The sequence below is a fragment of the Oncorhynchus masou genome, chromosome 25 (genome assembly GCF_036934945.1).
Source record: "Oncorhynchus masou masou isolate Uvic2021 chromosome 25, UVic_Omas_1.1, whole genome shotgun sequence".
In the NCBI taxonomy this organism is placed as follows: domain Eukaryota; kingdom Metazoa; phylum Chordata; class Actinopteri; order Salmoniformes; family Salmonidae; genus Oncorhynchus; species Oncorhynchus masou.
The window spans coordinates 20,773,471-20,917,649 of NC_088236.1; the positions used below are offsets into that span (position 1 = coordinate 20,773,471).

The window sequence follows — 144,179 nt, forward strand, 5'->3', positions numbered from 1 at the left end:
GAGATGAGACACATGGTTGAGACTGGGATACACATGGCTGAGACTGGGATACACATGGCTGAGACTGGGATACACATGGCTGAGACTGGGACACACATGGCTCAACAGTATATTGAAATTGGTAGGAAAACATCTGACTGGGATGAATGATCACTGTCAAGAAGACGGATGCCTTGGAACATCCAACTTTGACATCACCCCATTGAAATTGCGTTAAAATGGTTAAGGAAAGGATGTCACACCCTGATCTGTTTCACCTGTCCTTGTTATTGTCTCCAACCCCTCCAGGTGTTGCTTGTTTTCCCCGGTGTATTTATCCCTGTGTTTCCCATCTCTCTGTTCCATTTCGTCTTGTATGTTCCATGTCAACCAGCGGTTTTTCACGTTCTCCTGCCTTTGCTATTCTCCTTTTTCAATTCCTCTCGGTTTTGACCCTTGCCTGTTTCTGGACTCTGTACCCGCCTGCCTGACCATTCTGCCTGCCTTGACCTCGAGCCTGTCTGCCACTCTGTACCCGCCTGCCTGCCTGGTGTGCAAAAGAGCAGAAAAGTAAATAAATAAAAACAGTATGGGGATGAGGTAGGTAAATTGGGTGGGCTATTTACCGATGGACTATGTACAGCTGCAGCAAAATAATGCTTTTGAGCTGTCTGTCACTCCTCTCCCCATTCACATGGTGTCCTTAGTGACCATTGCTCAGTGGCCTACACTGATGGAGAGGCGGGCTGCATTGCAAGCATAGGCAAATAGAAATTGCCTAAGCATTAGCGGTCCAATGCAGTTGTTTTTATCTCTATATCATTTCTGGCTAACAAGTAAGTACATTACTGTGATTGTTTTCTATTAAAATGGTAAAAACAAATAGCTTCTTAGCAAAGAGCAATTTCTTAAGCAACAATTTTGCTCGGACTTGATTGGGAGTGGCCAAAGTGGGGAGGGGAAAACTGTTGTCATGAATTCACATTGGAAGAACATCTCCATCCCACCAAAACAGACACCTGCTTGGAAATAGGCTACAATGACACCAACATTATGTGATAAGGAATAAAGCAAGATATATGGCCTACTCAACTCAATTTTATTATTTTTATTTCACCTTTATTTAACCAGCTAAGCCAGTTGAGAACAAGTTCTCTTTTACAACTGCAACCTGGCCAAGATAAAGCAAAGCAGTGCGACAAAAACAACACAAAGTTACACAAACAAATGTACAGTCAATAACACAATAGAAAAATATATCTACAGTGCAAATGTAGGGAGGTAAGGCAATAATTAGGCCATGGAGGCTAAATAATTACAATTTAGCATTAACACGAGTGATATATGTGCAAATGATGTGCAAGTAGAGATACTGGGGTGCAAAGGGGAGGACGATAAGTAACAACATGGGGATGAGGTAGTTGGGTGTGCTATTTACAGATTGGCTGTGTACAGGTACAGTAAGCTGCTCTTACTCTGACAGCTGATGCTTAAAGTTAGAGAAGGAGATATCAGTAATTTTTGCAATTCGTTCCAGTCATTGGCTGCAGAGAACTGGAAGGAATGGTGGCCAAAGGAAGTGTTGGCTTTGGGGGTGACCAATATACCTGCTGGAGCATGTGCTACGGGTGGGTGTTGCTATGGTGACCAGTGAGCTGAGATAAGGCGGGGCTTTACCTAGCATAGACTTATAGATGACCTGGAGCCAGTGGGTTTGGCGACAAATATGTAGTGCGAGCCAGCCAACGAGAGCATACAGGTCACAGTGGTGGGTAGTATATGGGGCTTTGGTAACAAAACGGATGGCACTGTGATAGACTGCATCCAATTTGCTGAGTAGTGTTGGAGGCTATTTTGTAAATGGCATCGCTGAAGTCAAGGATCGGTAGCATAGTCAGTTTTCTGAAGGTATGTTTGACAGCAATAGTGAAGGAGGCTTTGTTGCGAAATAGGAAGCCGATTCTAGATTTAATTTTGGATGGCTTATTGTGAGTCTGGAAGGAGAGTTTACAGTCTAACCAGACACCTAGAATATGTGGACAACTACAAATACCTAAGCCAGAACCGTCCAGAGAAGTGATGCTAGTCGGGCGGGGGGGGGGGGGGGGCAGCAATCGGTTGAAGAGCATGCACTTAGTTTTACTTGCATGTAAAAGCAGTTGGAGGCCTCGGAAGGAGTGTTGTATGGCATTGAAGCTCGTTTGGAGGTTTGTTAGCATAGTGTTCAAAGAAGGGCCAGATGCGTACAGAATGGTATCTGTGTAGCAGTGGACCAGAATCACCAGCAGCAAGAGTGACATCATTGATATATACAGAGAAAAGAGTCGGCCCGAGAATTGAACCCTGTGGCACCCCATAGAGACTGCCAGATGTCCGATTTCACACACTGAACTCTATCTGAGTAGTAGTTGGTGAACCAGGTGAGGCAGACATTTGAGAAGCCAAGGCTATTGAGTCTGCCGATAATAATGCTGTGATTGACAGAGTCAAAAGCCTTGGCCAGGTCGATGACGACGGCTGCACAGTACTGTCTATTTTCGATGGCGGTTATGATATTGTTTTGGACCTTGAGCGTGGCTGAGGTGCACCCATGACCAGGTCGGAAACCAGATTGCATAGTGGAGAAGGTACGGTGGGATATGATCTGTTTGTTAACTTGTTTGTTAACTTGGCTTTCGAAGATTATAGAAAGTGCAGGATGGATATAGGTCTATAACAGTTTGGGTCTAGAGTGTCTCCCCCTTTGAAGAGGGGGATGACCGTGGTCAGCTTTCCAATCTTTGGGGATCTCAGATGATATGAAAGGTTGAAAAGGCTAGTAATGGGGATTGGAACAGTTTTGGCGGATAATTTTAGAAAGAGAGGGTCCAGATTGTCTAACCTTGATGATTTTTAGGGATCCAGATTTTGCAGCTCTTTCAGAAAATCAGCTCTCTGGATGTGTTGAATGAGAAGCAGGAGAGTGTGGGCTTGGGCAAGTTGCTGCAGGGGGTGCTGAGATGTTACTAGGGGTAGCCAGGTGGAAAGCATGGCCAGCAGTACAAATATGCTTATTGAAAATATTGATTACTGTAGATTTATCGGTGGTGACAATGTTTCCTATCCTCAGTGCAGTGGACAGCTGGGAGGAGGTGGTCTTTGAGTTTGAAGGTACAGTATCACATTGAGGAAATCCCAAGAGAGCTGCTCTTATCTGCCCTTACTGCTTGAGAATAAGCGATTGAATGGAGTTCATGATTTAATAGAATTTCCATATCTAATCTCAAAGGCTAATATGGAAGTATATCTCCTTTCATATGGAATGATGAATGATGACAAAACGGATTGCACTGTGATAGACTGCATCCAATTTGTTGAGTAGGGTATTGGAGGCTATTTTGTAAATGACATCGCCAAAGTCGAGGATTGGTAGGATGGTCAGTTTTACAAGGGTATGTTTGGCAGCATGAGTGAGGGATGCTTTGTTGCGAAATAGGAAGCCAATTCTAGATTTAACTTTGGATTGGAGATATTTGATATGGGTCTGGAAGTAGAGTTTACAGTCTAACCAGACATCTAAGTATTTGTAGTTGTCCACGTATTCTAAGTCAGAGCCGTCCAGAGTAGGAGTAGAGTAGTTGGACAGGCAGGCAGGTGCGGGTAGCGATCGGTTGAAGAGCATGCATGTAGTTTTACTTGTATTTAAGAGCAATTGGAGGCCACGGAAGGAGAGTTGTATGGCATTGAAGCTTGCCTGGAGGGATGTTAACACAGTGTCCAAAGAAGGGCCAGAAGTATACAGAATGGTGTCGTCTGCGTAAAGTTGGATCAGAGACTCACCAGCAGCAAGAGCGACCTCATTGATGTATACAGAGAAGAGAGTCGGTCCAAGAATTGAACCCTGTGGCACCCCCATAGAGACTGCCAGAGGTCCGGACAGCAGACCCTCTGATTTGACACACTGAACTCTATCAGAGAAGAGAGAGGTTTGAGTAACTGGGTGGTAGCTGGCTAAAGGTGGCAATTTATTAACAGTCTGATGGCCTTGAGATAGAAGCTGTTTTTCAGTCTCTCGGTCCCAGGTTTGATGGCCCTGTACTGACCTCACCTTCTGGATGATAGCAGGGTGAACAGGCCTTCACTCGGGTGGTTGATGTCCTTGATGATCTTTTTGGCCTTCCTGTGACATAGAGTGCTGTAGGTGTCTTGGAGTGCAGGCAGTGTGCCTCCAGTGATGGGTTGGGCAGAACGCACCACCCTCTGGAGAGCCCTGCGGTTGTGGGTGGTGGAGTTGTTGTGCCAGGCAGCAATACAGCCCGACAGGATAATCTCAATTTTGTATGGCGCTGGAGAAGAAGGCTGATGTTTTATATGTCTCCATCCAAATGTGTTTTTTTGCACTTTTATTTGTGTTGTTTTGTAACTTATTTTTTCACTAATTATGTACATATTGTTGCCGCTACCGTCTCTTATGACCAACAATAACTTCTGAACATCAGGACTGTGATTACTCACCATGGAATGGCAGAATCCTTTTTTTCCTTTAACGTGTCTGACGAGCCTGACGCAAATGATATACTGCTTTCTCGGGAACAGGCCCAGATCCCCGGGATTTGCGTGAAGAGGAGGTGAAGAAAAAGGGGCACGAGGGCGGGATGCCTTCTGAGAATTCGTAGGCGATCGAGTAAACCCCCACTTCATTCCATTCGGCTAGCAAACGTGCAATCTTTGGAGAATAAAATCGATGACCTACTCGCAAGACTAATCTACAAACGGAACATTCAAAACATTGAAATCTTATGCTCCACAGAGTCATGGCTGAACGGCGACACTGTCAACATACAGCTGGCTGATTATACGCTGTATCGGCAGGATAGAACAGCAGCATCTGGTAAGACAAGGGGCATAGGACTACGTATTTTTGTAAATAGTAGCTGAAGTTTCGAGCTATTGCTCGCCTGAAGTAGAGTATCTCATGATAACCTGTAGACCACACTATCTACCTAGAGAGTTACCAGGTTGTGTCAGAGGAAGGCCCTAAAAACTGTCAGACTCCAGCCACCCTAGTCATAGACTGTTCTTTCTGCTACCACACGGCAAGCGGTAGCGGAGTGACAAGTCTAGGTCCAAGAGACTTCTAAACAGCTTCTACCCCCAGGCCATAAGACTCCTGAACATCTGATCAAATGGCTACTCAAAGTATTTGCACCCCCCCCCCGCCCCTTCTTTTACACCGCTGCTACTCTCTGTTGTTAACATCTATGCATAGTCACTTTAATAACTCTACCTACATGTACATGTTACCTCAAATAACCCAGTGCCCCCGCACATTGTCTCTGTACTGGTACCCCCCTGTATATAGTCTCGCTATTGTTATTTCACTGCTTTTCTTTAATTACTTTTTACTGTTATTTCTTATTCTTATTCATATTTTTTTAAACTGCATTGTTGGTTAGGGGCTTGTAAGTAAGCATTTCACAGTAATGTAACAGTAAAGTTACCTGTTGTATTTAACACATGTGACTAATAATATTTGATTTGATTAGTGGTCAAATTTCTTCAGCCTCCTGTTTGTGTGGGTGGACAATTTCAGATCATCAGTGATGTGTACACCGAAGCTTTCCACCTTCTCCACTGCTGTCCCATCAATATGGATATGGGCGTGCTCCCTCTACTTTTTCCTGAAGTCCACGATCAACTCCTTAGTTTTTTTGATGATGAGGAAAAGGTTATTTTCCCATCACCACTCAGCCAGTGCCCTTACCTACTCCCTGTAGGCTGTCTCGTCATTGTTGGTGATTAGGCCTTCTACGGTTGTCATCTGCAAACTTGATGATGGAGTTGTGTGAGAGGTGTCGTGGCAGAATCATAATCCTTTAGGTACATTTTAAAATAAGATGTTTTATTAATTTTTATAGTATGCTGATGTGGGAAAAGTTACTTGGGCCCAGAGAGGGGAGAGGTCGGGTTAGTCTTATCTGTGAATGTGTCTAACTATTCCTAAACCATGTGAAGGGATGGTGTGATTAATGGGGAACCAGTTAGGTTGGCTCCACAATGTCTGTGTGCCAGTTACGTCTCTCTGTAAGCTTGTCCAGGAGGGGGTGTGTTTGATATATGCCATTGGATGAGGTAATGTTTTTGGTTCTAAGTGGTACCAAGAACAAGATAAGAGCTTTGGTTTAGGAGACCAAAGGGAACGATAATTTATAGCTAATGCTATAAATTATACCTTCACCTTTTTCTGGTGAAGGTTCTTTGTATAATGTTCCTAAGATCTGTTATTCGTCATGTGAGTTTTGATGAGTGTGTCTTGGCTATAAATGATACTAAGGACCGTTTTGTAAGCACTCTCAGAGAATTAATTTATAGACACTGAATTGATCTGAGAGTCACAGGGCTATGGTGAAGGTCATATAATTAAAGATGGACTTTATGATAACTCTGACTTGTGTGTGGTTTGCTCTCTCATGATTTGGTAATAAAGGAAGTTTCCACGACAGAGGTGTGTGTGGCCATGCAGTCATGGGTGAACAGGGAGTACAGGAGTATGCATCATTGTGGGGCCCCTGTGTTGTTTCCCACCTTCACCACCTGAGGGCGACTCGTCAGAAAGTCCAGGATCCAGTTGCACAGGGCGGGATTCAGACCCAGGGCCCCTGAGCTCGATGATGAGCGTGGAGGGTACTATGGTGTTGAAGGCTGAGCAATAGTCAATGAACAGCATTCTTACATAGGTATTCCTCTTGTCCAGGTGGGACATGGCAGTGTGCAGTGCAATGGTGATTGCATCATCTGTGGATATATTGGGGCAGTAAGCAAATTGAAGTGGGTCTGGGGTGCAAGGTAGAGGTGATATGATCCTTATTAACTAACCTCTCAAAGCACTTCATGATGACAGAAGAGAGTGCTATGGGGTGATAGTAATTTAGTTCAGTTGCTTCGGCTTTCTTGGGTACAGGAACAATGGCGGACATCTTGAAGCAAGTGGGGACAGCAGACTGGGATAGGGAGAGATTGAATATGTCCGTCAACACCGCAGCCAGCTGGGCTGCACATGCTCTGAGGACGCGGCTAAGTGTGCCGTCTGGGCCGGCAGCCCTGTGAGGGTTAACACGCTTTAATGTCTCACTCACGTCAGCCGCGGAGAAGGAGAGCCCACAGTCATTGGTTGCGGGCTGCGTCCATGGCACTGTGTTATTCTCAAAGAGGGCGAAGAAGGTGTTTAGCTTGTCCAGAAGCAAGACATCCTGGTCCACGACGGGTCTGGTTTTCTTTTTGTAATCCGTGATTGACTGTAGACCCTGCCACATGCGTCTCGTGCCTGAGCCGTTGAATTGAGACTCCACTTTGTCTATGTACTGATGTTTTGCCTGTTTTATTACCTTACTGAGGGAATAACTACAGTGTTTGTATTCAACCATGTTTCCAGTCAGCTTTAGCGTGAATGCTGCCATCTTTTCACGGTTTCTGGTTTGGATAGGTTTTAATAGTCACAGTGGGACAAGAGGATAGAAAATAAAATAACCATTGAACAACTAAAAAGCATCCTAAGGAAAAGCAAAGCTAAAATGGTGTTTTAAAATGGTGTGTCCACAGTTTCGACCCCCTTCAGGTTCTCTGGCAAACTATTCCAGAGGCTGGGGGCATAATTAATAATGGCTGCCTCTCCATGTCTCTTGGTCCTAGGCTTTGAGATAGTTAAAAGGCCAGTGCTAGTTGACCTGAGGGACATACCGGGTACATAACTCAAAAGCATGTCTGACATGTATTGGGGTGCACATTCGTGGATTGATTTAAAAACCAATAAAAAAAATCTCAAAATTAATTCTAAAACTCACAGGCAGCCAGTGCAGAGACCTTAAAACTTGTCTTGGTCAATACCCACGCTGCAGAATCTGTATGTTTTGCAGTTGACCAATTGTTATGAACTTGAGTGAAGACCCAAAAGCGGTTTTAACAGAAAACAGAGTTCTTTAATGAAAATACAGGAATGGCATAAATCCTCTTCCAACGTTGTCAGCGGAACAAAAAGAACGTTAGTATAGTGCAGGATGCTCCTGCCAGGCAGACTCCGACAGGACAGGACAAGGTGGAAGCAAACGAGACGACAGCTTGCTTCTGGCATCAAAAAACACAAACAAGAATCAGACACTGAAAGTAGCAGGAACAGAGAAAGAAATAGAGACCTAATCAGAGGGGGAAGAGAGAACAGGTGTGAAAGAGTGAATGAGCTAGTTAGAGGAAATGTAGAACAGCTGAAGAATGAGAGACAGAGAAGGTAACCTAAAAAGACCAGCAGAGAGAGAGAATGAAGAGAAAGGACAGGAACAGACATAACAAGACATGACAGTACCCCCCCACTCACCGAGCGCCTCCTGGCGCACTCGAGGAGGAAACCTGGCGGCAACGGAGGAAATCATCGATCAGCGAACGGTCCAGCACGTCCCGAGAGGGAACCCAACTCCTCTCCTCAGGACCGTACCCCTCCCAATCCACTAGGTACTGATGACCACGGCCCCGAGGGCGCATGTCCAAAATCTTACGAACCCTGTAGATGGGTGCGCCTCGACAAGGATGGGGGGGAGGAACGAGCGGGGGCGCGAAGAACGGGCTTAACACAGGAGACATGGAAGACCGGGTGAACGCGACGAAGATAGCGCGGGAGAAGAAGTCGCACTGCGACAGGATTAATGACCTGGGAAATACGGAACGGACCAATGAACCGCGGGGCCAACTTGCGAGAAGCTGTCTTAAGGGGAAGGTTCTGAGTGGAGAGCCATACTCTCTGACCGCAACAATATCTAGGACTCTTGGTCCTACGCTTATTAGCGGCCCTCACAGTCTGCGCCCTATTACGGCAAAGTGCCGACCTGACCCCCTTCCAGGTGCGCTCGCAACGCTGGACAAAAGCCTGAGCGGAGGGGACGCAGGACTCGGCGAGCTGAGATGAGAACAGCGGAGGCTGGTACCCGAGGCTACACTGAAAAGGGGATAGACCGGTAGCAGACGAGGGAAGCGAGTTGTGGGCGTACTCTGCCCAGGGAGCTGTTCTGACCAAGACGCAGGGTTACGAAAAGAAAGACTGCGTAAAATGCGACCAACAGTCTGATTGGCCCGTTCGGCTTGACCGTTAGACTGGGGATGAAAGCCGGACGAGAGACTGACGGAAGCCCCAATCAAACGGCAAAACTCCCTCCAAAATTGAGACGTGAACTGCGGGCCTCTGTCGGAAACGACGTCAGACGGAAGGCCATGAATTCGGAAAACATTCTCGATAATGATCTGAGCCGTCTCCTTAGCAGAAGGGAGCTTATCGAGAGGAATGAAATGAGCCGCCTTAGAGAATCTATCGACAACCGTAAGAATAACTGTCTTCCCCGCTGATGAAGGCAGTCCGGTGACAAAATCTAATGCGATGTGAGACCACGGTCGAGAGGGAATGGGAAGCGGTCTGAGACGGCCGGCAGGAGGAGAGTTCCCAGATTTAGTCTGCGCGCAGACCGAACAAGCGGCGACAAATCGACGCGTCACGTTCCCGAGTGGGCCACCAGAAACGCTGGCGAATGGAAGCGAGCGTACCCCGAACGCCGGGGTGGCCGGCTAACTTGGCAGAGTGGGCCCACTGAAGAACGGCCGGACGAGTAGGAACGGGAACGAACAGAAGGTTCCTAGGACAAGCTCGCGGCGACGGAGTGTGAGCGAGTGCTTGCTTTACCTGCCTCTCAATTCCCCAGACAGTCAACCCGACAACACGCCCCTCAGGGAGAATCCCATCGGGGTCGGTGGAGACCTCAGAAGAACTGAAGAGACGAGATAAAGCATCAGGTTTGGTGTTTTTGAGCCCGGACGATAAGAAATAACAAACTCGAAACGAGCGAAAAACAGAGCCCAACGAGCCTGACGCGCATTAAGTCGTTTGGCTGAACGGATGTACTCAAGGTTCCTATGGTCAGTCCAAACGACAAAAGGAACGGTCGCCCCCTCCAACCACTGTCGCCATTCGCCTAGGGCTAAGCGGATGGCGAGCAGTTCGCGATTACCAACATCATAGTTACGTTCTGACGGCGATAAGCGATGAGAGAAAAACGCGCAAGGATGGACCTTGCCGTCAGAGAGAGCGCTGAGAAAGAATGGCTCCCACGCCCACCTCTGACGCGTCAACCTCAACAACAAACTGTCTAGAGATGTCAGGTGTAACAAGAATAGGTGCGGATGTAAAACGATTCTTAAGAAGATCAAAAGCTCCCTGGGCGGAAACGGACCACTTAAAGCACGTCTTAACAGAAGTAAGGGCTGTGAGAGGAGCTGCCACCTGACCGAAATTACGGATGAAACGACGGTAGAAATTAGCGAAGCCCAGAAAGCGCTGCAGCTCGACGCGTGACTTAGGAACGGGCCAATCAATGACAGCCTGGACCTTAGCGGGATCCATCTTAATGCCCTCAGCGGAAATAACGGAACCGAGAAAAGGGACAGAGGCGGCATGAAAAGTGCACTTCTCAGCCTTCACATAAAGACAGTTCTCCAAAAGGCGCTGGAGGACGCGTCGCACGTGCTGAACATGAATCGAGAGAGACGGTGAAAAAATCAGGATATCGTCCATGTAAACGAAAACAAAAATGTTCAGCATGTCTCTCAGGACGTCGTTAACTAGTGCCTGAAAGACAGCTGGAGCGTTAACGAGGCCGAAAGGAAGAACCCGGTATTCAAAGTGCCCTAACGGAGTGTTAAACGCCGTCTTCCACTCGTCCCCCTCCCTGATGCGCACGAGATGGTAGGCGTTACGAAGGTCCAATTTGGTGAAAAACCTGGCTCCCTGCAGGATCTCGAAGGCTGAAGACATAAGAGGAAGCGGATAACGATTCTTAACTGTTATGTCATTCAGCCCTCGATAATCCACGCATGGGCGCAGGGACCCGTCCTTCTTCTGAACAAAAAAACCCCGCTCCGGCGGGGGAGGAGGAGGAGACTATGGTACCGGCGTCGAGCGAAACCGACAAATAATCCTCGAGAGCCTTACGTTCGGGAGCCGACAGAGAGTATAATCTACCCCGGGGGAGTAGTTCCCGGAAGGAGATCAATACTACAGTCATACGACCGGTGTGGAGGGAGAGAAGTGGCCTTGGAACGACTGAACACCGTGCGCAGATCGTGATACTCCTCCGGCACCCCTGTCAAATCGCCAGGCTCCTCCTGTGAAGAAGAGACAGAGGAAACAGGAGGGATAGCAGACATTAAACAGGTTACATGACAAGAAACATTCCAGGATAGGATAGTATTACTAGACCAATTAATAGAAGGGTTATGGCGCACTAGCCAGGGATGACCCAAAACAACAGGTGTAAAAGGTGAACGAAAAATTAAAAAATAAATGGTTTCGCTATGATTACCAGAGACAGTGAGGGTTAAAGGCAGCGTCTCACGCTGAATCTTGGGGAGAGAACTACCATCTAAAGCGAACAAGGCCCTGGGCTCCCTAACTGTCTGAGAGGAATGTCATGTTCCCGAGCCCAGGTCTCGTCCATAAAACAGCCCTCCGCCCCAGAGTCTATCAAGGCACTGCAGGAAGCAGATGAACCGGGCCAGCGGAGATGGACCGGAAAGGTAGTGCGTGATCCAGAAGGAGAGGCCTGAGTAGTTGCGCTCACCAGTAGCCCTCCTCTTACTGATGAGCTCTGGCTTTTACTGGACATGAGGTGACAAAATGACCAGCGGAGCCGCAGTAGAGACAGAGACGATTGGTGATTCTCCGTTCCCTCTCCTTGGCCGAGATGCGAATACCCCCAGCTGCATAGGCTCAGCATCCGAGCCGGCGGAGGAGGGTGGCAGTGATGCGGCAGGTGGCAGTGATGTGGAGAGGGGAGCAACGGAGAACGTGAGCTCCTTTCCACGAGCTCGGCGACGAAGATCAAACCGTCGCTCTATGCGAATAGCGAGAGCTATTAAGGAATCCAGACTGGAAGGAACCTCCCGGGAGAGGATCTCATCCTTAACCTCGACGTGGAGACCCTCCAGAAAACGAGCGAGCAAAGCCGGCTCGTTCCAGTCACTAGAGGCAGCGAGAGTGCGAAACTCAATAGAATAATCCATTATGGATCTATTCCCCTGACATAGGGAAGACAGGGCCCTGGAAGCCTCCTCGCCAAAAACAGAACGGTCAAAAACCCGTATCATCTCCTCCTTAAAGTCCTGATACTGGTTAATACACTCAGCCCTCGCCTCCCAGACTGCCGTGCCCCACTCACGCGCCCGTCCGGTAAGGAGAGAAATGACGTAGGCGATGCGGGCTGCGCTCCTGGAGTAAGTGTTGGGCTGGAGAGAGAACACCACATCACACTGAGTGAGGAATGAGCGGCACTCAGTGGGCTCCCCAGAGTAACACGGCGGGTTGTTGATCCTGGGCTCCGGAGACTCGGAAACCCTGGAAGTGGGCGGTGGATCGAGGTGGAGTTGGTGAACCTGTCTTGTGAGGTCGGAGACTTGGACGGCCAGGGTCTCAACGGCATGTTGAGCAGCAGACAATTCCTCCTCGTGTCTGCCTAGCATCGCTCCCTGGATCTCGACGGCGGAGTGAAAAGGGTCCGGAGCCGCTGGGTCCATTCGTGGTCTGATTCTTCTGTTATGAACTTGAGTGAAGACCCAAAAGCGGTTTTAACAGAAAACAGAGTTCTTTAATGAAAATACAGGAATGGCATAAATCCTCTTCCAACGTTGTCAGCGGAACAAAAAGAACGTTAGTATAGTGCAGGATGCTCCTGCCAGGCAGACTCCGACAGGACAGGACAAGGTGGAAGCAAACGAGACGACAGCTTGCTTCTGGCATCAAAAAACACAAACAAGAATCAGACACTGAAAGTAGCAGGAACAGAGAAAGAAATAGAGACCTAATCAGAGGGGGAAGAGAGAACAGGTGTGAAAGAGTGAATGAGCTAGTTAGAGGAAATGTAGAACAGCTGAAGAATGAGAGACAGAGAAGGTAACCTAAAAAGACCAGCAGAGAGAGAGAATGAAGAGAAAGGACAGGAACAGACATAACAAGACATGACACCAATGGCTTTCTTGGGAAGACCAGACAGGAGAGCATTACAGTAGTCAAGCCTGCTTGTAATAAAAGCATGGATGAATCTCTGCATCAGCCTGAGAGAGACGGCTACACCATGGCAATGTTCCTCAGGTGCTAAAAGCTATTTTGGCCTGGTAAGGTTGGACCCAGGTGCAGAGAAGAGACCAGACGAGGAATCAGTGGTTCAGGATGAACATAATACTTCACTGAGGAACAAACGGTAGCAGAAGGATCACAGTACACTTGAAAAAACAACAAACACTATGTCTCGGAAACTCACTCAGCAAATGAACGCACACGGTAAACAATTCAAGCTTCTGCAAAGGACCACAGAAAAAAGACCTCTTTTAACAGGGAAATAATTTTAAAGAATTGTTTTAAACCTTTATTTAACCAGGAAAAGCCCATTGATACCCAGTCTCTTTTTCAAGGGAGACCTGGCCAAGAAGTCAGCAACAATCAATACATTACAGAATTAAAACATACAATACAACAACATGATCCAGCCTAAAAAAGGCATTAACACTCCTCTGTAACAGAGTCTCCCATCAATATTTTAAATTCATTCAGTGGCACTAACATATCTAGATGAAGCATGGATTGTTGATTATTCCATGCTTCTGGTGCACAAGAAGAGAAGGCAGTCTCAGACACCAACTGATCTGACATCATATTCTTTAAGTACCAACGGACACTTCCAACTGGTTGGATTACAGGAATATTGCTCCATTCCCCAACCTTTTGATGTTACCATACTCTCTCTATGTTAACAAAGGGCTTTTCAAGAGTCCATTCTGTAGAGTGGAGAGAAACGGGGGAAAGGTGTTTATGGGGGTGATAAACCTCACCCAACAGGGCAATGTCATGACACTGTACTGTGGTGGGGACGAAAACAAGATTAGAATGAGAAAAAAAATACCTTTGGTGCTTAAAAAATAATTTTGCTATTTGAAAACCAATTTCTCCAGAATTTTGCTTAAGAATGGAAGGTTGGAGATTTGCAGTAATTTGCTAAAAACGGAAGAATCTAGATTACTTTTCTTCAGAAGGGGTTTCACCATAGCAGTTTTTACTGCAGTAGAAAGTGCCTGTGAAGCTTGCACTTCTTCAGATATGCAATTAAAACCAATATGAAGAAGGTGTTGGGGATAGGCAGGTTGAAGTCTTAAGTTATGATATCCCCTTCCTGAACATGGCTATGTCAACCAGGGAAAATACATCCATAATGCCTTTGTGTGGTAGGCTAGGGCACATATCATCAAACTTCTCATCAGGTCTTGCTTGACTGATACCCTGCCTAATGTTATCTTATCTTTGAAATCTGCCACAAACTCATCATATTTAGATGTTGAGGAAAGTTCACATAGGTTTGGGGGGTAAGACTTATCAGGCCATCAATGGTCGAGAAAAGGACTCTCGAATTATTCTGATTACTAGTGATCAAGATTTTAAAAATGCACTCGTCTGGCATGTCGAATTGCCTTTGTGATGAACCTCCCACTCTGTCTGCTTTCTTTCTCTTTGCTTATGTTTCCCCTAATAGGATGTTGGTGGGCGGAGCCGGGAGTGTCGTCAGCGAAATGGGACACACCTGGGCCCAGGTGTGAGATGTAAATACAATAAATAAATATGTAAATGAATCAGATGTAAATACACCTTTCCTCCATTCATTGAGGAGACTCTCTCCATGCAGACACACTGGTGGATTTTGGTTGTGGCCTGTTTGTTTTGTTTTGCTTTGTTTTGCTTTGCTTGCTTGGGCAACTTTCAACACCCCTCATTATCACATCTATGCACGCAACCACTCACTTACACTACTGACTATATACAGCATTTGTTAATTGTTATACTGTAGTTTACTTTAGTTAATAAATATATTTTTGTTATTCCTTATCTCCACATTGTCTCCCTTTTTGTTATGGGCTTCGAGCCGGTTCGTGACACCTTGTTATGCATGCCAAGTTGCTCTCTCAGAATATCATAATGAACCTGCAACTTGGACTTTCTCCACTTCCGCTCTGCCTTTCTGCGAAACATGTAAGATGAAAAAAATCAAGTAATTTTGGCCTTCCATTATTGTTTTCTGTGATTTTCCCATCTGCCATCTTTCTCAAATTCTCTTATATTCCCTTGCTTCAGAACTACCATAGATAAGACACAAAAAGCCTTCTTTCCACCAAAGTTTGAACAGGCACTATCTGTACCAGCCATTGATTTTTCATCTATTACATCTTAATCCCAGTCTAAAGCTCAGTCATAGATCAGCTCTAAGAGGGGGGATAGGGGACATGGGGGGTTTGTCCTTGAGAGGCTCCCTGTCTGCTCTTGGTAATTACCAACAGCAGCATTCATGTTGTTATTATCATAATGGCTGTTTGGATGCGTCTCGTTCTTGCACTCAGCCCACCGAGTGTTATTTTGGCGACGCAATTCATTTCCTCCCATTGAGCCTCTCGCCTGTATATAATTATTCCACCCGCTTGCTCTTGATCACCATCACAGAGGTGAGAAGAGAGACACAGAGAGAGGTAGAATAGAGGTGGGTGGCACAGTCTCTCTTTCTCTCAGTCTATCCCCCTCTATTCTAGCCATCTTTCTGCCCCTCTCGAGATATGTGTCATGTTCTGTTTGTAGAAATGAATTGACGCATACCTGTATATGCATTTCATTGAAAGAGTCTTTCTTAGAATTCCATTATGATGGTAAAATGTTTCCTTTTAATGTGATAAGCAGCAGCTCGGGAGAGTCGAACATGTCAAAGGGGATACCACTCTATGGCAGAGTCCAAAACGCCACCCTATTCCCTATATACTGTAGTGCACTGCTTTTGACCAGGGCTATGACTGACGATTCAAAATCAAATAAAATTTGAAAGGTTACGTTAACATATTTTGTATGTTTTCGCAGGTGCAGCAAAATTCTTATGTTTCTAGCTCCAACAGTGCAGTAATACCTAACAAATACACAGAAATCCCAAAAATGTTGAAGGAATTAAGTAATATCAGAATGCGCAATGTCAGAGTCCGGAATGTATATACATGTATATACATGTGTATATATATATATATATATATATATATATATATATATATATATATATATATATATATATATATATATATATATATATATATATATATACTCATTCAAGGGTTTTCTTTATTTTTACTATTTTCTACATTGTAGAATAATAGTGATGACATCAAAACTATGAAATAACACATATGGAATCATGTAGTAACCAAAAAAGTGTTAAACAAATCAAAATAAATTGAGAAAATTGAGAGATTTTTCAAAGTAGCCTCCCTTTGCCTTGATGACAGCTATGTACATAGGGCAGCAGTCTGTTAGCTGCAGGGTAAAGTACAGAGTAATGACTGATGATTAAAGCCAACAGATCTAGGATAGGCATTGGCAGTTACCCATTTCAGAAATGCATCTGTGAAATTACATTTCCCTTTTAAGTGAATGAAAAGTGCATAGGCTTCATATTAACTCTAAGCACATAGCAGCACATGCTACTGGTGGTACTATCAATCTCTGGCCTGCTACCAAACATCTGCTGCAATTTGCCCTGTGTGCCAACCCAGTGTGCATCCCAAATGCCACCCTATTTCCTTTATAGTCCACTACCTTTGATCAGAGCCCATAGGGTTATAGTGCCATTTTGGGCGCAACCATACTTTTCATGGGAGATGGTTGCATGCATAACATGTTTACAGGCAGAATACAGATGACATTACAGCAAAGAAATCAAGTTCAAAACGGCTTTATTAACAATGACAGTAGTGTTTATACAAGACCAGAGCTAAGATGAATGTAAAATAAATCAGATATGAAAAAAGATCCTAGCTTAACATGGATTGATATAATTTGGACTCATGGGCGGACAGGCCATCTGGCTATTCGGGCAAATGCCAGATGGGCTGGTCCATTTTTAGCCCAGTGGGCCTCTGTGTAACTTTTTTATTTTTGAGCAAAATTATCATTATCTGGGTAACAATGGGGAGCTCAAGGGGGGAAAAAAATGGGCTGGTGTGTTAGAAATGCCAGGGCCGATTTCTGGTCCCAGTCCGTCCCTTTTTGGACTGGATTTGTTTTATCCCTTATAATGTATTATAAAAGTATAATAAATATGGAGGAAATTGTTTGAGAAGAGACTGAAAACCCCTGATGAGACCCTAAAAGAGCTGTAAACAGTTGTTTTTTTAAACTTCATTAAAATACAAAACACACATGCTTCCCACGTTGTTCCTGAATAGGCAGTTCATAGCATACATACCAGTACAAATGGAATCAAAGAGTTCATTCTACAAAAAGAAACATTAGGCTACACATCCTTCACAGACACGCAACGCAACGCAAGACAAGACAGACTATTCCTATTCCTCTGCTCTCAAACTGATAATTTCATAAAGTCTGTATAGTAAATATACATGACGTAAATCTTCTTCTGACTACTGGGCTACATTTGAATACAGCCTGAGGTATGCTTTAACTTCAGCATTTGAGACGAAGCTCAAAATCAAAACCCCAAAAAATAGCTGGAACAAAATTATAGGAAATATTTAAATAATGCAGAGACGGCAGCTCCATTTGAAAGTTACGTTTTAAAAACGACACACTTAAAGGGGTGCCTACAAGCCACTGCAGCATCTTGTTCTTTTAAAGATTTGGACTTCAAAATAAAAAATATATAAAAACAGGAAAACGACTGCGCCAATAATGCCTTGCCAAAGTGCCATACCTCTGGTCGCTTTCCAGACCAACAACATGCATCGCATCAACCAATTGTTGTGTGCCACATCATCGACTGAGCAGTCGGGAATCAGATTGCTATATCATATGGTGCAGTTAGCTGATACGTTAAACACCTATCCAGGAATTGAGATCTGGCATGCATCTGCAATGTAGTCAACTAGGAACGTGACCATTATAACCTGTAATCCTGTCAGTTAATGACCATTGATTGGTCTGACCACCAAATAGAACCCCAGGTCTAACCTGTCCTTCAACAAACACAGTGACCAAAACAACAACAAAACAACTGAGAAAATTCACAAATCAATATTCCCTTCTTTTCTGCTTATTCTGCTTCCGCCCAATGTCTACCTCATCCAGTCTAAGCCCAGATAGCTGGAGGTCTTGGAGGGATTGGGCCAGGGGCTTATGGACCTGGACGGGCAGGGGCCGCTGGACCCGGATGGGGATGGGCTTTAGGTCAGGGTCAGACAAGATGGGGTCTAAGGCTGGCAGAGGGAGGTAGCCTCCGTCTCTGGGCAGACACAGGCAGCAGCCAGCACCAGCCAGGTCCAGCTCGCTGTACTCGAAGCCAGCCCTCTTGAGGATCTTGAAGTCCACCATGTCCATGGACTCACTCATCTCCACCAGAAGGTTCCAGAACATACAGCTCAGCATGATGCCCATCAGCTGGAGAGACACACAGGGAACAGAGCAGAAAGGCCAGTAGCATTTAGACTCTGACACTGGGACTAGTACACCACACAGCCCATCAGCTGGAGAGAGAGGGAACATAGAAGACCAGTTAGAGTTAGACTCTGATACCCTATTCACTTTATATTCCACTACTTTTGACCAGGGTCCATAGGGACAGGTACCCACAGCCAGGGGGAAATATTACAGCTGTAGATACAAGGACCATGTAACTATGTACTTAAATATATTGCACTGTCATGTGTGTGTTTAATGTGTTTGTATGTACCTGACACTACAAAAGTTGCAGAGGCACACAAATATCCAACTTTTAAATTAATTAATATCTTACTTTGGTCCCAAGGTGAGCTATGCCTGGGCAAGCCAACTTGAGCGTGCTGTTGTCCATTCCCCAGTGCTTTAAAAATGGACTAGTTCACCTGAGCTGGCCTGATAAGAACCCCCAGTTTCCTTTTCCATTTGAGAAAGTTTTCTGCAGCCAGTCTGTGGTCTACTGAACCCTGGTGTACTGGACTGTCTGCCTGCTACTGAACCGGACTGTCTGTCTGCTTCTGGACTGAACAATCTGCTACTGGATTGTCTGTCTGCTACTGAACCGGACTGTCTGTCTGCTACGGGATTGTCTGTCTGCTACTGAACTGGACTGTCTGCCTGCTACTGAACCGGACTGTCTGTCTGCTTCTGGACTGAACAATCTGCTACTGGATTGTCTGTCTGCTACTGAACCGGACTGTCTGTCTGCTAATGGATTGTCTGTCTGCTACTGAACTGGACTGTCTGTCTGCTACTGAACCGGACTGTCTGTCTGCTACTGGATTGTCTGTCTGCTACTGAACTGGACTGTCTGTCTGCTACTGAACCGGACTGTCTGTCTGCTTCTGGACTGACTGTCTGTCTGCTACTGAACTGGACTGTCTGTCTGCTACTGAACTGGACTGTCTGTCTGCTACTGAACTAGACTGTCTATCTGCTACTGAACTGAACTGTCTGCTACTGAACTGGACTGTCTGTCTGCTACTGAACTGGACTGTCTGTCTGTCTGCTACTGAACTGAACTGTCTGCTACTGAACCGGACTGTCTGTCTGCTACTGAACTGGACTGTCTGTCTGTCTGCTACTGAACTGGACTGTCTGTCTGCTACTGAACTGAACTGTCTGTCTGCTACTGAACTGGACAGTCTGTCTGCTACTGAACTGGACTGTCTGTCTGCTACTGAACTGGACAGTCTGTCTGCTACTGAATTGGACAGTCTGTCTGCTACTGAACTGGACTGTCTGTCTGCTACTGAACTGGACTGTCTGTCTGCTACTGAACTGGACAGTCTGTCTGCTACTGAACTGGACAGTCTATCTGCTACTGAACTGGACTGTCTGTCTGCTACTGAACTGGACTGGCTGTCTGCTACTGAACTGGACTGTCTGTCTGCTACTGAACTGGACTGTCTGTCTGCTACTGAACTGGACTGTCTGTCTGCTACTGAACTTGACTGGCTGTCTGCTACTGAACTGGACTGTCTGTCTGCTACTGAACTGGACTGTCTGTCTGCTACTGAACTGGACTGACTGTCTGATACTGGACTGACTGTCTGATACTGGACTGACTGTCTGATACTGAACTGGACTGTCTGTCTGCTACTGAACTGGACTGTCTGTCTGCTACTGAACTGGACTGTCTGTCTGCTACTGAACTGGACTGTCTGTCTGCTACTGAACTGGACTGTCTGTCTGCTACTGAACCGGACTGTCTCTCTGCTTCTGGACTGAACAATCTGCTACTGGATTGTCTGTCTGCTACTGAACCGGACTGTCTGTCTGCTACTGGATTGTCTGTCTGCTACTGAACTGGACTGTCTGTCTGCTACTGAACTGAACTGTCTGCTACTGAACTGGACTGTCTGTCTGCTACTGAACTGGACTGTCTGTCTGTCTGCTACTGAACTGGACTGTCTGTCTGCTACTGAACTGAACTGTCTGTCTGCTACTGAACTGGACAGTCTGTCTGCTACTGAACTGGACTGTCTGTCTGCTACTGAACTGGACAGTCTGTCTGCTACTGAACTGGACTGTCTGTCTGCTACTGAACTGGACAGTCTGTCTGCTACTGAACTGGACTGTCTGTCTGCTACTGAACTGGACAGTCTGTCTGCTACTGAACTGGACAGTCTGTCTGCTACTGAACTGGACAGTCTGTCTGCTACTGAACTGGACAGTCTATCTGCTACTGAACTGGACTGTCTGTCTGCTACTGAACTGGACTGTCTGTCTGCTACTGAACTGGACTGTCTGTCTGCTACTGAACTGGACTGTCTGTCTGCTACTGAACTGGACTGACTGTCTGATACTGGACTGACTGTCTGATACTGGACTGACTGTCTGATACTGGACTGACTGTCTGATACTGGACTGACTGTCTGATACTGGACTGACTGTCTGATACTGGACTGACTGTCCGATACTGGACTGACTGTCTGATACGGGACTGACTGTCCGATACTGGACTGGAATATCTGATACTGGACTGCCTGTCTGTCTACTACTCGACTGGACTGTCTGTCTGCTACTGGACTCATGACCTAATAGTGCAGCGGCTGCAGACTCAGTATGTGGTGTTATTACACATCTCCAGGGGGGCTCGCATAGAAGTCTGGCTGCAAAACTTTCACAGCACAGGAGAGGAGTGAGGCCGGGGTAGGAAATGGAATAGAGAGAATGGATGAAAGAGAAAGAGGAGAGGAAGAGAGAATGGGGGGACAAAATAAATTAGAGACAGACAGACAACAGATAATCAAGGTAGGTGGATTATTTTAAATATGTTATTGGACAATAAACAGATATGGCTTATTAACCTATACGGTCCAAATAATGATGATCCAAGCTTCTTTGAAGATATAAGAATTTATCAACTCTACAAGCAACACTAGACTATTATTATGGTGGGGGATTTTAATATGGTTTTAAATACTTTCTTATGTCATTATCTCTGGCACCAAAAGTTTAAAAAGTGATGAGAGGGGACAGAATGCTGTCGGATCATCACATAATTGGCATAAATATATTACTCTTTCAGAAATTCCACGTGGGAGAGGATATTGGAAATTTAATCAAACCCTACTGGATGATAACTTGTTTTTAACTAGGACAGAATAATTTATAACTGACTTTTCCCGACATAACATACAGATCCTTACTGTATGGGACACTTTTAAATGTGTCTTTAGAGGCCATGCAATTCAGTACTCATCTATAAAAAAAGCACTTTAGATCATAAGAGTCCAAATTAACAAAGGAAATTGAAGGACTAACAGTAAAGTTAGTTAGCAATAAAAACTGTACCATAGTGGCACAGAATATGAAGGAGGAAAAAGAAATGGAGGAACCTATTCAAGAAAGATCCAGTGTAATAAATTATAAAAATTAAGTGAATTGGTTGGAAGACGGGGAAAAAATGCACCAAATTATTTTTCAATCTTTAACGTAGAAATGCATACCACTTTTTTGATATACTCAGAGGACCATTATTAGTATGTTTTAACCACTCCTATATAAACTGTAGATTATGGGACACACAACAAGAAGGTCAGATGTCACTATTACTGAAAGGATCCAAATGGTATATATATATATATATATATATATATATATACACAAAAAAAATGGAGGCCTCTTACACTTCAGGGTTGTGTTGCAAAACTTCTAGCTAAATGCTTGGTGCATATAATTAAAAAGGTATTGTCGTATTATTCATCCTACTCAGACAGGTTGTTTTACATGGACGATACATTGGAGGTAATATAAGACAAATACTGGAAACAATGGGATAGTATGAAATATCGGGGAAACCAGGCCTGGTTTTCAGAGCTGATTTTGAAAAGGCTTTTGATAAAGTATGACTGGTGTTTATATATACAGTGGGGAGAACAAGTATTTGATAACCTGCAAAATCGGCAGTGTTTCCAACTTACAAAGCATGTAGAGGTCTGTAATTTTTTATCATAGGTACACTTCAACTGAGAGAGACAGAATCTAAAACAAAAATCCAGAAAATCTCATTGTATTATTTTTAAGTAACTAATTAGCATCTTATTGCATGACATAAGTATTTGATACATCAGAAAAGCAGAACTTGATATTTGGTACAGAAACCTTTGTTTGCAATTACAGAGATCATACGTTTCCTGTAGTTCTTGACCAGGTTTGCACACACTGCAGCAGGGATTTTGGCCCACTCCTCCATACAGACCTTCTCCAGATCCTTCAGATTTTGGGGCTGTCGCTGAGCAATACGGACTTTCAGCTCCCTCCAAAGATTGTCTATTGGGTTCAGGTCTGAAGACTGGCTAGGCCACTCCAGAACCTTGAGATGCTTCTTACGGAGCCACTCCTTAGTTGCCCTGGCTGTGTGTTTCGGGTCGTTGTCATACTGGAAGACCCAAGATCTCACGATACATGGCCCCATCCATCCTCCCCTCAATACGGTGCAGTCGTCCTGTCCCGTTTGCAGAAAAGCATCCCCAAAGAATGATGTTTCCACCTCCACGCTTGACGGTTGGGATGGTGTTCTTGGGGTTGTACTCATCCTTCTTCTTCCTCAAAACACAGCGAGTGGAGTTTAGACCAAAAAGTTAGATTTTTGTCTCTGTCTCATCAGACCACATGACCTTCTCCCATTCCTCCTCTGGATTATCCAGATGGTCATTGGCAATCTTCAGACGGGCCGCTGGCTTGAGCAGGGGGACCTTGCATGCGCTGCAGGATTTTAATCCATGACCGCGTAGTGCATTACTAATGGTTTTCTTTGAGACTGTGGTCCCAGCTCTCTTCAGGTCATTGGCCAGGTCCTGCCGTGTAGTTCTGGGCTGATCCCTCACCTTCCTCATGATGCCCCACGAGGTAAGCTCTTCCATGGAGCCCCAGACCGAGGGTGATTGACCGTCATCTTGAACTTCTTCCATTTTCTAATAATTGCGCCAACAGTTGTTGCCTTCTCACCAAGCTGCTTGCCTGTTGTCCTGTCGCCCTCCCAGCATTGTGCAGGTCTACAATTTTATCCCTGATGTCCTTACACAGCTCTCTGGTCTTGGCCATTGTGGAGAGGTTGGAGTCTGTTTGATTGAGTGTGTGGACAGGTGTCTTTTAAACAGGTAACGAGTTCAAACAGGTGCAGTTAATACAGTTAATGAGTGGAGAACAGGAGGGAAAAACTAACAGGTCTGTGAGAGCCGGAATTCTTATTATTCAGCCCCCTTAAGTTAATACTTTGTAGCGCCACCTTTTGCTGCGATTACAGCTGCATGTCATGCAATAAAATGGAAATTAATTACTTAAAAATCATACAATGTGATTTTCTGGATTTTTGTTTTAGATTCCGTCTCTCACAGATTGAAGTGTACCTATGAGATATATATATATATATATATATATATATATATAGGTACGTATGTATGTAAACTCAGCAATAATATATTTATTTTAGCAAAAATGTTTATCTTTATATAGATAGATACATATGCGTCTCTTTTTTTGCTGAGTATACATACATACACACACACACACACACACACACACACACACACACACACACACACACACACACACACACACACACACACACACACACACACACACACACACACACACACACACACACACACACACACACGCACACATGTATATATATATGTATGTATGTAAACTCAGCAAAAAAAGAAACGTCCTCTCACTGTCAACTGCGTGCAGATATTGGTATGAACATAACAAGATTCAACAACTGAGACAAAAAATGAACAAGTTCCACAGACATGTGACTAACATAAATGGAATAATGTGTCCCTGAACAAAGGGGGGTCAAAATCAAAAGTAATAGTCAGTATCTGGTGTGGCCACCACATTCCTGTCTTGCAGGACATCACGCACGGAACGAGCAGTATGGCTGGTGGCATTGTCATGCTGGAGGGTCATGTCAGGATGAGCCTGCAGGAAGGGTACCATATGAGGGAGGAGGATGTCTTTCCTGTAACGCACAGTGGGGAGATTGCCTGCAATGACAACAAGCTCAGTCTGATGATGCTGTGACACACCACCCCAGACCATGACGGACCCTCCACCTCCAAATCGATCTTGCTCCAGAGTACAGGCCTTGAAGTAACGCTCAATCCTTCGACGGTAAACGCGAATCCGATCATCACCCCGATGATGATGTGACACACCACCCCAGACCATGACGGACCCTCCACCTCCAAATCGATCCTGCTCCAGAGTACAGGCCTCGAAGTAACGCTCAATCCTTCGACGATAAACGCGAATCATCACTCCTGGTGAGACAAAACCGCAACTCGTCAGAGAAGAGCACTTTTTGCCAGTCCTGCCTGGTCCAGCAATGGTTGGTTTGTGACCATAGGCGACATTGTTGCCGGTGATATCTGGTGAGGACCTGCCTTTCAACAGGCCTACAAGCCCTCAGTCCAGCCTCTCTCAGCCTATTGCAGACAGTGATTGTGCGTTCCTGGTGTAACTCGGGCAGTTGCTGTTGCCATCCTATACCTGTCCCGCAGGTGTGATGTTCGGATGTACCGATCTTGTGCAGGTGTTGTTACACGTGGTCTGCCCCTGCAAGGATGATCAGCTGTCCGTCCTGTCTCCCTGTAACGCTGTCTTAGGCGTCTCGCAGTACAGACATTGCAATTTTTTGCCCTGGCCACATCTGCAGTCCTCATGCCTCCTTGCAGCATGCCTAAGGCACGTTCACACAGATGAGCAGGGACTCTGGGCCTCTTTCTTTTGGTGTTTTTCAGAGTCCTCTTTAGTGTCCTAAGTTTTCATAACTGTGACCATAATTGCCTACCATCTATAAGCTGTTAGTGTCTTAACCTCTTACATCTATGGGGGCGCTTACATCATTTTTGGATGAAAAACGCTCCCGTTTTAAACAAGATATTTTGTCACAAAAAGATGCTCGACTATGCATATAATTGATAGCATTCGAAAGAAAACACTCTGACCTGTCCAGAACGACCAAGATATTCTCTGTGCGTGCCCTAGAACGTGAGCTTCAGGCAAAACCAAGATGAGATGGCATCCAGGAAATGAGCAGGATTTTTGAGGCTCTGTTTTCCATTGTCTCCTTATATGGCTGTGAATGCGAGAGGAATGAGCCTGCCCTTTCTGTCGTTTCCCCAAGGTGTCTGCAGCATTGTGACGTATTTGTAGGCAGATCATTGGAAGATTGACCATAAGAGACCACATTTACCAGGTGTCCGCCCGGTGTCCTGCGCCGAAATTGGTGCGCAAAAGTCACCTGCCAGTATTTTCCCATGGGATACAGAGAGGAAAGCAAGCTTCCACGAACGCATTATTTTCATTTTATTTGCGATTTTCAGAAATCGTTAACGTTGCGTTATGCTAATGAGCCTGAGGCTTTAGTCACAAACCCGGATCCGGGATGGGGAGTTTCAAGAAGTTAACGACCGTTCCACAGGTGCATGCTCATTCATTGTTTATGGTTCATTGAACAAGCATGTAAAACAGTGTTTAAACCTTTTACAATGAAGATCTGTGAAGTTATTTGGACTTGAATTATCTTTGAAAAACAGGGTCCTTTTTTTGCTGAGTTTATGTATGCACAGTTGAAGTCGGAAGTTTTCATACACCTTGGCCAAATAAACTTAAACTCCGTTTTTGACAATTCCTGAAAATTAATCCTAGGAAAAATTCCCTGTCTTAGATCAGTTACGATCAACACTTTATTTAAGAACAATAGTAAAGAGAATGATTTATTAGCTTTTATTTCTTACATCACATTCCCAGTGGGTCAGAAGTTTACATGCACTCAATTAGTATGTGGTAGCATTTCCTTTAACTTCTTGAAACTCCCCAACCCGGATCCGGGTGTGTGACTAAAGCCTCAGGCTCATTAGCATAACGCAACGTTAACGATTTCTGAAAATCGCAAATAAAATTAAAATAATGCGTTTGCTCTCAAGCTTAGCCTTTTCTTAACAACACTGTCATCTCAGATTTTCAAAATATGCTTTTGAACCATAGAAATTGACTAATTTGTGTAAGAGTATGCAAAGCTAGCATAGCATTTTGTGTAGCATGTAGCACGCAACATTTTCACAAAAACCAGATAACCAAATAAATAAAATCATTTACCTTTGAAGAGCTTCTGATGTTTTCAATGAGGAGAGTCTCAGTCACATACCAAATGCGCAGTGTTTCCTGAAAGCGTCTGTGTGTAGGAGAAATCGTTCCGTTTTCTACATTGCGTCTGGCTACCGAAACGAACCGAAAATGCAGTCACCTACAACGTGAAACTTTTTCCGGATTAACTACATAATATCGACCGAAACATGGCAAACGTTGTTTGAAATCAATCCTCAAGGTGTTTTTTCACATATCTCTTCATTGACATGCAGTTCGTGGAAGCTTGCTTTCCTCTCTGTGTCCCATGGAAAAATACTGGCAGGTGACTTTTGCGCACCAATTTCGGCGCAGGACACCGGGCGGACACGTGGTAAATGTGGTCTGTTATGGTCAATCTTCCAATGATCTGCCCACAAATACGTCACAATGCTGCAGACACCTTGGGGAAACGACAGAAAGGGCAGGCTCGTTCCTCTTGCGTTCACAGCCATATAAGGAGATAATGAAAAACAGAGCCTCAAAAATCCTTGTCATTTCCTGGATGCCATCTCATCTTGGTTTTGCCTGAAGCTCACGTTTTAGGGCACGCACAGAGAAGATCTTTGTATTTCTGGACACGTCAGAGTGTTTTCTTTCGAACGGTAGCAATTATATGCATAGTCGAGCATCTTTTTGTGACAAAATATCTTGTTTAAAACGGGAACGTTTTTCATCCAAAAATGAAATTGCGCCCCCAGAGCATCAACAGGTTAAATTGTTTGACTGGGTCAAACGTTTCGGCTAGCTTTCCACAAGCTTCCCACAATAAGTTGGGTGAATTTTGGCCCATTCCTCCTGACAGAGCTGGTATAACTGAGTCAGGTTTGTAGGTCTCATTCCTCGCACATGCTTTTTCAGTTCTGCCCACACATTTTCTATAGGATTGAGGTCAGGGATTTGTGATGGCCATTCCAATACCTTGACTTTGTTGTCCTTAAGCCATTTTGCCACAACTTTGGAAGTATGTTTGGGGTCATTGTCCATTTGGAAGACCCGTTTGCGACCAAGCTTTAACTTCCTGACTGATGTCTTGAGATGTTACTTCAATATATCCACCTAATTTTCCTCCCTCATGATCCCATCTATTTTGTGAAGTGCACCAGTCCCTCCTGCAGCAAAGCACTCCCACAACATGATGCTGCCACCCCCGTGCTTCATGGGTGGGATGGTGTTCTTCGGCTTGTAAGCCTCCGCCTTTGTCCTCCAAACCTAACGATGGTCATCATGGCCAAACAGTTCTATTTTTGTTTCATCAGACCAGTGGACATTTCTCCAAAAAGTATGGTCATTGTTGCCATATGCAGTTGCAATTGTAGTCTGGCTTTTTTATGGTGGTTTTGGAGCAGTGGCTTCTTCCTTGCTGAGCAGCCTTTCAGGTTATGTCAATATAGGACTCGTTTTACTGTGGAGATATATATATATATATATATATATATACTTTTGAACCTGTTTCCTTCAGCATCTTCACAAGGTCCTTTGCTGTTGTTCTGGGATAGATTTGCACTTTTCACAACAAATACGTTCATCTCTAGGAGACAGAACGAGTCTCCTTCCTGAGCAGTATGACGACTGCGTGGTCCCATGGTGTTTATACTGTTGATGAACGTGGTACCTTCAGGCATTTGGAAATTGCTCCCAAGGATGAACCAGACTTGTGGAGGTCTACAATTTATTTTCTGACATCTTGATGCCCAATTTGTCAAGCAAAGAGGCACTAAGTTTGAAGGTAGGCCTTGACATACATCCACAGGTACACCTCTAATTGACTCAAATTATGTCAATTAGCCTAACAGAAGCTTCTAAAGCCGTGACATCATTTTCTGGAATTTTCCAAGCTGTTTAATGACACAGTCAACTTAGTGCATGTAAACTTCTGACCCACTGGAATTGTGATACAGTGAATTATAAGTGAAATAATCTGTCTGTAAACAATTGTTGGAAAAATTACTTGTGTCATAAACAAAGTCCTAACCGACTTGCAAAACTATAGTTTATTAACAAGAAATTTGTGGAGTGGCTGAAAAACGAGTTAATGACTCCAACCTAAGTGTGTTAACTTCTGACTTCAACTGCATATGGATATATATATATATATTCCCCAAAATGTTGAAATGATGCAGACAATTACATTGATAGAAGCAAGAATCTATCCGCAATATTAAAGCTGATCCTCCCCCTGAAAAAAGGGGAGGGGAAGACAGACAGACAGACAGACAGACAAAAGCTGTAAACTAGACAAAAACACAATCCAAGTGAATGGATAATAATAGTAAACTACAAACCCTCATCCATTACAACGGACTTTATAACACAATAAAATCATCCAGCTGCTTGTTGGTTATGAAAGCACTACAGAGGCATTAAGTGGAACCTGGCTAAGATACATGTAGGATGGACCCTAGTCAAGGATAGTACACTATATAGGGTATAGGGTGCCATTTAGAACACGTCCATTGTTGAGATCTGGGTGAACGGAAGACAAAATAGGAATGAAGTGGTGGACAGACAGAGACAGACTGGCTAGGAGGCTGTGAGAAACCTCAGGGTTGAGGCGACTGGGTGACTAGACACAAACACACACACCTGGGTCAGGTAAGTTGGTTGTCTGATTGGAGGCAGTTGCGCAAGTGTGTGTGTTGGGTGTTTGTCTGTGTCTGTGACTGACCTGTGGCAGCCCTATCGCACAGCAGAGTCCAATAGTTGCTCCCACGTTGTCTCCCATCCACAGGTTGACAGCATGGATACAGCCTCGCACATGGATCACCTCATCCAGGAGCTCACGCTGACAGAGAAAGAGAGAAGACAGGTAGAATGAAAGAGAGAGAGAGACTACAGTACATGAGATGCATTTGACTGATTGTAGTTATGTTTTAAATATATGTCATCAAGGCAAAAGAAAGACAGTAACTTCACAGATGATGAGGCACTACAATACTTACATGAACAATAGAAAAACAGTGGATTTTCTTCATTTTTATCTACTACGACAAACTAATATTGTGCCTTAAACTAATAAACTATTCCCCACAAACACCTGAGATTTTCCATAGTACCAAAGAAAATATGGAGGTGAGAACATCTCAAGTACAGAAAACAGAGACAGCTGAATCAATATCACAACAACACCAGCCACTACCAGCTGGCACAATATATCGTGACTCAGTTAGTTTACCTTATTTTCAGCATGCTGCAGCTAGAGAAAATAAAATGTTTTGGGGCCATGAAAGTAAATGATCCTGCTGCTGCTCTTTTCCCTTTTGTAGTCTCTGAATGTGTCCCGATGAGGGCCCTGGTCAAAAGTAGTGTACTATGTAGGGAAAAAGGTGCTATTTAGCACGTAACTTCTGTCTCTGTGTAGAATGACAAACTCCACAGACTAATGAAGGCCAAAAAGTGAGCAGAACACTGGATAGGGGGGTTCACAGCCTATGGAATACAGCAACTTATTTTACCCTTACCTGTTGGCTGAGAGTCTTGTAACCACAAAGAGTGTTGACAACCTCTCCCACCTGGGAAAAATGAGACAGGGAGAGATGAAGATCATGAAAAAGAGGATCCATGTATTGTCCATTCTTCTGTGCAAAGATAAGAAAAGAAAAAAAACTACAAAAATTTCCTAAGTCAGATATGCTTGTAGTGGCCCAATTAAAAATACATCTACGCACGTTGGACACACACACATCCCCTAATCTGTGTTTATAGCCGTTTGGCGCTTTGGAGTTGCCCTGCGTGGGCACAGACCAGACAGAGGAAGAGAGGAAGAGAGCGAGAGAGTGAGAGAGCGAGAGAGCGAGAGAGATACAAAGAGATGGAGAGGAAGAGAGAAGGAGAGGAATAGATGAAGAGAGAGCGAGACAGAGAGATGAAGTGTGAGAGAAAAAGAGGGCAGAAAGAGATAAGCCAGAGCGTGAGTTAGACAGGGAGAGAGAATGAATCATGAGCTCAGTAAATTAATTTGATTAGCTCCCACTCTCTCCACTGATGCTGAGGTCTCGGGGTCTCTTCCTGTGCCTGAGTGGCTTTACACATTTCACTGTAACCAATTCAGCCAGCGCTAATTACCTAGTAATGAACCATGAGGCCAGGGGAAGTACTGGCAGGTGGAGAGAGGCTTTACTGAGAGCAGCCAGCCCAATTCCAATATTTTTCTGTTCCCTTGTTGCCATACAGTTCTGTGCGTGGGGAGCCTAGATGAGCACTAAATGAGATCCACGGAAATATGTCTCCCCCAGAGATGTGAGAGACTGATAGGCTGATAGGGAGGGCAGGTATAATATTGGATAAAGTTCATGTGTTATCGGATCCTAACTTTCAGAGCTCCTTTCATTCATTCACACACAGTCTAGATGAGAGGTGAAAAGCGAGGGTCGAGAACAGTTTTAGCAGTCACCTTGTGGGGGACACAGCATGTATAAGGGACGCCGCAGGCCAGTGGCCCGGTGCCATTGCAGAAATGGTATTGATTGACACCCCAGTCCTTGTAGTCGTCCCCACCACAACAAGAGAACTAGAGAGAGAGAGAGAGAGAGAGAGAGAGAGAGAGAGAGAGAGAGGTTTAATAAAAAATCAGTTAAGTCTTGTTTTTTACTAGATCAATCACACTCTATCCATGTCAGTTAGGGCTGCAAAACTACAGGTAATTTACCAAAGTTACCAGAATCTTCATTACTTTTGGCAATTAAAGACGCACTATGCAGAAATCGCTTTGCCATTTGCTGGATGCAAAAATTTGACAAAACAAGCCATGCATAGTGTAGAGAATCATTGTAACATCTAAACCACTGTGAAATATATTTTCCATAACCAAAAATATTGTATTTTCAGCTGTTTGAAACTGGTGTACAAAAGATAGCAAAAAAATAAACTTTCAATGAAAAGGACATAACACACATTTCTATGTGAATTCGGTCAGGTCGCCCAAAGTTACATATTGCAGCTTTAATAGAAAATCTGTGGCAATCTATCGTAACGTTGGTAATTTATATTTAAATAACTTTTTTTCATAGTATTCATATACAGTGCCTTCAGAAATGGATTAAATACATGTTATTTTCTCACCCATCTACACACAATACCCCATCATGACAAAGTGAAAACATGTTTTTAGAATGTAGTCAAATGTATTAAAAATGGAACACAGAACTAACATAACTTTTGTGATAAGGCCAGAGAGAGGCCAGAGATAATTACAGACATCTGTGATAATGTGAAGTACCCAAAAGGGCCACTAGATGTCTTGTGATAGGTTACATATAATCCTTGAAAATCCTGGTAGTTTACTGGTAAACATATACATCTTACAGTAATATACCTTCTCTTTGCAACCCTACCCACTGGGCACAGATGTCAATTCAACGTCTGTTCCAAGTTGGTTTTACATAATTTCATTAAAATGACGTGGAAACAATGTTGATTCAACCAGTGTGTGCCCAGTGGGTAATGTGTGGGTGTGTGCCCAGTGGGGCAGCAGGTAGCCTAGTGGTTAGAGCGTCTGGCCAGTAACCGAAACGTTGCCATATCGAATTCCCGATCTGACAAGGTAAAAAAAGTCGTTCTGCCACTGAACAAGGCAGTTAACCCACTGTTCCTAGGCTGTCATTGTACATCAGAATTTGTTCTTAACTGACTTGCCTGGTTAAATAAAAAACGGTCAGTGGCCTCTTCATTCAGTACACACCACTATTTCCTGTTTGTTGCTTCTGATAATGAAAAGGGAATCAGTCCTCTTACCTTCTGTTGCACAAAGTCCAGGATGTTTTTGAAGTCCAGATCATCGTAATAGTGTTTAATTCCCTCTCGTATACTGCTCTGGAACAGGGCTGATGTCTACAGGGAGAGAGAGAAAGAGTAGAGAGAGAGGAGGGATGATATGCCATGAAATTCCTCATCCATCACATTGAATGCTTCTCTGATGTGATCTTATCGTGACTGGAGGTGATGCCAGAGGCGACACTGGTGAACATGTGTTACAGCTGTGTGAGTGAGTGAGTGAGTGAGTGAGTGAGTGAGTGAGTGAGTGAACTGACCTTTTTCTCAAAGATGAGCGCAACGATGAGAGCCACAGCCTGCAGGAACAGTAGCACACACAGGACACACAAAAACTGGAAGACAGATGGAGAGAGGGAGAGAATGCACTTAGCATGCCATGTACATATCAAGCCAGAGGGACCAGAGATTGCTGGGCTGAGATTGGCAACACCATCCTCAGGTTGACTGACATATCCCAGTCAGCAGAGTCCCCTTGTCCTGTCCCCTCCTCCTCCCACTCCATATACCTTGGGTCTCCTCAACCTAATCTCTCAACCCTCCTATTCTTTCCTTCATCCCTCCTCTTTTCCATCCTAACCTCCATCGCTCCTCATATCCCCCCTTCCCCCCTCCCATCCCTCCCTCTCTCACCATGTGTAGCAGGGTCTTGTTGTCCCTGAGGGAGCCCACCATGCCCACCAGGGAGACGGTGAACATCACCAGGCCCAGCAGGATGAGCACCACAGCGGGGGCCAGGAACACCCCCTCCAGGGTACGGTTCTTCTGACGCTCCACCTCCGCGTACACCCCCACGCACAACACACACAGGCCCAGGAGCTGGGGGAGGGAGAGAGAGAGAGGGAGAGGCAGGGAGAGGGGGAAGAAGAGAGGGTAGGGGTCGGGTGAGATGGTCAGAGCTCTGCAGTGTGCCATCTTTCTGAATAAGCATCATTTCATGATAGCAGTGTGCATAGAAAGCCTAAACAAGCAATGTTCAAAGCTATCGGCATGTTCAAAGCTACCGTTTCCATTGGATTGTGTTGTAAACTCAAAGCTGATGTCAAATAACATGGACTTCAAAATAGCACTTCTTAGTGCACTTCTTTTGACCAAAGCCCTGGATGTCTTCCTCTCTAGTGGTAGCATCCTGATGATTCGACCCATTTTCCTTGTTCCTTGTAGTTAATTAGGAAACACAAAGGGCTTTAGTTTAAAGTTGGCAAATGACGACAGGAGATGGTGGTTAGAGAACTAGGCCAAGGCTAGCTGCTGTGTTGTTGTGGCATCAGCCTTGTTAGCAACAAACAAACCCCACTTGACTACCTCCTGGTGTGCCATTTGAGAGCTTTCAAAACCATGGCAGGGTGGGTCTCACGTTGTCAGCATCCCAAATGGCACCCCTTTCCCTTTATAGTGAATTAAAGGGACTATAAAAGGCACTAGCCTATATCGGGAATAGGGTGCCATTTGGAATGCAGACTGACTCATAATGATAGTCCTTTCTTTCTGCAACAAACAATCTTAAGCCCATAGGCCTACCTATTGATTCTCAATTTGGAAGAGAGGCAATCTGCACTAAGAAAGCAAGCCTCATCACTCTTTCCCTACTTTAGTCCATTCACGACTGCCAGCACCACCCCGCCCAACATCGGAAAAAGTCCCTACCCAGCGGGGTGCAAAAATCAAGTTGAATCAACGTGGAATACTGATTGGATTTGCAAAAAGTCATCAACGTAAGGGAATTTCATATTTTTTTTCACCCAACTTCACTCAAAGTAGGGTCAAATTGTAGGTTGATTTCACACTGAATTCACGTTAGTTGACAACTCAACATGTAAATCAAAACTAGACGTTGAAATGACGTCTGTGTCCAGTGGATATTTTCAATTAGCGGTTAGCTAATTTATCATTCATTCTGTCATCCACTGTAGTGTAGCGTAAGAAGGAGGCTACACACACTGAGAGACAAACCAATCATCTTACAAAATAACAAACTTCTGACTGATAAGAAGCAATGCAAATAGGCTACACAGTACACATACTCTCTCAATGGATTAGTCGACCGACTCTCTCCTTTCCAAAGGAAACCTACACGCAAAACTGTGTGAAATTAGACAAAGCAGATTGAACAGACAAGGAGAAGAAATAGCATGAATTAATGAGTGCTCCTGCATGGCTTTGGGCCAGGGGAGCTCTTGGGGGAACACAAGCCAAGGCATTACATCTGAATACGGCAGAGGAGGCCGTGCTTAAAGGAAAAAGGATTAACGAAAGAAGTCAGAAAGAATGGAGAAAATAAAAATGGAAGCGGGGGAAGTTCCTGACATGTTGTACTTAGTTCATATACTCAGCAGCAGTATGGCTGACGAAGGGAGAGAGACAGGCAGAGAGACAGAGCTACAGACAGAAAGGTAGGGTGAAAATTGAACATGAAATTGACTGCAATTTCCTGTGAGGTGAGAGGGAGAGTCATGGACTGTGAGAAAGCAGAGAGGGAGATGGCTGAGGAACGCTCAACTCCGTTCTCTTATATCGAGGCGGAGTTGAGTAGTGATAACTGGTCGCGCGATTCGCTAACAACAACATTGAGTCACCATCAGTCTTTACTTGTAAAAATGTAAATACTGAAAATGCTTACCGGTACCTATGTTTGACCTGTGCTACTGTGGTCCTTCCACATTAAAAAAAATGCATTGAAGAAAACCAACTTTTCCCTCATTTGTCTTGCACAACTCAGCATGAATGTGCATGTACCAATTGAATCCCAGGTCACATAGTACGTCAAGGCCGCTACGTCTCCAGTTGAGCAACACAAAGGAGCACGGTTGTACAGGTCAATCATAGATACAGGTAAGCGTTATCAGAATTGACATTTTTACAAGTATCAACTGATGGTAACTTAATGTTGTTGCTAGCAAATTGCGAGACCAGTTATTAATAGTCAACTCCGTATTGATATAAGAGAACGGAGTTGAGCTTTCCTGAGCTAAGAGGGAGAGAGAGAGGGATTCATTATACCCACTGATTGATTCCAGGATGACGAGTATTCACTAAAAATGGTGTCAGAAAGAAAGAGTGATGGCGATGAGTAAAATAGACTCACCACCTAAATCTGCTGACTCATCCATTAGCTTAGGCTATGGTTTGAAGTTCAAATTTGACAAATAGAAAAGAGGCGGAGAGCACTAGGATCTGTTCAATAGTCTGCTTTAAAGACTTTCTATTCTACCACCTTTCAGGCAGCACATCCACAACTAGAGGCCTAACTATAGGGGCACACAATGGAGCTAGCACTCAAAGGTTGTCTATGGTGACTCATAGAGATGGGCGAATCAAATCAAATTGTATTTGTCGCATAAACAGTTTACAGCAGGTATAAAAGTTGCAGTGAAATTCTTGTGTGCTCCCTCAACAATGCAGTACATTAGTCAATATGTATCATAACAATAATACGTTTAAATCAAAAATAACAAGTATGAGTGTGGGTGCTTGTGTGTTTGTGTGTAAGGGTTAAATGTGTGGAGACTGGAGAATGCAAATAATAATAATCATCTAAATTGCAGATAGTCTCTGAGGTGCATGTCTGTGCAGGGAGAAAGCTAGTTCCACATTCTGATGGCCTGGTGGTAGAAACTGTCTCAGAACCTGATGCTCCGAAAAAGCTTGCCAGATGGTAACAGAGTGAAGAGTTTTTGGCTCGTGTGCCCTTGACAATCTTACTCAAACATCGCCTGGTGTACAGTGGCAAGAAAAAGTATGTGAACCTTTTGGAATTACCTGGTTTTCTGCAAAGATTTGTCATAAAATGTGATCTGATCGTCATCTGTCACAACAATAGACAAACACATTTTGCTTAAACTAATAACACACAAACAATTATACGTTTTCATGTCTTTATTGAACAGACTGTGTAAACATTCACAAGTATAGGGTGGGAAACGTGTGTGTCCCCTTGGATTTAATAACTGGTTGACCCTCCTTTTTGCAGCAATAACCTCAACCAAACATGTTCTGCAGTTGCGGATCAGACCTTCACAACGGTCAGGAGGAATTTTGGACCATTCTTCTTTACAAAACTGTTTCAGGTCAGCAATATTCTTGGGATGTCTGGTGTGAACTGCTCTCTTGAGGTCATGCCACAGCATCTCAATTGGGTTGAGGTCAGGGCTATGATAGGGCCACTCCAGAAGGCGTATTTTCTTCTATTGAAGCTATTCTGTTGTTGATTTACTTCTGTGTTTTGGGTCGTTGTCCTGTTGCATCAACCAACTTCTTTTGAGATTCAATTGGCAGACAGATAGCCTTACATTCTCCTGCAAAATGTCTTGATAAACTTGGGAATGCATTCCATCGATGATAGCAAGCTGCCCAGGCCCTGAGGAAGCAAAGCAGCCCCAAACCATGATGCTCCCTCCACCATACTTTACAGTTGGAATGAGGTTTTGATGTTGGTGTTCTGTGCCTTTTTTCTCCATACATACTGTTGTGTGTTCCTTCCAAACAACTCAACTGTAGTTTCATCTGTCCACAGAATATTTTGCCAGTAGCGCTGTGGAACATCCAGGTGTTCTTTTGCGAACCTCAGATGTGCAGCAATGTTTTTTTGGCTTCTTCCATTGTGTCCTCCCATGAACACCATTCTTGTTTAGTGTTTTACGTATTGTAGACTCGTCAACAGAGATGTTAGCATGTCCCAGAGATGTATATAAGTCTTCAGCTGACATTCTAGGATTTTTCTTAACCTCATTGAGCATTCTGCGCTGTGCTCTTGCATTCATCTTTGCAGGATGGCCACTCCTAGGGAGAGTAGCAACAGTGCTGAACTTTCTCCATTTCTAGACAATTTGTCTTACCGTGGACTGATGAACATCAAGGCTTTTAGAGATAATGTTGAAACCATTTCCAGCTTTATACAAGTCAACAATTCTTAATCTTTTGAGATATCTTCTCTTCCAGGCATGGTTCACATCAGGCAATGCTTCTTGTGAATAGCAAACTCAAATTGTGTGAGCGTTTTTTATAGGGCAGGGCAGCTCTAACCAACATCTCCAATCTTGTCTCATTGATTTGACTCCAGGTTAGCTGACTCCTGACTCCAATTAAGTCATTAGCCTAAGGGTTCACATACTTTTTCCAACCTACACTGTGAAAGTTTAAATTACGTATTCAATATAGACAAGAAAAATACAATAATTTGTGTTATTAGTTTAAGCACACTGTTTGTCTACTGTTGTGACTTAGACAAAGATCAGATCAAATTGTCCGACCAATTTATGCAAAAATCCAGGTAATTCCAAAGGGTTCACATGCTTTTTCTTACCACTGTACATGTCCTGGAGGACAGGAAGCTCACCCCCAGTGATGTATTGGGCCGTCCACACCACCCTGTGTAGAGCATTCCAGTAGAGGCGGTGACGCAGCCGGTCAATATGATTGTGCAGCTATAGCACTTCTTGAGGATCTGAGGGCCCATGTCAAATTTCTTCAGTCGCCAGAGATTGAAGAGACACTGTTACGCCTTCTTCACCACAGTGGTGGTGTGTATGGTCCATGTCAGGTCCTCTGTGATGTGCACATCGAGGAACTTGGAGCTTTTGATCCCCCGCTCCCCCTGTTTCCTATAGTCCACAATCAGCTCCTTAGTTTTGCTGACATTGAGGTTATTTTCCTGGCACCGCTCTGCCAGGGCTTGTCACCGTCGGTGATCAAGCCCACTACCGTCGTGTCATTGGCACTCATATACGTTCATAAAGACATCACTTAAACACTGAGTCACTAATCAAGGTTAGATTGCATTTCATTACATAAATTATCGACCATACCGATCAACTTTATCCCAAGCATTTTTGCTGATATCCTTCATGGCGATATGTAGCCTATTCTAGAGAAATGTGACGTTTGAAATTAAATAGGTTTGCTAATATGGGTGATTGTTAATGGGACAATCAATGGCTACTACCATCAAACTGGTAGTAGTAGTTTACAGGATAATTAAAAAATAATTGTGGTAGACATTAATGTTAGATGATTATCATTCTACTTATCATATCAATTCATGCAATTTATCGCAACTTTTGTCCATATCGCACAGCTCTATACTGATGTATAAGCAAAGAAAATGAATTGAAAGCAAGCTAAAGTCAGCAAGCCACCCATCCTTATCTCTTACCAACTTTCCCAGTTCCCTTCCTTCTCTCTTTCAGCTGTAGCATCAACACTGCCTGGTGGTGGGATGACAGTAAAGACTGACATTGCAGCATCCTACTGGATTAATGCATAATCTTCACAGACCTTTCTAGGGAGTTGTTCCTAGCCACTGTGCTTCTACACCTGCATTGCCTTTAGGCTGGGTTTCTGTACAGCACTTTGAGATATCAGCTGATGTACGAAGGGCTATATACATACATTTGATTTGACAAAGCAGAGCAGAGAGTACAGATCATCCCTCTTAGGAGCAATGGGACAGGGGGCTCTCAATCTCAAGCCCTCACTCTCAGAGTAAAAGCCTCTCAACACACAGCATGTCCAAATGGCAACCTATCCCTTGTGTAGTGCACTACATTTGACCAGGGCCCATAAAGCACTGGTCAAAAGTAGTGCACTATGTAGGGTATAGGGGACGCACAACAATATTACTGCACGCAACGCTTATCACCAAAGTACAGCTGGTAAAGCAAATGACAGTCTGTGACTTGTGCCACATGGTACCCAGAGATAGGTATATGGTGTTGTGTTGCGTGTGGGTGGGTTGGTTGCATGCCCTTCCTGAAAAGGCTGTGTCAGAAACCCCAAATCATGTGACACTGGTAGACAGTGACAGTCTGTGCAATGAGATGGTGTCATAATTGAAGATTAAACACTCAGCAAACTAGGCTATTCACCACAAAATGGCACTAGAAAGTTCATCCGTAGACCGAGCAGCATTTTAAGTTAAGCTTATTCACCCCAAAATACTTATTTGGGGTAAAATACATCCATGATGCAAATCCCTTATTCTAAACAGACACACAATACTTTTAATACTCTAATCTGCATCACTAGCCTTAAAGCCTACAGCGCACACAATTAAAATGTGTCATGTAGGCTAGCCTGTCATGGACTTTTAGAGAATTAGACCTACCTGTGTAACCCACTACTGCCCTGAAAATCTGTAATTACAATGTTGTAAATACCCTACGTCTCAGAACACCTAACCAAGGCATGTCAACACCAGGCTGCATTATATGTCTCAGAACACCTAGATGAGACATGTCAACACCAGGCTGCATTACATGTCTCATAACACCTAGAAGAGGCTTGTCAAAACCTTGTCAACACCTAGACGAGACATCAACACCAGGCTGCATTACATGTCTCAGAACACCTAACCGAGGAATATCAACACCAGGCTGCATTACATGTCTCAGAACACCTAGACGAGACATGTCAACACCAGGCTGCATTACATGTCTCAGAACACCTAGAAGAGGCTTGTCAACACCTTGTCAACACCTAGAAGAGTCTTGTCAACACCAGGCTGCATTACATGTCTCATAACACCTAGAAGAGGCTTGTCAAAACCTTGTCAACACCTAGACGAGACATCAACACCAGGCTGCATTACATGTCTCAGAACACCTAGAAGAAGCTTGTCAACACCAGGCTACATTACATGTCTCAGAACACCTAATCGAGGGATATCAACACCAGGCTGCATTACATGTCTCAGAACACCTAGACGAGACATGTCAACACCAGGCTGCATTACATGTCTCAGAACACCTAACCAAGGCATGTCAACACCAGGCTACATTACATGTCTCAGAACACCTAGACGAGACATGTCAACACCAGGCTGCATTACATGTCTCAGAACACCTAGAAGAGGCTTGTCAACACCTAGACGAGACATGTCAACACCAGGCTGCATTACATGTCTCAGAACACCTAACCGAGGAATATCAACACCAGGCTGCATTACATGTCTCAGAACACCTAGACGAGACATGTCAACACCAGGCTGCATTACATGTCTCAGAACACCTAGAAGAGGCTTGTCAACACCTTGTCAACACCTAGAAGAGTCTTGTCAACACCAGGCTGCATTACATGTCTCAGAACACCTAACCGAGGGATATCAACACCAGGCTGCATTACATGTCTCAGAACACCTGGAAGAGGCTTGTCAACACCAGGCTACATTACATGTCTCAGAACACCTAGACGAGACATGTCAACACCAGGCTGCATTACATGTCTCAGAATACCTAACCGAGGGATATCAACACCAGGCTGCATTACATGTCTCAGAACACCTGGATTAAAACCAGGTACTGCAGTGACACCTCTTGCACTGAGATACAGTGTCTTAGACCACTGCGCCACTTGGGAGCCCTCATCAAAAGTAGCGTAGTAATATGTAGGCATAGCATAGATAACTACATTGAATGGCCCTGCATGTCACAATATTGCAATATGTAGGCCCTAGGCTATGAAGTTAGACTGAAACAATAATATTTGTTTATGGAATACAGCTAGAAACATGTGTCCTGTCTAGCAAAAATAAAATATCCCACTTAACCCCTTTCACTGTATCACTCAGTAGTCCCACACCCTGCCCTGTACTACAATACAGAAAGGAAAGAGTGTAGCCTAGTGTAGTAAATTAACGACTGTATCAGACAAAGTGTACACACAGTAGTATTTCCTTGACATTATTTGTTCTTCTGGCAAGAAATTTGATGCCAGAGAGTTAGCTAGCGAACTAGGAAGATGCAGTACAGATAGCTATACTCTGCAAAGACAAAGCAGAGCATAGCAAACGGTTCATCCCTCTTAGGAGCACTGGTGCAGGTTGCTCTCAATCTCAAGCCCTCACTCTCAGAGTAAAGGACTCTCAACACACAGTTATTGTCCCAATGGCACCATAGGCCCTATATAGTGCACTACTTTTGATCACTACAAAATATAGATAGAGCTCTGGTCAAAAATAGTGCACTATGTAGGGAATAAGGGACGCACTCCACCCCCTTCACTGTATCACTCAGTAGTCCCACGCCCTGCCCTATACCACAAAGCAAAAAGGAGAGTGTAGCCCAGTGAGGTAAATGAACAACTAACGTTATATCAGACAGAGTGTACACACAGTAATATTTTCTTGGTATTATTCGATCTTCTGGCAAGCAATTTGGCACTAGAGAGTTAGCTAGCGAGCTAGGAAGATACCGATAGCTATACTAGCTAGCGACTACACTGGCTAGCTAGCTAAACAAAGGTAGTAGTTTTCTGACAGCCAACAATGTGGTCCCCCCTAGCCCATTCAAATAGACGGCCATTTCCTGCTTGGGTTCATGAGAGCTAGCTAGTGGTCACCAACCCTGTCCCTGAAACCAAAAAGTCCATATTAACAACACTTACCGAGAAGAGCATTGAGTAGACATTTAAGGTGAATTTGATGAAATAATAGAAGCGGTTGCTGTTTCTCACTTCTTTGTATGAAGGCATACTGCTTGGTAGCTGAAGAAGCTAGCTAGCTAGCCAAGACACTAACGTTAGCTAGCTAGCTAGCTATGCTAGGAGAAGAATATCAACAACACTGCACTGATTAGCTATTTCAGCAAATTAGCTAGCTATATTATCGGATTTAATTTTCAAAACGTCTCAATTTTGCACGAGGACGTGAACGCTTTAATTTATCTCAAATAGCTACTCCCGTTAAATTGTCTCAAACACACAAATCCCCCTCTATTCCCACAAACAATAACTTCCGTGCACGCTCTGATTTGGCCACATATTTTTAAAGGGCCAGAGCGGTGAAATACATTGTACTAACAATGTAATTAACGTGTCATCTCACTCTATCTTTTAAAAATAATTATCGAAATACATAGCAATTTCGTTTTTTTTGTTTTTGTTGCTATTTATAGCAATTATCCAACAACACTCGATTATTACAGTATGATCACGTGCAACAGCCCAGATGGTAGACAAAGGAGCTTGCTTTCATCATCCAGACATGCATTGCTTGCTTTCCTTTGGAACGAACATCTTAAAGGAAATGGGTCAGATCCAAGGTTCCGCCTAACCGCTTAATAGGCTGTGTCACTACCCGAAAAATGTCACTGTTACTGGACAAAGAGGATTTAATCCCTGCTATTGCTCATTATTGCATCAGCTCTTGATGGTGTATTTTTGGCACACATGTATGTGATGTAGATACTGGATACTAGGCTATTACTAGGTCAGTAGTCTTTGTTGTAACTTACATTTTAGAAGCCGCAGGTAGGCCTACAGTGAACACGTCTAAATAGCATGTGTGGGAATACCGGATTGTGCCCTAACACAGCTCACATACATTCAGCACCATGGACAGCACCGCGAACCCGATTCAACACCAGAGCCGCAAAACCTTCGCAGCGCCCAGGCAACTCATTCCCCCCTTTCATGGACTTCAGAATTGAAGATTCAACGCATCTGTATGGTGGCGCTGCAGAAAGGCCTGCAGAAAGACTCTGCCATGCTTTTGCTATTTTTCCCATTCCTTTCTTCGCTGGATAGAATTGCAAACCTATAGGCAATATAATATTTCTTACAGGAAACAGAAGATACAGAACAGTATTTCAATAGCCTAAGACTACTGCTTTCAGACTCTTAACATTTAGGCTACAGTTTATTGAATTAATACTGTATTAGCAAACTGACTCTATGAATGTTGAGTCCAATTAATCAATCAAGACATGCCCATTAATTATTATCCACATACAAATTCACATTTCCTGTTGCTTCAGGATTATTTTCCTGCTCTAGCACCACACCTGTATTAGATTTTAAAGCCCTTGCAAGGTCTAATCAATAGCCTATGGCTTTGGATCTACGAGTCATCACACACCATTGATGTGAACAGGATTTAGGTAGCTAAGTAGCTAAGGTAGCTAAGTCCATCTACAGCTAAATGCACGTTTTGGGGATTTGAAGCCCTCTTGCATTTCAATGGATAACAAGCTGCTTCTCGCTGCCACTCACACATACACCAGAGCGTGCCTGGAATATGGGTGGCTTGTTTATTGCTTAATATTCAATAATGGATAATTCATGAATTATAGATGGTTGTGCTGAGGGCATTGGGGATCACTGAATGAATTACTGGCCAGATGCACGTTGGGGTCAGTCTATTGGATGCCAACTCACATAAGCAGTGACCGACTGATGGACTGACGAAACGAATGACTGTCACAGTGGTTGTCATGTCATTGTGAGTGAAAGTGGGAATATACACTACCGGTCAAAAGTTTTAGAACACCTACTCATCCAAGAATAATAGAATAATAGGGAGGAATAATAGGGAGGACATGAAATGACACACGTGGAGTCATGTAGTAACCAAAAAAGTGTTAAACAAATTAAAATGTATTTTTTATTTGAGATTCTTCAAATAGCCACCCTTTGCCTTGATGACAACTTTGCACACTCTTGGCATTCTCTCAACCATTTTCATGAGATAGTCACCTGGAATGCATTTAAATTAACAGGTGTGCCTTGTTAAAAGTTAATTTGTGGCATTTCTTCGTTTGAGCCAATCAATTGTGTTGTGACAAGGTAGGGGTGATATACAGAAGATAGACCTATTTGGTAAAAGACCAATTCCATATTATAGCAAGAAGAGCTCAAATAAGCAAAGACAAACGACAGTCCATCATTACTTTAAGACATGTCAATATGGAAAATTTCAAGAACTTTGAAAGTTTCTTCAAGTGCAGTCGCAAAAACCATCAAGCGCTATGAAGAAACTGGCTCTCATGAGGACCGCCACAGGAATGGAAGACCCAGAGTTACCTCTGCTGCAGAGGATACATTAATTAAAGTTACCAGCCTCAGAAATTGCAGCACAAATAAATGCTTATCTGAGTTCAAATAACAGACACATCTCAACATCATCTGTTCAGAGGAGACTGTGTGAATCCGGCCTTCATGGTCAAATTGCTGCAAAGAAACCCCTACTAAAGGACTCCAATAAGAAGAGACTTGTTTGGGCCAAGAAACACAAGCACATTAGACCGGTGGAAATTTGTCATTTGGTCTGGAATCCAAATTTGAGATTTGGGGGTTTTATGAGACACAGTGTGGGGCAATGGATGATCTCCGCATGTGTATTTCTCACCTTAAAACATAGAGGCAGAGGTGTTATGGTGTGGGGGTGCATTGCTGGTGACACTGTCTGTGATTTATTCAGAATTCAAGGCACACTTAACCAGCATGGCTACCACAACATTCTGCAGCGATACGCCATCCCTTCTGGTTTGGGCTTAGTGGGACTATCATTTGTTTTTCAACAGGACAATGACCCAACACACCTCCAAGCGGTGTAAGGGCTATTTTACCAAAAAGGAGAGTGATGGAGTGCTGAATCAGATGACCTGGCCTCCACATTCCTCCGACCTCAACCAAATTGAGATGGTTTGGGATGAGTCAGAGTGAAGAAAAAGCAGCCAACAAGTGCTCAGCATGTGGGAACTCCTTTAAGACTGTTGGAAAAGCATTCCAGGTGAAGCTGGTTGAGAGAATACCAAGCATGTGCAAAGCTGTCATCAAGGCAAAGGTTGACTATTTGAAGAATCTCAAATATGAAATATATTTGGATTTGTTTAACACTTTTTTGGTTACTACATGATATCATGTGTGTTATTTCATAGTTTTGATGTATTTAAAAATAAAGAAAAACCCTTGAATGAGTAGGTGTGTCCAAACTTTTGACTGGTACTGTATTTTATTGCCTGGCTGAAAAAGGGCACTTCAAACTTTTGACCGGTAGTGTAGCTTAACAGGATATTATATGAATTCAACTTTTTATAATCCCCCATTAGATATACATTTCACAAAATCTGCCCTATCTATCAGAATAGGGTGACTATTTAGAAATAACGAAACACATGGGTCTGGGTTGACCAACCCTCCCACCCCCAAAAAACTGTGGATGAAGAGTTGTCAAAAACAAGAGGAGAAAAAGTCCACTTTTGGCATTCAAAGCAGGTTGCAAAAATGTCATAACAGAAGAGCTCATTTGACCAGAAAGCACTTTGAATGTTAATCACCAGGACAAAGGTCAGAGAGCTAAGGACTAAACTCATTCTTATTAATGTTTTGTCTATTGAATCTGTCCTTTAAACACTGGTGTAATTATTCCAAAAGGGAATTAGACAATTCGCATCTTATCTGAACCACCATCCTTCATTGTGAGAAAGTGCTGGACTGAAACTACTCTGACATAGATCAGGATATTAGAGCCCAACGACACAATATTAGAGTCCAAAGACATTTACTGCGTCATTGATTATTACTGTGTAATATCTATACCAGATAACAGGAGTTTTTTTCTGTTTCTGGACATCGCTATATTAAACATTTATTTTCTTCCTCGTCTCTAAGGTGACAGGATAATCTAGTTTTCCTCTACCTATACTGTGAGCCATTAACATTGTTCAGGTTGGCATGCTAACAATAACATGCATGTACTGTGCCAAAATGAAAATCATGAAATTAATGTGAAACAATGTTGTATATGATTCAATCATCTCTCTCCCATTGCCTATCGGGGAACTGGTGAGAATGTTGAATTGCTGACATGTTTTAAGCCGTCCCGATGATTACCTTGGAGCACTGATTACTTATTTCCCCCTATAGGAAATAAGTGACGTCATGCAAAAAATGGAAGGTTTTGTTAAGAGAGAATGGAATTTAAGAAGGACGTATTAAAGAGGATGTGGGTGAGGATAGAGGACAGTGATCAGGAAAGAAAGGCTGTGTGTGACTCACAAGGCGGGGAGCATGGAGAGGAGAGACAGGTAGAGAGAACCCCCAATATTCTGGACCATACATTTCATGACCACCCTTTCATCCTCAAGTTCATAGCTAGTAGTTAGATGAATACCATATTTTCTCTCCAATAATAGATGATTCTGTAGATCTTAGAGATAACGTTTACAGTAATAGGAGCTCACATTATGATGAAACCTACTGTTATCCAAGATAATAACATACTGTACTGTATGGCAGTACAGATGTAGGATCTTAATTTGACCACTCTGTTGCAGGAGAACTCTTCTGCAATGCAGGACATTTAAAACTTGTATTGTATTTGCGGTTTTAAAAGGCTTCATCAGGTATGAAGGTAAGACCCAGATGCAAACAATGTCGAATTAACAATGGTTTAATAATCCATCATGGGTGGCAATAGACAGGTCAAGGCAGGCAGGAGTCAGTAAACCAGAGATGGGGCAACGGTACTGGACAGCAGGCAGGCTCAGGGTAGGCAGAGGTCAATGATCCAGAGGTGGGGCAAAGGCACAGGTCGGCAGGCAGGCTCAGGGTCAGGGTAGGCAGGGGTCAGTAAACCAGAGATGGGGCAACGGTACTGGACAGCACAGCAGGCAGGCAGAGGTCAATTGATCAGGGTCAGGCAGGTTCAGGGTCAGGGGGCAGAGGTCAATGATCAAGAGATGGGGCAACGGTACTGGACAGCAGGCAGTCAGGCAGGGGTCAGTCAGAGATCAGGGTACTGGACAGCAGGCAGGCTCAGGGTCATTGATCCAGGTCAATGATCCAGAGGTGGGACAAAGGCACAGGTCGGCAGGCAGGTTCAGGGTCAGGGTAGGCAGAGGTTAATGATCCAGAGATGGGGCAACGGTACTGGACAGCAGGCAGGCTCAGGGTCAGGGTAGGCAGAGGTCAATGATCCAGAGGTGGGGCAAAGGCACAGGTCGGCAGGCAGGCTCAGGGTCAGGACAGGCAAGGGTCAAAACCAGGAGGGCGAGAAAAAGAGAGACTGGAAAAAACAGGAGGTGAGGCAAACCCGCTGGTTGACTCGACAAAGACGAACTGGCAACAGGCGAACAGAAACCACAGGTATAAATTCACAGGGGATAATGGGGAACGTAGGAGATACCTGGATGGGGGTGGAGACAATCACAAAGACAGGTTACACAGATCAGGGTGTGACAGGCTTCTGAAGTTTGTAATTTCCACTTTGAAATCAAGACTTGATTTTCTCTTACAAAAAATCTATCGACCCCTGCAAAACTTTCCATGAATTACAATCCACATAATTCAAATTTCCTGTTGCTCCTGGATAATTTCCTACTGTAACTGGCTCAATTTAAGTTCATACAAATTTAAGATCATACATCTGTACAGTAGTTACACCGTAGCATCCACTGCACTTATGAGCTTTTAAGCAATCCTATGGATGATAATAAATAGACAGTCCTCATTGCAAGGGCTTCCAGCTGTTTAGTGATGGTCCTACTGTATAAGTGCACACTTAATGATGTTACCACTACGCTGTCAGGCATGTCAATGGTTGCTCTATGTGGAATAATATTTTAAATTCTTCTTCTCAATTGTAATAGGTACATTACACATCCACCCGGGTTGACGCCCCCCCCCCCGCCCCTTGGGCTGTGCCGTTGCGAAGATATCTGTGGGCTATACTCGGCCTTGTCTCAGGATGGTAAGTTGGAGGTTTAAGTTATCCCTCTAGTGGTGTGGGGACTATGCATTGGCAAAGTGGGTGGGGTTATATCCTGCCTGTTTGGCCTTGTCCGGGGGTATCGTCGGATGGGGCCACAGTGTCTCCTTATGTTGCAGTAGTTTATGTGTCAGGGGGCCTAGGGTCAGTCTGTTATATCTGGAGGATATCTCCTGTCTTATCCGGTGTCTTGTGTGAATTTAAGTATGTTCTCTCTAGTTCTCTCTTTTCCTCTCTTTCTTTCTTTCTTTCTTTCTTTCTTTCTTTCTTTCTCTCGGAGGACCTGAGCCCCAGAACCATGCCTCAGGACTACCTGGCATGATGACTCCTTGCTGTCCCCAGTCCACCTGGCCGTGCTGCTGCTCCAATTTCAACTGTTCTGCCTGCGGCTATGGAACCCTGACCTGTTCACCGAACGTGCTACCTGTCCCAGACATGCCGTTTTCAACTCTCTAGAGACAGCAGGAGCGGTAGAGATACGCTGAATGATCGGCTATGAAAAGCCAACTGACATTTACTCCTGAAGTGCTGACTTGCTGCACCCTCGACAACTACTGTGATTATTATTATTTGACCATGCTGGTCATTTATGAACATTTGAACATCTTGGCCATGTTCTGTTATAATCTCCACCTGGCACAGCCAGAAGAGGACTGGCCACCCCTCATAACCTGGTTCCTCTCTAGGTTTCTTCCTAGGTTCTGGCCTTTCTAGGGAGTTTTTCCTAGCCACCGTGCTTCTACACCTGCATTGCTTGCTGTTCGGGATTTTAGGCTGGGTTTCTGTACAGCACTTTGTGACATCAGCTGATGTAAGAAGGGCTTTATAAATACATTTGATTGATTGATTGAAGTAAGACACATGAATCAACCTCCATTATTTTCAGTGATGGGATTACTACAGCATATGATGCTAGTAGTACTATGACAGGCTACAATTGTGTGGTCTTTTCTCAATTCTGAAGAGGATATTCCAAGAACTGCAATGCCTTAGCCTCGGCTCCCAGGCTGAGCTCACGTCATGTGAAAGCCTGTGACAGAGGCGAGCAATGGCCTTATAAAATGCAATGTCCTTGATAAAGCGTATTACTACATACACTACCGTTCAAAGGTTTGGGGTCACTTAGAAATGTCCTTATTTTTTAAATAAAAGCAATTTTTTGGTCCATTAAAATAACATCAAATTGATCAGAAATACAGCGTAACATTGTTAATGTTGTCAATGACTATTGTAGCTGAAAACGTCTGTTTTTATATGGTATATCTACATAGGCATACAGAGGTACATTTTCAGCAACCATCCCTTCTGTGTTTCAATGGCACATTGTGTGAGCTAATCCAAGTTAATCATTTTAAAAGGCTAACTGATCATTAGAAACCCCTTTTGCAACTATGTTAGCACAGCTGAAAACTGTTGATCTGATTAAAGAAGCAATAAAACTGGCCTTCTTTAGACTAGTTGAGTATCTTGAACATCAGCATTTGTGGGTTCGATTACAGGCTCAAAATGGCCAGTTTTTCTTCTGAAACTCGTCAGTCTATTCTTGTTCTGAGAAATGAAGGCTATTCCATGTGAGAAATTGCCAAGAAACTGAAGATCTCGTTCAACGCTTCTTTAGACTAGTCGAGTATCTTGAGCATCAGCATTTTTGAGTTCGATTACATTTACATTACATTTACATTTAAGTCATTTAGCAGACGCTCTTATCCAGAGCGACTTACAAATTGGTGAATTCACCTTCTGACATCCAGTGGAACAGCCACTTTACAATAGTGCATCTAAATCATTAAGGGGGGTGGTGAGAAGGATTACTTATCCTATCCTAGGTATTCCTTGAAGAGGTGGGGTTTCAGGTGTCTCCGGAAGGTGGTGATTGACTCCGCTGTCCTGGCGTCGTGAGGGAGTTTGTTCCACCATTGGGGGCCAGAGCAGCGAACAGTTTTGACTGGGCTGAGCGGGAACTGTACTTCCTCAATGGTAGGGAGGCGAGCAGGCCAGAGGTGGATGAACGCAGTGCCCTTGCTTGGGTGTAGGGCCTGATCAGAGCCTGGAGGTACTGCGGTGCCGTTCCCCTCACAGCTCCGTAGGCAAGCACCATGGTCTTGTAGCGGATGCGAGCTTCAACTGGAAGCCAGTGGAGAGAGCGGAGGAGCGGGGTGACGTGAGAGAACTTGGGAAGGTTGAACACCAGACGGGCTGCGGCGTTCTGGATGAGTTGTAGGGGTTTAATGGCACAGGCAGGGAGCCCAGCCAACAAGTTGCAGTAATCCAGACGGGAGATGACAAGTGCCTGGATTAGGACCTGCGCCGCTTCCTGTGTGAGGCAGGGTCGTACTCTGCGGATGTTGTAGAGCATGAACCTACAGGAACGGGCCACCACCATGATGTTGGTTGAGAACGACAGGGTGTTGTCCAGGATCACGCCAAGGTTCTTAGCGCTCTGGGAGGAGGACACAATGGAGTTGTCAACCGTGATGGCGAGATCATGGAACGGACAGTCCTTCCCCGGGAGGAAGAGCAGCTCCGTCTTGCCGAGGTTCAGCTTGAGGTGGTGATCCGTCATCCACACTGATATGTCTGCCAGACATGCAGAGATGCGATTCGCCACCTGGTCATCAGAAGGGGGAAAGGAGAAGATTAATTGTGTGTCGTCTGCATAGCAATGATAGGAGAGACCATGTGAGGTTATGACAGAGCCAAGTGACTTGGTGTATAGCGAGAATAGGAGAGGGCCTAGAACAGAGCCCTGGGGGACACCAGTGGTGAGAGCGCGTAAGGAGACAGATTCTCGCCACGCCACCTGGTAGGAGCGACCTGTCAGGTAGGACGCAATCAAGCGTGGGCCGCGCCGGAGATGCCCAACTCGGAGAGGGTGGAGAGGAGGATCTGATGGTTCACAGTATCGAAGGCAGCCGATAGGTCTAGAAGGATGAGAGCAGAGGAGAGAGAGTTAGCTTTAGCAGTGCGGAGCGCCTCCGTGATACAGAGAAGAGCAGTCTCAGTTGAATGACTAGTCTTGAAACCTGACTGATTTGGATCAAGAAGGTCATTCTGAGAGAGATAGCGGGAGAGCTGGCCAAGGACGGCACGTTCAAGAGTTTTGGAGAGAAAAGAAAGAAGGGATACTGGTCTGTAGTTGTTGACATCGGAGGGATCGAGTGTAGGTTTTTTCAGAAGGGGTGCAACTCTCGCTCTCTTGAAGACGGAAGGGACGTAGCCAGCGGTCAGGGATGAGTTGATGAGCGAGGTGAGGTAAGGGAGAAGGTCCCCGGAAATGGTCTGGAGAAGAGAGGAGGGGATAGGGTCAAGCGGGCAGGTTGTTGGGCGGCCGGCCGTTACAAGAAGCGAGATTTCATCTGGAGAGAGGGGAGAAAGAGGTCAGAGCACAGGGTAGGGCAGTGTGAGCAGAACCAGCGGTGTCGTTTGACTTAGCAAACGAGGATCGGATGTCGTCGACCTTCTTTTCAAAATGGTTGACGAAGTCATCTGCAGAGAGGGAGGAGGAGGGGGGGAGGGGGAGGAGGATTCAGGAGGGAGGAGAAGGTGGCAAAGAGCTTCCTAGGGTTAGAGGCAGATGCTTGGAATTTAGAGTGGTAGAAAGTGGCTTTAGCAGCAGAGACAGAGGAGGAAAATGTAGAGAGGAGGGAGTGAAAGGATGCCAGGTCCGCAGGGCGGCTGAAGTTTTCCTCCATTTCCGCTCGGCTGCCCGGAGCTCTGTTCTGTGAGCTCGCAATGAGTCATCGAGCCACGGAGCGGGAGGGGAGGACCGAGCCGGCCTGGAGGATAGGGGACATAGAGAGTCAAAGGATGCAGAAAGGGAAGAGAGGAGGGTTGAGGAGGCAGAATCAGGAGAAAGGTTGGAGAAGGTATGAGCAGAGGGAAGAGATGATAGGATGGAAGAGGAGAGAGTAGCGGGGGAGAGAGAGCGAAGGTTGGGACGGCGCGATACCATCCGAGTAGGGGCAGTGTGGGAAGTGTTGGATGAGAGCGAGAGGGAAAAGGATACAAGATAGTGGTCGGAGACTTGGAGGGGAGTTGCAATGAGGTTAGTGGAAGAACAGCATCTAGTAAAGATGAGGTCGAGCGTATTGCCTGCCTTGTGAGTAGGGGGGGAAGGTGAGAGGGTGAGGTCAAAAGAGGAGAGGAGTGGAAAGAAGGAGGCAGAGAGGAATGAGTCAAAGGTAGACGTGGGGAGGTTAAAGTTGCCCAGGACTGTGAGAGGTGAGCCGTCCTCAGGAAAGGAGCTTATCAAGGCATCAAGCTCATTGATGAACTCTCCGAGGAACCTGGAGGGCGATAAATGATAAGGATGTTAAGCTTGAAAGGGCTGGTAACTGTGACAGCATGGAATTCAAAGGAGGCGATAGATAGATGGGTGAGGGGAGAGAGAGAGAATGACCACTTGGGAGAGATGAGGATCCCGGTGCCACCACCCCGCTGACCAGAAGCTCTCGGGTGTGCGAGAACACGTGGGCGGACGAAGAGAGAGCAGTAGGAGTAGCAGTGTTATCTGTGGTGATCCATGTTTCCGTCAGTGCCAGGAAGTCGAGGGACTGGAGGGAGGCATAGGCTGAGATGAACTCTGCCTTGTTGGCCGCAGATCGGCAGTTCCAGAGGCTACCGGAGACCAGGAACTCCACGTGGGTCGTGCGCGCTGGGACCACCAGATTAGGGTGGCCGCGGCCACGCGGTGTGGAGCGTTTGTATGGTCTGTGCAGAGAGGAGAGAACAGGGATAGATAGACACATAGTTGACAGGGTACAGAAGAGGCTACGCTAATGCAAAGGAGATTGGAATGACAAGTGGACTACACGTCTCGAATGTTCAGAAAGTTAAGCTTAAGTAGCAAGAATCTTATTGACTAAAATGATTGAAATGATACAGTACTGCTGGAGCAGGCTAGCTGGTAGTGGCTGCGATGTTGACACTACACTAATCACAGGCTCAAAATTGTCAAAAACAAAGTGCTTTCTTCTGAAACTTGTCAGTCTATTCTTCTTCTAAGAAATTAAGGCTATTCCATGTGAGAAATTGCCAAGAAACTGAAGATCTCGTACAACGCTGTGTACTACTCCCTTCACAGAACAGTGCAAACTGGCTCTAACCAGTCACTTAGACATTCAGACACAGAAAATCCCACAGAAGCATTTATCCCTGGGCCTCTAGGGATGTATCTCTCTCTCTCTCTCTCTCTCTCTCTCTCTCTCTCTCTCTCTCTCGCTGTCTCTCTCGCTGTCTCTCTCACTCTCTGTGTTACTCAAGCACATTGACTGATTGTCGATCTGCCCCAATTCCTTGTGTACAACATTCATTCAGTAATTTAGCTATGACCATTATAGTGCAGAGCGCCACAGAGCATTGGGTGGTTGAGGCAGAAAAGGCCACCAGTTGGAGAGTGAGCAGGAACATGTGATAGACAGTCAGTTGTGAAAACTGACTTAAAATTCATTTCCCTGCTCTTTCAGGTTTCAGGACCCGACTTCAGTTATGCTTGACATAGTACTCTATCTATCCCCTTATGGCGCATGCAATAGAAGCCCATCAGGTACGTTTTCAGAGGCCTCTAAAAAAACCCCACCTCAGTATAAATATCTTCTACACTTTTTACACCAATTTGGGGAAAGGACAACAGAGCAACATTCACATTAGTCTCTCTCTAATCTAACCCTCTCTTTCCCCTTTTCCATTTTTTTGGCACCATGTCTTGTTTCCCCAAGGTTGTCAGAATATGTGGCTTATGTTAGCTGATTGGAAATAGTGGGGTAGAGCCTATAATGAAATACATCACCCATTCACTATAGGTATCCCCATATCCTACAGTAGCAATATGTATTTTTGTGGGCTACATATCTCTCTATTGTCTAAATTTAGACATTTATGAATTTGCTAAACTATGCTGGGCTCGTTGAACAAGTTGTCCAGTCCATGAACGTTTCCCATTACCATATACAATTGCTGAAGATATCTGATATTTGCGTACGCGTGAGTATAAGTATGAGAGAGAGAGCGCACCTCAATGAGCCAATAGTATAGGGTACGGAGTAGAGCGCTGGAGAGGAGTCAAGTCTAGGAACAGCTTCTTTCACGTCCTGTGTCTTTTTGCTGCGGTGGAGAAGAGGTGCTCCTTTGAACGCCATGTACCAGGGAACACCTACATTTTACGCGGAGTGGAGTCAACTTAAATACACATGAATTTTCTCATCCAAATTACATTTTTAATAACTGCGGGTTATTCTAAATGTTCTCTGTGTTAGCTGCTTTTCAGTGATCATTGCATCATGTTACCAGTCTTATTTAGGGGTGCCAAATTCGTCAGGATGGCAATGACGAAGAAAGTTTAAATTGAAATACATCAGCATTCTTCAAGATGATTCCTTACCATTTATTCAATCAGTAACTGGTTGATTAGTGTACATTTCATGGACTAATTATATTATTGTCACCAGCAGAACACCAAAAAAATGGATCCCTTATTCACCACAACTGATTTAAAATTGCCAAGCAATTGGACCAACTCTTCAGGGGTCAATGGAACTGAACAGGACTGGAACCAGTTTGTGCAACCCGTTTGGAGAATTGTGCTATGGGCATTCGCCTACAGTTGCATGGTTACTGTGTCTCTGGTGGGGAACGTCGTTGTAATTTGGATCATTATGGCGCATAAACGAATGCGAACTGTGACCAACTATTTTCTGTTGAACCTCGCGTTTGCTGAAGCGTCTATGTCTGCCTTCAACACCGTTATCAACTTCATCTATTCCGTGCACAACGAGTGGTACTTCGGGCTGATGTACTGTCGCTTTCACAACTTCTTCCCCGTCGCTGCTGTCTTCGCTAGTATATACTCTATGACTGCGATAGCGGTGGACAGGTGAGTTCTGTTTGGGGAAACGTTTCAATGCGCAGCTTCTTATGTTTCACATTGATGTAAAAATGTGAATTTAATCCAAAGCCTATAATGTATGTTTATGGTGATAATAAATCAAACAGAACAAAAATGCACTTTAATAATAACAATAATGCACTTGAATCCAGTCACCAAGTTATTAGTACCCTAATAACTATGTTATAACATATTAGGATTAAGACAATAACATTTATACATAGGTTACGTAGACATGTTATATAGCTAGTAATGTATTCATTCAAAAAAAATGGTTCTGGAGTTATGCTACTGCCACTGCTACTACATCCTTCATCAAACCAACCAATCAATATTTAATTTGTGCACTGCAATTCAAACGGTTATTTAGGGTATGTCAATCAGCAACTGCTATAGATAATTGATGTTAATAATAATGTATATAGTACATGTGTTCACGTTATGTATTGATGTAAGGTGACAGAGGCTGTGGTGTTAGAGTGCTGTGGTATTGTAACGGGTTTCTTCTACCACCTCCTCTGACGAAGAGGTGGAATAAGGATCGGACCAAAATGCAGCGTGATTCGTTCGATACATCTTTAATGATGAAAAAATACGAACAATACAAAAGAACAAATGTCGAACACCGAAACAGCCCTGACTGGTGTAACAAACACAGAGACAGGAACAATCACCCACAAACACACAGTGAAACCCAGGCTACCTAAATGTGGTTCCCAATCAGAGACAAAGATAATCACCTGACTCTGATTGAGAACCGCCTCAGGCAGCCATAGACTAATCTATACACCCCACACAACCCCAAGACGAAACACACTACAAATAAACCCATGTCACACCCTGGCCTGACTCAATAAATGAAGATAACGTAATAAATATAGACCAGGGCGTGACAGGTATGTTGTGTGTGTGAGCATGCATGCATGTGCGTGCGTGCGTGGATGTGTTGCTTCGTGTGTGCGTACGTGCGTGCGCGCGCGTGTATATGTGTGAATGTGTGTTTGACCTCACTGTTTTGTTTATCTCCAGGCTTTTGTTTTTAAACAGACTCACCCATCACATGGCTGTTATAATTAACCTCAATTTCTGTTTGTGAGATAAGCCCTTCTCATGTGAATGGTGCTGTCTGATCTGTCCTCTGACTTCATTCTCCAGCAGTAATAGTCTGTAATGCCTGGATATCTCTGCTTTTCTACCAGTAGAGTCTGCATGAACTTGACCCTTGCAGTGTTTTAAAATTAAATGACCCCTGAGAGGAATTGGAGTAGGGAGAGCAGGCTTCATGTTAGGTGCTGAAAGGTCACAGAGAGACACGCTCCAAACACACACTGATCTGAATTTACCCCCAATGTTGGCCAAAATGGCACCCTATTCCCTATATAGTGCACTACTTTTGAGCAGGGTCCGTATTTTACCCCCCCCCCCACCCCCACGCACACACACACTGCTTGTGAGTGGAGCAATACTATACACACAGGGGTTAAGCTAGTAGTCAGCTCTCCATTCATCATTATTCAACTACATACTGTAATTAACTTGCCTAATGAATCCTGTCTCTTCATGAACACATTATCTTTACAAACTCAATGAGCCAGTGATCATGTATGCACTCCTGTATGCAAAACGTAACTGGTAAGGTCTAACATGTAGCGTCTCTGTTACCTCCTTCCTCCGTCTGTCAATGTGTGTGTGCGTGCATGCATTTGTGTGTATTTGTGTCTGTTTGTCAGTGCATGCGTTTGCCTGTCTGAGTATATCTGCATGGGTGTGTGTCGATGATGGACAATATCCCCAGCAGCTTGTGGTGGGTGCTAAAACATTCAGTGTTGCAAAATTCAAAAATGCTGTCTGACTCTCAGTCTCCCAGTGAAGACACTCCAGTAAGTATGTACACACAGTCAGATCCTCAGCCTGCCAAACCAAAACACACTGACAAGCCCTGCCACCTTTTTGTGCGTGTATATTTGTGTGAGAGAGCATGTGTGGGTGATACTGTGTGTGTGTGAACATAGGGTAGGTACTGCAAAGCACTTTAAAGCACATTAAATTGCATGTTAACCCAATTGTACCATCTGCTGTGGCAGTCAGACTACTGTGTCCGTGATTCTTCATTCACTTTCCACTCATCTAATCCTGACTCACGGTGATTTGGCAAATCACTGAATCTGCATCTCTCACCCATCTTCATCTTATTGATTTATATAGAAACGGACAACAGCATTCTGTATGTGTTAATTTGAAGGAATGAAATAGGGAGAGTTAGAGGGAAGTGAATGGAGATAAGTAAGGAGTATGCGGGAATGAACCCCCAGTGCTGGGGGTCAAACATATAAAGTCTGGGGTCAATGTGTCAGCGCTACCTCCAGACCAGACCCTGGTGGACCATGTGATTGCTGACTTTTTTTTATTGATCTGCGGTTGGACTATTTGATTAGTGACTCTTAGGGCTATAAACCAACATGTTGCTGTTGTTAATTTTCCTGTTGTCTACCCTTGGCTTTTACAATGTTGACGATACTTTTAGAGCGCGTTGCTCTGTGAATGAGGAAATATATGACTGATTTCCCCTCAAGTTTTGTGAGAAACCACACGCTTGCTCCGTAAATACACGTGAGAACTATGCACATTTCACCCAAACAATATGGGAGAAATGGGACTCTTGCTCTTAAATGTCAGGACTGTTCTCTTGGTACCATGTCTCTGGACTTCACACATCTGAAATATGTGGTGTTAAAGACTCTGGTGACTCTGGATTCTCCTTCAAGTGCTGTCTGTCAATCCAAATGTTGTAACCCTCGATCTAGCCATTATCATGCTGCTTCTACTGAATGGAAATGTGCAATCTAACCCAGGTCCTGACCTTTGTACCCCTGCCGAATTAAGTAGTCAGTGGCCTGCAGTTTTTGCATAGGAATGTAAGAAGTCTTCTGCAGAAAGCTTGATGTTGTGAGTATATGGATAATAACTGCCAACCCTGATGTATTTATGCTTTCTGAAACCTGGCTCAAAAAATATTTTACAGACAAAAATATTGGCATAAATGGTTACAATGTTTTTCGTACAGATGGTAAATCTAAGGGTGGTGGTGTTGCTATATACAGTGCCTTGCGAAAGTATTCGGCCCCCTTGAACTTTGCGACCTTTTGCCACATTTCAGGCTTCAAACATAAAGATATAAAACTGTATTTTTTTGTGAAGAATCAACAACAAGTGGGACACAATCATGAAGTGGAACGACATTTATTGGATATTTCAAACTTTTTTAACAAATCAAAAACTGAAACATTGGGCGTGCAAAATTATTCAGCCCCTTTACTTTCAGTGCAGCAAACTCTCTCCAGAAGTTCAGTGAGGATCTCTGAATGATCCAATGTTGACCTAAATGACTAATGATGATAAATACAATCCACCTGTGTGTAATCAACTCTCCGTATAAATGCACCTGCACTGTGATAGTCTCAGAGGTCCGTTAAAAGCGCAGAGAGCATCATGAAGAACAAGGAACACACCAGGCAGGTCCGAGATACTGTTGTGAAGAAGTTTAAAGCCGGATTTGGATACAAAAAGATTTCCCAAGCTTTAAACATCCCAAGGAGCACTGTGCAAGCGATAATATTGAAATGGAAGGAGTATCAGACCACTGCAAATCTACCAAGACTTGGCCGTCCCTCTAAACTTTCAGCTCATACAAGGAGAAGACTGATCAGAGATGCAGCCAAGAGGCCCATGATCACTCTGGATGAACTGCAGAGATCTACAGCTGAGGTGGGAGACTCTGTCCATAGGACAACAATCAGTCGTATATTGCACAAATCTGGCCTTTATGGAAGTGGCAAGAAGAAAGCCATTTCTTAAAGATATCCATAAAAAGTGTCGTTTAAAGTTTGCCACAAGCCAACTGGGAGACACACCAAACATGTGGAAGAAGGTGCTCTGGTCAGATGAATCCAAAATTGAACTTTTTGGCAACAATGCAAAACGTTATGTTTGGCGTAAAAGCAACACAGCTCATCACAATGAACACACCATCCCCACTGTCAAACATGGTGGTGGCAGCATCATGGTTTGGGCCTGCTTGGTGGTGGTTTGGGTGGATATCTTCCGGCGCCGACAGAGATGGCTGCCTCGCTTCACGTTCCTAGGAAACTATGCAGTTTTTTTTTTTTTACGTGTTATTTCTTACATTAGTACCCCAGGTCATCTTAGGTTTCATTACATACAGTCGAGAAGATCTACTGTATATAAGATCAGCGTCAACTCACCATCAGTACGACCAAGAATATGTTTTCGCGACGCGGATCCTGTGTTCTGCCTTACAAACAGGACAACGGAATGGATCGCATGCAGCGACCCAAAAAAAACGACTCCGAAAAAGAGGGAAATGTGGCGGTCTTCTGGTCAGACTACGGAGACGGGCACATCGTCCCCCACTTCCTAGCATTCTTCTTGCCAATGTCCAGTCTCTTGACAACAAGTTTGATGAAATCCGAGCAAGGGTAGCATTCCAGAGGGACATCAGAGACTGTAACGTTCTGTGCTTCACGGAAACATGGCTCACTGGAGAGACGCTATCCGAAGCGGTGCAGCCAACGGGTTTCTCCACGCATCGCGCCGACAGAAACAAACACCTTTCTGGTAAGAAGAGGGGTGGGGGTGTATGCCTTATGGCTAACGAGGCATGGTGCGATGAAAGAAACATACAGGAACTCAAATCCTTCTGTTCACCTGATTTAGAATTCCTCACAATCAAATGTAGACCGCATTATCTACCAAGAGAATTCTCTCCGATTATAATCACAGCCGTATATATCCCCCCCCAAGCAGACACATCGATGGCTCTGAACGAACTTTATTTAACTCTTTGCAAACTGGAAACCATTTATCCGGAGGCTGCATTCATCGTTGTTGGGGATTTTAACAAGGCTAATCTGAAAACAAGACTCCCTAAATTTTATCAGCATATCGATTGCGCACCCAGGGGCAGAAAACCCTTGGATCACTGTTACTCTAACTTCTGCGACGCATATAAGGCCCTGCCCCGCCCCCCTTTCGGAAAAGCTGACCACGACTCCATTTTGCTGATACCTGCCTACAGACAAAAGCTAAAAAAAGAAGCTCCCACGCTGAGGTCTGTCCAACGCTGGTCCGACCAAGCTGACTCCACACTCCAAGACTGCTTCCATCACGTGGACTGGGACATGTTTCGTATTGCGTCAAATAACAACATTGACGAATATGCTGATTCGGTGTGCGAGTTCATTAGAACGTGCGTTGAAGATGTCGTTCCCATAGCAACGATTAAAACATTCCCTAACAAGAAACCTTGGATTGATGGCAGCATTCGCGTGAAACTGAAAGCGCAAACCACTGCTTTCAATCAGGGCAAGGTGTCTGGTAACATGACTGAATACAAACAATGCCGCTATTCCCTCCGTAAGGCTATCAAACAAGCTAAGCGTCAGTACAGAGACAAAGTAGAATCCCAATTCAACGGCTCAGACACAAGAGGCATGTGGCAGGGTCTACAGTCAATCACGGACTACAGGAAGAAATCCAGCCCAGTCACGGACCAGGATGTCTTGCTCCCAGGCAGACAAAATAACTTTTTTGCCCGCTTTGAGGACAATACAGTGCCACTGACACTGCCTGCAACGGATAAATGCGGTCTCTCCTTCACTGCAGCCGAGGTGAGTAAAACATTTAAACGTGTTAACCCTCGCAAGGCTGCAGGCCCAGACGGCATCCCCAGCCGCGCCCTCAGAGCATGCGCAGACCAGCTGGCTGGTGTGTTTACGGACATATTCAATCAATCCCTATACCAGTCTGCTGTTCCCACATGCTTCAAGAGGGCCACCATCGTTCCTGTTCCCAAGAAAGCTAAGGTAACTGAGCTAAATGACTACCGCCCCGTAGCACTCACTTCCGTCATCATGAAGTGCTTTGAGAGACTAGTCAAGGACCATATCACCTCCACCCTACCTGACACCCTAGACCCACTCCAATTTGCTTACCGCTCAAATAGGTCCACAGACGATGCAATCTCAACCACACTGCACACTGCCCTAACCCATCTGGACAAGAGGAATACCTATGTGAGAATGCTGTTCATCGACTACAGCTCGGCATTCTACACCATAGTACCCTCCAAGCTCGTCATCAAGCTCGAGACCCTGGGTCTCGACCCCGCCCTGTGCAACTGGGTACTGGACTTCCTGACGGGCCGCCCCCAGGTGGTGAGGGTAGGTAACAACATCTCCTCCCCGCTGATCCTCAACACTGGGGCCCCACAAGGGTGCGTTCTGAGCCCTCTCCTGTACTCCCTGTTCACCCACGACTGCGTGGCCACGCACGTGGCCACGCACGCCTCCAACTCAATCATCAAGTTTGCGGAAGACACAACAGTGGTAGGCTTGATTACCAACAACGACGAGACGGCCTACAGGGAGGAGTTGAGGGCCCTCGGAGTGTGGTGTCAGGAAAATAACCTCACACTCAACGTCAACAAAACTAAGGAGATGGACTTCAGGAAACAGCAGAGGGAACACCCCCCCTATCCACATCGTTGGAACAGTAGTGGAGAGGGTAGTAAGTTTTAAGTTCCTCGGCATACACATCACAGACAAACTGAATTGGTCCATAATAATAATATAATAATAATATATCCCATTTAGCAGACGCTTTTGTCCAAAGCGACTTACAAGTCGGCTGGGGCCACTACTTTTACATATGGGTGGCCCCAGCGGGAATCGAACCCACGACGCTTGGCGTTGCAAGCGCCATGCTCTACCGACTGAGCCACACAGGACCACTGTGTCTGTGTGGTCCACTCACACAGACAGCATTGTGAAGAAGGTGCAGCAGCGCCTCTTCAACCTCAGGAAGCTGAAGAAATTCGGCTTGTCACCAAAAGCACTCACAAACTTCTACAGATGCACAATCGAGAGCATCCTGGCGGGCTGTATCACCGCCTGGTACGGCAACTGCTCCGCCCTCAACCGTAAGGCTCTCCAGAGGGTAGTGATGTCTGCACAACGCATCACCGGGGGCAAACTACCTGCCCTCCAGGACACCTACACCACCCGATGTTACAGGAAGGCCATAAAGATCATCAAGGACATCAACCACCCGAGCCACTGCCTGTTCACCCCGCTATCATCCAGAAGGCGAGGTCAGTACAGGTGCATCAAAGCTGGGACCGAGAGACTGAAAAACAGCTTCTATCTCAAGGACATCAGACTGTTAAACAGCCACCACTAACATTGAGTGGCTGCTGCCAACACACTGACACTGACACTGACTCAACTCCAGCCACTTTAATAATGGGAATTGATGGGAAATGATGTAAAAATATCACTAGCCACTTTAAACAATGCTACCTAATATAATGTTACTTACCCTACATTATTCATCTCATATGCATACGTATATACTGTACTCTATATCATCGACTGCATCCTTATGTAATACATGTATCACTAGCCACTTTAACTATGCCACTTTGTTTACATACTCATCTCATATGTATATACTGTACTCGATACCATCTACTGTATCTTGCCTATGCTGCTCTGTACCATCACTCATTCATATATCCTTATGTACATATTCTTTATCCCCTTACACTGTGTATAAGTCTGCTAAATGACTTAAATGTAATGTAAATGATAAGACAGTAGTTTAGGAATTGTTAGTTAGATTACTTGTTGGTTATTACTGCATTGTCGGAACTAGAAGCACAAGCATTTCGCTACTCTCGCATTAACATCTGCTAACCATGTGTATGTGACAAATAAAATTTGATTAGATTTGCTTTTCTTCAGCAGGGACAGGGAAGATGGTTAAAATTGATGGGAAGATGGATGGAGCCAAATACAGGACCATTCTGTAAGAAAACATGATGGAGTCTGCAAAAGACCTGAGACTGGGACGGAGATTTGTCTTCCAACAAGACAATGATCCAAAACATCCAGGTGTTAGAATGGCCAAGTCAAAGTCCAGACCTGAATCCAATCGAGAATCTGTGGAAAGAACTGAAAACTGTTGTTCAACAATGCTCTCCATCCAACCTCACTGAGCTTGAGCTGTTTTGCAAGGAGGAATGGGAAAAAAATGTCAGTCTCTCGATGTGCAAAACTGATAGAGACATACCCCAAGCGACTTACAGCTGTAATCACAGCAAAAGGTGGCGCTACAAAGTATTAACTTAAGTGGGCTGAATAATTTTGCACGCCCAATTTTTCAGTTTTTGATTTGTTAAAAAAGTTTGAAATATCCAATAAATGTCGTTCCACTTCATGATTGTGTCCCACTTGTTGTTGATTCTTCACAAAAATATACAGTTTTATATCTTTATGTTTGAAGCCTGAAATGTGGCAAAAGGTCGCAAAGTTCAAGGGGGCCGAATATTTTCGCAAGGCACTGTACATAAAAGACAAGTTCTCGGTGGTCATTCTGACTTCTGTTACTAAACCTAAGCAATTTCAATATCTGTCTTTGAACCTAAACCTTGGCTCATCTTTAAATATTGTTGTATCTTGTTGTTATAGACCTCCACCGGCTACTGTTGGCTCTCTGGATTGTATTTTCAAATTGTTATAACAGAATGTTCGTCTAGATGGGTGATCTGAATCAGGACATGTTAACATCTAGCTCTGATCATCTCTAAATTCTATGCAATACCCATAATCTCACTCAGTTTGTCAACAGTGTAACTAGGTTGAATATAAAATATCCTCTGAAATCCTCTCTGATTGATTTGATCTTAAACAATACTCCTCATTATTTGAATGCTTCTGGTATTTTAGCAAATTACATAAGTGATCACTGTGCTATTGCCTGTGTGAGAGATGGAAACATTCTTACGAAATCTCCACTTGTCAGTAATAAGAAAATAAATTAGAAGCGGTTTGATATTCAAGGTTTTCTACATTATGTATCTAGCATTGAATGGAATAGACTGGAATTAATCCCTGATGTTGAACTAGCCTTTTCTTACTTCCATAACGCATTCCAGGATGTATACAATGGGCCCCTTTCAAAAAAATCAGGATTAAGGTCAGAGAGAACCCTTGGTTTACTAAGGAATTTACAAAAATCATAAGGGAACAAAATGCTATGTGAGCTAAAGCAAGAGGGACTGGTTAGGCAGATGATTGGATGGCTTTTAAACGTCTTGGCTATGATCCGTAAATTGAAAGCCGACCACTACCTGAAATCTACTTCAGATAATTTAAATAATCCATCTACATTTTGGCAAGTAGTGAAATGTTTGTAGTGCAAAAAAAGATACACAGCCTCCCAAACAATTGTTGGTAGACACACAGATTGTAAATGGGAGAACCTCCATTCTGAAAACCTTGAATCAGCATTTTTTAGATGCAGGGAGTTTATTTGAAAAGGTCAAAGGTATAATTGAGCCCCCTATGAATTTACCTGACACCCCTGTGCACTCACTCTTTCACCAGATTCTCCTTTTCATCCTTCTCTGTTTCAGACGTGCATAAAGCCCTGAAAGAAATTTATGGAAAAAAATCCCCTGGCCCTGATGAACTAGAACCCCGCCTCCTACACCTAGCTGCAGACATCATTGCTCCCCCTTAACATGTATTTTTAACCTTACGCTTGATGTTAAGGAAATCCCACAAGATATGGAAATCTAATTTTGTACTGCTCCTCCTGAAAGGTGGAGATCCTTTGCTACTTGACAACTATCGACCCACATCAAGATTGTCTGTATTGTCAAAGGTACCGGAGTACTTAGTTAGTAGGCAGCTAAAGGCCTACTTCCAAGAAAACAACATCTTAAATGGAATGCAATCAGGTTGTAGGACATCCACTGTGCTCTTGACAAGAAGTTACATTGTGTGTCTGTCTTCATTGATTTGTTGAAGGCACTTGACATTGTGGACCATGCTGTGTTAGTGCAAAGATTAAAATGTTGGGGAATTACTGGTCATGCTCTAGATTGTGTATGATTTGTTAGGTAATTTATAAACCAATGTGTAATGGAGTCCATAGAGGTATGCTCAGGTGTTCCGCAAGGTTCTATTTTGGGCCCACTGTTGTTCATTTTGCATATCAACAACATTGGGGATCTTATTGAAACAGCAGATGTTCATTTTTATGCAGATGACACTTATTTATTCAAGTGGTAGTAGTTTATCTTTAGCTTTTGAAAATGCCCAAAGAGCATTTAACATCATACAACATAACCTGTATGATTTAAAGCTGGTTCTAAATTTGGGTAAATCAACATGCATGGTATTTTCAAATGCCAGGCATGTTAAAAATCATGTAATTGCTACATTGGCTGGACATACTATGGAGCAAGTAAAAGTGTAAAATATTTGGGTGTGTGGGTGGATGACTAGTTGAGCTTCACTGTTCATGTAGAGAACTTGATAAGGAAGCTCAAGCTGAGAATAGGTTTTTATTACCGGCATCAGGCTTGTTTTTCTTTGGAGGCCCGGAAGGAGCTGGTACGATGTACATTACTGAAGGTTTTAGATTTTAGAGATGCTATATACACTTGAAGTCAGAAGTTTACATACACCTAGGTTGGAGTCATTAAAACTCGTTTTTCAACCACTCCACACATTTCTTGTTAACAAACTATAGTTTTGGCAAGTCAGTTGTGTCATGCACAAAGTAGATGTCCTAAGTCATTTTTCCAACAATTCTTTACAGAGATTATTTCACTTATAATTCACTGTATTACAATTCCAATTCCTTTGCTGATTGGGAACCATTCCAGGCCAAACACATAGAAATAGAAAACATAGAACACAAAACATAGAATGCCCACCCCAACTCAAGCCCTGACCAAACTGAAACAGAGACATAAAGGAACTAAGGTCAGGACGTGACAGATATAGAAACTTTTGTACCTGTTTCCTCCAGCATCTTCACAAGGTCCTTTGCTGTTGTTCTGGGAATGACTTGCTCTTTTCGCACCAAAGTACGTTAATCTCTAAGAGACAGAATACATCTACTTCCTGAGAGGTATGATATGCTTGGTCCATTGGTGTTTCTACTTGCTTACTACTTGCGTACTATTGTTTGTACAGATGAACGTGGTAACTTCAGGCATTTAGAAATTGCTCCCAAGGATGAACCAGACTTATGGAGGTCTACACTGTTTTTTCTGAGGTCTTGGCTGATTTCTTTTGATTATTCCATGATGTCAAGCAAAGAGGCACTGAGTTTGAAGGTAGGCCTTGAAATACATCCACAAGTACACCTCCAATTGACTCCAATGATGTCAATTAGCCTCAGAAGCTTCTAAAGCCATGACATCTTTTTCTGGAATTTTCCAAGCTGTTTAAAGGCATAGTCAACTTAGTGCATGTGATACAATGAATTATAAGTGAAATAATCTGTCTGTAAACAATTGTTGGAAAAATGACTTGTGTTGGAAAAATGACTTGTGTCTTGCACAAAGTAGATGTCTTAACCGACTTGCCAAAACTATAGTTTGTTTACAAGAAATTTGTGGAGTGGTTGAAAAACTAGTTTTTATGACTCCAACCTAAGTGTATGTAAATTCTGACTTCAACTGTATGTGCTTGACTGACCTTGCTGCTTAATTGACCAATAGAATTGTCCCAAAACTGTAAACCCCATCCATTTGGTACTCCAGACAGGCTATAGCCAATGTTTTGTTTCAAGTTTTATTGTCACGTGCACGAGTACAGCACAATGCTTTTCTTGGAAGATCTTTTCACAACAGTGCTGTAATCAATATCAATATATAGTACTATAAAATAAAGTAAAGTAGAACAAAAACACAAGAAAAATAAATAATAAGAATACGAGAAGTAAGTAAGCTATATACAGGTTCAGTTCCAATACCATATTTATATTATGCAGGAATACTGGAGTGGTAGGGATTGATAGGTATAGGGGTAAGTTGACTAGGCATCAGGAGTAGCAGCAGTGTGTGTGTGTGTGTGTCGTGTTAAATTATATCAAAAGTTATTTGCCACAAGCTTCGTAAACAACAGGTTTGGACTAACAGTGAAATGTTTACTTACAGGTCCTTCCCAACAATGCGGAAAATAAAGAAAAAAAATGAAAAATAATAGAAAAGTAAAGAATGAAATAATAAATACACAATGAGTAAGGATAACTTATTTATATACACGTGGTACCAGTACCAAGGTGATGTGCAGGGGTACGAGGTCATTGAGGTAGATATGAACATATAACTAGGAATAAAGTGACAGAGAGTAAACAGTAGCAACAGCGTATGTGATGAGTCAAAAAAGGGTCAATGCAGATAGTCAGGGTAGCTATTTGGTTAACTATTTAACTATTTAGCCGTCTTATGGCTGTTCAGGGTCCTGTTGGTTCCAGATTTTGTGCATTGGTACCGCTTGCCATGCGGTAGCAGAGAGAACAGTCTATGACTTGGGTAGCTGGCGTCACAATTTTTAGGGGCCTCCTCTGACACCACCTTGTATAGAGATCCTGGATGTCAGGGAGCTCAGCCCCAGTGATGTGAATGGGGGCGTGCTCATCTCCCCCATTTCCTATAGTCCAAGGTCAGCTCCTTGTTCTTGCTGAATTTGAGGGAGAGGTTGTTGTCCTGGCACCACACTGACAGATCACTGACCTCCGCCCTGTAGGCTGTCTCATTGTCGCCGATGATCAGGCCTACCACCGTTGTGTCGTAAACAAACTTGATGATGGTGTTGGAGTTGTGCATGGCCACGCATTCGTAGGTGAACAGGGAGTACAGGAGGGGACTAAGCACACACCCGCCTGGTAGAGAGGCATCATTGGGCAGATCATGGCTGTGTCTTCCTTTGTAATCTGTAATAGAGTGTTGCCCCTGCCACATGTGATTGGTGGCAGAGCCTATGTAATAGATCCTACCTTGGTCCTTTATTGTCCTTTTGCTTGGTTGATGGCTCTGGGGAGGTTGTAGTGGGACTTCTTGTACTTGTTCATGTCCTCAGCCATAGCCTCAGGGTTGTCTGCAATACCCTTGTGTGTGGTAGCCCTTTCTTTTAGCTTAGCGTCAACTTCTGTGTTAATCCTGGGCTTTTGATTGGGGAAGCAGCGAACCTTCACTGTGGGGACATCGTCGGCGATGCAGTTCCTAATGAAGCTGGTGACGGCGATGGTTAGCTCATTGATGCGCTAGTAAAGCAGTCCTGTAGCATAGCCTCTGATTCGGAGGAGCATTTCTCAACAGAGTGCGTCAAGGGTACTTCCTATTTGAGGTACTGCTTGTAGACAGGAAGCAGGAGAATAGAGTCATGATCTGATTTGCCGAAGGGGGGACGAGGGAGTGCCTTGTATGCTTTCTTATGGGTAGAGTAATAGTGGTCTAGAACTTTATCGCCCCTTGTGGCAAAGGAGACATGTTGATGGAAGTTTTCATCACGTCTTAATGACGTGGATTTAAATCACTGGCAAGAAGAAAAGCGGCCTTTGTGTGCATGATTTCCTGCTTGTTTATAGCCTCGTACAGTTCATTAAGTGCCAGCTTGTTGTTATTTTTGTTATGACTTGGAATGTATAACAGTCACGATAACAGCAGCACACAGTTGAGATGTAGAAGGGTTGGCATTTGACCATGAGGTATACCAAGACGGGTGAACAATGGTTCGAGACATCCACTGCGTTAGAGTCAGCACACCATTTGCTGTTGATGAAAAGGCATACCCCTCCCCTTCTCGATTTCCCTGAATCCAATGTCCTATCCGCTTGGTGAATGGAGAATCCATTGAGTTGGATAGCCATGGGGGGTATCTTGTCCCAAAGCCATGTTTCATATTTACTATTTGATATAAGTATTGGAACCCAGATCTGCCACCGGGACACATCTCCTCCCATCTGTTGATGTGGATATTATGCAAGTGTGTTGGCCCCTCTGCAGAAGGACCCTATTCCATGGCGAGCTCTCTATGAGATGAGAGCACCCTGACGACAAAATCTTCCTTTTACTTGATTGCATTTTTCCTTGTATTGTAGGGGGCTTTGGTGGTTTAGATGTTATTGCCAGATCATTGGATTTGTGCCTCTCTAATTCATTCATAACATCTTCCAGTGTTGCCTGCTATTGCCTAAAGACATTCACAACAAAGGCAGGTAGAACACAGAGAAAGAAAGTGAGGTGCGAAACAGGTGTGAAAGAAATTGAGACAAAGAGTGAGGCTGCAGACACTCGGGGGCAAGTAGAAGCTACAGAATACAGATTGAATTTCCCCTTGGAAAATAAGAAAAGGATTCGCTAAATTCGCTAAAAACAAAGACAGTGGTTATGTGTTTGTTGTTTGTTCATGTGGACATACAGTATGTAAATCTATGCATTTGTATGCCTTTGGTGAAAAGTAAACAAACTGACATCAGTCACCAGTATCTAACCCACACTAGCCTCAAAAGCCATTACTCTATAGCATCTACCCTATATAGGCTCTTTAAGTAGTGTTGTCAGAGACACCTCTAAACTAAACTCATACCATGGAGAAGCAGCATTGCAAGTCTCAATTGGAACAAGATACAAGTTTCCTAGCCATGTGGTAGTGGAACGAGCAGAGCATAGAAGAGTCAAAATGGGACAAATAGTTGTGTCGACTACTGGGAGTGTTTTGAAATCAAGTATCATCTCTCCCCCAATTTGGTTATTGGCAGAAATCCAATTAGCATATTAAATGGGGCTATTATTTGGATTACGATGTTGATTAGATCTCCCAGTATAATCCCTAGTGTCTAAGCCTTTAGATAGCGATATCTACTAACAGATATCGCAGATGAGTTTTTGTTGAGATGGTCATACCATATACCATCTAGCTATTTGATTTCAAATTTTAGGATCCCTGTATGTATCAGCAAAAACATTGTTTTTATTATTTGATGAAACATTAAATTTGGTCTTACTGCTATTAGCCCATAGAAACACATTGAATAACACATTCATACATGGCAAAAAAATGCATTGCAAAACCAGTCTCTGACATTGCTCGTTCTGATACTTTTTATTTTTATGGATTATGTGCGTATTGTTTATTGTATTATTGCTAGGTATTGTGAGGATCAATGCTGGAGACAGGAAGCAGGTACAAGGAGAACATTTAATGAACAACGGACATGAAACAGGACAGGAACAGCGTCTGGACGAGGGAAAAATAACCACACCAATGCTGACACAGGGAATAACGTGAGGAGCAGACAGATAAAGAGGGGTAATTAACAAAGTAATGGAGTCCAGGTGAGTCCAATATTGTGCAGCGGCGGGTAATGATTGTGACAGGTGGGCGTAATGAAGGGCAGCCTGACACCCTCGAGCGCCAGAGAGGGGAAGTGGGAGCAGGCGTGACAGGTATTAAACACAAGCATTTTGCTGCACCTGCAAATCTGTTTACATGACCACTAAACATTGATTTGAGTTGAGATAGTCCAAAAATAAATCAAAAGGAAGTATGTTTTCTGTATTTTAGAAATATAGGAAAGCTCAGGGACATTTTTTTGGTTGAAAGATCCTACTTACCTTCAGTTACCGGATGACCTTGGGACCAGTACTGTGAAGCTTGTGTCTTCGCTTTTCAGAACTGTGTCCAAATCGTTTCTAACTCAAACTGTTCCGACTTTACAGACTTTTTGTGAGAAGACCTGTACAGAGTTAGTACGCCGATGGACCAAAATGGATGACACGTTCGTATTAGTGAGAGTCTCAGCTTTACAAATATTTACTAGCTCAAAACGTTCTGACTTTACGGACGTTTCCATGAGAAGACCTGTGTCCTGGTCTCACAAACATGTTGTAAGTCTGTCGTTTTCCACTGCAGAGCCGAACGGCCAACACCGGCACAGTCAGTGGATTGAGATGCGCAGCACATGCAAAAACCGGGAAGTCTCTAGCTTAAAGTCAGCGATGAAATTATTGTGCGAATTAGATTTCAGCGCAGATATCGACTCCGGGGTGAAGAATTTGCATTTCCTTTCAAGTGCCGCTTGATATGCTGCTGTCGAAGTGTGAGATACTGTCACATCAGTAGCCTATTGATGGAATGGGACTTAGTGGGTTTGCATCCCAAATGGCACTTTATTCCATATAGTGCACTACTTTTGACCAGGGACTCAAAGGTAGTACATGCTATAAGGCAGAGGTATTCAACCCTTTCCCAATGAGGTCCGAAGCCTGCTGGTTCTCTGTTCTACCTGATAATGAATTGCACCCACCTGGTGTCCCAGGTCTAAATCAGTCCTTGATTAGAGGGGAACAATAAAAAAAGCAGTGGCTTCCAGGTCCAGAGGTGAGTTTGAGGGATATAGAGAACAGGGTGCCATTTGGGACATAGTCATGCACTCAGTACAGTATGTGCTCCGACTGAAATTAGGTGCTGCATGATTATCAATCTAAGACAGAATGATACTAAAGTGGTGGTGAAAATAAATACTTTGACTTCCATAGAGCCTCTTTTCATTTCAAAGGTCTGATAATGTCTGGATTAATTATTACGATTCAAAGGAGACCAATTTACAGTATGATTTTCTCTTATCAGAAAGATGTATTCACAGGATGACGCTAAGTTTTCACTCTGTGGAAAGGCAGACGTAGTCTATGAGTCGAAAGGCAGACGTAGTCTATGAGTCGAAAGGCAGACGTAGTCTATGAGTCGAAAGGCAGACGTAGTCTATGAGTCGAAAGGCAGACGTAGTCTATGAGTCGAAAGGCAGACGTAGTCTATGAGTCGAAAGGCAGACGTAGTCTATGAGTCGAAAGGCAGACGTAGTCTATGAGTCGAAAGGCAGACGTAGTCTATGAGTCGAAAGGCAGACGTAGTCTATGAGTCGAAAGGCAGACGTAGTCTATGAGTCGAAAGGCAGACGTAGTCTATGAGTCGAAAGGCAGACGTAGTCTGAGTCAAACTGACATTCTAACATCCACATTGCATTGTTGGAGACCCTGAAGCTCAGAGGAAAATAATAGAAAATGTTTTTCAATACCTTCAGTGTGTGTGTGTGTGTGTGTGTGCGTGCGTGTATGTGTGTGAGGACACAGAAGGGAGGATATTTTACCGGTCTTCATTTAAAAAAATTGCTATTTTAGGATTAGGTTAAGGGTAAAGGTAAGAGTTAGGGTTAGTTTTAGGGTTGGGGAAAATAAAATGTTTGAATGGGAAATAATTGTTTGTCCCCTCAAAGTACTCAGAAGTATAGTAAGACATAGGTGTGTGTGTGTGTGTGTGTGTGCTTGTAGATCTTCCCATTGTATCTTCCCCCAGGACTGAACATGTGTTTGCCCCTGCTGCCTCTCCTCTCCTCCTAGGTACACTGCCATCATCCACCCCCTGCAGCAACGCATGTCATCCACAGAGACCAAGGTGATCGTGGGGGTGATCTGGGTGCTGGCTCTGCTTCTGGCCTTCCCTCAATACTACTACTCAGTGACCGAGGAGCTCCCTGGACGAATCATCTGTTACATCGAGTGGCCCGAATACACCGGCTGTGACTACAAAATTCTGTGAGTTTCATTTATAGGTGTGTTTGAGAGAGAGAAAGAGAGAAAGTTGGAGAGCGAGAGAGAGTCAGACTGAGTGTGTGTGTGTTGTGCATGTGTGTGTGTGTCACGCCCTGACCTTAGTTATCTTTGTTCTTTATTATTTTGGTTAGGTCAGGGTGTGACGAGGGTGGTATGTGTTTTTGTCATGTCTAGGGTTTTTTGTACAACTATGGGGTTTTGGTTTGTCTAGGTAAATGTAGGTCTATGGTGGCCTGAATTGGTTCTCAATCAGAGGCAGCTGTTTATCGTTGTCTCTGATTGGGGATCCCATTTAGGTTGCCATTTTCCATTTTGGTTTTGTGGGTTATTGTCTGTATTTGCATGTCAGCACTCTGTCACGGTTGGTTGGTTGGTTCAAGTGTTGTTCAAGTGTTGTTCAAGTGTTGTTCAAGTGTTGTTCGTTTATTATAGAAGAATGTTTTCTTATCACGCTGCGCCTTGGTCTCATCATTACGACTATCGTGACAGAGTGTGTGTATTAGTGAATAAAAGCAACATGGAACAAAGATGCTTTGTTTCTTTATGTGAAAAGAAAGGGGAGAGTAGAGTGTTGAGCCATTTTCTACTTTCATCATCACTCCAAAAAGGGAAATATAGTATTCTTTCTAACAAAGATATATATTTCAGGAAGTTGTGTATCCCTGGAAATAATCATAATTAATGTAAACATTACGGTTTTAAAAACGGCTTGTCTGAAAAAAGTGGTCTATGGGGTAAGTTGAGCTGCGGGACACGATAACTTGAACCCCCTTGGGGTAAGTGGGTGACATGGTCCTGTGACTGGGTGATGGTGCTGGTAGGTCAAAGTTTAATTCATGGAATGGGAGTGTGGCATATTGTATGTCTTAAATGTAATCTCTCTAGTTTCTTAATTTCTATACTGAATGAAATATTACCACTACCTTTTTAAAACCATGTTAATATTTCTTTCCCAAACACAATTCATCTCAATGGCTTTTTTGTTGTCTTTTAATCATTTTAAGCATCTTTTAACAGGCTTAAAGGACACCTCTAGAGGAATTTGCCTCTATTTCAACATAATTTCCTGTCCAATAGAGGAAATGCATGTTTAGGTTCCGACTCCAAAGAATAACAATGGCTACTTATACATATGCACGAATTGGGAATTTCCACATGGAGTTGATAAACCAAGTAATAAGGCACTGACAGCTGTCAGTGTAGCTAGCTAGAAGGCTATAGCCATAGAAATAGTTAGAAATAATAAGATGAAGCTCCAGCAAAATGGATAACTTTTGAAAGATAGCTGATATGCGTTATTCTACATTGTAATGGACACCGTGCAACCTTAGGTAGGTAGGCGGCTGGCAGGCTTTGGCTGAGGTACAGCAAAGCCAAGTCAGATCGTGCTCATGGTTCTCACAGGGGAAGAGAAATGATAGGCTACAATTACTTTGCTCATGATCATGCACGCCGTAAATGGGGTGTAACTATAAGTTCCATGAATTCTCTTTCACAGGAGCCTTTTCATTATCTGGATAGACACTTGTGGGTTCTAGCTAACATTACACCAATCAAAACAGTGGAGCATGTATGTCGCCTAGTGGTTAGAGCGGCAGGTAGCCTAGTGGTTAGAGCGGCAGGTAGCCTAGTGGTTAGAGCGGCAGGTAGCCTAGTGGTTAGAGCGGCAGGTAGCCTAGTGGTTAGAGCGGCAGGTAGCCTAGTGGTTAGAGCGGCAGGTAGCCTAGTGGTTAGAGCGGCAGGTAGCCTAGTGGTTAGAGCGGCAGGTAGCCTAGTGGTTAGAGCGGCAGGTAGCCTAGTGGTTAGAGCGTTGGGCCAGTAACCGAAAGGTTGCTGGATTGAATCCCCGGGCTGACAACGTAAAAATCTGTCATTCTGCCCCTGAACGAGGCAGTTAACCCACTGTTCCTAGGCCGTCGTTGTAAATAAGAATTTGTTCTTAACTGACTTGCCTAGTTAGATAAAATGTAGTGAAGCAACTTTAGTTGTGAAAACCTCATCTCAGTCACGAAGAGGAATAACTTTGTATCTGTTTCTGATCAATAAACAATGCCAAACTGGTGGATGGTAATATTACCTTGCATTATGCCTTGGAAGAAAACACTCCAATTTGCTCAACTTGCCATTGGCTCAATTTACCCCATGGCAATTGGCTCAAATTACCCCAAGGCAAACATTTGTAACTATATTAGCCAACACAGATACAAGGATGCACTTTCATGCTCGGTTTAGGACCTCATATTGTAGCTTATAGAGACCCCCAGCTGATGAATAGAACAATCTTAAAATTATCAACTTTGGTTCAGACACTAGCATCATGAAACCTCTAACACAAATTCATTTGACTTTTTCCATTCCAACTTTTCCATGTGGTTTCTTCCTTCACATACTCCATAAAATGATGACCTCTTCCCAAATGTTGTCAAATTGTTACTTTTTGTGTATGGTTTCCTAGAAACAAGGTTGGGTCAACTTACGCTTTTGGCTCAGTTTACCCAACTCTCCCCTACAGTTTACTATTCTCTCAATATTTATTAAAGCTAATGTACGCTTTTTAGAGGAATTTAATTCCTATATGTTCATTAACCAATTCAATTATAACAAAGCAAAACACTTTGTCCGTTTCTAAGAATTTGTAAGATTCTTATTTGCATAAAATAGACAAAGATCAGTCTCCAAATCAATTAATAGTGTTTATTCCCGAGAGCTCTCTATAAAAAACCATGTACATCAGTTTATATATCACATATAACGTGATAGCCTTTTAAATGTCCCTCCTCCTCTCCGACAAGGACAAAGCATCTTCAAAGTACATTCCAACCCACTAAAGCACATTACACACTATATCTGGATTACCTCCTGAAGTCTCACCACAGTTTATTACCACTTAGCTGACAGTTCCAGTCCCTCCCAGATACGGAAAACCTGGAGGGGCTCTCGCTGTCTTATTTAATCTCCACAGAGTTATAGCAGGGTCGGTTCAAACACAGGTTAAGGATTCTCATTGCTTACTTTAAACATACACATACATTCCTTCTTCCACAATGGTTATCATTTCCAAACAAATTGTCCATGCTACATAACCTCTTTCTTATGAACTAACTAACACCACCAATCAGATAACAATAAAACAGGGTAGAATTCAACCAGTTCTAGTTAAATATATACATTGTATAGTCATTATTCATACATTCATAACAACCCTAAAGCAGCAAAGTCTAACTATGTTTTAAATATAATGGAAATGGTCAATGTTATTCCAGAGCAGCGGAGACTTAAGGCACCGCCTGGGTTGACCGATGCATGTCTTCAGCAGAGTAGATAACACAGATGAAGACATTCTACTGTTTATCGTTCTGTTGCAAAACAGAGAATCCCTTATTTACCTTCACTATTGATTCCAAGTTTCTTCTAATTGTGTCTCCACTCAAGAGCAACTTTGGTTAAATATTAAAGAAAATTCCATTGTCTTACAACTCGAGCGGATTCCATATTCTCCTCTTAGCGCCAACCACCAGAAGCAACAAATGACCTTGGGGGGGGACTAAGTGTGTTCATATTGCCCCCTATTCCCTTTATACTACTTTTGACCAGGGCCCATAGGGGCTATATGTCATTTTAGATGTTATTGTATAGATGATTCTTTGTATTGTAGAGATCTGTAGCGGTTTAGATGTTATTGAACAAGTTATTCCTTTTATTATAGGGGCTTTGGAGGTTAACATGAATTGTATTGCTGGATCATTGGATCTGAGCCTCTCTCATTCATTAACACCATCTCCCAGCGTTGTCTGCCGTTCTTAAACATTGTCAAGGGCATTCACGACTCAACCAGCTAGGAAACAGAGAAGACGGATGATGTGAAAGAGTTACATTAATCTATGATCTGTTCTGGAGAGTTGTGAAAGGACGGGGTGCAGCACCTTAATGGCTGAGTTGGAGTTAGATCTGCTCTCCTAAGTATATACCGTATATACACTTGAGTGTACAAAATATAAAGAACACCTCTTTCCATTACATAGACAGACCAGGTGAAAGCTTTGATCCCTCATTGATGTCACTTGTTAAATCCACTTCAGTCAGTGTAAAGAAGGATTTTTAAGCCTTTAGACGATTGAGAAATGAAGTGTGTGTGTGTGCCATTCAGAGGGTGAATGGGCAAGACAAAGTCAAGTGCCTTTATACAGCAAGGCAATAATATACAGTAATATACAGTACCAGTCAAATCTGTCTCTCTCTCCCCCTCTTGAACTATCTCTGCTGCGTGTGTCTCTCTCTCGCTCTCTGTCTTTCTCTCACAGCAGCTACATTGTGAGGCGATAGGAGGATTTACACCTTCAGCTGAAGCTGCCATTCATTTTCACGGCTCTCGCTCTCACACACACACACACACACACACCTTCACAGCCTTTGGTTTGATGTACATCATCAGGTGAAGGGACCAGAAAAAGAATTGGGGAGCAGTGCTGTTGACCGCCTTCCTATTCTATTCCCCACAGCAAAAATGTATACTGTAGGTGACATTATTGCTTTACTATATACAGTGCATTTGGAAAGTACTCAGACCCCTTGACTTTTCCCACATTGTTATGTTACAGCCTAACTATAAAATTGATTTTTTTTTTCAAATTCAATCTACACACAATTACCCCATAACAACAAATTAAAAACAGGTTTTTATATGTTTTTGAAAATGTATTAAAAAAACTGAACACTTTTAGAAAAATATTCAGACCCTTTACTCAAGACTTTGTTGAAGCTGGGCCACTCAAGGGCATTCAGAGACTTGTCCCGAAGCCACTCCTGCATTATCTTGGTTGTGTGCTTAGGGTCATTGTCTTACTGGAAGGTGAACCTTTGCCCCAGTCTGAGGTCCTGAGAGCACTGGAGCTGGTTTTCATCAAGGATCTCTATGTTCTTCTCCGTTCATTTTCCCCTCAATCCTGACTAGTCTCGCAGTTCCTGCCACTGAAGAACATCCCCAGAGTATGATGCTGCCACCTGCTTCACTGTAGCGATGGTGCCAGGTTTCCTCCAGACGTGACGCTTGGCATTCAGGCTGAAGAGTTCAATCTTGGTTTCATCAGACCAGATAATCCTGTTTCTCATGGTCAGAGTCCTTTCAGTGCCTGGGGGCTGTCGTGTGCCTTTTACTGAGGGGCTTCCATCTGGCCACTCTACCATAAAGGCCTGATTGGTAGAATTCTGCAGAGATGGTTGTCCTTCTGGAAGGTTTTCCCATCTCCACAGAGTAACTCTGGAACTCTGTCAGAATGACCATTGGGTTCTTGGACACCTCCCTGACCAAAGCCCTTCTCCCCCAATTACTCAGTTTGGCAAGAAACATGATGCACCTGAGCTCAATAGCAAATGGTCTGAATACTTGTGTAGATAATGTTTCTGTTTTTAATTTTTTATACATTTCCACAATGTTTTCACTTTGTCATTGTTGTGTCAAAAAACAGAACACTCAACATGAGCACAATGGCAGCTCTTCTTTTAAGGAACTCCAGGCCTCAAGAGGGCAGATAACCAAAAAACACAGGTGGAACTAGAAAAACTGAGTCAACTGTCAAGTTGTCTAGGTGTTATTATTATTTCAGCTCTGCCCAAACTTGAAAACGGCTTGCTCAACACATGAAGAATGCAAAGGCACAACTCAATTCCTTTTTAGTGTTTTATGGTTTTGATGCCATTTGTTGAATATGTTGAAACAGTTGATTTGTTGAATAGAGTAGTTGAATGACAGAGGAATAGGAATAGGTTGATAACCTTAAACAGAGAATAAACATGCATTATTTTACACAAACAATGCATGACACAGCAACACAGCATGGCTTTGAATAAAGTAAACGTTTAAACAATTTAATCTAGCACTTCAAGCAATTACTTCTGCAGTCAGAAAATATCCACAAAAAAAGAAGTCACCACTCCTACCAGAGTTAAACATGTATATTGTGCTAAGCACTGGATGCAACATAATAAATAATTCCAAACATTACATACCAGTTGCGTCTTTAGGGTTGAACAATGAGCTGTTTGTATGTTGAGGACCCAAGCAAAGCTAAGCACAAACATTTTATACCCATGCTTATCTGCCAGGTGCGCATGTAAAAGTAGTCCCTCCAGAAATCCTGGCTAAATGTTTTTTAGTTCCACCCGTGTTTTTGGGTTATCTGCCCTCTTGAGGCCTGGAGTTCTTTAAAGAAAGAGCTGCCATTGTGCTCATGTTTTGAGTGTTCTGTTTTTTGACGCAACACCTCCCACTTGACCTCCTGGTTCTTGAGCCCAAGGAGGTCACACGGACCTCTGCTCCAATATTTTCTGGCTATTTAATAAGAAACAAATGGCAAAAACATATACATGATCAAATACAAATCTTAGAATCAACTATTAAAGATTACCAGAACCCACTGGAGTCTCCAATTACATTGAATGAACAACAGGACAAAATACAAACCCTCCAAACAAAAAAGGCCTGTGGTGTTGATGGTATCCTAAATTAAATGATAAAATATACAGACCACAAATTCCAATTGGCTATACTTAAACTCCGTAACATCATCCTCAGCTCAGGCATATTCCCCAAAATTTGGAACCAAGGACTGATCACCCCAATCCACAAAAGTGGAGATAAATTTGACCCCAATAGCTACTGTGGGATATACGTCAACAGCAACCTTGGGAAAATCCTCTGCATTATCATTAACAGCAGAATGATACATTTGCTCAGTGAAAACAATGTACTGGGAAAATGTCAAATGGACTTTTTACCAAATTACCGTACGGCAGACCACGTATTCACCCTGCATACCCTTATTGACAAAGAAACAAACCAGAACAAAGGCAAAGTCTTCTCTTAAAGTTTCTTTCCACAGGGCCAGGGGGTGAGAAAGGGATGCAGTTTAAGCCCCAGCCTCTTCAGCATATACAGTGCCTTGCGAAAGTATTCGGCCCCCTTGAACTTTGCGACCTTTTGCCACATTTCAGGCTTCAAACATAAAGATATAAAAGTGTATTTTTTTGTGAAGAATCAACAACAAGTGGGACACAATCATGAAGTGGAACAACATTTATTGGATATTTCAAACTTTTTTAACAAATCAAAAACTGAAAAATTGGGCGTGCAAAATTATTCAGCCCCTTTACTTTCAGTGCAGCAAACTCTCTCCAGAAGTTCAGTGAGGATCTCTGAATGATCCAATGTTGACCTAAATGACTAATGATGATAAATACAATCCACCTGTGTGTAATCAAGTCTCCGTATAAATGCACCTGCACTGTGATAGTCTCAGAGGTCCGTTAAAAGCGCAGAGAGCATCATGAAGAACAAGGAACACACCAGGCAGGTCCGAGATACTGTTGTGAAGAAGTTTAAAGCCGGATTTGGATACAAAAAGATTTCCCAAGCTTTAAACATCCCAAGGAGCACTGTGCAAGTGATAATATTGAAATGGAAGGAGAATCAGACCACTGCAAATCTACCAAGACCTGGCCGTCCCTCTAAACTTTCAGCTCATACAAGGAGAAGACTGATCAGAGATGCAGCCAAGAGGCCCATGATCACTCTGGATGAACTGCAGAGATCTACAGCTGAGGTGGGAGACTCTGTCCATAGGACAACAATCAGTCGTATATTGCACAAGTCTGGCCTTTATGGAAGTGGCAAGAAGAAAGCCATTTCTTAAAGATATCCATAAAAAGTGTTGTTTAAAGTTTGCCACAAGCCACCTGGGAGACACACCAAACATGTGGAAGAAGGTGCTCTGGTCAGATGAAACCAAAATTTAACTTTTTTGCAACAATGCAAAACGTTATGTTTGGCGTAAAAGCAACACAGCTCATCACCCTGAACACACCATACCCACTGTCAAACATGGTGGTGGCAGCATCATGGTTTGCGCCTGCTTTTCTTCAGCAGGGACAGGGAAGATGGTTAAAATTGATGGGAAGATGGATGGAGCCAAATACAGGACCATTCTGGAAGAAAACCTGATGGAGTCTGCAAAAGACCTGAGACTGGGATGGAGATTTGTCTTCCAACAAGACAATGATCCAAAACATAAAGCAAAATCTACAATGGAATGGTTCAAAAATAAACATATCCAGGTGTTAGAATGGCCAAGTCAAAGTCCAGACCTGAATCCAATCGAGAATCTGTGGAAAGAACTGAAAACTGCTGTTCACAAATGCTCTCCATCCAACCTCACTGAGCTCGAGCTGTTTTGCAAGGAGGAATGGGAAAAAATTTCAGTCTCTCGATGTGCAACACTGATAGAGACATACCCCAAGCGACTTACAGCTGTAATCGCAGCAAAATGTGGCGCTACAAAGTATTAACTTAAGGGGGCTGAATAATTTTGCACGCCCAATTTTTCAGTTTTTGATTTGTTAAAAAAGTTTGAAATATCCAATAAATGTCATTCCACTTCATGGTTGTTTCCCACTTGTTGTTGATTCTTCACAAAAAAATACAGTTTTATATCTTTATGTTTGAAGCCTGAAATGTGGCAAAAGGTCGCAAAGTTCAAGGGGGCCGAATACTTTCGCAAGGCACTGTATATCAACGAGTTGGCGAGGGCACTAGAGCAGTCCGCAGCACCCGGCCTCACCCTACTTGAATCTGAAGTCAAATGTCTACTGTTTTCTGATGATCTGGTGCTTCTGTCCCCAACCAAGGAGGGCCAACATCAGCACCGAGATCTTCGGCATAGAATTCGTCAGACCTGGGCCCTGACATTAAATCTCAGACTAAAATAATGGTGTTCCAAAAAAGGTCCAGTAGCCAGGACCACAAATACAAATTCCATCTAGACACCGTTGCCCTAGAGCAGACAAAAAACTATACATACCTCGGCCTAAACATCAGCGCCACAGGTAACTTCCACAGAGCTGTGACGATCTGAGAGACAAGAAGGGCCTTCAATGCCATCAAAAGGAACATAAAGTTTGACATACCAATTGGGATCTGGCAAAAAAATACTTGAATCAGTTATAGAACCCATTGCCCTTTATGGTTGTGAGGTATGGGGTCTGCTCACCAAACAAGAATTCACAAAATGGCACAAACATCAAAATGAGACTGCATGCAGAATTATGCGAAAACATCCTCCATGTACAGTGTAACGTAAAACACCAAATAATGCATGCAGAGCAGAATTATGCCGATACCAGCTAATTATCAAAATCCAGAAAAGAGCCGTTAAATTCTACAACCATCTAAAAGGAAGCGATTCCCTAACCTTAACAAACCCATCACCTACAGAGAGATGAACCTGGAGAAGAGTCCCCTAAGCAAACAGGTCCTGGGGCTCTGTTCACAAACACAAACAGACCCCACAGAGCCCCAGGACAAGCAACCCAATTAGACCCAACCAAATCATGACAAATACAAAAAGGTAATTACTTGACACATTGGAAAGAATCAACAAAAAAACTGGACAAACTAGCATGCTTCTTGGCCCTAAACTGAGAGTACACAGTGGCAGAATACCTGACCACTGTGACTGACCCAAAATTAAGGAAAGCTTTGACTATGTACAGACTCAGTGTGCATAGCCTTGCTATAGAAAAAGGCTGCTGTAGGGCAGACCTGGCTCTCAAGAGAAGACAGGCTATGTGCTCACTGGCACAAAATGAGGTGGGAACTGAGCTGTACTTCCTAACCACCTGCCAAATGTATGACAATATTAGAGACACATATTTCCCTCAGATTACACAGATCCACAAAGAATTTGAAAACAATCCAAATTTTGATAAACTCCCATATCTGCTGGGTGAAATACCACAGTGTGCCATCACAGCAGCCAGATTTGTGACCTGTTGACACAAGAAAAGGGCAACCAGTGAAGAACAAACACCATTGTAAATACAACCCATATTTATGTTGATTTATTTCCCCTTTTGTACTTTCACTATTTGCACATCTTTACAACACTGTATATATACATGATTTGACATTTGAAATGTCTTTTTTCTTTTGGAACTTCGGTGAGTGTAATGTTTACTGTACATTTTGATTGTTTATTACACTTTTGATTATTATCAACTTCACTTGCTTTGGTAATGTTAACATATGTTTCCCATGCCAATAAAGCCCTTGAATTGAATTGAGACAGAGAGAGAGACAGAGAGAGAGACAGAGAGAGAGACAGCGAGAGAGACAGCGAGAGAGACAGCGAGAGAGACAGCGAGAGAGACAGCGAGAGACAGTGACAGAGGAGAGAGATGGAGAGAGAGAGCAAGAAAGAGACAGAGAGACACACACCAGAGAGAGAGAGAGAGACAGCGAGAGAGAGAGAGAGAGAGAGAGAGAGAGAGAGAGAGAGAGAGAGAGAGAGAGAGAGAGAGAGAGACGGAGAGAGAGACGGAGAGAGAGAGAGACGGAGAGAGAGAGAGACGGAGAGAGAGAAAAACAGAGAGAGAAACAGAGAGAGAAACAGAGAGAGAAACAGAGAGAGAAACAGAGAGAGAGCGAAAGAGACAGAGACAGAGACAGAGAGAGACACACACACACACAGAGAGAGAGAGAAAGAGGAGAGATAACCTCCTGGAGCTGTTTAAGTCTGGGGTTATGAAAACGAGGAATGATTCTAGTACGTGTAAGGTCCATTTTCTCTCACAGCTGGAAAGTGCTCCCCATACCTGTGGCCCTTAATGTATTTGTTTGTTTGCAGTCATTACCTACCGCCATCCAACAGGCTGATAAACACAGATCGGCCAGCTCTGCTCTGTTCACAGCAGTCCCTCCGCTCTCAGCACATCAACACCCCAGTGTTTTAGGAGCTGCTTTCTTTGTCTCCAAATACCATTGTCATTCAGCCTGGCTGTCCAGGCTCCCACCCTCCCACATTGCAATCATTTGTAATGAATAGGACGATGACAATGTTCATGTCAGAATTGTTGCGGCACTCATTACTTTTTTAATGAAACTGTAATCACTGGCACATCTGGCTAAGTGATCAGAGCCTTGGTGTGGTTGTAATTCAGCCAGCCTGCCTGCTGCTGTAAATTACATCTAATTATGGCTGACCCCTGGTCAGATCTTCCAGTCCCAGTCTGTGTGTGTGTGTGTGCTGTTCCTGCCTCTCTGCCACCATCGTTGAGCCCCCCGCTCAGCCAGCAGGGATTAGGGAGCAAGGCAACAGGGGAGGGTATAATTAGCATTGTCACAAACTAACCGCAGTTTCAGTTCCTGAAAGTATGATCACACACACAGACAATTACAGCCAACACAAACAGCTGCGCGCAGATCTATGTAAATTCACACATAAAGAGAGAGAGTTTTAGACACACATTCTCACACACACAAACACACACACACAGTGAAAGAGAGAGAGAGGGAAATGGAAAGCTACGGACAGGGAGTAATAGAGAGAGAAAAAGAGACACACAAATTGACGCACACACAGACCATCCCATTCAAGCATACCCTGTACTCTCTGCCCCCCACCTTCCCCTAAATTGAGTACCTTAAAAGCTTGTTTGTGATGAGTAAGCCAGCAGTGTTGTGCAGGGTGTCATGTTACCTCAGCCACTACGTTCATCTCCCTTTGCAGACACCCAGGTCGCATTCTTTTTTCCCAGAATAGTGAAAAGAACTACAACAGCATTCCAGACAACAGAACCCAGACACTGAGATGCAGGCGAGGGCTAGGCTGGACACTCAGGCAGGAAGTCAACAGACACTGAGATTCAGGCTAGGGCTTAGCTGGACACTCAGGCAGGAAGTCAACAGACACTGAGATCCAGGCTATGGCTTGGCTGGACACTCAGGCAGGAAGTCAACAGACACTGAGATTCAGGCTAGGGCTTGGCTGGACACTCAGGCAGGAAGTCAACAGACACTGAGATCCAGGCTAGGGCTTGGCTGGACACTCAGGCAGGAAGTCAACAGACACTGAGATCCAGGCTAGGGCTTGGCTGGACACTCAAGCAGAAGTCAACAGACACTGAGATTCAGGCTAGGGCTTGGCTGGACACTCCGGCAGGAAGTCAACAGACACTGAGATCCAGGCTAGGGCTTGGCTGGACACTCAGGCAGGAAGTCAACAGACACTGAGATCCAGGCTAGGGCTTGGCTGGACACTCAAGCAGAAGTCAACAGACACTGAGATCCAGGCTAGGGCTTGGCTGGCCACTCAAGCAGGAAGTCAACAGACACTGAGATCCAGGCTAAGGCTTGGCTGGACACTCAGGCAGGAAGTCAACAGACACTGAGATCCAGGCTAGGGCTTGGCTGGACACTCAAGCAGAAGTCAACAGACACTGAGATCCAGGCTAAGGCTTGGCTGGACACTCAAGCAGGAAGTCAACAGACACTGAGATCCAGGCTAGGGCTCAGCTGGATACTCAGGCAGGAAGTGAAGCCAGAAAAGTCATGAGCAGTAAGTACATGGTGAATATTACTGGATGGGCTATTGGGCTTTAATGCACTGAGTATTATTCTGCCCCAGTTTGACTTCCTCTGACGGGGTTTTTATTTATATCAGTTGTGTGACAGTTTGGTGACAGAGTACAGTCTCTGATTCCTCCATGTCCCCATCCATCAGAGGAGGGATGTTTTTCTAGATTCTTGAAGGCTCCCAGACACTCTCTTTTGTTTTCTTCCAGATCAGAGAGCAGGAGGCACAGGGCAGGTGGGAGGAGAGGAGAGTAGAGTAGAGGAGAGAAGAGGAGAGGGCAAGCAGGAGGCAGGCAGCTGCCCGGCTCATTGCATATTCTGGGAGTGTATTCTCAACGCCACAATGATTTTTGTAAATTGCCTCAAATATCCACACAAGTCTCATCTGGGAGTACTGACAGTTCTTCAGACTAGTTTCTAACCAGAATATACACTACCGTTCAAATGTTTGGGGTCACTTAGAAATGTCCTTGTTTTTGAAAGAAAAGCACATATTTTGTCCATTAAAATAACATCAAATTGATCATACATACAGTGTAAATGTTGTAAATGACTATTGTAGCTAGAAACAACTGATTTTTAATGGAATATCTACATAGGCATACAGAGGCCCATTATCAGCAACCATCACTTCTGTCACTCCAATGGCACATTGTGTTAGCTAATACAAGTTTATCATTTTAAACGGCTAAATGATCATTAGAAAACCCTTTTGCAATTATGTTAGCACAGCTGAAAACTGTTGATCTGATTAAAGAAGCAATAAAACTGGCCTTCTTTAGACTCGTTGAGTATTTGGAGCATCAACATTTTTGGGTTCGATTACAGGCTCAAAATGGCCGGAAACAAAGTGCTTTCTTCTGAAACTCGTCAGTCTATTCTTGTTCTGACAAATGGAGGCTATTCCATGAGAGAAATTGCCAAGAAACTGAAGATATCAGACAATGCTGCATACTACTCCCTTCACGGAACAGCGCAAACTGTCTCTAACCAGAATAGAAAGAGGAGAGGGAGGCCCCGGTGCACAACTGAGCAAGAGGGCAAGTACATTAGTGTCTAGTTTGAGAAACAGATGCCTCACAATTCCTCAACTGGCAGCTTCATTAAATAGTAACCGCAAAACACCAGTCTCAGCGTCGATAGTGAAGAGGCGACTCCGGGATGCTGACAGGGTGAGAATAGAAAACCTGGCCTGATATAGACATTATATTTACGTGTCCATATTTACATGGCCGTCCGAATGTGTCCCACGTGGTATTGTATTCCCTATGTAGTGCACTATATTTGACAATTTACCAAAAGTAGTGCACTATATGGGGAATAGGTTGAGATTTGGAACACAGGCACATTCTTTCATGTTGAGAGAGAGAGAGAGAGAGAGAGAGAGGGAGAGGGAGAGGGAGAGGGAGAGGGAGAGGGGGAGGGAGGGAGGGAGGGATGAAAATATGACAATGTTGTTTGTTATTGTCTTCTTTTTCTCTCTGTTTGACATGTGGTCACAAATGAAAATGGACTTTATCTGAGAAATATAAATGAAATACAGGTGCTGCCTACCTGTTCTCCTTCTAATGTAATTAGTTGCTCCCTCCTAGTGTGTTATTTACAAACAGAAAGCGCTAAACTGTGACAACCAATTTCACACATCCCAGACAACAAAGGCAGTGGAAGTCTTTACAGGAGCCCAGCCATTACCAATGTACTGCCTGTACTCTCTCATGCAATTCCCAAACATGTCACTGTTGAAACCACTCCAAATAGGCTGTGAATGCCTCTAATATTGGATTACTCAGCAAACACAAACAGATGCTTTCCACAATCCCTTAAAAACGAAAACACTGCATGCATCCCTAGAGAACAAAAAGGTACAACAAAGGTTTTTGGAAAAGAAAAACATTTTGGAGGAAAAAGGTGCATGAAAAAGTTTAGCCTCATAGTCAATTGGTTGAATTACAGCTTCTCTCTCTTTGAGCTCGTTTCGTATGCCTTGTGTGCTGTGTGGGCCATGTTTGATCTGCATTTGGCTCAGTAGGCAGGTACTGTATGAGGGCCTGAAGGCTGATGTGTCGCTGTCCTCCTGGGCGTTCTATCTGATTATCATAATTGCAGTTAATTACCAAGGAAATGGCCTGTGAGTCTCAGCCATGCTGTGTGCAGCGAATTAAATGGAAGTTCACTGAAGATGAGGGGTGTCCCCTCTGCACATGAACAAGCACACACACACACACACACACACGCTCATATTTAACATGTTATTGGACAATTCCAACCATCAAACATCTTTAAGTATTTCTTTCATTAGTCCATTGTTGATATAGTCCCAAAATATTTTGCATGTCAGCAATCAAGTCTTCAATATTTATAACTTTCAAAAATATAGAAATATAGCTGGTATGATGCATAATGGGCTGGGGTTTGTTTCTTTCCCATTTAAATATCTAAAAATGAGCACAGAATATTTGCATTTGATGTATTTGCTTCCTAAAGGAAGCCCTTATTTATATTGTATTATTGTTACACCTTACACAAAGATACAGTTACCCCATCTGTATCTCATCGGAACCCACACACCTGCCTGATCTCTGCTTTAGACTCTACGTCATCATTCACGGCTTTCCTCGGTGTCTGCCTTCCTCTCCTCCTGTCTCCCCCTGTCCTGTCCTGTAGGCACTATGTGTGTGTGACTGTGCAGATCTTCTTCCCCTGTCCTGTTGGTAAATTGTGACAGCACTGCATGCTGATCTTGTCTTTCCCTTCCTGTCCTGTAGGTACTACGTATGTGTGACTGTGCTGATCTACTTCCTGCCTCTGCTGGTGATGGGCTGTGCCTACCTGGTGGTGGGCCTCACCCTCTGGGCCAGTAACATACCTGGAGACTCCTCTGACCGCTACAAGGAGCAGCTCACTGCCAAACGCAAGGTACAGTACAGTATAAAGATACTATAAGCCTGGGTGTACATGCTCATAGCCAAATGCAAGGTTCCAATTATGAGTTTTGTAGGGTAAAGATGTACTGCGGGGCTTGGTAAGAGGCAGGCTGTGACATCATTCAGTACAGTGCTTTGAGAGACTAGTAAAGTATAATATCACTTCCAACTTACCTGTCACCCTAGACCCACTTCAATTTGCTTACCCCCCCCCCTGTACTCCCTGTTCACCCATGACTGCGTGGCCATGCACGCCTCCAACACAATCATCAAGTTGCAGATGACACAACAGTAGTGGGCTTGATTACCAACAACGTTGAGACAGCCTACAGGGAGGAGGAGAGGGCACTCTGAGTGTGGTGTCAGGAAAATAACCCCTCACTCAACGTCAACTAAACAGAGGAGACAATCGTGGACTTCAGGAAACAGCAGAGGGAGCATCCCCCCTATCCACATCGACTGGACGGCAGTGGAGAAGGTGGAAAGTTTTAATTTCCTTGGTGTGCACATCACGGATAAACTGAAATGGTCCATCCACACAGACAGTGAGATGAAGAAGGCGCAACAGCGCCTCTTCAACCTCAGGAGGCAGAAGAAATTTGGCTTGTCACCTAAAACCCCCACAAACTTTTACAGATGCCCACAACCGCAAGTCTCTCCAGAGGGTGGTGTGGTCTGCACAATGCATCACCGGGGGCAAACTACCTGCCCTCCAGGACACCTACAGCCCCCGATGTCACATGAAGGCCATAAAGATCATCAAGGACAACAACCACCCGAGCCACTGCCTGTTCACCCCGTTAACATCCAGAAGGTGAGGTGAGTACAGGTACATCAAAGCTGGGACCGAGAGACTGAAAAACAGCTTCTATCTCAAGGCTTTCAGACTGTTAAACAGCCATCACAGCCAGTTACCTTAGCTTTCTTGGGAACAGGAACAGTGGTGAACCTCTTGAAGCATGTGCGAACAATAGACTGGGATAGTGATTGATTGAATATGTCTGTAAACACACCAGCCAGCTGGTCTGCGCATGCTCTGAGGACGCGGCTTGGGATGCCTTCTGGGCTGGCAGCCTTGCGAGGTTAACACGTCTAAATGTTCTACTCGTGTTGGCTGCAGGTAGATATTGCTGCACTGTCAGAACTAGAAGCACAAGCATTTCACTACACTTGCAATAACATCTGCTAACCATGTGTATGTGACCAATAAGATTTGATTTGATTAACCTTGCATGGGTTTATATCTTAGAACACATGCATCCTATGGTTTACATGCTCTGCCAGCAACTGTACATCAATGAGAGCCTAGGGAATTTTGTAGTATCAGTATCTTGGGTTTATGGGGCTAGCTCTATGCCTCTATGTTTATTTCTACTTTAACTTTGACTTCTAAGTCTAGCATGTGTACCGCATGCTAGAGCTCTCTCCGACTGAGCCATTCATTATAGACACATAGTTAGCAGATATGTTTGATTAAGAGCTAGGGTCTATTTTCTTGAATTTCCGCCTGACTGACATGCCCAAAGTAAACTGCATGTTACTCAGGCCCGGAGGCCAGGGTATGCATATAATTGGCAGCATTGGATAGAAAACACTTTGAAGTTTGTAGAAATGTTAAAATAATGCATGAGACTATAACACAATTGATATGGTAGGCGAAAATCCAAAGAAAAACCAACCGGAATGTTTTTTTTTTGAGGTCCCCGGCTCTTATAATGGAAAGCTATATGTCCTATGTAATTCTAGCTCCCAGATTGCAATTCCCAAGGCTTCCACTAGATGTCAAGAGTCTTTGTTTAAGGTTTCTGGCTTGTTTCTTCCAAAACGAGGCTGGTCCCAGTGGAAAATCAGTCTGTCGCTGTGTGACGATTTTTCTTTTCTATTGAACATACTTCTTTCTGTATGAAATATTGTAGTTTATTTACAGTTCAGGATACCTGAGGATTACATACAAATATAGTTTGACTTGTTTGGACAAAGTGTAGCGGTAACTATTTGGACTCCTATAGAGACTATACAGACTTTCTGGGATATAAAGAAGGATTTTATCTAACAAAAAGACCATTCATGTTGTAGCTGGGACCCTTGGAATTGCAAACAGAGGAAGATTTTCAAAAGTAAGTGGTTTATTTAATTGCTATTTGTGATTTTATGAAGCCTGTGCTGGTTGAAAAATATGTTGATGTTAGGCGCGGTCCTCAAACAATCGCATGGTATGCTTTCGCTGTAAAGCCTATTGTAAGTCGGACAATGCAGTTAGATTAACAATAATTTAAGCTTTTAAACAATATAAGATACTTGTATGTTCATAAATGCTTAATATTACGGTTATTTATTTGAATTGCACTCCCTCCAATTTCACCGGATGTTGTCGACAGGACGCCTAGCAGGACGCCTAGCCTCAAGAAGAATTATGAAGGGCCATCAATAAACTGAAAGACACTTTAAATTCAACAGTTCCTCAGAAATGTACACATTCTCATGTCAAGTTTGTAAATAATTTGCTTCCAGGAATACCTGCTTCCAGGAATGCTTCCAGGAATAATTCCTGGAATAGCACTATAAAAGGAACATGGTTCCATTTGGAACGCATCCTAAACAACTCTGCGGCATCAACTTCAGGTCAAGTCAGAGAAACAGAGGGAGGAGTTGAAAGTTGGTCAATGTTTACTTCTTCCTCCATGACTCATGAAATAAACACAACGACACCCTGAGCTTTAAGATCTCTCTACTCCTCTCATCATTCCCCGACGGACAGCTACATGTCTGATGGTTTCTTATTGCTCTAACATACACCATCTTCCACTTTCTTTCTGCTGTCTTGTCCCCTTTCTGAATGACTGAATTGAACACAGAATTACATTTAGAACTAATTAAATAGAATATCTGTGGAATGGATTAATTGAGCCCAACCCTTTGTGGTGTCTGTGTCTGTCTGTGTTAGGTGGTGAAGATGATGATCGTGGTTGTGTGTACATTTTCTCTCTGCTGGCTGCCCTACCACGTGTACTTCCTGCTCCACCTGTTCTTCCCCCTCCTGTTTGAGACGCTCTACATCCAACAGGTGTACCTGGCTGTCATGTGGCTGGCCATGAGCTCCACCATGTACAACCCTATCATCTACTGCTGTCTCAACGACAGGTAGGTACACTATACGACACTACACACAAGCACACACACTACACACGAACACACACGCACATACACACACAATTGTTTATCATTCTCTTTAACACCTGTTTTTATTACGTACATAGATTATTCATTGCATTATTTATAAGTTATGGACTGTTCAGCACATATTATTTATAACTTTTACCACTGTGGTGAAGGCAAAATGAAAAATACTTATTTGAATTCCTGCGTGAAAAACAACCACTTGCTCTCATATGACTGGTTGACATCCTGGGTATGGCATAATAATAGTAAAACCTCTGAGTTACTTTTTTAATGATTTTAAAAATGGTTTTGGAAAGACAGATATTAATATTGCATTTGTAACCAAGTGGGAAATGTGAATATACCACCATAGAGTTAGATGGTATATGGACACTGTCATTGAGTGCTTCACCATTTTAAAGTAGTCAGCTGGGTGGGATGATTCTATCCGGTTCATCAGGAGGGATCCATCAATAAATTCTACTTGTGAGCAAACATTCCATAATTGTAGGTAGCAGGAAATCACCAACCATGGCTTTATACATGTTCAAACAATACACTCTAGATGGCAGGCAGTATGTACCTTTTTAGTTTGCCAATTAATAGCAGTAGAAGAAAATGGACTACTTCAAAATGGAGATGGCCTCAATGGCACTGCCCGTGCGCTCACAGAAACCATAATGGAACATATATAAAGATGATCTCTATCATTCTATATGTTTATCACATATGACTGGAAAAAAATACAATTGAACGGCCCTCCAACTGGTAATTACTTGCAGGAAACTTGTCTATCATCCTTGAGCTCCAATCGGGAGGTAGGAATTTACCAGTTGTGAAGTTGTAAATACCAATTGGATGCATTCACGTGCACTTGCTGAGAAACATCCGATTAGCTAATAGCCAACAAGCTGTGTCAACCATAAACTACAAGTACAGCTATCAGGCTTGTAAAGAAATGATGGTCTTCAAAAACCATATTAATAAATAGCTTTATAAAAATACTGTTTCATAGTTAAATGCTGAAAATGTTGAAATCAAGGTAATTTCCTTAGTAGGTGACGTCAGAGGTCACCATTTGGGACAAGTCAGAGCTCCTGGAGGATAGAGGTTTCTCACTAGTAATTACCAGTTAGTATCATGTTTTAAGGTATGACCCAGGTGCATACAGTGTTGAAGAAATTCATGTTTATTCTTTAAACAGGGACATGCAAACGACAGGTCACGGCTGGTAGGGGTATATAATCCAGATTGGGTATAAGGCACCGGAACAGCAGGCGGGCTCAGGGTCAGGACAGGCAGAGGTCAGTAATCCAGAGTAGTGGGGCAAAGGTACAGGATGACAGGCAGGCTCAGGGCAGGCAGGAATGGTCAAAACCGGGAAACTAGAAAACAGGCACTAAAGCACAGACAGGCGCAAGGGGAAAACGCTGGTAGGTATGAACAAACAAATTGAACTGGCACAGACAGGTATAAGTACCCAGGGGATAATTGGGAAGATGGGTGACACCTGGAGGGGGGTGGAGCCAGCACAAGGACAGGTGAAACATATCAGGGCGTGACAGTTAGAGGGCAGTTCAATAGATTTTTCACAGTGGTATGTTGTAAACTTATAGAAGGATAGCAATATCAACTTTATACATGTCCCATTATGGTATCTGTGAGCGCAAATGCAGCACCATTGAGGCCATCTTCCTTTTGAAGTAGTCAATTACATTTTTGTACTACCTATATGAGTTGGCAAACAAACTGAAAGGATGCATACCGCCAGCTAGAGTGTGTTGTTTGAACAGGGTTAAAGGCCAGGTTGCCGATGTACTACCAACAACAGTTATGGAATGTTTGCTCACGAGTATAATTCATTGGCTGATGACCCAGATGGAATCATGTGATCCTTCCTTCACCCAAATGAAGGCCCACCCAGTTAACTACTTTAAAATGATGTAAGCCCTCAAAGGCAATGATCATGCCAAAATGGGTTTTATCCATCTAGAGTCCAAAACTTTATGGTGGTAAATTCCCACTTCCGACTTGGTTACGAACACAGAATAATTCACTGTGGTGGTAAAGTTTTATGAAGAGCCAACTTTCAATTGGTTTTCAGAATAACAAGCTGGTGTCTGAAAAAAGTCTGAAAAGTCTTTGAAATATGTCTCTGAAAGATGCCTATTTCATACTGAGTGTCGTTACAAGACCAAATTAAAATGTGAGAGTTAGTTGCACTGCTAGAGAACTGTTAGGGTCTAAGTCATGAATCATTATACAGTGCTCTTCTCTCCACAGCAATATCCATTTGAAGTTTTAAAATTCATAACCACATCTGCCTCTCCACTCATGTTCCAACAAATTCTTGCCTCATCGTCATTCTTGCCTGTCTTCAGCCATTTTACTTTCCCTTTTTTGAATATCTCTCCTGTCTGTCTGTCTCTGTCTATCTCTGTCTGTCTGTCTGCATGTTCTCTGTTATCTATCCGTTTGTCTGTCTGTATGTACTGTATGTCTCTCTGTCCTTCCCTAGGTTCCGAGCTGGCTTCAAGCAGGCCTTCAGCTGCTGTCCCTGTGTCCCCACCAGCTCCTACGAGGGTCTGGAGCTCAAGTCCACACGTTACCTGCAGACCCAGGCCAGCATGTACAAGGCCAGCCGCATGGAGACCAACGTGTCCTCCGTGATGCATGTGGCCGACGACCTGGAGCCTCCCAGGTTTGGGGCCCTATCTGTGGCCGGGTGTGGGTCCGAGGCGCAGGGGGTTAGCGGAGGGGGAGGGGGGTTGTGTGCAGTAGCGGCACCCAGGTGCTCCTCTCTTGACCTGACCTCTAACGGCTCCTCGTCCCGCAGTGTCTCCAAGAATGTGTCGGAGACCTCCAGCTTCTACTCTAGCAACAACCTGCCTGAGTAGAGAGGGGAAAGGAGGATCAGGCACCACTAAACACTCTATCTCACTATACCTGCCCATGGGGGCTGTGTTTGTGTATGTGTGTGCATGCGTGTGCACATATATTCCATCCATGTTTGTCTTTGACCATTTACATAATGTCCTTTTTTTAATGTTGGGCATTAAGTCTACCACCTGTGGCTGAGGCTTGGTTGGTTCCCCTTCAGAGGGCAGTGCGCTTATCCAGTGGTCCTTGGTTTAAACTAAGGCAGTAAGGCATATCTAGGGCGCACTGCCTGGTACCTGCTATAGCCCAGACAGATACTGTAAGGGCTGGGTTCATGACTGGGTCAATACGGGACAGGACTGGGTCAATACAGGACAAGACTGGGTCAATACAGGATAAGACTGTGTCAATACAGGATAAGACTGTGTCAATACAGGATAAGACTGTGTCAATACAGGACAAGACTGTGTCAATACAGGATAAGACTGTGTCAATACAGGATAAGACTGTGTCAATACAGGATAAGACTGTGTCAATACAGGATAAGACTGTGTCAATACAGGACAAGACTGTGTCAATACAGGATAAGACTGTGTCAATACAGGATAAGACTGTGTCAATACAGGATAAGACTGTGTCAATACAGGACAAGACTGTGTCAATACAGGACAAGACTGTGTCAATACAGGACAAGACTGTGTCAATACAGGACAAGACTGTGTCAATACAGGACAAGACTGTGTCAATACAGGACAAGACTGGGTCAATACAGGATAAGATTGGGTCAATACAGTACAAGGTTAATACAGGACACAGCACTAACTGAACCCGATAACATTCACACTATCCACACACCTTCAACGATCAGAATGTATCCAATACTTATCTAGCAATTGACATTTGCTTCTAAGGACCCACTCACCACACACACACAGTGGTGTATGAGTTCATATTACCACCCGTACTTCTGAATGGTGCATTAATGTTTGATTGCCACCCCCATGCTGGAAGCACAGTCAGTCCTCACAGTATAGTGGTTTTCTCAGCTTGTCAGAAACATATGCCATTCCTGCCATTCCTGTAGCATCTCCTCAACCCCTATAGTGGAGCCCAGGGTTAACAAGCCCACACTCCATAGGACACACACTTTGAAACAGATTATTGTGGCTGAGGTGTGTTTAGCTGGTGTCCTGTCAGCATGTAGACTTTAGTGGAATAATGTGGGATAGAGCTGAACAAACAGACCCTAACCTGAACAGTGATAGTCAGTTGTGTACAAGACAACAGGAGAGAAAAGTGGTGTGATTACAGAGGCAGAGAAACTGCACTGTGAGGACTTCCTCTTATACAGCATGCTCTTATTGACAGTAAAGGCTAGATGGATTGTGTTTTCGGGGATGATGTTAGTTCTTGTAACTAGCGATGGGAAGATGTGCCTGGATACTTAGCATAATGCAGATATGAGAGGAAGGGAGGCAGCTTAGAGGCCATGCTCTCTTTATGAGACCTCTGGGTCTCAAATGGAACCCTATTCCCTTTATAGTGCGCTACTTTTGACCAGAGTCCTATGGACCCTGTTCAAAAGTAGTACACTAAATAGGGAATAGGGTGTCATTTGGCATGCAACCTCTGTGTGAGACTGAGTCCAGCAGCAAGGAGCTATTTTAGATGTGTATAATGATTCTTGATGTGTCACAGCAGTTCCTGTCTACCCTGCCATCTGAAACCCCACAATGACACATTTGTATGATGTTCAGCACACACATCCCCACACAATCACACATTCTCAAATAGACACACTGACACCCACAGTTGTTCTCACATCAGACAGAGGCACACTCGCCCTCCAACACACACATGCACATGCATGCACATGCACACCCCCACACACTTTGACCAGAGTAAAAATGAGCACTGTAGTCATCTCAGATCTCCGGCAGGTTTGATGTGGAGTTTCAGCCTGTTCACACTAGGTCAACATGATCTAGAGGACAGGAGGGGTAACAGAGGGTCAACATGATCTAGAGGGCAGAGAGGACAGGAGGGGTAACAGAGGGTCAACATGATCTAGAGGACAGAGAGGACAGGAGGGGTAACAGAGGGTCAACATGATCTAGAGGACAGAGAGGACAGGAGGGGTAACAGAGGGTCAACATGATCTAGAGGACAGGAGGGGTAACAGAAGGTCAACATGATCTAGAGGACAGAGAGGACAGGAGGGGTAACAGAAGGTCAACATGATCTAGAGGACAGAGAGGACAGGAGGGGTAACAGAGGGTCAACATGATCTAGAGGACAGAGAGGACAGGAGGGGTAACAGAAGGTCAACATGATCTAGAGGACAGAGAGGACAGGAGGGGTAACAGAGGGTCAACATGATCAAGAGGACAGAGAGGACAGGAGGGGTAACAGAAGGTCAACATGATCTAGAGGACAGGAGGGGTAACAGAAGGTCAACATGATCTAGAGGACAGAGAGGACAGGAGGGGTAACAGAAGGTCAACATGATCTAGAGGACAGAGATGACAGGAGGGGTAACAGAAGGTCAACATGATCTAGAGGACAGGAGGGGTAACAGAGGGACAACATGATCTAGAGGACAGAGAGGACAGGAGGGGTAACAGAAGGTCAACATGATCTAGAGGACAGAGAGGACAGGAGGGGTAACAGAGGGGCAACATGATCTAGAGGACAGAGATGACAGGAGGGGTAACAGAAGGTCAACATGATCTAGAGGACAGGAGGGGTAACAGAGGGACAACATGATCTAGAGGACAGAGAGGACAGGAGTGGTAACAGAAGGTCAACATGATCTAGAGGACAGAGAGGACAGGAGGGGTAACAGAGGGGCAACATGATCTAGAGGACAGAGAGGACAGGAGGGGTAACAGAGGGTCAACATGATCTAGAGGACAGAGAGGACAGGAGGGGTAACAGAGGGGCACCATGATCTAGAGGACAGAGAGGACAGGAGGGGTAACAGAGGGACAACATGATCTAGAGGACAGAGAGGACAGGAGGGGTAACAGAAGGTCAACATGTTCTAGAGGACAGAGAGGACAGGAGGGGTAACAGAGGGTCAACATGATCTAGAGGACAGAGAGGACAGGAGGGGTAACAGAGGGACAACATGATCTAGAGGACAGAGAGGACAGGAGGGGTAACAGAAGGTCAACATGATCTAGAGGACAGAGAGGACAGGAGGGATAACAGAAGGTCAACATGATCTAGAGGGCAGAGAGGACAGGAGGGGTAACAGAAGGTCAACATGATCTAGAGGACAGAGAGGACAGGAGGGGTAACAGAGGGTCAACATGATCTAGAGGACAGAGAGGACAGGAGGGGTAACAGAGGGTCAACATGATCTAGAGGACAGAGAGGACAGGAGGGGTAACAGAGGGTCAACATGATCTAGAGAACAGAGAGGACAGGAGGGGTAACAGAGGGTCAACATGATCTAGAGGACAGAGAGGACAGGAGGGGTAACAGAGGGTCAACATGATCTAGAGGACAGAGAGGACAGGAGGGGTAACAGAGGGACAAGTAACACCTGTTACTTCATATCTCTGGGCCTTGTAAGAGTGAGTTTATTGGTAGTGTGGAATATACACTGAACAATAATATAAACACATCATGTAAAGTGTAGGTCCCATGTTTCATGAGCTGGAAATAAAATATCCCAGAAATATTCCATACTCACAAAAAGTTTATTTCTCTCAAACTTTGTGCACAAATGCATTGACATCCCTGTTAGTGAGCATTTCTCCTGTGCCAAGATAATCCTGACAGGTGTAACATATCAAGAAGCTGATTAAACAGCATGATCACTATACAGGTGCCCCTTGTGCTGGGGACAATAAAAGGCCACTCTAAAATGTGCAGTTTTGTCACACAACACAATGCCACAGATGTCTCAAGTTTTGATGGAGCATGCAATTGACATGCTGACTGCAAGAATGTCCACCAGAGAATTGAATGTTCATTTCTCTACCATAAGCTGCCTCCAACATTGTTTTAGAGAATTTGCCATTAGGTCCAACTGGACTCACAACAGCAGACCACGTGTATGGCTTTGTGTAGGTGAGCGGTTTGCTGATGTCAACATTGTGAACAGAGTGCCCCATGGTGGCGGTGGGGTTATGGTATGGGCAGACATAAGCACAATTGCATTTTATCGATGGCAATTTGAATGCACATAAATACTGTGACGAAATGCTGAGGCCCATTGTGGGGCTCATTTGTTTTTAAGGTACTGTATCTGTGACCAACAGATACATATCTGTATTTCCAGTCAAGTGAAATCCATAGATTAGGGCCTAATGGTTTTATTTCAATTGACTGATTTTCTCATATGAACTGTAACTCAGTAAAATCTTACAAATTGGTGTATGTTGCGTTTATATTTGTATTCACTATATAATCTACAATATAATCTACTATATCTAATATATCTACCGGAGACAGTAACTGAGGAGTGACAGTGCAGAAAGAATAGTTATCTAATTATAATGGGATAAGTAGATATTCTACGCACCCAATGATTTACATTTTAATGGGATGATTTGTGTGTGTGTGCGTGCGTGTGTGTGTGTGTGTGCGTGTTGACAGTTACATGTTTCAATGGGCCCAGTAATCTGTAAAACAGAGGCCAGGATACACCAGACATTCCATTACTCCTGTAGACAGCAACTAAATCAAACACGCCTTGCAACTGATTAATTTACCATGGGGAATCAGGCAGGCTGTGATTCTCTGCAAACAAGCTCTCCCAGGCACAGACACTAGTCTAGCTAAAAAGGCATTGCTCTCTTACAGTTAGTCAGACAACATATGGACTGAATACGAAAACCAAAAATAGACCAAACACTCAGTTTCAAAATGCTGCAGAATGTTTTTCCATTTCAGATGGCAGGTTCAAGTGTGGATTTTGTCAAAGACAGGCAACTGAATGCGTAATCAACCGCATTCAAAACCCATCTGTTAATTGACAATGTTCCAGGTTGGATGGTAGGTTGTTTAAGAAAGCAGTGTTGGTTTTGATCACTGTAGTGATGGAGACAATAAGTTTGCCTTGTTCCTGAGAGAGCTGGCGCCAGGCTGACTACTCAACTGGGTGAATGTCCTCATCAGTGCCATCACTCCTCAATCACACTAATTACCCCCAAGAAAAGAGAGAGAGAGACAGAACAGAGAGAGAGACAGAACAACTGCACACACACATAAAGAGAAGCACACAGGCAAAGACACAGGGTAAAAAAGATGGTTGTAAGTGTGTGCATGTGTGTGTGATGTGTTTTTCACTTACCTGTATGTAGGAGTCTACCATCTACATGATGGACCCTGGCTGCTGCAGCGCACCATGAGATGTGCTTATCTCTGCTACAGTGATCTGAGTGGTTACTGCTTTGATGGTCCCAGCTGTACTGCTAGACAGCAGCTCACACACAGCTTATAGTATACCACAGTTACAGTTGCATTCCAAATGGAACCCTATTCCCCATATGGAATAGGTAGCCATGGGACGCACACACAGTGCTCTCTGATACACTGCTGCATGAGCAGTTCATATCTTGTGTGGACCTCTTTGTACATAGTACAGTTATGTTTGGGATGTTCTTTATGTACAGTATAACATTGTTGTTTCTTTGAAATGTAATTGTCAATCTTACCAGTTCACTTCCTACTGTAATGTTGCAAACACTTGCTTGTTTGCTACTATACATGGCTTGGCTTGTGAGGTCTGTGTTGATCTCTGTTGTACATTTTGTTTTGAATGTAACTGTCAAGCTAGACATCCCATGAAAGCGGTTGACAATATTCAACTATTACAGCTGCTGTGATGGGGTTTACAAGCTGTCGGAGGGAGAAATGGCACGATGCAACTTTGATCTCTCTAATTGCATTAATCTATCAAATGGATTTCTCTTGTCAGGCGGTTGACTTCTCTGACACTGTTGAACATTTCTGATACTTTGTCTGTGAACTACACTGACTGAACTATTAGCCCAGTAGGCAGCATCCATGGAGGGAGATCTCTGTTACAACACAACATGTATCACAGGCCAGTGCCACATTACAGCCTCGAGCGGTGTCTCCTCCTCTGGCTACTATCAGCAACTATATCCCAAATATCGAGAACCCACTTGCAGTACATTTTTAGTGGCTGGGGGAGGATTCTAAATGTTGCACTGAATGTTGCACTGTATTAAAGTATCACTTTGATATTTCATACTTTCATATGTGTTATGTGTTATTATGTGTTATTTCAGACATGTGTTTCATGTGTATATCTTACTCTTGTTGGGAGTTATTATGTCAGCATTGTGAACAGTACTTATTACAGTATTATCAATATATTCTTTAGCAGGATTCATTCGTAAAACAATCAAAGGTATTTACAAAGTCAGTATTATTTTACACTCAACCACTATCTCTGATCTACATTATCAGATGTTTATTGGAGTTTGTTTGCCTTTTAAAGTGTAACTATATTGTTTATTGTTTGTTGTTTTCAAGGTACAGCTCAATATTGTGTTAATGTTATAAATAAATGTTACCTTTTATTGTAGCTACCATTTTAGTTCACCATCAGTTTGGCAGGAATAGTGTACCCTGTAGTATTTATTATGGCTTCACACAAATAGTCTAACAATGTTTCCGTTTAGATAAAGTTTAAACATCAATTCATAACGAATAAATTGAAAGCAAACCTGCAGACCTTAAGAGAGAAACGGCACCTTTAGCTAAATAATGTTGGAGAATCACTAAAACATCACAGGCAAGTTAGCTCTGGGAGCAGCACAGTCTGGTCTCTACCTCATTGCAATTCCTGACCTTCAGTGGAGCCCTCACCAGACAGAGGAGAGGAGAGAAGATGGAGAGGAAAGGGAGCAGTGAGCGAAGCGCCTCATGTCAGATGAAGCATATTTGTGTTTGGACTGGACCTTTGTTGTCTGTCTGTAAAAGGAGAGTAGAGGACAGTCTGTGCGTATTAAACTCCAGTCTATCTGCATGGGCCTGGCCAGAGTCTGGCTGTCCACATCTCTGTAGACCTGTCTGAAAAGGAGTGACTCATAGGCCATGTACTTTATCTGTAAGTAAGGGTAGGTTCCAAATGGCACCTTAGTCTCTTCATAGTGCACTACTTTTGACGAGAGCCTAATGTGCCCTGGTCAAAAGTAGGGCACTATAAAGGGAATAGGGTGCAAATCACAGACAGGGGCTTTGCTGTCCGGAAGCTGCTTGACTTAGAATCATCTGACCATAACAAAGGTTTCCATCCTATTTCAAGGAAAATATAAGAATAAACCTGTAAGAGCAGTCCTGCATGGTTGGAGAGCGACCAAGCCGCAGCCCAATACTTCAATTGCCTTGGTGACGAATGCATTAGGAGACAGAAGTGAAGTTGACAGATATGAGTAGAATAGGCAATGAGATACAAAATGATATTGACAGCATGAAGAGATTGAAAGAGAAGAGGGAGACAGAGAGACTGACAGAGGGGAGGAGACGGTGAGGGAGTATAGAGGAGTCCATGCTGAGATTGATTATCGCGTTGGGCTCCAACACGGTGGCTCCCGACAGATCTGCAGCTCATGTAAATAAATCCAGATTTTCTTCATTCACTCATCTCACTTCTTCTCAGAAGCATATCACCTCACTCAAAGAGAGAGGCGGGATGGAGGGGGGGTCTGATAGAGAGAGATAGCCAATAGACAACTTGAGTGCACTAGCTAGATTCTTCAACGATCACCCCTAGAGGAGTGTGTGTGTGTCTTTAGCGGCCTGAGCAGCCGTGGAGTGATTAGTGTCGGTGTGAGTGGCAGGTGGTAGGAGAGCAGTAAGGGGATTGTGAGAAGCTGCTCTCCACTGAGACTTTGTTTCACTCCACTACATGACTGTTACTTGCCAAAAGATACCGATACTACCGTTCCGCTTGTTTACACTGAGCTGCACAGAGGTCGGAACCAATCATGGTTACATTAACACACCGTGGAGCCGGCATGAGATATGGTTCGGAAAACGTACCTCAATGCAGGGAGGGATATGGCGCTGTACTCCAAATTTGACCTTTATCCACACTGCTCCATTGAGAAGATTGAAATACTGCTTGTTTTCCTGGAAAATGGCCCTTTCAGCCTCATGCTAGCTAGCAGTAGCCACAGGAGCCATTATGAAATGGCACATCGCGTTGAACAACAAAAGAGTTGGCTGACACTGCCATTCCAAAATTGCTGCGGTGGCTACTGCTAGCTAGCATGAGGAAGTAAAGGTCAGTTTTCTGGAAAATTTTCAGTATTTCAATCGTCTCGATGTATCAGTGTGTACAAAGGTAAAATTTTGAGTACCGTAGCATATCCCATCCCTGCATTGAGGTACATATTCCAACCCATATCTCGTGCTGGCTCCACAGTAATGAAAACATGATTGCGTTCTGACCCCAACACAGTTCAGTGTAAGCAAAACTGTCACCATCTGCTTGCCTGCTCGGCTTCTCGTGCTGCTTTCCCTTATCAAGCACATCATCTCCCATTATCATACATTATTGTGCGATCACACAGTGTAAGTGGATCTTCTTATGTTCTTACCAGTGTCCACCGTTCCTTCCGCTCTCTTGTCTTGATGTGCATAAGATGGAACTTGATCCGAGGGTCAAGGGTTAGATGGTAGTTCTCTCTTCAGATGTTCTGCTTTGATTGTCATAAGGGTTTTCCCTGTTGTGGTTCACTCAAGCAATGTACATACTGTACATTTACATTCAACAACCACCAATAAAGGCTCCTTTTTGTTGGGACAAACTGTGTCTGTTGTTCGACTGTTGACCTTATCTTATTCAGGATTTATTCATATGATTTATATGTTGTTTTTTTCATCAATAGTTCGACTTCCTTTCTCAATATTACTGAAATGACCTGTCTGCTTCTGCTCAGGTAGAAAATATCTAACAACATGCCAGTGGTAGTACATCTGCATGTGATGGTGGTTTTACAAACCTAACCGTCTGTACACTTCACCCTTCCTCAGTGGAAGGGGAAGTCACACCGTGCAGATGTCTAAGAAGGTCCATCTGTTTTAAGGGCAGGCATAGGGAACCTATACACCTATATACTATATACTATAGACACTAGATTTCCCTCTCACACAAACGCCAAGAGACAGATTAAGAAAATGCTTGCTCTCAAATACACATGGTACCAACAACAACAAAAAGCAGATACATGGATGTAGGCTGCTCTATGGCTGTGTTTACACGTGCTGCCCAATGTATTTGTATTTATTTTATACAATAAAGTGCATTCGGAGAGTATTCAGACCCCTTGACATTTCCACGTTTTGTTATGTTACAGCCTTATTCTAAAATGGATTAAAATAAAAATGTTTCTTCATAAATCTACACACAATAACCCATAATGACAAAGCGAAAACAGGTTTTTAGATTTTTTGCAAATGTAAAAAAACAAAAACAGAAATACCTTATTTACATATGAGACTCATTTGAGCTCAGGGGTACCCTGTTTCCATTGATCATCCTTGAGATGTTTCTACAACTTGATTGGAGTCCACCTGTGGTAAAATCAATTGATTGGGCATTATTTGGAAAGGCACACACCTGTCTATATAAGGTCCCAAAGTTGACAGTGCATGTCAGAGCAAAAACCAAGCCATGAAGTCGAAGGAATTGTCCGTAGAGCTCCGAGACCGGATTGTGTCGACTCACAGATCTGGGGAAGGGTCCCCAAAAAATTATGCAGCATTGAAGGTCCCCAAGAACACAGTGGCCTCCATCATTCTTAAATGGAAGAAGTTTCGCACCACCAAGACTCATCCTAGAGCTGGCCGCCCGGTCAAACTGAGCAATCGGGAGTAAAGGGCCTTGGTCAGGGAGGTGACCAAGAACCCGATGGTTACTCTGACAGAGCTCCAGAGTTCCTCTGTGGAGATGGAGAACTTTCCAGAAGGACAACCATCTCTGCAGCACTCCACCAATCAGGCCTTTATGGTAGAGTGGCCAGAGGGAAGCCACTTCTCTGTAAAAGGCACATGACAGCCCTCTTGGAGTTTGCCAAAGGACGCAGACTATGAGAAACAAGATTCTCCGGTCTGATGAAACCAAGATTGAACTCTTTGGTCTGAATGCCAAGTGTTACATCTGGAGGAAACCTGGCACCATCTCTATGGTGAAGTATGGTGGTGGAAGCATCATGCTCTGGGGATGTTTTTCAGCGGCAGGGACTGGGAGACAAGTCAGGGTTGACGGAAAGATGAAAAGAGCAAAGCACAGAGCGATCCTTGATGAACACCTGCCCCTGAGCGCTCAGGACCTCAGACATAGGGGAAGGTTCACCTTCCAACAGGACAACGACCCTAAGCACACAGCCATGACAATGCAAGCATGGATTTGAGACAAGTCTCTGAATGTCCTTGAGTTGTCCAGCCAGAGCCCAGACTTGAACTCAGTGAACATCTCTGGAGAGACTTAGTTGTGCAGCGCCGCTCCCCATGGAACCTTACAGAGCTTGAGGATCTGCAGAGAAGGGGAGAAACTCCACAAGTACAGGTGTGCCAAGCTTGTAGCATCATACCCAAGAAGACTCAAGGCTGTAATCGCTGCCAAAGGTGAAAGGTGGTTCAACAAAGTACTGACTAAAGGGTCTGAATACTTATCTAAATGTGATAAATGTGTCTTTTTTTATACATTTGCAAAAATCTAAAAACCTGTTTTTACTTTGTCATTATGTGGTATTGTGTGTAGATTGATGAAGAGGAAAAAACTATAAAAAAAACTATAATAAGGCTGTAATGTAACAAATGTGGAAAAGGTCAAGGGGTCTGAATACTTTTTGAATGCACTGTAACTGGGAAAAATACCAGAATTGGGCTGCCTGTGCAAATGCAGCCTACATGTTTTAAAATGTTATTGTTAACTATAGTCCATAAAATACGGCTGGATGCAAGGTACAGGTACTGCCAAAATAAAGGAAACACTAACATAAAGCGTCATAATAGGGCGTTGGGCCAGAACTGCAAGAACAGCTTTAATGCACCTTGGCATATATTCTACAAGTGTCTGGAACTCTATTGGAGGGATGTGTCACCATTATTCTGTGAGAGAACGCTGTCATAGTTGCCAGTCCAGAATATCCCATAAGTATTCCATTGGGATGAGATCTGATGACTGAGACCCAGACACACACACACACACTTTAAACCCCCTCCTTTGAGACCCCCTCTTTCAAAGTCACTGAGATCTCTTCTTCTAGCCATGGTAGACAAAATAATGCGTAACTTGGCGTTTTAATTAATGATCCTAAGTATTATGCAATGTTTATTGCTTAATTAACTCATGAACCACATCTGTGTGGAAGCACCTGCTTTCAATATATTTTGTATCCCTCATTTACTCAAGTGTTTCCTTTATTTTGCCGGTTACCTGCAGCTCCCACAGTGGATCTAGTTCAAGTAATTGGTAGCCTAATTGCCAACACATATTTCACATTCAACCTGGATTTCTACTGTCACTCATGTGGACTTAAGTTACAGTGGCAAGAAAAAGTATGTGAACCCTTTGGAAATACCTGGATTTCTGCATAAACTGGTCATAAAATTTGATCTGATCTTCATCTTTTACCGTTTTACCGTTATTTTACCAGGTAAGTTGAATGAGAACACATTCTCATTTACAGCAACGACCTGGGGAATAGTTACAGGGGAGAGGAGAAAAATTACTAGGTCACAACAATAGACAAACACAGTCTACTTAAACTAATAACACACAATTATACATTTTCATGTCTTTATTGAACACACCGTGTAAACATTCACAGTGCAGGGTGGGAAAAGTATGTTAACCCATGGATTTAATAACTGGTTAACCCTCTTTTGGCATCAATAAGCCTCAAACAAACGTTTTCTGTAGCTCAGACCTGGACAACATTCAGGAGGAATTTTGGACCATTAATCTTTAAAAAACTGTTTCAGTTCAGCAATATTCTTAGGATGTTTGGTGTGAACTGCTCTCTTGAGGTCATGCCACAGCATCTCAATTGGGTTGAGGTCAGGACTATGACTTGGCCACTCCAGAAGGCTTATTTGTCACGACTCCTACCGAAGGTGGCTCCTCTTCCTGTTCGGGTGGCGCTCGGCGGTCGGCGGTCGGCGTCACCGGTCTACTGTGCGCTCGGTATTGGCATGTACGATTTTCTCTGTGCCGGATTAAAAGCATTTTTCCGTACATTCTGCCTCCTGCGCCTGACTCCACACACACTACGCCTAGTGCGTCACAGAAGCCCGCACCAAAAATGGAGTCAGCAGGAGCAGCGGCCACCCCCCTTCCATCGATGGAGGAGCGCGTCCTCCACCATACCACCATCCTCCATTGGGTTGGGTCGGCGATGGACCAGATGATGGAGAAAATGGACCGATGGGAGAGGGGTGGTCTCCCCACCTCACCTCCAGTCAACCCACTCCTCCGGCGGCGTCCGGCTCCAGCGCACTTCGTCGTCTTGCGCCCCCGAGGGAGTACAATGGAGTGGCGGCTGGGTGCCAGGGTTTTTTACTCCAGCTCGAGTTGTACCTGGCTACCGTGAGGCCGACTCCCTCGAGTTAGGAGAGTGTGAGCGTCCTCGTCTCCTGCCTGACGGGCTGAGCCCTGGAGTGGGCCAACACTGTCTGGGATGGTCCAGACTCGGCGAAGGATCACTATCCAGAGTTTACCTGTCGTTTCCGGGCCGTGTTCGACCACCCTCCGGAGGGCCGAGCAGCGGGTGAGGGGCTATTCCACCTTAGGCATTAGACAAGGAGTGCGCAAAACTTTGCGTTGGAGTTCCGGACCTTGGCCGCTGGGGCAGGGTGGAATGACAGGGCCCCGATGGACCACTACCGCTGCAGCCTACGGGAGGACGTCCGCATGGAGCTAGCTTGTCGGCACGGCACTCTCTCCCTCGATGAACTCATAGACATGTCAATCCGGCTGGACAATCTACTAGCTGTCCGCGGCCACCTCCTAGCCCTCCCGCTCCTATTCCTATGGAGTTAGGGGGGGCCGCTTCGAGGGGTACCGGAGGAGGAGGCTCCTCCTGCACCAGCTGTGGTCGGAGAGGACACACTTGTGCTGGAGGAGCCCGTCTGGGAGTCAAGAGGGCAGGCAGAACACTTCTCGGTCACCCCAGGTGAGTCAGCATCAAACTCACCCAGAGCCCCCTGTTGGTCACATGTTTGTATTAATTTTTTTTCTTTAATTTTCTCCCTCTCTCAAGCATAAGGCGCTGGTCGATTCAGGTGCAGCTGGGAACTTTATGGATCGCGGACTCGCCCATAAGCTGGGAATTCCGCTGGTGCCGATAGATACCCCCTTCCCGTGCACTCCTTAGATAGCCGACCATTAGGGTCAGGGCTGGTCAGGGAGGCCACGGTTCCACTGGACATGGTAACGCAGGGGGATCGTAGGGAGCGGATTAGTCTCTTCCTTATCGATTCACCTGCGTTTCCAGTGGTGCTGGGGGTTCCCTGGCTGGCCAGTCACAATCCCAGGATTTCGTGGAAACGGGGCTCTCCAGGGGCTCTCCAGAGTAGTGTTCAGGTAGGTGTATGGGAGTTTCCAACAGTGCCACGTCGGTGGAGAGTCCAGACAAGGTTTCCACTGTGCGCATTCCCTCTGACTATGCCAATTTGGCTTTCGCCTTCTGTAAGAAGAGGGCGACCAAATTACAGGGGGATTGTGCGATTAACCTCCAGGTAAACGCTGCGCTTCCCAGGAGTCACGTGTACCCATTGTCACAGGAGGAGACGTTGGCTATGGAGACATATGTCACGGAATCTCTGGGACAGGGGTACATTCGGCCCTCCATGTCACCCGTCTCCTCAAGTTTCTTTTTTGTGAAGAATAAGGAGGGAGGTCTGCGTCCGTGCATTGATTATCGAGGTCTCAATTCCATCACAGTGGGGTTTAGTTACCCGCTACCTCTCATCGCTACGGTGGTGGAATCATTTCGCCGAGCGCGCTTTTTCACGAAACTGGATCTCAGTAGCGTGTATAATCTGGTGCGTATTCGGGAGGGAGACGAGTGGAAAACCACGTTTAGTACCACATCTGGCCACTATGAGTACCTCGTCATGCCGTATGGGTTAAAGAATGCTCCAGCCATCTTTCAATCCTTTGTAGACGAGATTCTCAGGGACCTGCACGGGCAGGGCGTGGTGGTATATATCGATGATATCCTGATCTATTCCGCCACACGCGCTGCTCTTGTGTCTCTGGTGCGCAAGGTGCTTGGTCGACTGCTGGAGCATGACCTATACGTTAAGGCTGAGAAGTGTGTGTTCTCCAAACGAGCCGTCTCCTTCCTGGGTTATCGCATTTCCACCTCGGGGGTGGTGATGGAGTGTGACCACATTAAGGCTGTGCGTAATTGGCCGACTCCAACCACGGTAAAGGAGGTGCAGCGGTTTTTAGGGTTTGCCAATTACTACCGGAGGTTTATCCGGGGTTTTGGTGAGGTGGTGGATCCCATTACCTCACTGCTGAAGGGGGGCCGGTGCGTTTACGGTGGTCGGCAGAGGTTGACAGAACCTTCAATCGGTTGAAGGCGCTGTTCACTGATGCGCCCGTGTTGGTGCACCCGGACCCCTATTTAGCATTCATAGTGGAGGTGGACGCGTCCGAGGCTGGGGTTGGTGCCGTGCTATCACAGCGCTCGGGTACGCCACCGAAGCACCGCCCCTGCGCTTTCTTTTCGAAGAAGCTCGGTCCGGCGGAGCGAAACTATGGATCAAATCATCAAATCAAATGTATTTATATAGCCCTTCAGCTGATATCTCAAAGTGCTTTACAGAAACCCAGCCTAAAACCTCAAACAGCAAGCAATGCAGGTGTAGAAGCACGGTGGCTAGGAAAAACTCCCTAGAAAGGCAAAAACCTAGGAAGAAACCTAGAGAGGAACCAGGCTATGTGGGGTGCCCAGTCCTCTTCTGGCTGTGCCGGGTGGAGATTATAACAGAACATGGCCAAGATGTTCAAATATTCATAAATGACCAGCATGGTCCAATAATAATAAGGCAGAACAGTTGAAACTGGAGCAGCAGCACGGCCAGGTGGACTGGGGACAGCAGGGAGTCGTCATGTCAGGTTGTCCTGAGGCATGGTCCTAGGGCTCAGGTCCTCCTCCGAGAGAGAGAAAGAGAGAATTAGAGAGAGCACACTTAAATTCACACAGGACACCGAATAGGACAGGAGAAGTACTCCAGATATAACAAACTGACCCTAGCCCCCCGACACATAAACTACTGCAGCATAAATACTGGAGGCTGAGACAGGAGGGGTCAGGAGACACTGTGGCCCCATCCGAGGACACCCCCGGACAGGGCCAAACAGGAAGGATATAACCCCACCCACTTTGCCAAAGCACAGCCCCCACAACACTAGAGGGATAAGCTTCAACCACCAACTTACCATCCTGAGACAAGGCCGAGTATAGCCCACAAAGATCTCCGCCACGGCACAACCCAAGGGGGGGGGCCAACCCTGACAGGAAGGTCGCATCAGTGACTCAACCCACTCAAGTGATGCACCCCTCCCAGGGACGGCATGAAAGTGCCCCAGTAAGCCGGTGACTCAGCCCCTGTAATAGGGTTAGAGGCAGAGAATCCCAGTGGAAAGAGGGGAACTGGCCAGGCAGAGACAGCAAGGGCGGTTCTTTGCTCCAGAGCCTTTCCGTTCACCTTCCCACTCCTGGGCCAGACTACACTCAATCATATGACCCACTGAAGAGATGAGTCTTCAGTAAAGACTTAAAGGTTGAGACCGAGTTTGCGTCTCTCACATGGGTAGGCAGACCATTCCATAAAAATGAAGCTCTATAGGAGAAAGCCCTTTCTCCAGCTGCTTGCTTAGAAATTCTAGGGACAATTAGGAGGCCTGCATCTTGTGACCGTAGCGTACCTGTAGGTATGTACGGCAGGACCAAATCAGAGAGATAGGTAGGAGCAAGCCCATGTAATGCTTTGTAGGTTTGCAGTAAAACCTTGAAATCAGCCCTTGCCTTGACAGGAAGCCAGTGTAGGGAGGCTAGCACTGGAGTAATATGATCAAATATTTTGGTTCTAGTCAGGATTCTAGCATCCGTATTTATCACTAACTGAAGTTTATTTAGTGCTTTATCCGGGTAGACGGAAAGTAGAGCAGTAGTCTAACCTTCAAGTGACAAAAGCATGGATTAATTTTTCTGCATCATTTTAGGACAAAAAGTTTCTGATTTTTGCAATGTTACGTAGATGGAAGAAAGCTGCCCTTGAAATGGTTGGGGGGACCGGGAGTTTTTAGCTGTGGTAAAGGCCCTGAAGGTGTTGAGACACTGGCTTGAGGGGGCTAAGCACCCTTTCCTCATCTGGACTGACCACCATAATCTGGACTATATCCGGGCAGCGAGGAGACTGTATCCGCGTCAGGCAAGGTGGGCCATGTTTTCAACAGATTTAGGTTTATGATCTCGAATAGACCAGGTTCTCTGAACACGAAGGCCGACGCGCTGTCCCGTCTCTATGACACGGAGGATCGGCCCATCGATCCTACTACCATCCTTCCAGCTTCTAGGCTGGTGGCACCGGTGGTATGGGAGGTGGACGCGGACATTGAGTAGGTGTTACGGTTGGAACCTGCGCCTCCACAATGTCCTACGGGTCGTAAGTATGTGCCGCTTGGTGTTCGTGATCAATTGATTCAATGGGCTCACACGCTACCCTATTCGATTCATCCTGGTGTGGCGAGGACAGCGCGGGGTCTTAGGAGGAAGTACAACCACGGTCCTGGTTGTTGTGGATCGGTTTTCTAAGTCCTGCCATCTCCTCCGGTTGCCCGGTCTCCCTACGGCCCTACAGACTGCGGAGGCCCTATTCACCCATGTCTTCCGGCACTACAGGGTGCCAGAGGACATTGTCTCTGATTGGGGTCCCCAGTTCACCTCCCGAGTGTGGAGGGCGTTTAGGGGGCGTCTGGGGGTCTCGGTCAGCTTGACCTCTGATTATCACCCCGAGAGTAATGGGCAGGTAGAGAGAGTGAACCAGGAGGTGGGTAGGTTTCTGCGGTCGTATTGCCAGGACTGGCCAGGACAATGGGCGAGATTCGTCCCATGGGCGGAGTTGGCCCAGAACTCACTCCGCCACTCCTCCACGAACATGTCACCATTTCAATGTGTGTTAGTTTACCAGCCGGTCCTGGCACCGTGGCATCAGAGTCAGACCTGCGGTGGAGGAGTCGGTGCAGCGTTCTAAAGAGACCTGGAGGGCCGTCCAGGAGTCCCTCAAACAAGCCGGTGGACGGCAGAAAAGGAGCGCTGACCGCCACCGCAGTGAGGCCCCTGTGTTTGCACCGGGGGATAGGGTCTGGCTCTCGACCCGAAACCTGCCCCTCCACTTGCCCTGCCGGAAGCTGGAGCCACAGTGTGAGAGAACCTTCAAAGTCCTGAGGAGGATAAACAAGGTGTGTTATAGATTACAAATCCTTTCCTATTATCGTATTAACCCCTCGTTTCATGTGTCTCTGCAAGAAGGTGAGGTGCCGGAGGTCTTTCCGCCCGCTCTGGACATTGAGGGGTCCCCGGCATACACAGTACGTGCTGCTCTAGATGCCGGGTGAGGGGCCTGCAGTACCTCGTGGACTGGGAGGGGTACGGTCTGGAGGAGAGGTGCTGGGTACCGGTGGGGGACATCTTGGATCCGTCACTGTTGAGGGATTTTCATCGCCTCCATCCGGATCGCCCTACGCCTCGCCCTCTGGGTCGCCCTGGAGGCCAGTGTCGGCGCGCAGCGGGAGCCGTGCGTCAAGCGGGGGGTACTGTCACGACTCCTACCGAAGGTGGCTCCTCTTCCTGTTCGGGCGGCGCACCGCGGTCGTCGTCACCGGTCTACTAGCTGCCACTGATCCCTTTTCCCTTTTCTGTTGGTTTTGTCTTATTGGTTACACCTGTTTCTTGTTTAGGTTTTTAGTTGGGTTATATAAGCCGGTAAGGCCCGCCTGCTCTTTGTGTGGGCTTATTTTCCTCTCTGTTTATTGTGTGGTAGTGTGTTACATTGTGTTTTTTCCTCCGGACTAGTTGGGTCCTGGTTTTGGGCCAATCATTTATGTGCACCCGGTATTGGCATGTACGATTTTCTCTGTGCCGGAATAAAAGCATTATTCCATACCTTCTGCCTCCTGCGCCTGACTCCGCACCCACTACGACTTGTGCGTTACAGTATTTTCTTCTGTTGAAGCCATTCTGTTGTTGATTTACTTCTGTGTTTAGTGTCGTTATCCTGCTGCATCACCCAACTTCTGTTGAGCTTTAATTGGCCTAACATTCTACTTCAAAATGTCTTGATAAACTTGGGAATTAATTTGTCAACGGATGGTAGCTGTAAGGCATCTGTGTGTAGCTGGTACAGAGGAGTCAGGCGAGGACAGCAGAGATGAGTAAGAAAAGTAATTTTACTCAAATAATCAAAATACATGAAGTAGATACTAAGCCCACACAAAGGACCGAAATATATCAAACAATTACTCACAAACAAACATGGGGGAACAGAGGGTTAAATAATGGACAAGTATTTGGGGGATTGAAACCAGGTGTGTAAGACAAAGACAAAACAAATGGAAAATTATCTGTCCACAGAATATTTTTTGCCAGAAGCGCTGTGGAGCATCCAGGTTCACTTTTGCAAACCTCAGATGTGCAGCAATGGATTTTTTTGCTACGCTCGCATTAACATCTGCTAACCATGTGTATGTGACAAATAAAATGTGATTTGATTTGATTTGATTTAGAGATGTTAGCATGTTCTAGAGACTTCTGTAGTAAGTCTTTAGCTGACACTATAGGATTCTTCGTAACCTCATTGAGCATTCTGCGCTATGCTCTTGCAGTCATCGTTGCAGGATGGCCACACCTAGGGAGAGTTGCAACAGTGCTGAACTTTCTCCATTTATAGACATTTTGTCTTACCGTGGACTGATGAACATCAAGGCTTTTAGAGATACTTTTGTAACCATTTCCAGCTTTATGCAAGTCAACAATTCTTAATCTTAGGTCTTTTGAGATCTCTTTTCTTCAAGGCATGGTTCACATAAGGCAATGCTTCTTGTGAATAGCAAACTAATGTTTTGCAAGTGTGTTTTATAGGGCAAGGCAGCTCTAACCAACATCTCCAATCTCGTATTCAATATAGACAATACTATAATGTGTGTGTTATTAGTTTAAGCACACTATGTTTGTCTATTGTTGTGACTTAGATGAAGATCAGATCAAATTTGATGACCAATTATTGCAGAAATCCAGGTAATTACAAAGGGTTCACATACTTTTTCTTGCCAATGTATATTGCTGCTGTCTGGCTCACCTATTGTTGCCACTTGTTTAATTCACATCAGGTCCCCCTGAATGGCTAAAGGACTGGCACACTAACATTCACTACCCTGCTAGATTCATTGCACATAAAAATTACATAGAGGTGTTGGGTCAAAGAAAGTATTCACACTACTTGACTTTTTCTACATTTTGTTGTGTTGCAGCCTGAATTTAAAATGTATTACACGCCGTAACATCAAATTGGAATGATGGTTTTAGCCATTTTTAGAAAAAATGAAAAACTTAAATATTCAACCCTTTTGTCATGGCAAGCCTAAATAAGTTCAGGAGTAAAAATGTGCTTATCAAGTCACATAATAAGTTGCATGGACTCCGTCTGTGTGCAATAACAGTGTTCAACATTATTTTTGAAATGACTACCTCATCTCTGTACCCCACACATACAGTTATCTGTAAGATTCCTCAGTCGAGCAGAGCATTTTAAACAGATTCAACCACAGAGACCAGGGAGATTTTCCAATGACTTGCAAAGCATGGAGAAGTTATTAGTTACACTTGGAATGGTGTATCAATACACCCAGTCACTACAAAGATACAGGCGTCCTTTCTAACTCAGTTGCCAGAAACGGCTCAAGGATTTCACCATGAGGCCAATGATGACTTTAAAACAGAGTTTAATGACTGTGATTGGAGATAACTGTTAATGACTGTGATTGGAGAAAACTGAGGATGGACCAACAACTTTGTAATTACTCCACAATACTAATAATCTATGTGACAGAGTGAACAGAAGGACGCCTGTACAGAATAACAGTCTTTTAAAACATGCATCCTGTTTGCAATAAGGCACTAAAGTAAAACTGCAAAAAATGTGGCAAAGAAATTAACTTCATGTCCTAAATACAAAGTGTTATGCTTGGGGCAAATCCAACGCAACACATCACTGAGTATCACTCTTCATATTTTCAAGCATGGTGGTGGTTGCATCATGTGTTTCTAGGATAAAATTAAACGGAATAAATCTAAGCACAAGCAAAATCCTAGAAGAAAACCTGGTTCAGTCTGCTATCCAACACTGGGACGCAGACTCACCTTTCAGCAGGACAATAACCTAAACCACAAGGCCAAATATAATATGTACTGGTGTTGCTTAACAAGATGGCCTAGTTACAGTTTTCATTGAAATCGGCTTAAAAATCTATGGCAAGAATTGAAAATGCCTATCTAGCAATGATCAAGAACCAACTTGACAGAGCTTGAATAATGCTTGAATATTTTTTTTTAAAGGATAGCGTGGTAATATTGTCCAGGTGTGCAAATCCCAGAAAGTGTCACAGTTGTAATCTCTGCCAAAGTTGGTTCTAGAATGTATTGATCCAGTTGTGTGAATACTTGTGTAAATTGGATATTTCTGTATTTTTTTATAATAAATGTGCTAAGATTTCTAAAAAATGTTGTTTTCACTTTGTCATTATGTTTTCATTTTGTCATTATGGTTTATTGTGTGAAGATGGGTGGGATTCTTCTTCTTTTATATTCAGACTGTAACAGAACAAAATGTGAATACTTTCTGAAGGCCCTGTACTAGACAGAAGACCATTAGCTACTGACTGCAGTGCAAAGAGAAAGAGGATTGCTGAGTTTTCATCAACAGAAGTCAATTGGGAGAAAGTAACCTACTGAGTGACACTGGTACAGAGATACTGACTGTTTTAGATTTACCTGATTAAATAATAACAAAAACTATGTGTTCTTCTCTAGCCATAGAAAACAAACTCAAATTGCCTCTTGTAGACAGAGGGCGTAGAATAATTGTCACGCCATGACCACAGTAAGCTGTTTATTCTCTATGTTGGTTGGGGTGTGATAGTGACTAGGGTGGGTCATCTAGGTTTTTTGTATGTCTATATTGGCCTGATATGGTTCCCAATCTGAGACAGCTGTTTATCGGTGTCTCTGATTGGGTATCAAATTTAGGTAGCCATTTCCTCATTTGTGTCTGTGGGATCTTGTCTACATTGAGTTGCCTGAGTGCGCATCAGTAGTGGCACGGGTCATTTATACGTTATTGTTTTGGCGAGTTTCAGTTTATTAAAAATATGTGATACTCTATTCACGCTGCGCCTTGGTTTACTCATTGTGACGGACGTGACAATAATAGTGTCCCCTCCTCTCTCTGGTGCTTCTGTCTTTGTCCCTTCAATCATTCTTTCCTTCACTCCCCTCCCCCTCTCCTTCCTTTGCTCTCTCTACCTTCTCCATGATCTATTCTTCTTTGAATGTATTGTTTTTCTCTCAGAGGGTTTCTGTCTATGGATATTGTCGTCTCTGAATTAGTTAGGTAACATTGATAAATCAGATGTTTTATTTACATACTGCTTATGTGAGATATTTGTCATTAGGATGTCTTCTTTTGAATAATACTGTTGGCAGTTTGCAGTTATCCCTTCTCCAGGGCTTAGTCACTAGGGGCCCAGAGAGGGGAGAGGTCAGGCTTTTCTTCATATGTCAATGTATCTGTTAAACCATGTGATGCTATGAAGAATATCAGAAGGGGAGGAGGACAGAATGGAGGCTTGTCTTATGGGAATGTGTCTGTAACTATTGTATGTCCCCTCTGAGGTTGCCCTTATCTTGATCTACTATATGACCTAAGAGGCTCACTGTCTCCGTGAGCTTGTCCAGGAGGGGTTGTATTTGAGATGGAAGTATCTAGAATTGACGATTGATATATGCCATTGGATGAGGTAATGGTTTGGTACTATGTTGTACCAAGAATGAGATAAGAACTTCAGTTTTAGGAGAGCAAACTGAACGATAATTTATAGCTAATGCTATCTAGCTATGGGATACTCCTCTTTCAAGTAAAGTCTTCCTTTGTAGTGTTCCTAAGATCTGTGTTTCGTCATGTGAGTTGATGGGTGTGTCTTGGCTATAAATGATACTAAGAATTGTTTTGTAAGCACTCTCAGAGAATTCATTTATAGACACTGAATTGATATGAGAGTCACAGGGCTATGGTGAAGCTCATATAATTAAAGATGGACTTTATAATAGAACTCTGACTTGTGTGTGGTTTGCTCTCTCAATGTTTAGTAATACTGGAAATTACCATGACAATATTGTGTTATCTTATCTGACTACTCCATATTCAGATTCCAACAGAGATTGACACTGACTTTTTGAAGTAGAATACTGTTATTCTAAGGTCACGAGGCCCAGGGTGATTGTCAGGGAAATAAGAGTTTTATTGTGGTCCTGGATTGTGATGTCTTCTCCGATTTCTCTGTCACCAAAGGGATGCAATTTGAAATACAATGTTTTCCTTTGAAATACAAGCTGATGCATAATGCTGTTGTCTATGCAACCCAATAAACCTCAAACATTGTACAAGTATGGGAATAATTACTTCTAAAGGCATATGGCATATTCAAAAATGATTTCCTCATGCACTATTATGTGGTGTTTTTAAGAACAAATTCTTCTTCACAATGACAACCTGTCAAACACATCAATAATCAGCACATCAAACAATTACACAACACATCTGTATACACATTAATTACACTACATGAAAAAAAACACGAAAAAGCAAAACACAATCATATGAAACAAACATATTCTTCAGTTAAAAGGCCCTCTAACATCTGCCTGAATTGCACTAGAGCCACCAAATCCACAAACTTTAAAGACTTTTGGAAATCATTCCACATGAGATGTGCAACAAAAAAAACATCAGAATTACCGACTCGGAGAGTGAAGGGATCTCCAGGGGTTAGACATCCCGGAGTCTGGTAATTTATGTCTGAAGGTTAACAGTAAGGTATGGCAGGAGTTAATTCAAGAGGGCTTCATAGACACAAGCAGTGCAATGCATCGATCTATGAGACTTCAAGGAGGGCCAGCCTACTTTCTGACGCAAAATGCAGTGATGTTTCATGTTTTTAATGTCACATGCACAAGTACAGTGAAATGCCTTTCTTGCAAACTCAAAACCCTACAAAATAATAATCAATAGCAATAATGTGTACTGAACCTATTGCCTTAGCTATATACAGTGTATACAAACCCAGAGCCAAATTAAATTCATTTGGATGATTGCATTTGCTTTCATGAGTGCTTCCTGTCAGTGGTTTTATTTACTGGTTTAATAAAACATGTATTTCACACAGTTATAAACTTTTCCTAGAGGAAGTTTGAAGTGAATAATTCCCTGACAAGCCAACATGAAGGAATGAACTTAAGCTTATAGAGACATTTTTTGTTTACAAGCAAACATAACTTTTGAGTGATGCATGTGCAGGCTCGGGACAAAAAGCCCTATAGCACATAGCTATGAACTGATGTCAGGACCTTTACAAACCTAGCAGTGAGTGAGTAGTGACCAATACTGGTATTTAAAGCCTGATAAATATACTATCTAACCTTGCTTCGCTAACTTGCTAGGTAATCAATCTTCCGAAGACAGCTGTGATGTTGTAGACAATAGCCATCTGATTGTGTTTGCTAACTTGCAAAGTGGATCTGGAGGGCAATGGGCACTCATGTCTCAAGCACACTTCCAAACTTGTTTCACTGGCTTTGGATTAGGCCACATTGTCCCTTCTCTCATCCTTTCAGAGCATAACGACCTGTACACGGATGAAAAACAGACCTGCAGGACACAGGGAAACACTGGCCATTTAAATGCAAAACTCCGCCCCGGTAACAGGTAAAACCTGGAAATAATTACAATTAAGTCAGGCATGTCACATAAACAAACCGGTTTTTGATTCAGAACTGTGCGTGCAACTTCATGAAGCGGCCAGGAAATGGGTCAATATTTTTGTCAAATTCATGTTGATGAGAAAAGAGAATGTTAACATATTTTTTTCCCTTAAATATATTCCCAAATCATTTTAATTAGGCATTCATTATTTTGGTAAGCGGCATCAAATATTTGTAAAAATAGTCTCGAATAGCATCTGGCAGCCATGATTGACATATTGTCATAAAAACTGGCAAACTGGAGAACATATAATTAATTGAGGTGTTGGACACAACGTAATCCCCCATGTTTTCTTCAGTGGACAGACTGAAGAAAAACATCAGCAACAATGACAAGGGCTGTCACTATTCATTCAACAGATGGCTACGACTACAGTACCACGTCCATCACAAAATAAACAACCAAGATAAATGGAACCAATTTGTAAGGAGATTTTTGTATTTCCATCTTGTATTTGATTAAGGGACCGTGCCGGTTGGTAGGTTGGTCCGCGTTTATAGTAGCATACAGCATCCTCTCATTATATTCTTATGGGAAGGAAACCATCCTTGTGGCTGTTACCACATGTGAGCTCATTACGATGGACAGACAGGGGTTCTCATTCAGTTTCATGTATTGTGAAAAGGCAGTAGCCAAGGAAAGGGCAAAACGTTGCTCTGTGGCCAGCCGGTATTTAGAAAGCCACACAGTAGGGTCAGTCTCTACGGGAGCTCCCTTCTTGTGACATTCAATTGAACTATGGAGAGGGTGAGAGAGGGCAAGCGAGAGAGAGGGAGTCCATTTCTTTGGCAATGCAAACACAGTTTATTAGGTACACCACCCCTTTCATGAAAATAGATTGCTCCTACAGACACTGAGTGACGTGGCTTGTTATATAAAGCAGGCAGAGAGGCATCAAGGCATTCAGTTACTGCTTGATTGAACTTTAGAATGAGCTGGATCCAGTATCTCAAAAACGTCCGCCCTCCTGGGCTTTTCACGCACAACAATGTCTAGGGTTTACCGAGAATGGTGCGACAAACAATAAACATCCACTCAGCAGCAGTCCTGTGGGCGAAATGAGAGCGGTCAAAGGAGAATGGCAAGAATCGTGAAAGCTAACAGGCGGGCCACAAACAGACAAATAATGGCACACTACAATAGTGGTGTGCAGAACGACATCTCGGGATGCACAACTCTTCAAGCCTTGTCATGGATGGGTTATTTCAGCAGACGACTACACCATGTTCCACTCCTATCAGCTAAAAACACTTACTGTACTTAGCTAGCGAATGCAGCTAGCTAGTTTAGACTCCTCAAATAGAGAGGGATGCTATGTTAGCTAGTTGTCAATGGCTATCCAACACTGGAACTCTTCCAAGTCAAGGTAAGATTTTGGTTTTATTAATTTATTGCCACCGGGGCCCACCAGTGTAACTGAAACTGCTTGCTGCTGACTGTACATTGTACTGCATGATTGTAGTGGGTTTACTAGTGCGTTAGTTCAAAAAGCTATGCTAACTATGACGTTAATATGGTGACAACAATGTAGGCTGTGTGTAGCGGTTATCAGTTATGATATGAAGGTTTGGCTTGGAAAGTTTTTTTGACTGGTCACAGACAGCTGATTTGTTGTGCACTGAAGTCCACAATGAAGGGAGAAGGTAAGAGTAGGAGAGCGTGTAGATGTGAGAAGGAATTCTACAACAAACAAAATGAGCATGCTGTTTGTATGTGGCTGCTATGAAAGTGAACTGTGTTTACATGTGTGATCAGGGGTTTATATATTCCGCCAATTCTGTTGAAAAACGTTTCTTAAACTGAAGCAAATGGAAAAAAACGGAGCGAAACATCTGAATTTGTCCGATAGAAACTCGTTTGCAACCGTTGGACTAATGATTACACCCTAGATCAGCTAGATGCAGGCAAGTGTGCAAGGCAGAATTTAACGTGTCAATGTCTGTCACCTTGATTACCCAAATTTCTCTCGACATGTGCACCTACTTCATAAACTTTCATTTGTAGTTTAGTTTGGAGCAACCTCATGATGGGTATAGGACAAATTTGAGTATCATGTATAAGCGTAAACCTTTCGATGTTACATTGAGCTGGGTGAATGGAATATGAATGACAGTCATCCAATGTGTTGTAATAGAAATAAGGCCATGCTCATAAAAAGAATGTGGTCGCTCGTCCCATATGGATAAATAAATGGTTCAAATCTGGGCTGGTGAGACAGACAGTAAGTCAAAGTAACTACAGAGATAATAAGCATGCCATGGACAGGCCAAGAAAGTGTCTTTCTCTGCATGGAAAGTGTTACAACATACAATTCCATGGCAAATAGGAATGCAGATAGATAATAGTAATAACAATTAACAGGACAATACAGTAAGAAATTAATGAGGACAATAATTAAATAGTGAGAAAGACACAGGTAGCAATGTTATTGCTCTGGCTGGTCGTTCCACTGGCTGTCCCTACATGTGTGTCAGGAAGCTACATATTTTGCAGCTAAAGGAGCTGATCGTGGACTAAAGGAAAAGGAGGGCCGAACACCCCCCCCCCCCATTCACATCGACGGGGCTGTAGTGGAGCGGGTCGAGAGTTTCAAGTTCCTTGGTGTCCACATCACCAACAAACTATCATGGTCCGAACACACCAAGACATTTGTGAAGAGGGCACAACAGCACATTTCCCCCCTCAGGAGACTGAAAAGATTTGACATGGGTCCCCAGATCTTCAAAAAGTTCTACAGCTGTGCCATCGAGAGCATCCTGACCTGTTGCATCACCGCCTGGTATGGCAACTGCTCAGCATCCGACCGCAAGGCGTACGGCCCAGTACATCACTGGGGCCAATCTTCCTGCCATCCAGGACTTATACACTAGCCGGTTTCAGAGGAAGGCCCAAATAATTGTCAAAGACTCCAGTCACCCAATTCACAGACTGTTCTCTCTGATACCGCACGGCAAGCGGTACCGGAGCGCCAAGTATAGGCCCGAAAGGCTCCTTAACAAATTCTACCCCCAAGCCATAAGACTGTGGAACAATGAATCATATGGCCACCTGGACTGTTCACATTGACACCCCCCTACATGTACAAATTACCTGTACGAACCTGTACCACCGCACATTGACTCGGTACCGGTACCCCCTTTATACAACCTCATTATTGTTATTTTATTGTGTTGCATTTTATTCTATTTTTTACTTTAGTTTATTTAGTAAATATTTTCTTAACTCTATTTCTTGAATTGCATTGTTGGTTACGGGCTTATAAGTTAGCATTTCACGGTAAGGTCTACATCTGTTGTATTCAGTACATGTGACAAATAAAATTTGATATGATGTAATTTGATTTTCATTTAATGTGGCAGAAAGTATTTCTCTCCCAATAGCTATTGAATTTTCTCCTTTTCTGTTTTTGTTTCAAAATGTGTTTTTAATTTTGGGGAAGAAAACTCTGTATAGTTCTGGCAGTGTTGGAGAAAATACAGGTTTCTAAGGCCAGACTGTGGTCCTGTGTAGCTCAGTTGGTAGAGCATGGTGCTTGCAATGCCAAGGTTGTGGGTTTGATTCCTATGAAGGACCATTATAATAACGTATGCTCTCACTGCTGTGAGTTACTTTGAATAAGAGTGTCTACTAAAATGTAAATGTGCTCACTGAGTCTGTACATTCAGTGTTTTTCTTAGTTTTCTATCAATCATGGTGGTAAAAAGGCATTTCACCGTGCTTGTGCATGTGACATTAATACTTGAAACTAGTCTGCCACCATGTACTGTCTGTTTAGAGCCAAATAGCATTAAAATTGAATTACATTTTTTGTGGCGTCTTTCCATTAGGTGATATATTTTTCTTTGTGATAATTTGGTTGGGCCAGATATTCTGAGTGCTGTCCTGAAGCTTTGTTGGGTTGGTAGAGGTTTGTGAACTTAGCTTCAGGACGAGTTTGCTGAGGGGACTCGTCTCTATGGTAACCTCTTGGCATTTGAGCGCTTTGTAATAATAGTAGAGGGGGGATCACTTGTTTTTTAAATTGTCATAAAACCTGTTGGCTCTTTTTTGGAAATTAATCAGAAGAGGGCATTGGCCTAATTCTGCTTTGCATGTGATGTTTGGAGTTTCTCTGTACTGTGTCAATTCCACATGCAGGGTTTCAATTGGGTGTTTGTCCCATTTGTCAAATTCTTGCTTTGTAAGCAGACCCCGCACTTCACTGATATTGCAATTGGTTCTATTATTGGTTCAAATATTTTGAGCTCGTTCCTAATTGGTATGTCTAATTTAATAGATATTTTATTGGCATAGAAAGCCTTACAAAGCAAGTATCTCAGTTAATTCACGGCCAGGTTGAAGTTCCCTGTGGAGCAAATTTCTGTCCCAAATATGTGTAGGTGCAATGTAAAACTTTTCCCTGTAAATTTACAGCATTATACTGGCCCCACTTGTCACGCCCTGGTCGAAATATATTATGTTTATTCTTCATTTATTCGGTCAGGCCAGGGTGTGACATGGGTTATTGTGGTGTGTTTTTGTATTGGGGTTTTGTGGGATGTCTAGCGTTAGTCTATGGCTGCCTGAGGCGGTTCTCAATCAGAGTCATGTGATTATCGTTGTCTCTGATTGGGAACCATATTTAGGCAGCCATATTCTTTGTGTGTTTCGTGGGTGATTGTCCTTAGTGTCCTTGTTCCAGTCGCTGTGTTAGTTTACACTAGTATAGGCTGTTTCGGTTTTCGTTACGTTCTTTTTGTTTTGTAGTATTTGTATTGATTCGTGTTTTACGTTTTTTCATTAAACATGGATCGCAATCTACACGCTGCATTTTGGTCCGCCTCTCCTTTGCCTACAGAAAACCGTTACAGAATCACCCAACACAAACGGACCAAGCAGCGTGTTAACAGGCAGGTGCAGCGAAAGGAGGATTGGACATGGGAAGACGTTTTGGATGGCAAAGGTTGTTACACTTGGGAGGAGATACTGGCTGGAAGAGATCGCCTCCCATGGGAACAGGTGGAGGCACTTAGGAGAGCAGAGGGAGACGGAGAGAGGAGCCGGCGATATGAGGGAACACGGTTGGCAAGGAAGCCCGAGAGTCAGCCCCAAAAATGTCTTGGAGGGGGCTCACAGGGAGTAGGGCTACGCCAGGTAGGAGACCTGTGCAAACTCCCTGTGATTACCGGGGGGCTAGAGAGACCGGGCAGGCACCGTGTTATGCAGTGGTGCGCACGGTGTCCCCAGTGCGGGTGCATAGCCCGGTGCGGTATATTCCAGCTCCTCGTATCGGCCGGGCTAGAGTGGGCATCGAGCCAAGTAAGGTTGGGCAGGCTCGGTGCTCAAGAGCTCCAGTGCGCCTGCACGGTCCGGTCTACCCTGTACCACCTCCACACCCCAGCCCTCCGGTGGCAGCTCCCCGCACCAGGCTTCCTGTGCGTGTCCTCTGCCCAGTACCACCAGTGCCAGCACCACGCATCAGACCTACTGTGCACCTCATCTGTTTAGCGCAGCCAGAGCCTTCCTCCTCTCCTGCGCTGCCGGAGCATCCCCTGTTCAGCGCTACCGGAGCCTTTCTCCTCTCCAGCGCTGCCGGAGTCTCCCGCCTGTTTAGCGCAGCCAGAGCTGTCCGTCTTCATGGAACAGCCAGAGCTGTCAGTCTGCATGGAACAGCCAGAGCTGTCAGTCTGCATGGAGCAGCCGGATCTGCCAGTCTGCGTGGAGCTGTCAGTCTGCATGGAGCTGTAAGTCTGCAAGGAGCTGTCAGTCTGCAAGGAGCTGTCAGTCTGCAAGGAGCTGTCAGTCTGCATGGAGCTGCCAGTCTGCATGGAGCAGCCAGAGCTGTCAGTCTGCAAGAAGCCGCCAGAGCTGTCAGTCTACATGGAGCAGTCAGAGCCGCCAGTCAGCATGGAACAGCCAGATCTGCCAGTCAGCCAGACTCTTCCAGATCTGCCAGTCAGCCAGACTCTTCCAGATCTGCCAGTCAGCCAGACTCTTCCAGATCCGCCAGTCAGCCAGACTCTTCCACATCCGCCAGTCAGCCAGACTCTTCCAGATCCGCCAGTCAGCCAGACTCTTCCAGATCCGCCAGTCAGCCAGACTCTTCCAGTTCTGCCAGTCAGCCAGACTCTTCCAGTTCTGCCAGACTCTTCAGCCAGACTCTTCCAGATCCGCCAGTCTGCCAGACTCTTCCAGATCCGCCAGTCAGCCAGACTCTTCCAGATCCGCCATCCGCCAGTCAGCCAGACTCTTCCAGATCCGCCAGTCAGCCAGACTCTTCCAGATCCGCCAGTCAGCCAGACTCTTCCAGATCAGTCAGCCAGACTCTTCCAGATCCGCCAGTCAGCCAGACTCTTCCAGATCAGCCAGACTCTTCCAGATCCGCCAGTCAGCCAGCCAGATCCGCCAGTCAGCCAGACTCTTCCAGATCCGCCAGTCTGCCAGACTCTTCCAGATCCGCCAGTCAGCCAGACTCTTCCAGATCCGCCAGTCAGCCAGACTCTTCCAGATCTGCCAGACTCTTCCAGTCAGCCAGACTCTTCCAGATCCGCCAGTCAACCAGACTCTTCCAGATCCGCCAGTCAGCCAGACTCTCTTCCAGATCTGCCAGTCAACCAGACTCTTCCAGATCCGCCAGTCAACCAGACTCTTCCAGATCCGCCAGCCAGCCAGGATCTGCCGGAGCCAACTACCTGCCTGAGCTTCCTCTCAGTGCTGGGCTTCCTCTCAGTGCTGGGCTTCCTCTCAGTGCTGGGCTTCCTCTCAGTCCCGAGCTTCCCCTCAGTGCTGAGCTTCCCCTCAGTGCTAAGCTACCCCTCAGTGCTGAGCGGCCCCTCAGTGCTGAGCGGCCCCTCTGTCCCGAGCTGCCCCTCTGTCCCGAGCTGCCCCTCTGTCCCGAGCTGCCCCTCTGTCCCGAGCTGACCCTCAGTCCCGAGCTGACCCTCAGTCCACTATCCTAGGACGCGAGGAGGGGGGACTAAGATATTTATAGAGTGGGTTCCACGTCCCGCGCCGGAGCTGGAGCCGCCACCATGGACAGACGCCCACCCGGACCCTCCCTATGGTTTTGATGTGTGTCCGGGAGTCCGCACCTTATGGGGGGGGGGTTCTGTCACGCCCTGGTTGAAATATATTATGTTTATTCTTCATTTATTCGGTCAGGCCAGGGTGTGACATGGGTTAATGTGGCGTATTTTTGTCTTGGGGTTTTGTGGGATGTCTACACCACTGTTGCCAGCGTAATACTGCAATTGTGCTTTACAGCAGAGATGCTGTAATGTTTTACAGTAAGGAAAATAGCACTGTAAAGCAAAATTACGGTATTAACCTGGCAACTCTGGTGACATGATAATGCTGTAACTTTACAGTGAAATTCTACCTGAAGTCTAAATGTAAGAAAAACAATACATTTGTACATAAAATACATTTATTAGAATTGGTAACAACATTAAAAATGATTTAACAACAGAGTTGACAATAGAAGTAACAAGAAGTTAACTTATACAGTACAATCACCTAACCTCAACCCGATTGAGATGGTTTGAGATGGGTTGGACTGCAGAGTGAAGGGAAAGCAGCCAACAAGTGCTCAGCATATGTGGGAACTTCTTCAAGATTTTTGGAAAAGTATTCCAGGTGAAGCTGGTTGAGAGAATGCCAAGAGTATGCAAACTATGTAGAATCTAAAATATATTTTGATTTGTTTAAGACTTTTTTGGTTAATACATGATTCCATATGTGTTATGTCATAGTTTTGATATCTTCACTATTATTTTACAATGTAGAAAATAGTATTAATAAAGAAAAACCCTTGAATGAGTAGGTGTGTCCAAACCTTTGACAGGTACTGTATGTAACCATATAAGAGAATCATTACAACACTAATGTAAAAACTATATTGAGTGCCTGTGCGTGTTGACTGTGGGGAGAGAGAGACAAAGAGAGACAGAGGGTAACGTAGTTAAAATTGGGATTGGGTTCAATCCTAGATCTTCCGATTGAGAGCTCCGAGCTCCAACATGCAGGACTAAGTGTTAGTGTGTTAATGGAGGGCGAGAGTTCCAGAATTAAAAAATGTAGCAGCAGTCAACTTCATCACTGCCCCATCTGCACGTATAAGGCTGAACAATATATGCTCACCAACCACATCAAAGGTTATGCTTCAGTGAGGTACAGAGGTACTATTTCTTTCGTTTTATTGAATATATTCGCGTTTTTTGATTTGCCCTATTTTTCAGTTACATCAGTGTATTTAATTAAATGTTATAACCTGTTACTTTACTGCAATTCCTGTCTTTCAGAGTTCACAATCATAAAGTTTGGCTTCAGTTGTAGAAATGCCACACACTTTCATTGTTGCTATTGCCCAGCAACAACCCCTCAAAAGCACCCAGTGGCCCTTAACCTCTCTTGGGTAGGGGGCAGTATTTTCACCTAAAGCGTGCCTAAAGTAAACTGCCTGTTACTCCGGCGCAGAAGCTAGGATATGCATATAATTGGTAGATTTGGATAGAAAACACTCAAAAGTTTCTGTTAATTTGTTAATAACTGTTAATATAATGTCTATGAGTATAACGGAACTGATATGGCAGGCGAAACCCCGAGGACCAACCATCCAGGGGGGAAAAAAATTGAGGTCATAGGATTTTCCAATTGGTGTCTATGGGATACCCTATTTATGAGGAGCCTGGTTGCAGTTCCTATGGCTTCCACTAGATGTCAACAATCTTTAGAAATGTTTGATGTTTTTCTTTTGAGAAATTAAGAAGTAGTGCTATTCATTGTAAGTGTCACTCCATGTGGACTCTACTGTGTTGTGCGAGTGAACTGGAACTCGCTTCACGTTGTTTTTATCCGGTATTCTGTCTTAAATTTGATTGATTATTTACATTTTAGGGTACCTGAGGTTGGATTAGGAACATTGTTTGAAATGCTTGGACCAAGTTTACAGGTAACTTATTAGATACTTTGTAGGCATGTTGGGCGAGTTGGAACCTGTGTATTTCTGATTCAAACGCGCCAAATAAATTGACATTTTGGGGATATAAAGAAGACACTGACACTGCGGCAAGAAGTGAAGCTTTATTTTGATGTATTACACTTATATTTTCGGTTATCTTGAATATTGATATTTCTGTAGTTTGAATTTGGCGCACCACAATTTCACTGGATGTTGTCAAATCGATCCCGCTAACGGGATTGGCGCGTCCAACTCGTCCAACATGACTACAATGTATCTAATAAGTTACCTGTAAACTTGGTCCGAGCATTTCAAACAATGTTCCTAATCCAACCTCAGGTATCCTAAAACGTAAATAATCGATAAAATTTTAGATGGAATATACTGTGTTCAATCCCGGATAAAAACCAAGGTGAAGCACATTCCAGTTCACGCGCACCAAACAGTAGAGTGATTGTGAGTGCCACTTGGAATGACACTCACAAAGAACAGCTGTACTTCTTAATTTCTCAAAAGAAAAACATCAACCAATTTGAAAAGAATGTTGACAACTAGTGGAAGCCATTGGAACTGCAACCAGGTTCCTATTAAGTAGGGCTTTCAATAGAAAACCAATACTATGACCTCAATTTTCTTCCCCCCTGGATGGTCTGTCCTCGGGGTTTCACCTGCCAAATCAGTTCTGTTATACTCACAGACATTATTGTAACAGTTTTCGAAACTTTAGAGTGTTTTCTATCCAAATCTACCAATTGTATGCATATCCTAGCTTCTGGGCCTGAGTAACAGGCAGTTTACTTTGGACACAATTTTCATCCGGAGGTGAAAATACTGCCCCCTATCCCTAAGGTAGGCCAGTTGAGAACAAGTTCTCATTTACAACTGCGACCTGGCCAAGATAAAGCAAAGCAGTGCAACAAAAAGCAACAACACAGAGTTACACATGGAATAAACAAACATACAGTCATTAATGCAGTAGAAAAAGTCAATATACAAATGAGGTACGATAAGGGAAATGTGCAAATGAGATGCGATAAGGGAGATAAGGCAATAAAAAGGCCATGGTAATTACAATATAGCAATTAACCTGTTGAAACTCCCCATCCCGGATCCGGGATCGTGACTAAAGCCTCAGGCTCATTAGCATAACGCAACGTTAACGATTTCTGAAAATCGCAAATAAAATGAAAATAATGCGCCTGCTCTCAAGCTTAGCCTTTTCTTAACAACACTGTCATCTCAGATTTTCAAAATATGCTTTTGAACCATAGCAATTGACTAATTTGTGTAAGAGTATGCTAAGCTAGCTTAGCATTTTGAGTAGCATTTAGCACGCAACATTTTCACAAAAACCAGATAACCAAATAAATAAAATCATTTACCTTTGAAGAGCTTCGGATGTTTTCAATGAGGAGACTCTCAGTTACATACCAAGTGCGCAGTTTTTCCTGAAAGCGTCTGTGTGTAGGAGAAATCGTTCCATTTTGTACATCACATTTGGCTACCAAAACAAACCAAAAATTCAGTCACCTACAACGTCAAACTTTTTCCGAATTAACTCCATAATATCGACCGAAACATGGCAAACGTTGTTTGGAATCAATCCTCAAGGTGTTTTTTCACATATCTCTTCATTGATATATCGTTCGTGGAAGCCTGCATTCTCCTCTGAATTCTGTGGAAAAATACTTGCAGCTGACTTTTGCGCACCAATTTCGGTGCAGGACACCGGGCGGACACCTGGTAAATGTGGTCTCTTATGGTCAATCTTCCAATGATATGCCTACAAATACGTCACAATGCTGCAGACACCTTGGGGAAATGACAGAAAGGGCAGACTTACTCCTCTCGCATTCACAGCCATATAAGGAGACAATGGAAAACAGAGCCTCAAAAATCCTGCTCATTTCCTGGATGCCGTCTCATCTTGGTTTTGCCTGAAGCTCACGTTCTAGGGCACGCACAGAAAATATCTTTGCAGTTCTGTACACGTCAGAGTGTTTTCTTTCGAAAGCTATCAATTATATGCATAGTCGAGCATCTTTTTGTGACAAAATATCTTGTTTAAAACGGGAACGTTTTTCATCCAAAAATGAATTTGCGCCCCTAGAGTTTCAACAGGTTAAACACTGGAATGGTAGATGTTGCGAAGATGAATGTGCAAGTAGAAATGCTGGGATGCAAAGAAGCAAAATAAATAAATACAGTATTGGGATGAGGTAGTTGGATGGGCTATTTACAGATGGGCTATGTATAGATGCAGTGTTCTGTGAGCTTCTCTGACAGCTGGTGCTTAAATCTAGTGAGGGAGATGTGTCTCCAGCTTCAGTGATTTTTGCAGTTTGTTCCAGTCATTGGCAGCAGAAAACTGGAAGGAAAGGCGGCCAAAAGAGGAATTGGCTTTGGGGTGACCAGTGAGATATACCTGCTGGAGCGCGTGCTACATGTGGGTGCTGCTATGGTGACCAGTGAGCTGAGATAAGGTGGGGCTTTACCTAGCAGAGACTTGTAGATGACCAGGAGCCAGTGGGTTTGGCGACGAGTATGAAGCGAGGGCCAGCCAACGAGAGCATTCAGGTCGCAGTGGTGGGTGGTATATTGGGTTTTGGTGACAAAACGGATTGCACTGTGATAGATTGCATCCAATTGGTTGAGTAGAGTGTTGGAGGCTATTTTGTAAATGACATCGCCGAAGTCGAGGATCGGTAGGTTGTTCAGTTTTACGAGGGTATATTAGGCAGCATGAGTGAATGATGCTTTGTTGCGAAATAGGAAGCTGATTCTAGATTTAATTTTGGATTGGAGATGCTTAATGTGAGTCTGGAAGGAGAGTTTACAGTCTAACCAGACACCTAGGTATTTGTAGTTGTCCACATATAAGCCAGAACCGTCCAGAGTAGTGATAAACTGTATTGCATATATGCTGTAGGTTCAAATCAACCCATGATGATGAATCCTGAAGATTTGAACCTACAGCATATATGCAATACAGTTTATGGAATCAATTGAGGCATTGAACAAATACAAATTAGTTTATGAAATCAATTGAGGCATTGAACAAATACAAATAAGACAGCTAGATACACCTACTTCAAAACCTAGCAAACTAATACAACATTGCTATAGCCCACACAATATCACAGATGATTTATTTTTACCGAAACATCTGGACCTTTTCTGGAATATCATCATGTTTGTCTTTTTTAGATGAACAGTCAGTGCCCAGGTCTGACAGAACTGATGCAGATGATCTAATTGTTGCTGTAGCCTCTGTTTTGTGGAGGACAGCAGTACCGGATCGTCTGCATGCAGGAGGCATTTTATGTCTGTGTCATTAACAGTGAGACGGGGGCTGTTGATTGCACAAGCGCTTTGTCCAATTCATTTAAATAGATATTACATAGATTTCAGTTCAAGTTGTTCCCCTGTTTTACTCCACTCCCTTGGGAAAATAAATCTGTATCTTTATCTCATTTTGACTTGACATCGATTTTGTTTAGGAAAAACTTGTTCCAAGGATCAGGCAGAGTTAATTTTCTAGTTTATAAAAGTTTTTTCAGGCAATTGCAAGGAAGTTCCTTCTCATAATAAAGTCAGAGAGTAACTTGATTATTTACAAGTCACGCCGTCTTTATATACTTCATCTACACAAAGAGCTGTTTACCCCTCCTAGAGGGAGGTAAAGCTTACAAAAGAGATAAGGGATAATTGGCTCCACTCCCTTAGAAGAATAGTATAAACAAGAACAGGTTCTAACCAGTTCTCACAGCCTATGTGTGTAAGAAAGAAGTGTGATAAGATCTTTAGAGCCTAAACAGACAAAATGAGAATTGAGCCTGGCTTGGTGTTTACTGCCCTAAATATATGGAGCCAGTAATAAATCACTCCTCTTTGCGGTATGTAAAGGACAGCTGTGGAAAATGACCAGTTGAATAGTATTATTCTCAAGCATTTTCAAAGCATTAGAATATAACAAAATAATGTTGCTTAATTTTAAATCATTTGATGACATATGTTTTTCCACCCACACCACTTTCAATTAATTTCAGTAAAAGGCTTTCATGCCAAATTTAATTTTAAAAAATTTGGGACATCTAGAAAGCAGGAGATTTAAAAAAAAAAAAAAAAAAAAAAAAAAATGTTTTTTACATGTTTATCAGTTGGATATAAATATGGTCAGATGTTCGATAATGTGGTAGTGTCATGTCTTGTTATGTCTGTTCCTGTCCTTTCTCTTCATTCTCTCTCTCTGCTGGTCTTTTTAGGTTACCTTCTCTGTCTCTCATTCCTCAGCTGTTCTACATCTGCCCTAACTAGCTCTTTCACTCTTCCCCACCTGTTCTCTATTCCCCCTCTGATTAGGTCTCTATTTCTTTCTCTGTTCCTGCTACTTTCAGTGTCTGATTCTTGTTTGTGTTTTTTGATGCCAGAAGCAAGCTGTCGTCTCGTTTGCTTCCACCTTGTCCTGTCCTGTCGGAGTCTGCATGGCAGGTGCAACCTGCATTATACTACGTTCTTTTGTTCCATTGACTACGTTGGAAGAGGATTTATGCCATGCCTGTTTTTATTAAAGAACTCTGTTTTCTGTTAAAACCGCGTTTGGGTCTTCACTCAAGTTCATAACAGAAGAATCAGACCTAGAATGGACCCAGCGGCTCCGGACCCTTTTCACTCCGCCGTCGAGATCCAGGGAGCGATGCTAGGCAGACACGAGGAGGAATTGTCTGCTGCTCAACATGCCGTTGAGACCCTGGCCGTCCAAGTCTCCGACCTCACAAGACGGGTTCACCAACTCCACCTCGATCCACCGCCCACTTCCAGGGTTTCCGAGTCGCCGGAGCCCAGGATCAACAACCCGCCGTGTTACTCTGGGAGCCCACTGAGTGCCGCTCATTCCTCACTCAGTGTGATGTGGTGTTCTCTCTCCAGCCCAACACTTACTCCAGGAGCGCAGCCCGCATCGCCTACGTCATTTCTCTCCTTACCGGACGGGCGCGTGAGTGGGGCACGGCAGTCTGGGAGGCGAGGGCTGAGTGTATTAACCAGTATCAGGACTTTAAGGAGGAGATGATACGGGTTTTTGACCGTTCTGTTTTTGGCGAGGAGGCTTCCAGGGTCCTGTCTTCCCTATGTCAGGGGAATAGATCCATAACGGATTATTCTATTGAGTTTCGCACTCTCGCTGCCTCTAGTGACTGGAACGAGCCGGCTTTGCTCGCTCGTTTTCTGGAGGGTCTCCACGTCGAGGTTAAGGATGAGATCCTCTCCCGGGAGGTTCCTTCCAGTCTGGACTCCTTAATAGCTCTCGCTATTCGCATAGAGCGACGGTTTGATCTTCGTCGCCGAGCTCGTGGAAAGGAGCTCACGTTCTCCGTTGCTCCCCTCTCCACATCACTGCCACCTGCCGCATCACTGCCACCCTCCTCCGCCGGCTCGGATGCTGAGCCTATGCAGCTGGGGGGTATTCGCATCTCGGCCAAGGAGAGGGAACGGAGAATCACTGTCGCCTCTGTCTCTACTGCGGCTCCGCTGGTCATTTTGTCACCTCATGTCCAGTAAAAGGCCAGAGCTCATCAGTAAGAGGAGGGCTACTGGTGAGCGCAACTACTCAGGCCTCTCCTTCTGGATCACGCACTACCTTTCCGGTCCATCTCCGCTGGCCCGGTTCATCTGCTTCCTGCAGTGCCTTGATAGACTCTGGGGCGGAGGGCTGTTTTATGGACGAGACCTGGGCTCGGGAACATGACATTCCTCTCAGACAGTTAGGGAGCCCAGGGCCTTGTTCGCTTTAGATGGTAGTTCTCTCCCCAAGATTCAGCGTGAGACGCTGCCTTTAACCCTCACTGTCTCTGGTAATCATAGCGAAACCATTTCTTTTTTAATTTTTCGTTCACCTTTTACACCTGTTGTTTTGGGTCATCCCTGGCTAGTGCGCCATAACCCTTCTATTAATTGGTCTAGTAATACTATCCTATCCTGGAATGTTTCTTGTCATGTAACCTGTTTAATGTCTGCTATCCCTCCTGTTTCCTCTGTCTCTTCTTCACAGGAGGAGCCTGGCGATTTGACAGGGGTGCCGGAGGAGTATCACGATCTGCGCACGGTGTTCAGTCGTTCCAAGGCCACTTCTCTCCCTCCACACCGGTCGTATGACTGTAGTATTGATCTCCTTCCGGGAACTACTCCCCCGGGGTAGATTATACTCTCTGTCGGCTCCCGAACGTAAGGCTCTCGAGGATTATTTGTCGGTTTCGCTCGACGCCGGTACCATAGTCTCCTCCTCCTCCCCCGCCGGAGCTGGTTTTTTTTTGTTCAGAAGAAGGACGGGTCCCTGCGCCCATGCGTGGATTATCGAGGGCTGAATGACATAACTGTTAAGAATCGTTATCCGCTTCCTCTTATGTCTTCAGCCTTCGAGATCCTGCAGGGAGCCAGGTTTTTCACCAAATTGGACCTTCGTAACGCCTACCATCTCGTGCGCATCAGGGAGGGGACGAGTGGAAGACGGCGTTTAACACTCCGTTAGGGCACTTTGAATACCGGGTTCTTCCTTTCGGCCTCGTTAACGCTCCAGCTGTCTTTCAGGCACTAGTTAACGACGTCCTGAGAGACATGCTGAACATTTTTGTTTTCGTTTACATGGACGATATCCTGATTTTTTCACCGTCTCTCTCGATTCATGTTCAGCACGTGCGACGCGTCCTCCAGCGCCTTTTGGAGAACTGTCTTTATGTGAAGGCTGAGAAGTGCACTTTTCATGCCGCCTCTGTCCCTTTTCTCGGTTCCGTTATTTCCGCTGAGGGCATTAAGATGGATCCCGCTAAGGTCCAGGCTGTCATTGATTGGCCCGTTCCTAAGTCACGCGTCGAGCTGCAGCGCTTTCTGGGCTTCGCTAATTTCTACCGTCGTTTCATCCGTAATTTCGGTCAGGTGGCAGCCCCTCTCACAGCCCTTACTTCTGTTAAGACGTGCTTTAAGTGGTCCGTTTCCGCCCAGGGAGCTTTTGATCTTCTTAAGAATCGTTTTACATCCGCACCTATTCTTGTTACACCTGACATCTCTAGACAGTTTGTTGTTGAGGTTGACGCGTCAGAGGTGGGCGTGGGAGCCATTCTTTCTCAGCGCTCTCTCTCTGACGGCAAGGTCCATCCTTGCGCGTTTTTCTCTCATCGCTTATCGCCATCAGAACGTAACTATGATGTTGGTAATCGCGAACTGCTCGCCATCCGCTTAGCCCTAGGCGAATGGCGACAGTGGTTGGAGGGGCGACCGTTCCTTTTGTCGTTTGGACTGACCATAGGAACCTTGAGTACATCCGTTCAGCCAAACGACTTAATGCGCGTCAGGCTCGTTGGGCTCTGTTTTTCGCTCGTTTCGAGTTTGTTATTTCTTATCGTCCGGGCTCAAAAAACACCAAACCTGATGCTTTATCTCGTCTCTTCAGTTCTTCTGAGGTCTCCACCGACCCCGATGGGATTCTCCCTGAGGGGCGTGTTGTCGGGTTGACTGTCTGGGGAATTGAGAGGCAGGTAAAGCAAGCACTCGCTCACACTCCGTCGCCGCGAGCTTGTCCTAGGAACCTTCTGTTCGTTCCCGTTCCTACTCGTCCGGCCGTTCTTCAGTGGGCCCACTCTGCCAAGTTAGCCGGCCACCCCGGCGTTCGGGTACGCTCGCTTCCATTCGCCAGCGTTTCTGGTGGCCCACTCGGGAACGTGACGCGCGTCGATTTGTCGCCGCTTGTTCGGTCTGCGCGCAGACTAAATCTGGGAACTCTCCTCCTGCCGGCCGTCTCAGACCGCTTCCCATTCCCTCTCGACCGTGGTCTCACATCGCTTTAGATTTTGTCACCGGACTGCCTTCATCAGCGGGGAGGACAGTTATTCTTACGGTTGTCGATAGATTCTCTAAGGCGGCTCATTTCATTCCTCTCGATAAGCTCCCTTCTGCTAAGGAGACGGCTCAGATCATTATCGAGAATGTTTTCCGAATTCATGGCCTTCCGTCTGACGTCGTTTCCGACAGAGGTCCGCAGTTCACGTCTCAATTTTGGAGGGAGTTTTGCCGTTTGATTGGGGCTTCCGTCAGTCTCTCGTCCGGCTCAAGCCGAACGGGCCAATCAGACTGTTGGTCGCATTTTACGCAGTCTTTCTTTTCGTAACCCTGCGTCTTGGTCAGAACAGCTCCCCTGGGCAGAGTACGCCCACAACTCGCTTCCCTCGTCTGCTACCGGTCTATCCCCTTTTCAGTGTAGCCTCGGGTACCAGCCTCCGCTGTTCTCATCTCAGCTCGCCGAGTCCTGCGTCCCCTCCGCTCAGGCTTTTGTCCAGCGTTGCGAGCGCACCTGGAAGGGGGTCAGGTCGGCACTTTGCCGTAATAGGGCGCAGACTGTGAGGGCCGCTAATAAGCGTAGGACCAAGAGTCCTAGATATTGTTGCGGTCAGAGAGTATGGCTCTCCACTCAGAACCTTCCCCTTAAGACAGCTTCTCGCAAGTTGGCCCCGCGGTTCATTGGTCCGTTCCGTATTTCCCAGGTCATTAATCCTGTCGCAGTGCGACTTCTTCTCCCGCTATCTTCGTCGCGTTCACCCGGTCTTCCATGTCTCCTGTGTTAAGCCCGTTCTTCGCGCCCCCGCTCGTCCCTCCCCCCCCATCCTTGTCGAGGCGCACCCATCTACAGGGTTCGTAAGATTTTGGACATGCGCCCTCGGGGCCGTGGTCATCAGTACCTAGTTGATTGGGAGGGGTACGGTCCTGAGGAGAGGAGTTGGGTTCCCTCTCGGGACGTGCTGGACCGTTCGCTGATCGATGATTTCCTCCGTTGCCGCCAGGTTTCCTCCTCGAGTGCGCCAGGAGGCGCTCGGTGAGTGGGGGGGGTACTGTCATGTCTTGTTATGTCTGTTCCTGTCCTTTCTCTTCATTCTCTCTCTCTGCTGGTCTTTTTAGGTTACCTTCTCTGTCTCTCATTCCTCAGCTGTTCTACATCTGCCCTAACTAGCTCTTTCACTCTTCCCCACCTGTTCTCTATTCCCCCTCTGATTAGGTCTCTATTTCTTTCTCTGTTCCTGCTACTTTCAGTGTCTGATTCTTGTTTGTGTTTTTTGATGCCAGAAGCAAGCTGTCGTCTCGTTTGCTTCCACCTTGTCCTGTCCTGTCGGAGTCTGCATGGCAGGTGCAACCTGCATTATACTACGTTCTTTTGTTCCATTGACTACGTTGGAAGAGGATTTATGCCATGCCTGTTTTTTATTAAAGAACTCTGTTTTCTGTTAAAACCGCGTTTGGGTCTTCACTCAAGTTCATAACAGGTAGGAATCCAATTGGACTTTTCTTTACTCAGGACATTGTGTTCACTGACAAAGTGCAGTAATCAGCTGTTCATGATGGCGTAGAATATTTTCCTGGTGTATGGACACAAATTATGGATGCTCTTTGATAATTTTCTCTTCTCCCCATGATGTTTTTTAGTATTGCGGGAAATAAACTTTAAAATGTAGCATTTTCTCTCCACCACCAAGAGGAGGGAGGGGGGGGGGCAATAAAATATTTTGAAAAAAATCATCAAAAAAGAAAAAATCTTGCTTAGGGCTCCCAAACAGCCATGGCTAATGGCATAATGCATTTAGTTAAGAGAGTTAAAGTCCAGATAACAGATAATGGAACTCGTCTGATATTTATGTAATTGGTGCTGTATATTAACTAATATACATGGGTTCTAACTTGAATAATTATTTGTTAGCTTACAATTGTACAATTTAGGCTCCCCACATATAAAACCGCAAAGACTGCCGGAAAGCCCAAAAGCAAGATCGTAATTTCTATGACTCATATGGTGGAGGAACATATTGTCTGTAGCCTAATATACTGTATGTACATATTAAGCTAGTGGCTTTTTTATTTATTTTAAAATGTCACCTTTTATTTAACCAGGTAGTCTAGTTGAGAACAAGTTCTCATTTACAACTGCGACCTGGCCAAGATAAAGCCTAGCAATTCGACATGAACAACAACACAGAGTTACACATGGAATAAACAAAACATGCAGTCAATAATACAGTAGAACAAAAGAAAACAAAAAGTGAGTGCAAATGAGGTAAGTTAAGGAAATAAATAGGCCATGGTGGCGAAGTAATTACAATATAGCAATTAAACACTGGAATGGTAGAACGGCAGAAGATGAATGTGCAGGTAGAGATATACTGGGGTTCAAAAGAGCAAAATAAATAAATAAATACCAGTATGGGGATGAGGTAGGTAGATAGATGGCCTGTTTACAGATGGGCTATGTACAGGTGCAGTGATCTGTGAGCTGCTCTGACAGCTGGTGCTTAAAGCCTAGTGAGGGAGATGTGAGTCTCCAGCTTCAGAGATTTTTGCAATTCGTTCCAGTCATGGGCAGCATGAGAACTGGAAGGAAAGACGACCAAAGACGACCAAAGGTGAAATTGGCTTTGGGGGTGACCAGTGAGATATACCCGCTGGAGCACATACTACAAGTGGGTGCTGCTATGGTGACCAGTGAGCTGAGATAAGGCAGGGCTTTACCTAGCAGAGACTTGTAGATAACCTGTAGCCAGTGGGTTTGGCGACGAGTATGAAGCGAGGGCCAACCAACGACAGCGTATAGTGTATGGGGCTTTGGTGACAAAACGGATGGCACTGTGATAGACTACATACAGTTTGTTGAGTAGAGTGTTGGAGGCTATTTTATAGATGACATCACCGAAGTCGAGGATCAGTAGGATGGTCAGTTTTACGAGGGTATGTTTGGCAGCATGAGTGAATGATGCTTTGTTGCGATATAGGAAGCCGATTCTAGATTTAATTTTGGATTGGAGATGCTTAATGTGAGTCTGGAAGGAGAGTTTACAGTCTAACCAGACACCTAGGTATTTGTAGTTGCCCACGTATTCTAAGTCAGAGCCGCCCAGAGTAGTGATGCAACACGGGCGAGCAGGTGCAGGCAGTGATCGATTGAATAGCATGCATTTAGTTTTACTTGTGTTTAAGAGCAGTTGGAGGCCACGGAAGGAGAGTTGTATGGCATTGAAGCTGGAGGTTAGTTAACACAGTGTCCAAGGAAGGGCCAGAAGTATACAGAATTTCCCTGAAAAGAGAGTCGGCCCGAGAATTGAACCCTGTGGCACACCCATAGAGACTGTCAGAGGTTCGGACAACAGGCCCCCCGATTTGACATACTGAACTCTATCAGAGAAGTAGTTGGTAAACCAGGCGAGGCAAACATTTGAGAAACCAAGGCTGTCGAGTCTGCCAATGAGAATGTTGTGATTGACAGAGTCGAAAGCCTTGGCCAGGTCGATGAATACGGCTGCACAGTAATGTCTCTTATCGATGGCGGTTATGATGTTGTTTAGAACCTTGAGCGTAGCTGAGGTGCACCCATGACCAGCTCGGAAACCCGATTGCATAGCTGAGAAGGTATGGTGGGACTCGAAACTTGGCTTTCAAAGACCTTAGAAAGACAGGGTAGGATAGATATAGGTCTGTAGCTGTTTGGGTCTAGAGTGTCACCCCATTTGAAGAAGGGGATGACCGCGGCAGCTTTCCAATCTTTGAGAATCTCAGACGATATGAAAGAGAGGTTGAACAGGCTAGTAATAGGGGTTGCAACAATTTCGGCAGATAATTTTAGAAAGAGAGGGTCCAGATTGTCGAGCCCGGCTGATTTGGAGGGGTCCAGGTTTTGCAGCTCTTTCAGAACATCTACTATCTGGATTTGGGTGAAGGAGAAGCTGGGGAGGCTCGGGCAAGTAGCTGCGGGAGAGGCGGAGCTGTTGGCCAGGGTTGGGGTAGCCAGGTCGAAAGCATGGCTAGCCGCAGAGAAATGCTTTTTGAAATGTTCAATTATCATAGATTTATCAGTGGTGACCGTGTTACCTAGTCTCAGTGCAGTGGGAAACTGGGAGGAGGTGCTCTTGTTCTCCATGGACTTTACAGTGTCCCAAAACCTTTTGGCGTTAGAGCTACAGGATGCAAATTTCTGTTTGAAGAAGCAAGCCTTTGCTTTCCTGACTGACCGCGTGTATTGGTTCCTGACTTCCCTGAACAGTTGCATATCGCAGGGACTATTCGATGCTATTGCAGTCCACCACAGGATGTTTTTGTGCTGGTCAATGGCAGTCAGTTCTGGAGTGAACCAAGCGCTACATCTGTTCTTAGTTCTACCTTTTTTAAAGGGGCATGCTTATTTAAGATGGTGGGGAAAATACTTTTAAAGAACGACCAGGCACCCTCGACTGACAGGATGATGTCAATATCCTTCCAGAATACCCAGGCCAGGTCGATTAGAAAGGCCTGCTCACAATACCCAGATAATGTTACATGGCGACAGGTGTGGAACCAATTTTGGGGTTGGAAGAATCTATGCGAAATGCCAGGAGAATGGATTCTAAAAGGTAATAAGTTAGAATTGGCACGGCCAAACACTCCTTGCAAGCTCAGGTTTTTTAATTTGTTTTATGTCGTGAGACATTTTATTTAGTTTATAGAATTGACGAAAGGGAGACGGGGTCATGAGATATTAGAGTGAAGTTAATATTGTGAGTAATTGTTAGTAGAGTTTTGAGAAAGCTATTCTGTGAAGCGAAAGCATTGGGGTTATCATTCGGACGCTCCATGAAGGGCACGGTAGTACAGTGTATTTTATAATGTAGCATAGTGAATACTAATGAAATGTACATGTTCTCTTCCAGTAGAGGATAGGGTGTCCTTATCTCTCTCTTTGAAGTGTTTCCCATAACTGTCAGGATTTGGCCAGGGTTGTTCCGGTTTTTGGTCACTAGATGCCCCCATTGTGCTTTTTGACCTTTTGCTTTCCCTTGATCCCCATTATTATTTGCACCTGTGCCTCGTTTCCCCTGATTGTATTTAAACCCTTATTTTCCCTCAGTTCTTTGCTCTGTGTTTGTATGTTAGCACCCAGCCCTAGTATTCTGTGTACTCTTGTTGATCCTGGTGGACGCTCTTGTGGAATTCTGTTTTTTGTTCTTGTTTATTTATTTTTGAGTATCTTTTGAGGCTTTTTATGCTTTACCTACCACCTTGTGGATTTACCTTTTTGTCTTGGAGGATTACCTTGTGGATTACCTTGTTCTTGTGGAATTCCTTTTGAGGTTGTGGAGTTACATGTTTTCCTGAAGGACTTCATTTTTTACTTTATTAAATACACCGTCTCAAGTACTGCTGTGTCTGCCTCATCTTCTGGGTTCTGCTGACTATTCGTGGCTCAGTTGGTTAAGTGACTGTTTCTCACTCCGGAGACCCGGGTTCGTAACCGGGTCCTGACAATAACCCATTGGTTATGAATATTTTATAGTGGTGTTAATACCGTGTTTGATTTATTGTGTATTATCTTTTTTAATTAGGTTGTAAACTGTGTATGCAGAAGCACGGAAATGTTTGAATGGTTTTTAAAATGGTTTCTGAAGTTGTTATTTATTTAACCTTTATTTAACTTGGCAAGCCAGCTAAGAACAAATCCGTATTAACAATGACTGCCTACACTGAAATACAGGGAAAGAAAATAATGAATGGTGTTGAATGACCTTTGTCCTGACATTCTGGTGAGACCTGATCAACCTCACTAGACATGATAAAGACATTGAGTGAGATTTAGGTACAACATTAAGAAGTGCATTGATGTTCTTGGTTATTCTTGTTATTGTTTTTGTATCAACACAAATCTCACCAGATTGGGTCTGCTGTATTGTCAGAGTTAACTCTCTGAACTCGCTGACTCTATAACTCTGCAGCGAGATCGCCAGTATGGTGAGGGAGTATAAGCCAATTTGGAAATGGTTTCAACAGTGTGTTGGTATGCTCTTCGACATTTGTGTTAGGAATTTTGTAAGAAGAGAATTGGGAAGGTAATAAGTTGTCATACGGTAAAATAGTTGTTTCGATTTTCTGAATCAGAAATGCCTTAATCTATTGTTTTGGTCTGTCCTCTCTCGAAGTTATGGCGATAGTGACTACCGCTGGTATCTATACGCATGGAAGGAATAATATGACGAGTGTGAGCTTCACCCCCCCCCCTAACTGGCTGCAGGAATGGCTAAAATGGGTTTCAATACGGCCCTGTCCTGCACCACTTCTACTGAGACCTGAGTCCAAGCCAGCAACCTGTGTACGAGCGGCAGGAGTGTGGCATGATTCCTGAGACCATGCATGTGAAGTGAGCACGTAGAGAGGTCACGTCCAAACTTCTCTTATGCTGCTGGTGCACTGGTGGGAAAATGGACCAGACAGAATGGACTGTACAGAATGGTGGTGGCTGCTCAGGTGAGAGATTCGGGTGCTTGGGAAAATCAGATTATTCCCCAGATATTGTTAATCAACTGTGACAGCCATGAGTTACATATGTGCTGTTGGGAAGATGAACTGTAATGCTATCTGAAGAAGAAAATGAAGATACGCCAGAAGACGAGTGACGGAAAGGGGAGGGGGGGTTTAGGGTTTCCCTAAACTGTTTATTTGGGGTATCAGGTTGATTATGGAGGTCTGCACACTGGGAAATGTATGGTAATAGATATACCGATCTGTCATTAACATGTGACGACCCTTCCAATCTGTCTGCCGTATTCTCTCTTTGTTCTTGTTTCCTTATTAGGATGCCGGTGGGCGGAGTTGGGAGGGTCGTCAGCTACATGGGAAACACCTGGGCTCGGTGTGTCTCAGGATAAGTACACCACTTCCCCATTCATGGAAGAGACTTTCTCCATGCAGACACCTTTCTAGATTTTGTTGTGTATCTTGGTGGTTTTTGGTTGTTTGCTTTGGCACCTTTCAACACCCTGCATTATCACACTCATGCATGCAAAACACTCACTTACACTACTGATTACTGATTACACACACCATTGTATATTGTACTTATTGTACCTCGTATGGCTGCGATCCACGTACAGGGATCAACATCCGGGGAAATTTCAGAGTGACAACTTAAAATACAACGTCGTAACATTAAACATTCTTGAAAATGCAAGTGTCTTACATCCTTCAAAAGATGCGCACAAAAAATGTTAGCAAAGCTTCGTTGATTGACTATTTCTGCCCAATGACCACTGATCTTCTTGAAATCTAGCTGGGTAGATAGCCAATGAGCTGAGGTAAACGCCAGTATGTAATGGTTTTGGGTTGGACCACCATTCCTTGTTTGTAAATGCACGTGTAACGAACTCCATTCTCGCCTCGACTATCAGAGGAGTTGCTGTGATGCTTGTTACGCGCAGCAGTATTTCGGAAAGTTGTATTTTCAACGATTTCATTGAAGACATCATGGCGAATAAATCAGGAAAAGCGAAGTCAAAGTCTAAAGTGAAAGTGAGACAGATTTTTTTGTTTGAGGAATCTTTGAGTATTATGATTCCAACAGGAACTGAGGAGCTGTTTCTGCAAGGACAGGACGTACTTCTGGATGGGTAAGTGCTAATGATGTTTTAAGAAATATAAATATATATTTTTGCACAAAAAATATATATACATATTTTGCAATTTGCAATGAAATGTGTGGTTTGTTTGTGTGTATGTGTATATATGTACGTGTGTATATATGTATGTGTGTGTGTAATTTGTAAGTCGCTCTGGATAAGAGCGTCTGCTAAATGACTTAAATGTAAATGTAAATGTGTGTGTATGTATGTATGTATATGTATGTATGTGTATATATATATACACACACACACAGTGGGGCAAAAAAGTATTTAGTCAGCCACCAATTGTGCAAGTTCTCCTACTTAAAAAGATGAGAGAGGCCTGTAATTTTTATCATAGGTACACTTCAACTATGACAGACAAAATGAGAAAAAAATCCGGAAAATCACATTGTAGGATTTTTAATGAATTTATTTGCAAATTAAGGTGGAAAATAAGTATTTGGTCAATAACAAATAGCAAATTGGGTGCTGTTCAGCAGGCAGGCCCACAACAATGGAATGGAACAGCAATTCACCTTAGTGACTATTCGCTCTGCTCTATACAATACATATCTGTTTATTTTATGTGATGATAAAAGGCTCATACAATACAAATATTTTTAAAATGTTTTCTTTCACAGTGATAGCGACTCCGACTGGGAGCCCCCGGTGCCAAGCTGCCCGCTCTACCTCTGCCCCCCCTGCCTCCAGTGGTGTTCATATGCCACAGTTCATTACTGCAGGCATGACTGTGCCTCAGGGCCAAAAGGGCACAGCATGGAGGCGTCGTTGTGTTCTGTGTCGCATGAACTGCACCACTTGTTCAGTTTGCCTCTGCTTTACATCAGAAAGAGACTGCTATGGGACAAGGCAGAGGCAGAAAAATATTGTGTAGAAGACTACCAAAGGGTGTACGTTTTTTTTTTAAATATTCATTTTCTAATATTTTTTTAAACATTTTTTTTTTGTGTGTGTTAGAATTGCTTTTTGATATGTTGTATACAGTTATTTGCACTGTTGTATATAGTTATAGGTCATTTCACCAATTTGGCCACTTGGGTACATTTGGGCAACTTGTGTGGGACACCTGGGTGACTTCATGCTAAATGTCATGTAGCTCACCCATTCCTGAAGTTATCAATCTGAAACTTTGCACTCCTACAGTTGCCCTCTTGTGTTATCCATCAAAATTATTTCCAGCATCCTATCTGACTGTGTGGCTATTCTAATACATGTGAAAGATGATGCTACAACAATAAAAAACAGAAAACATATGCTCTTTCGTTCTCTTTTCTTCCACCAGATCTACTGCGTTATATTCTCCTACATTCAATTAACATTTCCACAAACTTCAGAATGTTTACATTCAAATGATACCAAGAATATGCATATCCTTGCATCTGGGGCGGAAATTGAGAACAAGGGATGCAGCCATAAGAGGTTCATAAATATATGTTTTGTTACTCCTTATCTCCACGTTGTCTCCCTTTTGTTTCGGGCTTTGAGCCGGTTCGTGACAAACATGACACTCGCGACAGTGTAAGACAGGGATAAACGGGCCGTAATGAGAAAAGGTAATACTGGTAAATGAGTAGTACATACTGTCTATATTTTTTCCCTGTCTGTAAATGTACATACTGTGTGCTAAGTGTCTGCTAAGTTGAGGGTCTCGAATTAGGGTGATAGACTCGACGTGAAGCACTAAGGACTGTCATTCTAAATTTGGGTTTGATAAGTTATCAAGTGTTTTAATTATGATTTGAAAAGGAGAGAAAGAGAGAGAGAGCGCAGCGACTAGCATTCCATTGGCATTGAACCGATGGACGGTTCTTGCCCAACCTCATTTTCAAGGGTGGTGTGAAAATATTAAACATTAATTTTCCCGTTCAAGTCAATTTTTTCTAGGTGTTGTGGAACATGTGAGGGATCCTTGTTCCAGAGGAGGGATTGTTGGAAATTGACTAATTGACTGGAGCATGTTTTAGTATGTTTACAATTATATAGGTGGACTAGAAGTAGTGATTAACGTGTTATGGGTTAGATGGAATGATGCATGTAC

At 44.1% G+C, this 144,179-nt stretch overlaps 2 protein-coding genes across 3 annotated transcripts; one reads left to right on the forward strand and one right to left on the reverse strand.

Moving 5' to 3' along the window:
- Positions 1-16,777: 16,777 nt before the first annotated feature.
- LOC135513892 (tetraspanin-15-like) lies at positions 16,778-42,163 on the reverse strand. The gene is made up of 8 exons (XM_064936887.1): positions 41,804-42,163; positions 33,059-33,244; positions 32,686-32,760; positions 32,390-32,485; positions 31,050-31,166; positions 30,118-30,168; positions 29,325-29,441; positions 16,778-18,454 (listed from the first exon to the last, which is right to left on the reverse strand). The coding sequence occupies exons 1-8, from the start codon at positions 41,888-41,890 to the stop codon at positions 18,089-18,091; spliced, it is 1,095 nt and encodes a 364-aa protein (XP_064792959.1). The 5' UTR covers positions 41,891-42,163; the 3' UTR covers positions 16,778-18,088.
- A 12,204-nt stretch (positions 42,164-54,367) lies between these two features.
- LOC135513520 (substance-P receptor-like) lies at positions 54,368-93,788 on the forward strand. 2 transcript variants are annotated; one of them, XM_064936397.1, is made up of 6 exons: positions 54,368-54,777; positions 72,068-72,262; positions 87,449-87,599; positions 90,552-90,748; positions 93,285-93,467; positions 93,558-93,788. In XM_064936397.1, exons 1-6 carry the CDS (start codon positions 54,368-54,370, stop codon positions 93,661-93,663), a joined length of 1,242 nt encoding a protein of 413 aa, XP_064792469.1. In that variant the 3' UTR covers positions 93,664-93,788. The 2 variants fall into 2 exon arrangements, with proteins under 2 accessions (XP_064792469.1, XP_064792470.1); XM_064936398.1 differs by having other exon boundaries at positions 54,545-54,777; positions 93,285-93,493; positions 93,548-93,788.
- Positions 93,789-144,179: the final 50,391 nt, after the last annotated feature.

Coding starts and splice junctions, on each gene's coding strand:
- LOC135513520 (XM_064936397.1), top strand. CDS start 54,368: ATGGATCCCTTATTCACCACAACTGATTTAAAATTGCCAAGCAATTGG. Junction 54,778..72,067: donor ACTGCGATAGCGGTGGACAG/GTGAGTTCTGTT, acceptor CTCTCCTCCTAG/GTACACTGCCATCATCCACC. Junction 90,749..93,284: donor TACTGCTGTCTCAACGACAG/GTAGGTACACTA, acceptor GTCCTTCCCTAG/GTTCCGAGCTGGCTTCAAGC.
- LOC135513892 (XM_064936887.1), bottom strand. CDS start 41,890: ATGCCTTCATACAAAGAAGTGAGAAACAGCAACCGCTTCTATTATTTC. Junction 32,761..33,058: donor ACAAGACCCTGCTACACATG/GTGAGAGAGGGA, acceptor TCTGTCTTCCAG/TTTTTGTGTGTCCTGTGTGT. Junction 29,442..30,117: donor ACAAGACTCTCAGCCAACAG/GTAAGGGTAAAA, acceptor TTTCTCTGTCAG/CGTGAGCTCCTGGATGAGGT.